Genomic DNA, 108,013 nt, shown 5'->3' with positions numbered 1-108,013 from the left:
TAGGATTTGGGAGGTACAGGGGGGATTTGGAGGTACAGGGGGGATTTGGGGTACAGGCGGGATTTGGGGGTACAGGCGGGATTTGGCAGGTGCAGGTGGATTTAGGGGTACAGGCGGGATTTGGGGGTGCAGGCGGGATTTGGGGGGTACAGGTGGGATTTGGGGGTCCAGGTGGGATTTGGGGGTACAGGCAGGATTTGGGAGGTGCAGGGGGATTTGGGGGTACAGGCAGGATTTGTGGGGTACTGGTGGGATTTGGGAGATGCAGGCGGGGTTTGGGGGTGCAGGGGGATTTGGGGGTACAGGCAGGATTTGGGAGGTACAGGGGGGATTTGGGGTGCAGGCGGGATTTGGGGGTACTGGCAGGATTTGGGAGGTGCAGGCGGGATTTGGGAGGTGCAGGCGGGATTTGGGGGGTGCAGGTGGGGTACAGGCAGCCAGAGGTGAGGAGGGGAAGGGCCAGGATGCAGGGAGAACAATCCCACTCACACGTGTGGAAGGGCGTCCGGTCCGGCAGCGAGCGAGTTTTTCTCCGGATCGGGAGCGACTTCTCCATCTCCTCCTTCAGGATCAGCTTCCCGAGGTTGGAGGTGACCTGGGGACGAAGGGACAGGGATTGGGATCGGTGCCAGAGCATCCCCAGCCCCTCACAAGGTGCCACCCGCCCCTGACCTTGCTCAGCTCCTGCCGCTGGAGCTCCCGCAGGTTCTTCATCTCCTCCGTGAGATCCTCCTCCTCCTCCTCCCCCCTCTTGGACGCCATCCGCCTCCTCCACTCCGTCTCTGCGGGAAAAGTGGGGAGGTTCCACTCATTCCCAGCCCTCCCTGGGGTCTCCAGGAGGGAAAACCCCGCTGTTCCCACCTACCCACGACGGCCAGGGACGGGGGGCACGGCCAGTAGTCGGTCTCGATCTTGGCGGGCTGGTTGGGATCCGGGGGCTGCGCCGCCGGGAATTTGGAGGATTCGATGATCAAGTCCTCTATGAGATGCTTCCCGTGGTGGGCGCTGGAATGGTGGTCTGGGGGGCACAGGGAGGGTAAGGCAGCATCCCGGGATACCCCGTCCCGTGGGATACACCCCTCCCACCCCACTCACCTTTCTGCCGGTAGATCGGGGGCTTCTTGTAGATGTTGAGCTCTGTCGTGTCGGTCTCTGGAAGGAAAAAAGGATTTGGGGTTGGGAATGGGAATGGGATTGGGAAGAGGCTCCGGGACCATCTGGATGGGTCAGTTTGGGGTGCCAGGGGGGTGTTACCGGGTCGGTGGAAGTGCTGGACGCTGCTGCGGGTCGGGCAGTGCCCTGGCGTGACGGGGGCAGCGGGGTGCTGCTGGGGGCCGGCTCTCCAGCCACTCCCGGATGACCTGCGGGAAAACGGGATCGGGGATCAGCGAGACCCCTCCCCAGTTCAGCATCGCCCCCTCCTTCCCGCAGTCCCAGCGGTGCCGGTACTCACCTCTGGAGACGGAGGAGGAGACATGGATTTGGGAGACAGGGAGCGCTGCAGGAGGCAAGAATTCCATGAATTTTAATAGTTTGTAATGAATTTTAATGCTTTTAATAACTTTCACGAGCTTTTATGGATTTTTATGAATTTTTATGAATTTTAATGAATTTTTATGTCTTTTTATGACTTTTTATGAATTTTTATGATTTTTCTAATTTTTATTAATTTTTATTAATTTTTCGTGCATTTTAAGTATTTTTACGCTGGAGTTTTATTCCAGCAGCCCCAGCTCTGTGACCCTTTTATCCAGGTGGGATTCTCCCACAAAACCACTCAGGGAATTCCCCTCACCTCCCGGCTCCGGGGCAGCTCCACGTGCTCCATGAGCGAGTAGGTGAAATGGGGCTCGTAGATCATCAGGTCCGGGCGTTCGATGTCCAGGATCGCTTTGTCCTTAGGGATGGCAGCCAGATCCTTGTACCCCAGGACCTCGTTGTCCATTTTGGCCTGGAAGGAAGGGAAAACGCCTTAATTCGGAGTGCAGGAAGGGAATTTTTGGGAATGGGGAGAGTTCACATCATCTGTGGCCCTGCCTGGGAGATGGAGAGGGTTTGGGGGCCACATCCCGAGCCCATGGATTTAGGGATGCGGTGAGAAGATGGGAATGACTCCTTACCACGATGCTGGAGGGAGATCCAGGAACGCTGGATCCGCGGGAAGAACAGACGCTCCCAGGGGAGGTCAGTGGCTGCTGGACGGAAAACGGGAGATTTGAGCCCAGGGAGGGGCTCTGGGGTGTGGTCGAGGCGTCGCAGAGGGGCCCAGGGACACCCCTGTGCCCACGAACCCCGGATTCCTTGGGGGTGGGGGATTTCTGGTGGGCACTGGGCGGGCAGGGGACAGCGGGAGGTGGCGGCGGCTTGGCCAGGACACGCTGCCACCAGAGGGTGCTGCCAGCCTGGGCTGGAGGAGGAGGAGGAGGAGGAAGGCAGGGCCCTGCTAACAGCAGCTCATGACTGCCCCTGTCCTTGGCCACCCGTGTGCCCTCCCTGCTCCCCGTTCTCCACCACAGTGCCAGCACCTCCAGCACCCTTCCCGGACCCCCAGAACCCTCCCCTGTACCCCCAGCACCCTCTCTGGACCTCCAGAACCTTCCCTGGACCGCCAGTACCCTGTTCTGTACCTCCAGAACTTTTCCCGGACCCGCAGCACCCTCTTCTGTACCCCAGCACCTTGTTCTGTACCCCCAGAAACCTCCCCTGAACCCCAGCACCCTGTCCAGACCCCCAGAACCCTTCCCGGACCCCCGGAACCCTTCCCGGACCCCAGAACCCTTCCCATGCCCCCCATACCTTCTGCAGTCTTTCCATTCAGCTGTGGGCTGGCGGGGTTGTGTCAGTCACAGGGTCCTGTGGGGACAGCGGGGGGCTCGGGCACTGCCAGGGTGGGCACAGAGCGACCCCCGGGCTGGGGGTTCCATCTCCCACCGCCCTCCTGCCACGGGGCCGAGCCCTACACCCCCAAACCGGGCCCTAAAGTGGCACGAGGCTGGCACTTGCCCAAATATTGCTGTGCTGGCAGCAGGACAGGCGTGCCAGGAGATGCCCCCAGTCAGGGCACGGGCGTGGGGCACCCCACTCACCGCTGCCTCTGTGCCTCCACATCCCTCTGGGCGCCGACACCGCGCTGGGGCTCGGGTGTTCCCTCTGCAAGGGACAGAGAGAGGCGACGGTGACCCGCAGGCTGATGAAGCCACCCCTTGTGAAAGTAGGGCTTTTCCCCCGTGCCTGCTGCGTGTCCCCTGCCCGTGCCCGGTGGCTGCTGACGGTGCTGGCAAGCGGAGCAGCGGCAGTGACGCCCTTTTGTCCCGCGGCCTCGAGAAGGCTCCAGCGGCTGCGGATCGGGCGTTGCTGCGCTCAGCCCCCCACAGCCCCCGGGCCCCGGCCCTGGCCGCGCTCTAAACCCACAATGCCACACACAAAGGGGAAAATTCCCCATTCTCCTCAAAACTTCTCCTTTCACAGGGGAGGGAGTTGGGAAAGCCTCGTGAGAGCCGGGCAGTGACAGCGACAGCAGCGCGGGGACCTCCGGCCTTGACCCCAAGCCTGCAGCCTGGGCACGGGGGTGAGGGGGTGGCACCGCCTTTGGGAACCCCGATCCTGCTGCCCCACAGCCCCGCGGCTCCCAGGAAGCGCAGAGCCCATTCCCATGGGATGCAGAGATGGAGCCGGACCAGATCTGAGAAATCCCGGAGCATCCTCCGGCAGCCAGGGAGGAGCGGGATGAGGGAGCTCTGCCGGCAGATCTCCTGAGACCCCCCTGCCACGAATAACCCCCAGATTTGTCACTGGGAGGGGGCTTTAGCCCGATGATCCCCATCCCCAGCACCTCCCCGCCCTCCCCAGGGATCCAGGACCGGTGGGATGGGCACTCCCGGCTCGGCACAAGGGCGGCATTGTCCGGGCGGGCACATCCATGAGCTCACACTTTCCAGTGCCGGAGCCAGCGTTGCCCCCCGCCTCCGGTCGCGCTCCAGGGCGCTCGGGACACCGGCGGGGACGCGGTGGCAGCGAGCAGATGGAGGCGATGGCGGAGAACGGGAGCGGAGGGAGCGGCGGGAGGGTGGGTGCGGGGCCGGGTGGATGCGGACGCCGGAGGGGAAGGAAAACAAACGCGAGCCGGGGGTGCGGAGAGACGCCACAAAACTGGCGAGGGGTGCTAGGGCTGCACAAGCACCTCGGTCACGGTCCCCCCCCCCGCCCTCCCCGCGCTCCGGGGGACGCGGGACAGCTTATCAGGCGCAGGCAGGGAGCCACCGCCCCGATGGCAGCCGCGTTCCCCATGGCAACCTCCAATCTCCCCGCGGATCCGCTGCCAGGTCCCCCGCGTGTCCCGAGATAAGGGACACTCGGCGTGTTTGGGATTTTCCTGGCCAGGAGGGCGAGGGGGAGAGGGGACAGGACGGGGAACACAGCGTGTCCCCCTCCCAGGGCGATGCTGAGAGGACCCACGAGAGAGCTGGGCAGGGAGCATGGAAAAATGGGAGAGATGGAGGAAGGCTGGATGGATGGATGGATGGATGGACGGACGGACAGGACACGTTCCGGCGGGGCTCACCGGGATGGAGGGGTGCGGGTCCCCCCCGTGCCGGGGGAGCCGTGGCCGGGGCTGTGCTGCCGCGGGAAGAGGCCGGTTCCCTCCTCCCCACCCCGAGGAAATCCGGATTTGACTTTTCGCAGCCGCCAAAGCCATCAGTGCCCGGCTTCGGGCCAGGGGCCAGGCCGTGAGAACCTCCCCACCGCCCGGGGGGAGAGGGCGGGGACCCCCAGCCTTCCTCCCATCGCCCTCCTCCTCACCCTCACTTCCCTGCCCGTGCCACCGTGCGGGGCCCGGGTACCCGAATTGTGCCGCGGCTGTCGCGGCTCGCAGCCATCAGCGAAAGGCGGGGGACACCCGAGGTCACAAGTTCCCTGAACAGACGGTTCCCGCCAGCCCTGGGAACGGTGTCCGGTGCTTCCCAGCCCAGCCCAACCCCGGCCTCCTCCTCCTCCCGCTCCTCCTCCCACCACAACCTCCAAACAAACACAGCGCAGGCGAGGCCCGAAGCATCCTCCCGCTCACCGGGGAAACCGAGGCACCGCCACACGCGGGGCCCCACCGGCAACTTGATCGCGACAGGGACGAGCCACGGGGAGCACGTGGGTCCCCGACCCGTGGCTCGCCGGTGTCCGGTTCCTCCTTTGTCCTGATTCTCCCTTTCCCGTCCCCGCCGGGGCATCTCCCGCCAGCGGGGGCGACCCCGTGGCTATTGACAGCCCATCGCTTCCGCTGCATCCTGCGCGGGGACCTCCGTGGCCTTAAAAGCCACCAGCTGCCAGCCCCGGGCGTTTTTCCATGGCTCGGATGGAGGGCGCATCCTGCCGCGAGCACGGGGACGCTCCGTGCCTCAGTTTCCCCGGATGGAAGGTGGAGGGGGGGGGGGTGAAGTAGCAACAACCCGCCCACCCCACCGCGGAGCGGATGGCGATGAAGGAGGCATTTCCACCTCCTCGGTTCCTCCCATCCGTGGAATCTGGGCCAGCGCAGCTGCTCCCCAGCCCTGCCGGGAGGCTCCGGGCCCCGCAGGTTTAGAGAGGGGGGACACGTGGCCTGAACCCCAAAGCTCCGGCAGTGGGGAGGGGGGGCTAGTCCGTGCCCGGCCCCCTGGGCCGATGGCCACGCCGCAGCCCGCTTTGGGCCGCGCCTCACGTGGCTCGTAATCTGGGATTAAAGTGGGATTAGCCTGCTCATCCCGCACGCGGAGGGACCCGCTGGGGGTGTGTGCGGAGGCCGCGCCCTCCGGGGCTCCCGCTGGGGGTCTGGGGGTGCCCCCGCGCCCCAAAGACCCCCCCCCCCCCGGTCCTGCCAGCTCTGGGATCAGCCCCATGGCATGCCCAGCGTTGGGTACCTCGGGGTGGGGGGGGGCCTGGACACCCCAATACCGTGCATGGGGTCACCACAGCGAGGCACCCACCTGGCAGGACAGCGGGGATGTGGCCGCGGGGTCCCGAGGTGGCAGGTCGTGGCCCAGGTTTTCCTGGGAGAAGCTGGAATTAGCCCAGCCTGGCCACCCACCCCGCACACCCACAGCCAGGAGCTGATCCTCCCCCCGCCCCGAGATGGCTCCATCCGTGGCCAAGAGATGGGGGGGGTCGCGCTTTGCACCCCAAATTCTCCCCCCAAACCGCTCCCCGATGCTCCATGGCGGTGGGGTGACAGGAATTTGGCCCCTCGGTTCTTTGCCAGGGGGGTTGGATGCGACCAGGGGTGCTCCAAAATCCCCGGGTCCACGGCAAAACCGCGACCACCACGGGCCCGGGAGCATCAAACCCTTCAAGGGGGGTGGGATTGGGGGGTGCCCTCCCAGCAACAGCGCTGAGACCCCACAAACTCACTCCTCGAGTGGGGCTGGGAAGGGCTGGGCTGTCCCGGCCTCCTCCCTTGGGGTACGCGGTGCCCATGGCAATGTCCCCAGGGAGGGGGGACAGCGGTGTCCCGGGGGGCCGCGGGGTGCTGGGAGCGCTGTGGTGCCGCGGAGGGGGGGGGGGGTTCGGGGAGGGGTCAGCGATGGAGCCCCGTGTCCCCGCGTTCCCCCCTCGGGTCCCCGCCCTTCCCATCCCCCCGGCCCCCCAGCAAGGGCAGCACCCCGGGGAATGGGGACAAGGTGGGAGCAAAATGCGGGGCTCCCCGAGCCCCCTCAGCTCCCCGCGAGAGCGGCGGCACCGAAAAGCGACGGCAAAGCCAAGAGCGGCCGCCACGAACCGTCCCCCCCGCACCCCCCCGGCGGCCTGTCCGCCTCCCGTGTCCCCCCGCCGCGTCCCCGTCCCTCCCGAGCCGCGCGGCCGCGCACTCACCTAAGGACGGGGACACCGCATCCCTGCGGCCGCGGGGGGCTGCCGGGGGGATGCCCTGGGCTCGTTCAGCTCGCCCGGCGGCCACCGACTCGCGCGTGGGCTCCCGGGGCTGCGGCGGCTGCGGCTCATCCGAGAGCGTGACAGCGGGGCGCGGGCGGGCGAGCGGGCGGGCGAGCGGGCGAGCGAGCGAGCGAGCCTATCTCCCCCGCCAGCCCCGCCGCCCGCCGCCCGATAACCGCGGCTGGGCGGGCGTGCGGGGGAGGCTGCGTGGGAGGGTGGGTGGGAGGGTGGAGGAGTGCGTGGCTGCCCGGGGGGGGTGGCAGCGTGGGTTCGCCTGTCCCCACCTCGCTGCTGGCTCAGTCCCTTTCCCAACAAGAGGAGAATTAGCCGGCATCATGACGAAGCAGTATTGGCTCCCGCTCCTCCCGCTTCCCCGGCACAAAGAGGGAGGAAAACAGGGATAACCCGGCCTGCGCCGCTGCCAGGGACAGCCTGGACCCCAGCACCTTCCCCAGCCCCCGCTGGACTCTGGGCGCGGCCACCCCCGCTCCCCCCGCAGCCCCTCGCAGGGATTTTGGCACCCCCAGCCCCTCTCTGGGGGAGGGGTGAGCACTCACGGGGCTGCGGCAGCCTGGGGTGAGGGAGGGGGGATGGCACCTCCCGCCCAAGCCGACTCCCAGGCTGGGTTTGGGGGTGCTGCGCCACCCCCCGCTGCCCTGGGAGGGGAAATCCAGCGGGAATTTTTACCCGCAGGACCAGCGCAGCCCAGTGAGGGCTGGGACGAGCTGGGAATCTGCCAAAATCAGCGCTGGGCTCTGGCAGGGACAGATGTCCCCCCACCCCAAGCCCCCCGCGCCTTGGGGGTCGCGGTCCAGCCCCTGTCCGTGGGAAGAGCCCACAGGTCTGGGAAGCACGGCCGGGCTGGGGCAGGGCAGGGAGGCTGCGGCCGCCTCCATCCCTCTGGAGCCGCTCGGAACGTGATCCCGGCCTCCGGCACGGGAGCGGAGCCGCGGCCGGACCCCGCCGGGGGCGGCGGGGCTGCGTTGGTGCCGCAGCGCTGGGATCCGGAGTCTATTCCCGGCTCTGTGTGGGAGAGCTGCCTGGTGACAGCAGCTCCCTTTCTGGGGCTCCTCCTCGCTGCTTCTGCTCTTTGCTGCCTCAGTTTCCCCCTCCCGCTCAGGAAAGGGCTGCTGGACCCCCCTGGATGCACATCTAGGGGGGTGCGGGCTCAGGGATGCACATCTGGAGGGCGGGATGGACACTCAGGGGGAGGCTCAGCCTGGGCTGCGAGTCCGGGGATGGACACCCGGGTGCACATCTGGGAGGAAACACCCCCGGGGATGCACATCTGGGGGATACAGGCCCAGCGGTGAACATCTGGCGGGGATACACCCCCAGGGGAATCGCACTCGTGTCCTTTAACGCCAGGGCCAGCCTGGCTCTCCGGACCAGGAGCATCCCGGCCTCGGCTCCGAGCTGCTGCCGTCCCCCCGCGCTGTGAGGGGGGTCCGCCGGCCCCAGCCGCCCCCCGGGGCCGTGCCCATGAATAATCGAGGCTGCGGCCGCCTCCCCCTCGCCACTAACCCAGTTTCTCAAGCATGAAGACGATCGCAGCGGCTGCTCGGCGGCTGCCACCTGCGCCCGGGGGCTGCTCGGGCGCCTGACCCGGCCGTGGCACCCGCCGGGGCTCGGCCTCCCAGCCCAGCACCCCACGGGGACGGCGGGAGGAGTTTGGGGACGCCCCGATCCGGCTCCATCCCGCACCACGCGCCAGCTCATGCACCCACCCCAAAGCCGAGCCCGGCCACGCTCCCCAGAGCTCCCCGTCCCCGCTGGGTCACCCCTTGTCCCGGCGGTGCCCTTCACAGCCGGGCCCAGCGCACGGGGGTGCCCGGGGCGGGGCCCGGGTGTGGGGCAGGGGGATCAGGCCCTACCTTCACGGGAGCCCATGGCCCGCCGCAGGCAGGGCTGCCTGTCCGCCGGGAGCCATCCCGCGCCGAGCATCCCCCCCTGCGCCGCACGCGCGTTGCCACAGCGACCGCCTCCCGCCGCAGCCCCGGGATGGAGCGCGGAGGATGTGCAGGAGCGGCCCTCGGGCTCGCCGGGAGGTGGAGGGTGGGCAGGAGCGGCCCCTGGGCTCTGCGAGGGATGGAGGGTGGGCAGGAGCATCCTTCGGCCTCACTGAGAGATGGAGGAAGCGCAGGAGCATCCTTTGGCTTCAGTGAGGGATGGAGGGTGGGCAGGAGCAGCCTCTGGCCTTGCCAAGGGATGGAGGATATGGAGGAGCAGCCTTCGGCCTCACTGAGGGATTGAGGATGTGCAGGACAATCCTCTGGAGCCACTGAGGGATTGAGGATGTGCAGGAGCATCCCTCGGCCTCCCCACCCTGCGGGATGTGGCCAAGGAACATCCCCACATTCCCAGGGGGACAGGACACAACCCCTGCGTCCCTCTGCGCAGCATCTGCCTGACCCCAAACCGCCCTCACCGCCTCCCTGCAGGGCCCTGGGGTTTGCTGGAGCAACACCCAGAGGAGCCCGGTGACCTCCACCCTGCGAGGGGCGGCCTGGACACTCCCCACGCCCCAGGGGACACCAGTCCTGTCACCCCAGTGCCACCCCCAGCCCAGCTCATGGGACACCTCTGGCGTGGCTGGGACCCTGGGGAGGGCAAGGACTGCAGGGATTGGGATGGCAGCGGGGTGGGGGCTGGCACCCACCACCTCTGCAGCCAGGGGGGCTCTGGGGAGGTGCCCTCAGTGGCCTCATGGCCCCTCGGAACCCCCAGGGCATCCCCAGCCCCTGGAGCACCCCCAACTCCCGGGCCATCCCCGACCCCCTGAGCGTCCCCAGCCCCCAGAGCATTCCCAGCTCCTGGAACATCCCCAGCCCCTGGGAGAGCAAAGCCTTGGGAAAGGCTGGGACGAGACACCCTCCAGTGCACTTTCTGCACAGAGGACATTCCTGTCCCCACCTCCGTCCCCGCCCCAGGTCTCACCTCAAAAAACAAGAAAGAAGCCGTGTGAGGGGTTTTTTTTTTCTCTCCTTCTCCAGCCATAATTAAAAAGGACTCACCCTTCCGAGCCCTTTCTATCCCGGGAGGTCGAGAAGAAAGAGAGGGGAGGAAGGGGAAAAACCCTGAAAGAAAAGAGAGGAAGGGCTTGGGAAGGAGAAGAGAAAAAAAAAAAGGGACGGGGGAAAAATTAAAGCGGAGATTACACAAAGGGAACTCCTCTACCTTTGAAGCTTTGGCTAAATTGGGGAGGGGGCGGCGGGGGCAGGGAGGGTCCAGACCCAGCCGGCTCCTTTCTCAAAGCCTTCTCCTTTCAAGAATGTCTCGAATTCCTGCAGGAACAAGGAGCCGGGGCTGTGGGGCCGAAGGAAACGGAGGGGAAAAATAAAATCACCGTGGCGCTCGGCTAATTCCGGCCGCCACACCTGGGCAGCGGCGCCGGGCGCATTGTTCGGCCCTAATTGCTGGGTGTTGCATTTCCCTTCTGCTTTAAAGCTTCATTTAACTCAAACTGTTATAATTTTCTCCCCACAGCCCTCCCCAGCCGTGCTGGCGGGGCTTTGTAGGGGCTGGGGGAGCCCCGAACCGGGGATTATGTCCCCCCCAGGGTCCGGCTGCCACCGCCCAGGGTATTGTCACAGGGGAAGGCGGTTCTGGGGAGGGGGGAACAGCAGCGGGGTCGGGGGGCGGCGGGGCTGGTGGCCCTAAAAGGGAGAAGAGGGGGGATCGTGATGGTGGAGGCTGAGGGTGGTGGGATTTGGGGGGAACAGGGGGTACCAGAGTGTTGCCCTGAGTGTGGAGAACAGGGGGTAGCGCCCTGGGTGCCACTCCAAGGGTGATGCCAGGTGAAGGAACAGTGGGGACCAGGACAATGCTCCAGGGGGGAGCTTTGGGTGCCACAGTGGGTACCAGGCTGAGGGTGATGTCCTGGGGTGGGGACAGGCAGGGGGTACCACACTGGTGCCACTCTGAGGGCTATGGCCTGGGAGTCTCTGCAGTGGGTACCAGCTCTGGGTGAGCCTGGGTGGGGAGAAGAGCAGGAAGCCCACCGAGGGTGATGTTCTGCGGGGTAAAACAGCGGGTACAGTGATGGGAGCCATGCTGGGGGTGATGCCCGATGGGGGAACAGTGGGTGCCCCTCTGGGGGTGATGCCCTGGGCACCAGGGCGCAGCAGCCACCCCCAGGACACAAGCTGAGGGACACAGACAGTGATGGTAGCCCAGGGTGGCCCCAGCAGCAGCCACCGTCATCCTCCTGCTTCTGTCCCCAGGCACGAGGTGGTGGCACAGGGCACCCTGTGCTGGGTCCCCCCATCCCCAATAGGGACACAGCAGTGGCAAAGCCTTGGCACAGGAAGGAAAACAGCCCCAGGCCCCAGAGTTTGGACACTCACTTTTATTTCCTCGGGGTTTCCTCCTTTACACCAGGAAACTCCCAAGTCTAAAGGTTTAGGCCTAAAACTGACTCATAAACAACAGAATTGGTCAAAACACACAAAGTAGGAGCAGTAGCAAAGTAAAAATCACCTAAAGGCATCTTCCTCTTTGGCCTGGTGGGCACCCCAGGGTGTCCCTGTCCCACCCAGTGCCACCGGGAGAGGGCACGGACCTTCCCCTCCAATAAATAACGCGGGAGACGCCCACGGGGTGGGGAGACAAGGTCTGGCCCGGGGGCTGTGACCCAGAATCCCACCCCAGAGGGGACATCCCACACGTTCATGGCCGGTGCCATCCGTCCCTTGGCACCGAGAGCAGAGTCCATGGGGAGCGGGAGTGTGTCCGGGGGTGGTGGCACGGGGACAAGGCTCTGGGGGCTGACAAGGGCACAAAGGCACGGGGGCGGTGAAGGTGGATTCCACGGGATGCTCCAGGGATTCAGCCACCACTGACCACGCTCCGAGGTCCTGCTCCTCCTGAGGGGAGTGGACAAAGGCACTGGACCACCACAGAATGGCCAGGGGTTAGCACCCCACTGCCCATCCCCAAAGGGCTGAGCGAGGGAATGGACAAAGGCCCTGGACACCATGAGATGCTCCACGAATTCAGGGTCTCAGTGACCATCTCTGAAAGGGAGGGGACAAAAGCCCTGCCGCCCTGGGATACTTCAGGATTTCAGGACCCCACTGCCCATCCCTGAGGGGAGTGGACAAAGGCCCTAGATCCCCTGGGATACTCCGGGATTCAGGGACCCCACCCACCAGCGCCCACCCCCAACTCGTGCCCTCCCCACCCTCGGGGCGCTTAAACCCCGAAGCGCTTTCAGAAAAACGAGGAGACCCTCGGGGCGCTGGGAGCCGGGGCAGCGCCGGGGGAGGGCGGGGACAGCTCCGGCCGCGGCGGGGACAGCTCCGGCCGCGGCGGGGACAGCTCCGGCCGCGGCGGGGACAGCTCCGGCCGCGGCGGGGACAGCTCCGGCCGCGGGGTTACGTGCGGGGACCGCGGGTGCGGCGGGAGCGGCGGGTGGGGGACGAGGAGCCCACGAACTCGAACTGCTTCTGGCGCTCGGCGTTGGGGAAGGGCAGCTGCCCCCGGTAGAGGCGCTTGATGAAATGAGCCTCCCGCTGGTTCTGGCGGCTGCGGGAGGCGCGGCGGGGCGGCCCCGGCGGGTGAAGGCCATGTACCAGCCCTCGTAGCGCGCGTTCTGGAAGGCCGTGTAGTTGTTCTCCAGCACGATCTCGGTGAAGATGCAGTCCTTGCTCTTCCCGTTGGGCTGCGGGAGGAGGAGAGAGGGGTTGAGGGCCGGCGGCGGTGGGATTTGAGAGAGGTTGGAATGAGCCAGACCATCCCTGCCATGCCTCAAATCCATCTTTATCACCCCAAAACCCAGCTCTGCCACCATCCTTGACACCATCCTTGACACCCCTCAGCTCATCTGTCACCCCCAGTCCACCCCTGACACCAACCCAAGCCCATCTTTGTCACCCCCCAAAACCGGTTTTTTCACCCTAAAACCCATCTGTGTCACCTCCAGCCCACCCCTGCCCCTCCCTGCATCATCTTTGTCACCATCTCTGAAACAGCCAGCTCATCTGTGCCCCCTGCCGCCTCCCAAACCCATCTCTGCCACCCCAAAACCCATCCCCACCACATTCCCTATGGATTCCACCCCCGTGCACCAGGAGCAGCTCCCTGGATCCTCCCCTTGTGGTGTCCGGCCCAAGCAGCACAGGGAGGACGGAGGAAAAGGGCTCAGGGAGAGCACCCCAAAGGTGCCCAAAGCGACCAGGGACCAGCCTGGCCGGGTTCCCAGGCTGAGCTCCAGGGATCTGGGGGAGCCTGGGGGTGCCCAGGACTCACTTTCCCGATGAGTTTCCCCCTCTTGCTCATGCAGATGTACTTCTCGCTCTCGGCCCCCTTGATCCGCACGCGGCTTCCGAACGTGTCCGTCTCCACGATCAGCTTGGCTGCGAGGAGGGGACGTGTCCTACGAGAGCTGGGACACCCCCCCGAGGGGCTCCCAGCCCCCCCATCCCCCCATGCCCTTCCCCCTGCCTCCATCTCCCAAAAAGAGGGGCTGGACACAGAGAAAGAAATGTCGTTTCTTTGGGGAAAACCAGGAGTTGTCCCCTGTGCTGCTCCCTTCCACAGCAGGGCAGCCCCAGGCTCCTCCAAGGAAGCTTCCTGAGATTTTTTTTTTTCCTTCCAAGAGGGAAAAAAAAAAAATCCCTCCAGGATCCTTCCGAGCGGGCCAGGAGGGCAAAATTTCCTTTTCCAGGGAATTTCCCCATCCGTGGTGCCAAAGGGACTTTGTGGAAACCCAAATCGGGCGGGTGATGAAGGCACAGCCCTTTCCTTCCCCTCCGGCACATCCAAACCGTCGGAATTCAGGGATTTCTCCAGGAATTCCATGGGTTTTCCAGGCCCAGACCGAACCCAGCACCTGCCAGGTTAATTATCCTCGTCCTCATTGGTCCTCCACAACATTCCCAGCTCCGGAGCAGCACGGAAATCCGCGGCCGGGAGAATCCAGGGAAAGCCCTGGAAAGGCCGTGACTCAGTGCTGGGAAAAGCCTTTCCCGAAGCTTCGGGCTGTTTGTGGGGCTGTGATGCCCCCTCAGCATAGAAACCCCTCGGGAAAGGTGGGAAAAGCGGGAAGGGATCTGTCCCAGGTGGACTCTGCCCACCCACCTATGGGTATTTAGGAGGAGGATGCCGGGATCAGGGCGATTTTCCTCAGGGAAAGGTTGTTTGCCCGTCTCCGGGAAGGGATTGGAAAGCACAAGCCCTAAGTGTAGGGGTTATAAATACTTCACAGAGCCAGAGAAATCCACAATTTGGGAATTTTTGAGGTCAGGGCTGGCTCTTCGCAGCTGCGCTCTCACCGGAGGATGATTTTTTTTTGAGGCGATTTTTGGGTATAAAACCACCTGGAGCCGGAATTCCTCCACACACCACGGAACTCTTTGGGAAGAGCCGCTTCCCAGGTGATTCCCAGCCTTTCCCTGAGCACCACGGGCGGGGTGTTGGCAGCGCCGGGATCCCAAACCCCTGTCCCGCAGCCAGAGCCTGCGATCCCTGAGGAAGAAACCCGGGAAAAGAGGTACCAGGGGAGGGGGATGCACGGTGGGGGTGTGGGGTTGGGTGAGGGGGTCCTGACCCGTCCCTTTCCCTGCCCAGGGCTCTTCCCGGCTCCTGCGCAGCCGGGTCAGGAGGAAAGCGGCTCCGTCGGAGCAGGACAGCTAAAAATCCCGGGAAACCTCTGCCAGGAGGCTGAGAGGAATTCGCTGCTGCGGCGTCAGGAGGGAGCCTCACCGAATTTGTTCCCGTCCTCGGCGGTGGCCGTGATCCTTTTTCCGTGGACCTGGACGTGCTTGCCGCTGGTCCGGCTGTAGAGTTGGTACTCCCGGATCTGGCGCCGGCTCAGCTGGTCCGTCATGGCCCCCTGGTCCCTCACGTACTGGTTAAAATTAGGAGACGGTTGGTTCTCCCCCTTTGTTTACAAAGGGAAAAATCAAATCAATTCGTTTTGGGATGGCAAAGGGAAGGGATGGGTGGGAATGGGCTCGGAGGGGTCGTGGCACCTCCTTTGAGGGTCGCAGTCGCCTTCCCTTGGAGCAGGGAAGGCTTGGGAGAGGCAAAGAGCGTTCCCTGAATTCCAAGCAGAAGCGGGATGTCGGGAAGGATTCTCCCCTCCCATCCCCGGGGTGCTCAGCAGGAATGAGGGACACGCTGGGAAGCGGGAGCTGAGCTGGTGAAACACCCAGCGGGTCCCTCACGGGGGGTGAGGCGCCCTAAATCACCCCCCAGATCCCAGGAGCAGATGCCCTAAATCCCAGGAGAGGAGCCACCCGTTCCCAATCTACCCTGGGAACGGGATAAACGCCGCGGGGATCCCGGAACAGCTCCGTGGCTTTTCCTAAATGAGGGATGTTGGAGGGAAAAGCGGAGCTGATTAGGGCAGTGAGGAGGGGGATTTGGGGTGGGCAGCCCCTGCCCCGCTCCGGATTCCAACCAGAACATCCCAAGGGAAAACTCGGCTTTAATCCCGGGGCTTTGGGGGCAGCACCTGAGAGACCCCGGACCCCAAAACCAGCTCTGAAAGGGGCCGTGGGCAGGGGATGAGAACCAGGGGTGGCATCTCCTGCTGGCAGAGGGGGACGTTTGGGGTCCCAGGGCTCAGTTTGGGGGTGCGCAGCATCGCCCTGGGGGGTGGGTCAGGACCCGCCTCCCGCATTCCCAGGCTGCGGAATCGCCTCGCTGGGTGGGAATGCACGAGGGTATCCAGCCCTGGGAGGGTGGGGGGGCACGGCCCGCCCCCCGCAAATCCCTCCCACCACCTTTGTGTGTTCCCGGGGACCATTTCCTGCCGGGATCCGCTTTAAAGCCTTTGGGGTTGGCCGGGGGAGGTGGGATGGGATTGGGATTGCGGGGGGGGGGGAAGCGGCCCCTCCCCATCAAAGGCGCTTCCTTCCCCTCTCATTTCCAAAGAAATAAAAGCATTTACCTTGGGAAGGGGGGAAAAAAAGAGGCGAAAAGAAAGAAAAAAAGGTCCCGAGGATGTTTTAATGCCGCGGGGGCCGCAGCCCCGGGGTTTTGTTCGGGCGCTGGAGCAGAGGGTGCTGATATGGAACAGTGGATTTTAAAAGCTGCTGCTTTTCTAAAGCTCACAAAAAAAAAAAAAAAAAAAAAAAAAAAAAAAAAAAAAAAAAAAAAAAGGGTCGGAGCAGCCCCAGAGGGTTTGGGGGAGAGGGGGAGGGGGTGTCCAACCTCGCACCCCCCGCTGGCGGGGTCCAGACCCCGTTAATCCCCTCGGGGCGAGCCCGGCAGTGTCCGGCAGCTCGAGGGTGACGGAGCTGGCACGGCCCTGCCCGAGCGGGGCTGCGGGAAACGCGTCCCTCGCTGGGCTGGGGTCCCTGCCGGCCTCATCCCGACCCTCCGGAGGGGCCTGAGGGGTGACCCCCATCACTGAACCCCTCCTGCAGCCCTCGAGGTCACAAACACCTCCGGTGGGGACACGACCCACGGGCACCATCCCTGCATCCCGCCCTGCCCGGAGCTCGGCCCCACTCGGGATGGAACTCCCGGGAAAATTCCAAACCCCAGGGCACCGGGCGCCCCCCAAAAGCGAGGGTCAGCTCAGGGAGTCACCGAACGCAGCCTTCGCCCACCCCGGGTCAGCAAAGCCCCCGCACCTACCTGGGTCTGACAGGAGAACATGAGCAGCTGGAAACATCTGCGGAAAAAAGGGAAAACCGGCGAGTTTTGGGTGGTTTCTCCTTCCCCCCCACCCCGGGAGAAAGCCAAGAACAACCCGGGGACACCCCCGCGAGCCGCAGCGGGAGCTCGGCGCTTACATGGAGAGGTTCTGCAGGGTCAGGGGCTGCATGGCGCTGCTCGAAGCCCCCCGGCCACCGCCGGCCACAGCCAGCCCCGCTTCCCTGGGAATGCTCCGGTCCCCTCCTTCTCGGGGCGGCCGAGGGGACGAGCGGGTTGAATCCCGGGATGCGCCGAGCCCACGTGCGATGCCCAAGGCTCCGGAGCAGCGACGGCTCATGGGGGAGCAGCGGGGCTGGGGGCTTCTCCTCCTCTTCCTCCTCTTCTTCTTCTTCCTCGGGCCCTGGGGGCTGCTCGTCCTACGCCCGGGGGACATCCAGCGCCATCCTGTCCCCTGCGCCCCTCCCCATCAGCCGCCCGCGCTGGGCCCGGGTGCCCCCGGGCAGGGCGGTGCCCGCAGCCCCCCGCTCCATGGAGCCCTCGCCGTGCCGGCCCCGAGGGGGACACGGGCGGCGGGGGCGGCTTTAAAGGTGGGGAGAGCCCCGCAGGGAGGGGCTGGAGGTGGCCCGGGAGGGAGAGGGTGGGATGGGGCAGGAGGAGGGGACGGCGGAGGTGGGCTCGGCTTGGGGGTCCCCATCTCCCCCCGCCCCAAGCCGCGGGGACACGGTGAGGGCAGCAGGCCGAGGGGACAGAGGGGTTTTGTCACCGCCTCATCATCAGGTGCCTCACCCAGCACAGCGGGGTCTCACCCGCTGCTCCAGCGCTGGGGGCTCTGGGGAGCCCCCCTCCTCTTCCCATCCCGCAGGGGGAGGTCGGGGACCCCCCCCCAGGCACCGTTTGCTGGGCCAGGGAGGTGCTAAACGCCCGATAAAGACCCCGGCGGGGAGCTGGGGAACCCCTGAGGGGTCAAACCGCACCGGGGGGGTCAGTTCAGAACTCACCTGCCTTCACTCGTGCCTCGGTTTCCCCCAGGCGCCGTGGGAAAGGCAGGAGGGGGAGCAGCAGGGATCCACCCCCCATCCACAGGAGGGTGGGGGGGGGGGGGGGGGGGGGCGATCCCATGAAAACAACCCAAATTAACCCCCCCGCTGCCTCCACACCTCCCGGGCCAGGAATTCAGCCCAACCCCCCCCCCCAAACGGGGCAGCCCCCAGATCTGGATCCCCTCCCACCCCCATCCTGGGGGGGGCTCAGCAGCCCTGGGGGCTGCGCCTCCGCCCCCCCATCCACGGGGATGATTGATGGATGTGGGGGCCGTCATCGCCCCCGGGATGTGCCCCCGGTGTGGGGCGGGGGGCCCGGGCGCTGTCAGCACCTCCCGGGGGGGCCCCGCTGTGCAAACAGCCCTGCGGGGTGAGGACAGGCGGGAGGGACAGCGCGGCTCTGTCACAGCTCCCGCGGTGGCCCTGGAGGACAGAAACGGCCCTGTGCCCCCGTTCCCATCCCAGCAGCTCTCAGCCCCATCCCGGGTGGGTGCAGAGCGGGATAACCTCCCTGAACTGTCCCATCCCCGCCCCACACCTGGAGCAGCCCCATAGCGGGGTCAGGTTCCCTCTGGGAGCCCCCCCTTAGGATACAGGGGCACCCGGGGGGGTCCGGGCCCTCCCCAAATCCCGGTGCCAAGGCCAGGTCCACGGGATCCAATCCTCTCCCCGCTGCTCCCTAATCCCCCTTTGTCCCCTATCCACAGCCACCCCACGGGTGAGGGGCAGCCTCCGGCGCCCCAAATCCAGGGAAGCGGCTTCCAGCAGCTCCATCCAGGGTGGGGGATGCTCCCACAGCCCCCCAGCGCCAGCACGGGGAGCCAGGAGTGCAAAATGTGCTTTATTTGGGAACGCCACCACCACTCCCAGCGGCTGCTGCTTCCAGGAATCCCGGCACCTGGAAGGGAAGGAGAAAAAGGATTTTACCCGCGGGATCCCGGGATGACCACGCCGTGGGGACGGAGCCGCCCCAGCCCCGCACTGGGGGCACCACCCGGGTCCCTCCCAGCTCCGTAGGGAGCCGGGCTCCGCATCCCAATCCTCACCGGGCCGGGCTCTGACGGAATTCCCGTTATTTCTTTGGTGCTTTCCTGCCCCGGCCGGCTCCGCGTCCCTGCAAGAACGGGGAGGAGGCTGAACGTGGGGACCCCCCCCCCCCCAGCCTGGGGGCCCCAAACCCGCGTTTCTCCCCATTTTTGGGTCCAGCAGCTGCTGCTCATCACACACCGACCCCTTTCCCTGCCCCGGAGCCGCCAGTCCTGTGTTATCCCGTGGGAGAACGGGATGCAGGGGACACCCCAAGCAGCTCCTACCTTGCTGGGAAGGGGATCCTCAGGGGCGAGGCTGTTCCTGCTGGGAGAGAAGGGAGGTTGGGATTAGGGGTGCCGGCAGTGGGAGATCCCCGCTCCAGCTTCTCCCTCCATACTCACAGCTCATCCTCCTTTTCCAGCTTCCTTTTCTACGGAGAGAGAGAGGGAGGGAGATGTGGGATGGGGACTCTTCCTCCCCGAGGGATGAAGGCCACGGCTCATCCCCTTAACAGAGAGGGGTTTGGGTCCTGCCCCCTTTCCCCGTGGCACAGGGACCCTCCCCACTCCTGACCCCACCCGCGGGGTGCTGACCTTGGCAGCGCTGCCCTTCCGGACACTCGAGCCCTTGGGGGGCTTCTTGGGGGTCTCTTCTGCTGCTTCCTCTTCCTCCTCCTCCTCCTCGTCCTCCTCATCCGAGCTCAGGGTCAGCACTGCGGGAGAGCCTGGCTGAGCCCCCAGACCCCGCTGGGGTGGGGGGTCACGGGTGGGGGGACCCCGATACTCACTGGACACGTGCTGGCCGCTGACATAGACGGGGCCGGAGCCGGCTCGGAGGTGGAAGGTCACCGGGGGGTCAGTTCCAGTCCGGCCAGCATGGCCTAGAAAACGGGAATGGGAACAGCTCCTGGCAGAAACCCCCTCCCCAGGGGGGGCAGAAACCCCCTCCCCAGGCACTCACCGTGGGCAGCACCGACGGCTTCAGCGTGGCCAGGGGCACCGGGGTCCGGCTGTCCCCGTCCTCGGCCACCACCTCCACCACGTGGAATTCATCGCGGGCCGTCTCCCCCAGGCAGATCTCGAGGGGAAAGGAAATCAGGAAATCCCCTCAGGCCCCCCCAAAACCCAGGTACTGCTCGCCCAGGACTCCCGGGGATTTTTGGGGCAGAGGGGCAGCGGGGTGTGGGCATCCCCCTGCTCATCCCTCACCACACGGAATTCACCCCAGGCCACCTCCCTGAGGGACTGAGGGGAAAATCCCACCCAGGTACCCCTTTGTGGGATCCTTTGGGGGGCAGCGGGGTGAGAGCAATCCGTCCTCAGCCGCGATCTCCACCCCGTAGGATTCATCCCCCAAACTGCGGGAAGAAGATTCCCCCCAGGACCTCCATAAATCCCAGGAATTTGGGGAGCTGGGGGGGGGGGGGGGGTACAATCATCCCCCTCCCTGCCTGCTCCGATCTCTCCCACGTGGAATTCATCCCGGGATATCTCCCCTGGACAGCGAGAAGAACAATCCCCCCTTCACCCCCTCCCGAGCGTTTTTGGGGTCACGCACCGTGCGCAGGACCAGCTGCTGCTCGCAGTGCCATTCCTCGGGCACCTGGAAGGTGTAGGAGCTCCTCCCGCTGCTCAGCTCGCACCCTGCGGGCACCAGGAGGGGACAAATCCATGGCATTGGGGTGTCCCGGGCAGGGGGGGGCACCCGGAGCACCCCCCCAGCCCTACCGGGGTGTGGGCTCGTGGCACTCACCCCAAAGGATGGACACGGGTTTCTCGGACCTGCTGTCGGTGCTGTCCGTGAGGGACATGGCTCGGGGGTGTCACAGCCTGGGGGGACACGCAGAGCTGTGGGACCCCCTCCCCCAACCTGCAGCACCCCCAGTCCCCCCTCCCCAAAAGGCTCACCCTAAAAAGCGCCTCAATTCTCAGCCCAAGGGGAACCCCGAAGACAGCACGGCCACCCCAGCGGGCACTTATAGGGGCACAGGGACCCCACCCACCCCCCAGTCGCCAATTAAGCAGGTAATTAGTTAATTACCCCCCAGCTGTGGGTGCTAATGAGCCCCCTCCTCCCCGATGTGTCACAGGTCACCGTGTTGTGACATCCCTGGTGGCCCCACCCCGCGTGTCCCCTCGCCCTGTGTGTCCCCCGATGTCCCCGTGTCCCTCCGTCCCGCGTGTCCCCCCCACGTCCCCCGCGTTGTCCGTGTCCCTCGATGTCCCCCGTGTCCCTACGCCTCCCGCGTCCCCCATAACTCCCATTCCCCGTGTCCCTGCGCTCTCCGTGTCCCCCGATCCCTCCTGTCCCCCTGCCCCCGTGTCCCCCCCCGTCCCCCCCGTGTCCCCCCGTGTCCCCCGATCCCTCGTGTCCTCCTGTACCCCGTGTCCCCTCCACGTCCCCCGCGTTGTCCTGTGTCCCTCGATGTCCCCCCGTGTCCCCTCCCTGTCCCCTCGTGTCCCCCGCCCCGCGTGTCCCATCACACACCGGTTCTGCGTGTCCCCTCGTGTCCTCCGTCCCGCGTGTCCCCCCACGTCCCCCGCGTTGTCCCGTGTCCCTCGATGTCCCCCCGTGTCCCTGCGCCCCCCGTGTCCCCCCATAACTCCCATTCCCCGTGTCCTGCGCTCTCCGTGTCCCCCCGATCCCTCCTGTCCTCCTGCCCCCGTGTCCCCCCGTGTCCCCCGACCCCTCGTGTCCTCCTGTACCCCGTGTCCCCTCGTGTCCCCCGTGTCCCCTCCTGCCCCCGTGTCCCCCCGTGTCCCCCCGTGTCCCCCATCCCTCGTGTCCCCCCGTGTCCCCCCCGTGTCCTCCTGCCCCCGTGTCCCCCTCGTGTCCCCCTCGTGTCCCCCCGTGTCCCCCCGATCCCTCCTGTCTCCTCCCCCCGTGTCCCCCCGTGTCCCCTCCTTGTCCCTCCCCGTCCCCGTGGGCGGAGCCGCCGCTCCTCTTCCGGCAGCGATGGCGGCGGCGGGGCTGGCGGGGCTGGCGGGGCTGGTGAGACCGGGGGGCCCGGGGGGGACCGGGGGGCCGTGGGTGACCCGTGTGACCCTGGGGGGGCCATGGGGGCCGTGTCCCCCGCTGTGGCAGCTCCGTGTCCCCCGCAGGGCCCCGGCGAGGCCGCGGCGGCCGCTCAGGCGTGGCGCTGCCCGCGGAGTCCTTCGGCAACGACGTGAGTGGGACTGGGGGGACTGGGGGACTGGGGGGCCTTACTGGGAGGGGTCACAGACTGGGAGGGAGTCACAGATTTGGGGGTGTCACAGATTTGGGGTCCCTGTCCTCGCAGAGGGGTCCCAGACTTGGGAGGGTTCCAACTTTTGGGGTCCCTGTCCTGGGGGTGTCAGATTTGGGGAGGGTTCCAACTTTTTGGGGTCCCTGTCCTGGGAGGGGTGTCAGATTTGGGGGGGGTTCCAACTTTTTGGGGTCCCTGTCCTGGGGGTGTCAGATTTGGGGGGTTCCAACTTTTGGGGTCCCTGTCCTGGGAGGGGTGTCAGATTTGGGGGGGGTTCCAACTTTTGGGGTCCCTGTCCTGGGGGTGTCAGATTTGGGGGGGCTTCCAACTTTTTGGGGTCCCTGTCCTGGGGGTGTCAGATTTGGGGGGGGTTCCAACTTTTGGGGTCCCTGTCCTGGGGGGTGTCAGATTTGGGGAATTCCATTCCTGGGGAGTCCCAGTCCTCAGGGGGATATCCCGGTCCTGGGAGGGCGTTCCAGCTTTGGGGGTCCCGGTTTTGGGGGTCTCAGTCATGGCAGGGGGGGCCCAGCCTTGTCCCCCGAGAGGAGCAAAATCCCAAAAGGAAGAAAATCCCCCCGGAACGGGAGGAGAGGAACCCCAAGAGGATGAAAAGCCCCATGAAGGGGGGAAGAAAACCCCAAAAAGGGGGAGAGGGTCCCCCAAATGGGAGGAGGGACCCCCCAAGGGGAGATTTGTCCCCAGAGGGGGGTCCCAGCTGTCCCTGATCCGTGTCCGGCCCCGCAGCCCCGCGTGGAGCTGGCCTGGGCCATGAAGGCTCATCAGCACGCCCAGGTCTACTTCAACGTGAGTCTGGGGGCTCCGAGTGCTTTGGGGGGGGAGCTTTTAGGGGGGCCCCAGCTGACCCTGCACCCCCCTCTCCCCCGCGCAGCTCATCTCCTCCGTGGACCCCAAATTCCTGAGCCTCACCAAGGTGGACGACCGGATCTACGAGGAATTCCGCAAAACCTTCCGGGACCTGCGCGTCGACGTCCTGGACCCCGAGGACCTGAAATCGGAGCCGGCCAAGGCGGTGGGTGGGGGGCTCGGGGGGGGTCTCAGCGGGATTTTTTCCCCCCTTTTCCCGGGATTTTGGGGGTGCTGAGGGTGTTTTTACTCTTCCCCCCCATCCCAGAAGTGGCGCCCGTTCTGCCTCCGCTTCGAGGGCGTGGTGGAGGATTTCAACTACGGGACGCTGCTCCGGCTGGATTCCCGGCGGGAATACACGGAGGAAAACACCATCTTCGGTGGGAAACGGGGTGAGAGAGCTGTAGGGGATCCCAAATCCATAGATTTCCTTGGAGTCGATCCCTTTCCTGCTTTTTCAGCCACCAGGATCCAGTTTTTCGCCATCGAGATCGCCCGGAACAGGGAAGGCTGGAATGACGAGGTTTACAGCAGCGCCAGGGAGCCGGCGGCTTCGGAGGGAAAATCGGGATGAGGATTGGGAAGCTGGGCCGGGATGAGGTGGGCAGGAGCCCCCAGGCTCGATTCGAGGGGAGCAGGAGCCCCCAGCCCCGCTCCGGGATCGTTCCCAGGCTGGGAAGGCTCTGGAAGGACGGAGGGGCTGGAGCTGCTCCTGCTCCTCCAGCTCCGACTGTAAATAAACGTTTGGAAATCCCAATCCCGGTGTTGGGATCCCTGTTTGAAAATCCCAATCCCTGTGGGGTTTGGGGTTCCCTGGGGTGTCCCCCTCTCCTGTACCCCCCAGCTGCTCGCAGGGATGGGGAGGTTGTTCCCTAAAATGGGGGAAAACTTCCAGGAATTGGGGCCAAATCCAGGTGGGTTTTGGTTGGAGCTTTGCTGCTCCGCTCGGGGCTCGAGGATCATCCACCCCCCCCCAAACGAAATCAGATTTTGGGGATTTGGGGATTTGATTGGGAAAAGTCACCCTGCAGGAGAGGGCTGGGGGTGTTGGGGGGATCTTGGGGTGAAGAGGGAGAGCTCAGGGGAGATCTCGGGGTGCAGGGAGAAATCATGGGGAGAACTCGGTTTAGAGATCTTGGGGTTCTGGAGGAAAACTTGGGGTGCTGAGGAAGGTCTTGGGGTTCTGGGGGGAGATCTCAGGGTGCAGGGCAAGACCTTGGGGGCCGGGGGGCGGAATCTCAGGGTTCTGGGGTGAATCTCAGGGTGTAGGGGTGAACTTGGGGTTCTGAGAAGGAACTCAGGGTTCTGGGGTGAATTTTGGGGTTCTGGGGGTGCTCTCAGGGTTCTGGGGTGAATCTGGAGGTGCAGAGAGGACTCTGAAGATGATGGGAGGAATCTCGGGGTTCTGGGGGGGTCTCTCAGGGCTCTGGGGTGAATCTTGGGGTTCTGGGGGTTCCCTCATGGTTCTGGGGGGTCTCTCAGGACTCTGGGGTCAATCTCAGGGTTCTGGGATGAATCTTGGGGTTCTGGGGGGAGACTCTCACGGTTCTGGGGGTTCCCTTACGGTCCTGGGGGACTCTCACAGTTCTGGGGCGAATCTTGGGGTTCTCTCACAGTTCTGGGGGTTCTCTCACAGTTCTAGGGGGACTCTCAGGGTTCTGGGATGAATCTTGGGGTTCTGGGGGTCTCTCACGGTTTTGGGGGGACTCTCAGGGTTCTAGGGTGAATCTCAGGGCTCTGGGGTGAATCTTGGGGCTTGGGGTTTCTCTCATAGTTCTGGGGGGTCCCTCACGGTTCTGGGGGGTCCCTCACAGCTCTGGGGGTTCTCTCAGGGTTCTGGGATGAATATTGAGGTTCTGGGGGTTCTCTCACAGTTGTGGGGTCTCTCAGGGTTCTGGGGGGACTCTCACGGCTCTGGGGTGACTCTCGGGGTTCCGAGCTGAGTTTTGGGGTGCAGGGGGAATCTCGGGGTGCAGCCAGAGCCGTGTCAGTAGAAACCATTGAGTTTTATTTGCAGTCACAATGCTTACACTGTTTGCAGCAAAACACCCTTACAAGTCAACCAGCATCTGCTCACGCGGAAAAGGACCCAACACACAATCGCCAGAGGAAAAGAAAAGAAGAAAACAAAACCTAAAAAAAAAAAAAAAAAACCCAACCAAAACAAAATCCAAAATAAATTAAAATCAAAATAAAATTTAAAAAAAAAATTAATTAGAAGAGTTAATTGGTGTCTGGGAAGAGAAACTGAAGCCCTAAAAGGCCCGAGTGTCTGTGGGGAGAGCTGAGCAAGAGGATGCACACGACTAGCAGCAAACAATAGTGGGGAAATACAAGGCAAAGGGGTTCCCTCCCCCTCAGATCCCTCAGATCCGTCGGTTTTCCATCCGTGGATATCCCAAACATCGCTTGGGGTGACTCAAGAGAAGAAATGGACTCGTTCCCAAGGGCTGCTCGACGCTTCCTGCTGGGCAAACCTTGGGAAGAACCCGAGGGGAGGAGGAGGAGGAGGAGGAGGAGGAGGAGGAGGAGGGAGGCCCCTGTGCTGCCGCCAGCTCCTGCTCCAGCCGGGAAAAACGGGAAAAAGAGATGGGAAAGAGGAGGAAAAGGAGGAAAGGAGGGCCCTGGGAGGGGCTACTGCTACAGAGGGACAGGAGGGACACCCACGAGCAAGCACGAACGGAGGGGTCACGTCATGGCTTCGAGTTCCCAATAACGAGGGCGAGACGGGACCGGGAAATTGTGATTTCGAGGGGGGGCTTAATAAGAAAAAATATACATTTGGAATTTTACAATGCCTTTTTTTTTCTTTTTTTTTTTGTTTTTTTTTTTTTTTTTTGTGGTGTTTTTTTCTTTCGTCGTCGTCGCTGTTTTTTAATTTTTTTTGTTGGTTTTTTGTTATTTTTTTTTGTTTGTTTTGTTTGAGTTTTTGCTTCTCTCTACAGCTCATGTCACTAAATAGATCTCTGCACTTTCACACAGCCACCCCCTCGCCCAGTAAAGCTTCAGGCCACGCTTTCCTCACTCGCATTCACAACCCTCACACCAGCACTGGGTGCACCAGGACTCTGTAAAAATTCCAATCACACTTTGTTTTTTGTGGTTTTTTTTGTCATTTTGTTGGCTTTTTTTTTGTTTTTTTTTTAAATCATCATTTTGGTTTTTGTGTGGGGTTTTTTTTTTTGTGATTTTTTTTGTGATTTTTTTTTTTTTAATTTTTGGGTGATTTTTTTTTTAAATTTTTTTTGCAGTTTTTTTGTGTCCTCTTTTTTGTTGTTTTTTTTTTTTTTTTTCTTTTTTTTGTCTCCTTTTTCTGAAACTCAATATAAACCTTGTTCCAAAATGTTATGAAAAAATGTACATGTTTTATACAAGGCAGGCTTGCAGCAGAGCAATTCCACATTCCAGCCTGGGAGAGAGAGAGAGAGAGAGAGAGAGAAAAACCTTGGAATTCCTGCACCTGGATGATGCCCTTCCAATGGAAAACACCTGCCCAGGTGAGCTCAACCTGCTGCTCCCTCCTCCCTCGGGTCCGGCCGCGCTCCAGCCCTGGGGAAGGGCTCCAGCCCTGGGGAAGGGCGGGGATTTGGGAACGCCCTGGATTCTTCCTCGGGAAAAAGGGAGCCCTCGGGGCCAGGAGAAGGAGAAGCTGCCGGCGGGAGGTGTCAGCTCATCATGTCGTTTGCTGTTGACGCCGTAGCTCGAGTTCTTCATGGAGTCGTTGACCTCCCGCCGGAACGCCGACAGGTTCTGGGTGAACCTGGACGGGTGGGAAGGGAGATTCCATCATTCCAGAAGCTCTCACAGGGTGTGGGGTCCTACCCAAAACCTGGCAGTGACCCCCTGGGTGTTGTGGCCGTGGGGTTTTAAAGCCCATCAGGGATGGGGGTCCAGCACATGGGAAGTTTCTTATTGGAATGGGGATATCTGGAAGGAATTCCTCCCCCTGGGAGGGTGGGGATGGGATTCCCAGAGGAAAAGCTGTGGCTGCTCCTGGATCGCTGCAAGTGTCCAAGGCCAGGTTGGAGCACTCTGGGATAGTGGAAGGTGTCCCTGGATGGGATTTAAGGTCCCTCCTAACCCAAACCATTCCATGATTCCAGGCATGAATCCATGAAGAAATCCCATTGGGAAGTTGCAAACTGGAATGGGGATATTGGGAAGGAATTGCTGGCTGGGAGGGTGGCGAGGGGCTGGGATGGAATTCCCAGAGCAGCTGTGGCTGCCCCTGGATCCCTGGAAGTGCCCAAAGCCAGGCTGGAGCAGCCTGGGATCGCAGAACGTGTCCCTACCCACGGATATTTCAACTCCCTTCCCACCCAAACCATGCCAGGGAGCCCGACCCCGAGGCAGTCCCACGGGAAGGCGCCCATTCCAGGTTTTCCTGGCGGGAGGAGCGGCTGGCACTGACCTGTCCCTGTTCTTGGTGAGCAGGGTTGCGCTCGATGCCCTCCATGAGGTTCTCGAAGCAGAGGTGCATGGCCTGCTGCTTCTCCGGGGGCTGGCTGTTCACGATGCTGTTCCTCAGGTCCGAGAAATACTGGGAAAGCAGGACAAGGAAGGGTTAATTCCCAGCTTTGGGATAGAGCACCCACTCCCCAGGATGGTGGGAATAAGGAGGGAACGTGGGTGGATGAATGGATGGAGTTGGGACTCCGCAGCTCCAAGGAGGGCTGTGACCTTTCCCAGCCACAAGCATCACTCCAAGGCTTCCCTGGGAATGTTTGGGAATGTTCTCCTGCCTCAGCCAAGCTGGAATGGCTTTGGGATGGAGCACATAGCCCCAGGATATTGGGAATAAGGAGGGAATATCCCAGCTTTTGAAAGGATGGAGTTGGACTCCTCAGCTCCAAGGAGAGCTGTGACCCCTCCTGGCCATGGGATCACTCCAAGGCTTCCTTGGGAATGTTTGGGAATGTTCTCCTGCCTCAGCCAAGCCCTTTTCCAGCTGGGATGGATCCTTTACCTGCTCGTTGAGCAGAGGCTGGGACATGGACCTTGGCTTTGGGATAGAGCACAAACCACCCAGGATGTTGGGAATAAGGAGGGAATATCCCAGCTTCTGAATGGATTTCATTGGATTCCTCAGCTCCAAGGAAAGCTGAGACCCTTCCTGGCCACGGATCATTCCAAGGCTTCCCTGGGAATGTTCTCCTGCCTCAGCCAAGCCCTTTCCAGCTGGGATGGATCCGTTACCTTCTCGTTGAGCAGGATGAGGCCGAGCAGAGGCCGGGACATGGACCACTGGTTCCTGCAGTCCTCGAAGATGATGATGTTCAGCACCGTCGAGAGCATCTGGGATAGGGAAAGGAGGGTTAAAGGCAGCCCTTCCATCCCATCCCATCCCATCCCATCCCATCCCATCCCATCCCATCCCATCCCATCCCATCCCATCCCATCCCCCATCCCAGCTCCCTCCCTGCCCTGGGAGCTGGGAATCACCTGGGATGCTCCTGGAACAGAGCTCTGAGCACTGGGAATCAGGGAATTCAGGCTGGAGGGACAGGACAGGGGAGTGACTTCATAAGAGGGTGGGATATCGGGAAAAATCCTTCCCTGGAGGGTGGGAGGGGCTGGGATGGAATTCCCAAAGGAAAAGCTGTGGCTGCCCCATCCCTGGAAGTGTCCAAGGCCACGCTGGAGCAGCCTGGGATAGCAGAAGATTCCCAGGGGGTGGGATGGGATATTTCAGGTCTCTCCCACCCAAGCCATTCCATGATTCCACGGATCCAACCACCTGCCCAGCACTGCCAAGGCCACGTCAGGGACAAGAGGAGGATCTGGAGCCTCCATGAACTGCTGGAGGCTTTCCTGAGGTGCTGGGAGCTGCTGGAGTGGTGATTCCTGACACATCCCAAGGCATCCACGGCAATATTGCCCCATCTCCACCTAAACTGGCGTTTAAATACCTTGGGAATCTCCTCATCCTTCCCTGAGTTTCCTTCCACAGCCACCTCAGGCTGAAGCCAGGATCTAACCTGGGCTTGGAAGACGAGATTCCTCTTTTTAGCCTCAGAAAACTCAGCCTGCATCCCAAAAAAAAGCCGGATGCACCGGCGAGGGGGGAACAAAACTCCCTGCTCCCACACGGGAATGGTGCTGCCGATGCTGAGCACCAGGGGAGAGCACCAGAACTGCATTCCCTTAAAAAAAAAAACCAGGGAGAAGCCCGTTTTTTGGGCAGTCCAACTGCTGTTCCTTGGGATCAGCAAAACCTTGGAGCAAGGCTTGGAATTGCACCTGAGGAGAGGTGGAATGCTGGCAAAAAATGCTGTTTATCCCAGAAAACAACTCCCTGTTTATCCCAAAAAACGATTCCCTGTTTCTCCTGTTTATCCCTGAAAACAACTCCCTGTTTCTCCCGTTTATCCCAGAAAACAACTCCCTGTTTCTACTGTTTATCCCAAAAAAAAAAGCTCCCTGCTTATCCCAAAATACAGCTCCCTGTTTATCCCAAAAAACGATTCCCTGTTTCTCCCGTTTATCCCAGAAAACAACTCCCTGTTTCTACTGTTTATCCAAAAAAAAAAGCTCCCCTGCTTATCCCGAAATACAACTCCCTGTTTATCCCAAAAACCAACTCCGTTTCTCCCGTTTATCCCAGAAAACAACTCCCTGTTTCTCCCGTTTATCCCAAAAACCAATTCCCTGTTTCTCCCATTTATCCCAAAAACCAGCTCCCTGTTTCTCCCGTTTATCCCAGAAAACAACTCCCTCTTTCTCCCGTTTATCCCAAAAATCCAATCCGTTTCTCCCGTTTATCCCAGAAAACAACTCCCTGTTTCTCCTGTTCATCCCAAAACAAACTCCCTGTTTCTCCTGTTCATCCCAAAAACCAACTCCCTTTTTTCTCGCGTTCATCCCAAAAAACCAACTCCCTGCTTCTCCCGTTTCTCCCAGCAAAACACTTCCTTGCTGCAGAGCAGGGAAGAGCAGGCTTGGCGCGCGCTGAAATGCCAGCTTTTCCCGGGAATTGGGCGCTACCTGCTGGATCATCTCCGGGTGCTGCTGCATGATGTGCAGGAAGCGGTCGCTCTCCTGGGCCAGCGGCGTCGTTCTTTCTTGGTGCTGCGGGACAGTTGCTTGAAGAGATAAGTGACGATGTGGTCCAGGCAGGAGCAGCAGCCCGTGCAAACCATGGTGTCTGTGGGAACAGGGAAAATCCCCAGGTTGGGATGCTGCTGGAAAGCGCCGGGAAGCGTCGGCGTCTTATTGGGGTCGTTGGTGTTTGTTGGGTTTTGGGTTTGTTGGGGTTGTTGGGGTTTGTTGGTTGTTTGTTGGTGTTTTGTTGGGGGTTTTGGGGTTTGTTGGGTTTGTTGGTTTGTTGGGTTTGTTGGGTTTGTTGGGTTGTTGGGTTGTTGGGTTTGTTGGGTTTGTTGGGGTTGTTGGGGTTTGTTGGGGTTTGTTGGGGTTTGTTGGGGTTGTTGGGGTTTGTTGGGGTTGTTGGGGTTTGTTGGGGTTTGTTGGGGTTGTTGGAGTTGTTGGTGTTTGTTGGAGTTGTTGGTGTTTGTTGGGGTTTGTTGGGGTTTGTTGGGTTTGTTGGGTTGTTGTGGGCTGTTGGTGTTTGTTGGGGTTTGTTGGGGTTTGTTGGGGTTGTTGGAGTTGTTGGTGTTTGTTGGGGTTTGTTGGTGTTTGTTGGGGTTTGTTGGGGTTTGTTGGGGCTGTTGGTGTTTGTTGGGGTTGTTGGGGTTTGTTGGGGTTTGTTGGAGTTGTTGGGGTTGGTGTTTGTTGGGTTTGTTGGGGTTTGTTGGGGTTTGTTGGGTTTGTTGGGGTTTGTTGGAGTTGTTGGGGTTTGTTGGGGTTTGTTGGAGTTGTTGGGGTTTGTGGGGGTTTGTTGGTGTTTGTTGGGGTTGTTGGTGTTTGTTGGGGTTTGTTGGTGTTTGTTGGGGTTGTTGGGGTTTGTTGGAGTTGTTGGGTTTGTTGGGGTTTGTTGGGGTTGTTGGGGTTTGTTGGGGTTGTTGGGGTTTGTTGGGGTTTGTTGGGTTTGTTGGGGTTGTTGGTGTTTGTTGGAGTTGTTGGGGTTGTTGGTGTTTGTTGGGGTTGTTGGTGTTTGTTGGGGTTTGTTGGGGTTTGTTGGGGTTTGTTGGTGTTTGTTGGTGTTTGTTGGGGTTTGTTGGTGTGTTGGGTTGTTGGGGTTGTTGGGGTTTGTTGGGGTTGTTGGGTTTGTTGGGGTTTGTTGGGTTTGTTGGGTTTGTTGGGTTGTTGGAGTTGTTGGGGTTGTTGGGGTTTGTTGGGTTTGTTGGGGTTTGTTGGGGTTTGTTGGGTTGTTGGGGTTGTTGGGGTTTGTTGGGGTTTGTTGGGGTTTGTTGGGTTGTTGGGGTTTGTTGGGTTGTTGGGTTTGTTGGTGTTTGTTGGTGTTTGTTGGTGTTTGTTGGGTTTGTTGGGTTTGTTGGGGTTTGTTGGGGTTTGTTGGGGTTTGTTGGAGTTGTTGGTGTTTGTTGGTGTTTGTTGGGGTTTGTTGGGGTTGTTGGGGTTGTTGGTGTTTGTTGGTGTTTGTTGGGGTTTGTTGGTGTTTGTTGGTGTTAGTTGGAGTTTGTTGGTGTTTGTTGGGGTTTGTTGGGGTTGTTGGGGTTTGTTGGGGTTTGTTGGAGTTTGTTGGGGTTTGTTGGGGTTTGTTGGGTTTGTTGGGGTTTGTTGGAGTTGTTGGGGTTGTTGGGGTTGTTGGGGTTTGTTGGAGTTGTTGGGGTTTGTTGGAGTTGTTGGAGTTGTTGGGGTTTGTTGGGGTTTGTTGGGGTTGTTGGGGTTTGTTGGAGTTGTTGGGGTTTGTTGGAGTTGTTGGGGTTGTTGGGGTTTGTTTGTCCAGGGATCAGCCCGAGTTCCTCCCTGAGAGGAGGGTGAAGAAAAGTCTGGGAGAATTGGGAATGTTCAGCCTGGAATGTTCAGGCTGGAGGGGTTTAACTGTGGCCTGAAGGGAGGTGGAATTAAAAGGGAGAGAGGTTGTTTATAGGGATGGGATACACGGAATGCCAGAGGGCAGGGATGGATGGGATTTTGGGAAGGAATTCCTGGCTGGGATGGAATTCCCAGAGGAAAATCCGTGGCTGCTTCATCCCTGGAAGTGTCCAAGGCCAGCTTGGAGCACCCTGGGATCGTGGAAGGAGTCCCTGGGATTGGAACTGGATGGGCTTTAAGGCCCCCCCCAGCCCAAACCCTTCCAGGATTCCCTGATCCTACAAATGGTTCCGTTTGGAAGGGATCAGCGCTGGGGTCACCGCTCCAACCTCTCCTTCTCCACAATTCCAGCTTTTCCCAGAGATGGAATTCCCCCACCTGCTCTCCCAGTTTGATGTTTGACCTCAAACTCTCCACTCAGAGCACCGGAATCTCCTCCCACTTCCAACCCGAATCCCTGAGGGCCCCGGGAGAGCAGCAGGAGTTACCGAGCGCCGTGAGCCCCTCGGAGATGGAGGACAGGATGTACATGATCACGTGGGGCTCCAGGCTGGCGATGAAGTTCATGTGGTCCTGGGTGAGAACTTCCAGCAGGGAATAGTAGGACTGGCTGAGCTTGGGATAATCCTGTGGGAAAAGGAGGGAAAAATCCAGTTTTAAGGACTTGTGGAAGCACCTTGGATTCCTAAATCCAGCCTCTTGTGAATCCCCTGGAATGTGCTGATGAATGTCATGGGAAGAACAAATCAACCTCTCTTCCCAGAATATTCCAACGGATTTCCCACCTTTTCTTCTCTCCCAACAAACCATTCCATGATGCTCCCAGTGCTGCTCTATCCAATCGTTTTTCCCGCTGTTTGTTTTCCTGGGGACAGGATGGGCTCTCTGAATTCCCAAAAATCACCCTGAGGAAGGGCCACACACCTTCCCCATCTCCCAGCACTCCTGGGATTTTTCCAAAGGGTTCCCAGCTCCAGAGCTCTGTGTTTCCAGCTCTGGCCATATAAATATCCCAAGAAATTAAACCAGGAAAGTGCTGGATGCAGCCAGAGGTGGCACAAATCCCTTCACATCCCGGGTAATAAGGATTGGGAGGAAAACTTGCTGCCCTCTCTCCTTGATTTTGGAATGATGACAGGAATTATTCCTTGGAATTGCTTTTCCAGGCAGGATTGTGCTGATGGGAGTGACAGGGTTTGGGAGCAGAGTTCCATGGAGATCCCAGCCCGCAGGGAAGCACAAACCTCGCTCCAGGATGCGGGGTTTGGATAAAGGAGCTCCAGGAGAGCTGGAGAGGGATTTGGGACGAGGGATGGAGGGAGCAGCACCCAGGGAATGGCTTCCCAGTGGAAAAGGGGAGATTTAGGTGGGATATTGGGAAGGAATTCCTGGCTGGGAGGGTGGTGAGAGGCTGGAATGGATTTCCCTAGAGATGCCCCCTCCCTGGAAGTGTCCAAGGGATAACCTGGGATAGTGGGAGGCATCCAAGGCAGGGGGGGAGGGAATGGGATGGGATTTAAAACCCATCCCAACCAAAATCCTGGGAATTATTTGCACGATGCCTTTCCAACCCTCACCCACAGCAGGTGGGAATGGGATGAGATTTAAAACCCATCCCAAGAGAAATCCTGGGAATTATTTCTGTGGTGCCTCTCCAAGCATCAGCCAGACCCCGCATCACAAATCCCTCCATCCCTGCAATCTCTGCATTCCCTGTTCATGCTCCAGCCTTTCCTGGGATGCTCCCAATCCCTCGGGATGCTCCCAATCCCTCGGTGTAGGAACCCAGAGTGCCGAGAATATTTCTCTGCCTGTTTTTAAGGGTTTTTACCCCCCTGAACAACGCTGGTTTAGCTTCAAACCTTGGAAAAAATTAGCAACAGTCAGACAAGAACTGGAAAATGCAGAGGTGGGAATGAGGTGATGGACGACGATGGGAGATTGGCACAGGGTGGAAATTTAGAGGTTTTGGGCTTCTCTTTGTAGTAAAGAGATGAGAGTAAAAAAGATCCAAGTGGAGGATTGTTGTTGTTCTCTAAACCTTCTTCTCCTTCTTCTACCACTCCACGTTCTGCAGTAAAAGTGGTTTGGGATGATTGGATAGAGAATTCCGCAGTTCCTGCCCGTGTTACTGAATAACGGGTAGGAAAGTGAAAATAATGCACGTTTTTAGTAACTATTGGTTAAAATATCTTTAGAAGGCTGTGTAAATCTTGATAATTGGACTCATTCCTACTTTCCTTCCTTCCATGCTGTACCTGGGTCACGCTGGTGGCTCTGTTCCTCTGATAAGACTCAATAAAGAACTCTCTGGAAGCATTGAAACTCCAGGAAAAGTCTGCGTTTATCTTTGAAACTCCTTGCAAGGATTTCAGTAAATTCTCTCCCATCAGGAGGGACTTGATTTAGGGCACGGCTCGGTGTCACCTCACCTCGTGTCATAGGACAGCAAGCCGAGTCTCAGAAGTGATGTTCTTCCTGTATGACCTGACAGAACCTATCAGTGGCCAGTTTGAACATGGACAATTCTCTGAGCCACGTAAAGTTGTGATCACCTCTGTGATCCACGCTTAAGAATAGACAAACCCCCCCAGCTCTCTCTCGGTTCCAGCGCTGGGACAGGTGGCTGCAGGGCCCGAGTGGGGGCCAGCGGGCCCAGTGGGCCCGGCTCAGGCCAGGCCAGGCCACGGCTCCAGGATGACTCCCCCAGCAGGGCTGTGGTAGCCAGAGCGGCTCGGAATGCCCCCCCCCTTCCACTGGCATAAGCCACATTCCGGCTGCAAGGCCGAGGTGAGATTGACCCTTTTATTGCTGTGAAGAGCTGAAAACCTGAGGGAAGAGAGAGAGGAGATGCTTAAAGCTGAAATTCTGTTGTGAAGCTGTGGTATATCAGAGTATCCCGTGGTAATTCCATGATGATCTGGGGGGTGGAGTGTTCAACTCGTGAGCAACCTGCGCTGAGATAGGCAGATGCTGACGCAGCTGTAATTCCATGAGAAGTTTGGACAGGGAGAGATGGACCAGATGAGGACTTTGGCTCCAAATGGGAAAGGAGAAAACCTCAGCTCCTAGAGATGCTCCCAGAGATAGTCCTAGAGATGAAGATGAGGAAGACCCTTTGCTCCCAGGGAAGGAGAAGGGCCTCTGTTCTTAGAGGTGAAATGCTCCCAGAGATGGGTGAAGAGAACTTTTATTTCTGAACGGCTCAACCTTAAAACTGTACCCCAAAACCTTCAAGAGTGGACCCTCAAGAGCAGTTGTGGGAGAAGCTGCGAGTCGGGGGAAGGGACTCACATGCGAGCAGAGAGACTCCTCTTCCTAAATGGACTGAACAATATTTGGAAGTGGGCGGCTGTCTCGTTGTGATAATGTTTGCATAGCATGAGCAAGAAGAGACTTCTCTTTCTAACTGGACTGAACAAGGTTTTTATGGAAGTGGTAAACAGACTGAACATCTCCAGGGTTGTCTTTTTGCATTGTCAGTGGGAGAAGGGAGGAAGGTGGGCGGAGGAGGAGAGTTCTGAAGGTGTGGTGTAATTTTTTTTTCCCCTCTTTTAGGTCTGTTCATAAACTTCTTTCTATTCTTTCAAGTTTGGTGGCTCTTTTTTTCTCCTAATTCTTATCTCACAGAAGATAAACAGTAATGAGTATTTCGGACCAAACCACGACACCTTGGGATGCTCCCAATCCCTGGGAATCTCCCAATCCCTCGGGAAGCTCCCAATCCCTGGGGAAGCTCCCAATCCCTTGGGATGCTCCCAATCCCTGGGGAAACTCCCAATCCCTCAGGAAGCTCCCAATCCCTCGGGATGCTCCCAATCCCTAGGGGAGCTCCCAATCCCTTGGGATGCTCCCAGTCCCTGGGGAAGCTCCCAATCCCTGGGGATGCTCCCAATCCCTTGGGATGCTCCCAATCCCTGGGGATGCTCCCAATCCCTGGGGGAGCTCCCAATCCCTTGGGATGCTCCCAATCCCTGGGGATGCTCCCAATCCCTCGGGAATCTCCCAATCCCTGGGGGAGCTCCCAATCCCTGGGGAAGCTCCCAATCCCTTGGGATGCTCCCAATCCCTGGGGATGCTCCCAATCCCTGGGGAGCTCCCAATCCCTCGGGAATCTCCCAATCCCTGGGGGAGCTCCCAATCCCTTGGAAAGCTCCCAATCCCTGGGGATGCTCCCAATCCCTGGGAATCTCCCAATCCCTTGGAAAGCTCCCAATCCCTCAGGAAGCTCCCAATCCCTGGGAATCTCCCAATCCCTGGGGATGCTCCCAATCCCTGGGAATCTCCCAATCCCTTGGGAAGCTCCCAATCCCTGGGGAATCTCCCAATCCCTTGGGATGCTCCCAATCCCTGGGGATGCTCCCAATCCCTGGGAATCTCCCAATCCCTCGGGAAGCTCCCAATCCCTGGGGAATCTCCCAATCCCTCGGGAAGCTCCCAATCCCTGGGAATCTCCCAATCCCTTGGGATGCTCCCAATCCCTGGGGATGCTCCCAATCCCTGGGAATCTCCCAATCCCTCGGGAAGCTCCCAATCCCTGGGAATCTCCCAGTCCCTGGGGCAGCTCACCAGGAGGTCGCTGTGGGGGATGGAGAGCAGCAGTTTGATGAAGGTTTGCAGGGCGTTGTCCAGGGCGTCGCCCCCGGAGAGGCGGAAGACGCCGAAGTTGACGTAGCTGCCGCTGAGCGCCGCCTTCAGCATGGAGAAGCAGATGGAGATTCCCTTCAGCTTCAGGGCGTAGACCTGATCCTTCGGGACCTCTCCCAGCGTCAGGATGCGATTCCCTGCGCGCACCGGGACGGGAGCGGGGTCAGCATTCCAGCGGCCGCATCCCAACCCGCGTTCCTGGGATCCCCTCCCTCCAGGGTGCGGGGAGGTTGTGAGGATTTAGCCCCAAGGGAGGGTTCAGGGCCTGGTTCCAGGGAAAAGTCAGGCTCTGCAGGGTAAGGGGGAATGGACTTAAGCGGAAAGATGGGAAATTTGGGGGGGAAAAATGGGTTTTTTGGAAAAAAATTCCTCCCCGTGATGGAGGCGGAGTTGGGATTCCAGTGGTTGCATCCCAACCCATCTTCCCAGGGTTCCTCTCCTTCAGGGGGCAGGGAAGTGAAAGGGGAGTGAGGAGTGGGTGAAGGTTCCAAGGATTTATGGCCAGGGAAAAGTCAGGCTCTGCAGGATAAGGGGGAACAGCCTTAAGCTGAAAAATGGGAAATTCAGATGGATTTGGGGAAAAAATTCCTCCCTGTGAGGGTGGTGAGGGCTGGGATGGAATTCCCAGAGAAGCTGTGGCTGCCCCTGGATCCCTGGAAGTGCCCAAAGCCAGGTTGGGATAATCTGGGATAGTGGAAGGTGTTGGGATTGGAAGTGGATGGGATTTAAGATCCTCCCAACCCAAACCATCCTGGAATTCTCCAGCACAACTTTGGATCAGATGGGATACTGGGAAGTGATCCCTGGCTGGGCTGGAATTCCCGGAGAATTCCACATCCCTGGAAGTGTCCAAGGAACAACCCAGCAAAGTGGAACCCTGCCCATGGATATTTACAGTCTCTTCCAACCCAAACATTCCATGACTTTCCTAGGAACCACGGCAGAACCCAATCCCACGTGGGAACAGGCAACCCCGAGGACGGGAATGTTTCTCCCTGTCCCCTGGGGCTGCCAACTCCTTCCCTGTTTCCCTGGTTTTTCCCTGCCCACCCTGAGCTTCCAGCAGCTCCCAGGGTATCCAGGGTGTGTCCATGGATGCCTCCAGGGCAGCTGCAGGCCCTGGCATCGCTCACCGTACGTCGTGATCATCTTGCTGGTCTCCCGGAAAAGCAGGATCCCGTTGGGAGAGGACACATCGAACTGCAGCCGTTGGGATCTACGGGAAAACAGGGAATGGTCAGAGCCACCGGACTGATCCAGGGGCTGGGAGAGCTGGGAATGTTCACCTGGAGAAGGGAAGGATGCAGGGACACCTCCGAGCCCCTGGCAGGGCCTAAAGGGGCTCTGTAGATACAAAAATGCTGCTAGCGAGGATTTTCTTGCTATTTTCTAAGTCCGTGAGAGACTTTTCTCTCTCACAGAAGAGGGAGCAGGGAATGTAAACACCCAAGCCACCTGCAACCTTGGAAAGTCTTGTTTATGGTATAGTAGAAAAATATTTTGACAATGGATTTTTTAGGATTTTAGCCGATCACCCCAAGGGGGGCTGATCCTTAGTTCAAATAGATTATGAAGAAAAAAGCCTATAAAAGGGTTTGTAAAATAATTAAATAAATCAATCTTGCTGCACAATTCCTGCCTGCTGGATCTTCTCCTCCTCCTCCTCCCTACGGCTGCGGGACACGGTGATGCACCCTGGGGCCCAGGCCTGTGGTTAATGGGGCTCCAGGAGAGCTGGAGAGGGACTGGGGACAAGGGCTGGAGGGACAGGACCCAGGGAATGGCTTCAAAGTGACAGAAGAACGGCTTAGATGGGATATTGGGAAGGAATTCCTGGCTGGGATGGAATTCCCAGAGCAGCTGTGGCTGCCCCTGGATCCCTGGAAGTGCCCAAGGCCGGGTTGGATTAACCCGGGACAGTGGGAGGTGTCCCTGTCCCTGCCATGGGACGGGATTTAAGCTCTTTCCAACCCAAACCATCCCAGGATTCCGTGAATTCCAAACTGCAGCTCCAACACCCCTGGGAATAAAACGGGAGCGACCATTCCAGGAGCTGCTGCTCCTGGGACTCCCTGATCCCAGGGCTGCTCCCAGAGTTCCCCACAGCGCCCTGGGCTGGTGGAGAATCCTGTTGGACACAGGCACAGGGGACAGGAGCTGTGCTGGCACACCAGGAGGGGCCTGCATCCCTGGGATCTCAGGAATATTCCGGCTTTGGGGCTGGAAATGCTGCCCTGGCAGAGCCACACCAACATCCTGGGAGCAGCCCAGGCTCGCTGACAGCTCCAAGAATTCCAAGCCGGGCATTTTTTCCCCTCCAGTGGCTCCAGCTCCCAAGTGAAAGGCAGAGAGCAGCCCTGGGCACCTCTGGAATAAATCCCTGGATGATTTCCAGCTGGGATTGCATCCCAAAGATGCAGCCTGCCAGGATGGATTCCCAACAGCTGGAATCTCAACCTCGTGTCCCTTCCCACCGGAGCCAGAGCATCCTCCTGACACCATTCCAAATTATCCCACACAGATCCCTCCCTGCTGGAAGAACAAAGGCTCATCCCAAGGGATACAGGACACCCCCAGTTCCCTCTGGATTGATTCCAAGGGATACAGGGCACCCCCAATTCCCTCTGGATTGATCCCAAGGGATACAGGCACCTCTCTGCCTTCTGGATTGATCCAGAAGGATACCCCAAGTGATACAAGCACCCTAATTCCAGAGGGATACAGGCACCCCAATTCCCTCTGGATTGATCCCAAGGAATACAGGCACCCTAATTCCAGAGGGATATGGGCACCCCCAATTCCCTCTGGATTGATCCCAAGGAATACAGGACACCCCCAATCCCCTCTGGATTGATCCCAAGGGATACAGGACACCCCCAATCCCCTCTGGATTGATCCCAAGGGATACAGCACACCCCCAATCCCCTCTGGGCTGGAAGGGAAGCTCCCTTCATTCCAGCTCCAAATCCAAGCAGCTTCCAGGGAAAACAAGGTTCCTTTGGGAATAAGAAGATTTTAAGAATGAAATGAAGAGTTTCCTGCCACTTGGAAATGGAAGCATCCAGGGCTGATGGATTGCAGCTCTGAATCCCAAATGTGGGATTGGCTTCCCTGTAAAACATTCCCAGTTTTCCCCTCCTTGTTCCCCTTTTAGAGCAGCAAAAGATGGGAAGAAAGAAAACAAAACCAGGCAGCAACAGCCACACGAGGCAACAACCACACACCCACAGAGGGGCAGAATCAGCTTTAAATCCCTTCCAAGCTGAACAATTCCACGAAATCCCAGATTTTTGGGGATGTTCCTACCTGTTATGGACCAGCTCAGCCATGAGTTTGAGGACAGGGGTGGTGCAGGCTGGGTCGTGGTACCAGAGCTCGATGGCTCGCTGCAGGATGGGCATGTAGGAGGGGTAACTGCCAGGGAAAGCTAAGGAATTCCCAGCTTTTCAAGGCCAAAAATTCCCTGGAAAAGGAATTTTCTGTGAGCACTGCAAAGCAGGTTCATCAATAGGCTCGGGTAAGGACGCTGGGATCTGCTCTCCTTGAATCGTTGTTGTTTTATCCGAGACCAAAGAAAGGGTAATAAAAATCAGGATGAAATCCTTGAAGGCTCAAAGACAAAAATCCCAATTTTTTAAGGCCAACCAGAAGTCAGAAAGGTTTTTTTTGGAAGGAGAGGGAAACCCCGAGGATCTGCCAGTGCCTGACCTTCAGCAGGCACGGAGCAGTTGGAATGGCTGCGTGTTCTCAGCAAAAGGACACGGATTCCTCGGGAAAAGGACACGGATTCCTCGGGAAAAGGACGCGGATCCCAGCGCTCCAGGGAGCGAGAGGAAACGCTCTGGGAGCTGCTGGGATGTATCCGTGCAAAGCTCTGCCATGCATCCATGAAAAGCTTTGTGTTTTCCAGGTCAGGCGTGGAAAAACCCCAGCAATTCCTGGGGGAGCAGCTTTTTGGGATAACTCGGGAGCAGAGCGAGGCCGAGCTGCTGCAGGGCTCGGGAAAAGGACTCCGAGTCCTCTGGAAACAAAGGGGAAGGCCCGGCCAGGGAATTCCCAGGGCAAATGGGATGGTTGGAGGCATCCCCTGAGGGATGGGAGGTTGAGGGCTTTGGGAATGTTCGGGAATGTTTGGGAATGTCTGGGAATGCAAGGATACATCCACTCGAAGAGCATCATGAAGCTGGTCTTGGCGTTGAAGGCGAAGGCGATGCCGCGCAGGTCCCGCACCAGCCCCACCAGGGTTCTCTGGGGGCACGAAAGGGTTAAAGCATCAGCGAGGGGAGAGGGCAAGGGAATAAAATAGAAAAAAATAGAACGGAATGGAATGGAATGGAATAGAATAGAATAGAATAGAATTAAATAGAATAGAATAAAATAGAGTAAAATAGAACAGAACAAAATAGAATGAAAATAGAATGGAATGGAGAATGGAATAGAATAGAATGGAATAGAATAAAATAAAATAAAATAAAATAGAATAGAGTAGAAAAAAATAGAATGGAATAGAATGGAATACAGGAGAAGAGAATAAAAGGAAATAGAATAGAATAAAATAGAAGAGAACAAAATAGAATAAAAGAGAATAGAATAAAAGAGAATAGAATAGAGTAGAATAGAATAGAATGGAATGGAATGGAATAGAATAGAATAAAATAAAATAGAGTAAAATAGAATAGAAAAAAATAGAAAAAATAGAATAAAATAGAATAAAATAAAAGAATAGAATACAAGAGAATAAAATTAAATAGAATAGAACAAAATAGAATAAAAGAGAATAGAATAGAGTGGAATGGAATGGAATGGAATAGAATAGAATGGGATAGAATGGGATAGAATACAATAGAGTAGAATAAAATAGAATGGAATAGAATAGAATAAAATAAAATAAAATGAAATAAAATACAAAAAAATAGAATGGAATAGAACAGAATACAATAGAATAGCATAAAATGAAATAGAATAGAATAAAATAGAGTAGAATAAAATAGAACAGAACAAAATAGAATAAAATAGAATAGAATAAAAGAGAATAGAATAGAATAGAATAGAATAGAATGGAATAGAATGGAATAAAATAAAATAAAATAAAATAGAGTAAAATAGAATAGAATAGAATAGAAAAAAATAGAAAAAATAGAATAAAATAAAATAAAAGAATAGAATACAATAGAATAAAATGAAAGAGAACAGAACAAAATAGAATAAAAGAGAATAGAATAGAGTGGAATGGAATGGAATGGAATGGAATAAAATAAAATAGCGTAAAATAGAATAGAAAAAAATAGAAAAAATTAGAAAAAAATAGAAAAAACAGAATAAAATAGAATAGAACAGAATAGAATAAAAAAATAGAAAAAATAGAATAAAATAAAATACAATAGAATAAAATAAAAGAATAGAATACAATAGAATAGAATAAAATAGAATAAAATAAAATAGCATAAAATATAGTAAAATAGAATAGAATAGAGTAGAATAAATAGAATGGAATGGAATGGAATGGAATGGAATAAAATAAAATAGAATAGAGTAAAATAGAATAAAAGAGTAGAATAGAATAGAGTAGAATAAAACAGAATAGAATAAAATAAAATAGAATAAAATAGAATACAAGAGAATAGAATACAATAGAATGGAATAAAATAGAATAGAATAAAATAGAATAAAATGTAATAAATACAAAAATATTATAAAATATAATAAATGAAATAAAATATATCATAAAATACAAGAAAATGTATTAAAGATAATTCAAATAAAATATAAGAAAATACACAAAAGAGAATAAAATAGAATAAATACAAAAATAAAATAAAATAAAATATACAAAATAGAATAAAATAGAATAAAAGAAAAGAGAATAAAATAAAATAGAATAAAATAAAATGTAAGGAATACAAAAATATAATAAATAAAATGTAATATCATAAAGTACAAGAAAATAGATTAAAGCATAATTAAAATAAAATATTAGAAAAGATACAAAATAGAATAAAATAGAATAAAATAGAATAAATACAAAAATAAAATAAAATAAATAAAATATAATAAAATACACAAAATAGATTAAAATAGAATAAAATGGAATAAAATAGAACAGAATAGAATAAAATAAAAAAAAAGTAATCCAATAAAACAGAACAAAATAGAATAGGATGGAAAATATATAAATAGAATAAAACAAAATCAGTATAAAAATAGAATAAAATATAATCATTAAAATAGAATGGAGTAAAAGATAAAAATAGAATAAAAGATAAGAAAATAGATGAAAACATAATAAAAGAAAATATGAAAACTAGATTCAAATAGAATAGAATAAAATAGAATTTCATCAAATGTCATAAAATAAACCAAAATCAAATCAAATCAAATCAAGTAAAATCTAATATAAGAAAAGAAGTAAAAAAAAAATCATAAAATGTAATAAAATAAAATAGAACAAACGACCATAAACTACCCTACAATAAAACAGAACAAAATAAAATCTAATAAATAAAATATAATAAAAGAAATAAAATAAAAATAGCATCAAATGTAATAAAACAATAAAATACAATAAAATAGAATAAAATAAAATTAAGTCGAATGAAATAAATATGAATAAAATAGAATAAAATAGAATAGAATAGAATAAAATAGGAGAAAACAAATAAAATAAAATAATATAAAATAAATAAAATAAATAAAATAAAGTACAATACAATAAAATGGAATAAAATAGAATAAATAAAATAAAATAGAATAGAATAAAATAAAATAAATAGAATAAAATAAATAAAATAAATTTTAAAAAAAAGTAAAATAAATGAATAAAGTACAATACAATGAAATAAAACAAAATAAAAAAATAAAATAAAATAAATAAAATACAATAGAATACAATAAAAGAATAAAAATAAAATACCATTAAAAATACAATAAAAGAAAAATAAATAAATAAAATACAATAAAATAGAAATAAATAAATAAATAAATAAAATAAAACCAAATAAATAAAATATAATAAAATACAATAAAATACAAATAATAAAATCAAATCCAATAAACTAAAAATAACAAAAATAAACTACAATAAAATAAAACCAAATCAATCAAATACAATCCAATAAAAATCCAATCAAATCCCATCAAACACCAAAAAAATCGGGATTTGTTCCCCCCCGTGCTCCCCCTGTGCCCCCGGCCCAGCCCCGGGAAGGCCCCGAGGGCACCGGGGGGCACCGGGGGGGCAGAGCAGGGACAGGGGCAGAGCAGGGACAGGGCAGGGACAGGGCAGGGACAGGGCAGGGGCAGGGCAGGGACAGGGCAGGGGCAGGGCAGGGGCAATGAGGGGGCAGCGAGGGGGCAGCAAGGGGGCAATGAGGGGGCAATGAGGGGGCAATGAGGGGGCAATGAGGGGGCAGCAAGGGGGCAATGAGGGGGCAATGAGGGGGCAATGAGGGGGCAATGAGGGGGCAGCGAGGGGGCAATGAGGGGGCAATGAGGGGGCAATGAGGGGGCAGCAAGGGGGCAATGAGGGGGCAATGAGGGGCAATGAGGGGCAGCGAGGGGCAATGAGGGGGCAATGAGGGGGCAATGAGGGGGCAATGAGGGGGCAATGAGGGGGCAGCGAGGGGGCAATGAGGGGGCAATGAGGGGGCAATGAGGGGGCAGCGGGGCCGGGGCCGGGGGCAGCGGGGCCGGGGGCAGCGGGGCCGGGGGCAGCGGGGCCGGGCCGGGCTCACCTTGGCCTCCTGCTCGTTGAAGGAGTTGGTGCTGAACATCTGCGCCACCGTCTCGAAGGCTGCGGTGAGCGGCAGCATGAACTGCTCGTACTGATCCTCGTCCTCACCTGCGGGCACAGCGGGCACGGCGTGGGCATGGGAATGGGCATGGGGTGGGCATGGGGTGGGAATGGGCATGGGAATGGGAATTGGGCATGGGAATGGGCATGGGCATGGGAATGGGCATGGGAATGGGGCATGGGAATGGGGCATGGGCATGGGAATGGGCATGGGAATGGGAATGGCATGGTAATGGGGCATGGGAATGGGCATGGGCATGGGAACGGGGCATGGGAATGGGATGGGAATGGGGTGGGAATGGGGTGGGAATGGGCATGGGCATGGGAATGGGGCATGGGAATGGGATGGGAATGGGGTGGGAATGGGCATGGGAATGGGCATGGGAATGGGAATGGGCATGGGAATGGGCATGGGAATGGGGTATGGGAATGGGGCATGGGAACGGGGCATGGGAATGGGGCATGGGGATGGGGCATGGGGATGGGAATGGGCATGGGAATGGGAATGGGCATGGGCATGGAATGGGAATGGGCATGGGAACGGGGCATGGGAATGGGCATGGGAATGGGAATGGGCATGGGAATGGGAATGGGCATGGGGCATGGGAATGGGAATGGGCATGGGGCATGGGAATGGGGCATGGGAATGGGGGATGGGAATGGGGTATGGGAATGGGGCATGGGAACGGGGCATGGGAATGGGGCATGGGATGGGGCATGGGGATGGGAATGGGCATGGGAATGGGAATGGGCATGGGCATGGGAATGGGAATGGGCATGGGAACGGGGCATGGGAATGGGCATGGGAATGGGAATGGGCATGGGAACGGGAATGGGCATGGGGCATGGGAATGGGAATGGGCATGGGAATGGGAATGGGCATGGGAACGGGGCATGGGAATGGGAATGGGCATGGGAATGGGAATGGGCATGGGGCATGGGAATGGGGCATGGGAATGGGCATGGGAATGGGAATGGGCATGGGCATGGGGAATGGGCATGGGAATGGGCATGGCCCTGTTCCTGCAGGAAATGCCCCTTCTCCTGGGAATGGCCCTGTTCCTGGGAAATGCCCCTTCTCCTGTGGATTGATCCCAAACTTGGTGGGATGGGAAAATTGATCCCAAGTTTTGGAATGGGAAAATTGATTCCCAATTTTAGGATGGAAAATTTTATCCCCAGTTTTGGGATGGGAAAATTGATCCTCAAACTTGGTGGGATGGAAAATTGATCCCCAAATTTTAGGATGGGAAAATTATCCCCAAGTCTTGGAATGGGAAAATGGATTCCCAGTTTTGGGATGGAAAAACTGATCCCAAATCTCGGGATGGGAAAAGTGATCCTGAACTTGGGATGGGAAAATTGATCCCAAATCTTTGGATGGAAAAATTTATCTCAAATTTTAGGATGGAAAATTTTATCCCCAGTTTTGGGATGGGAAAATTGATCCCAAACTTGGTGGGATGGAAAATTGATCCCCAAATTTTAGAATAGGAAAATTGATTCCCAATTTTGGTGGGATGGGAAAATTGATCCCCAAGTCTTGGAATGGGAAAATTGATTCCCAGTTTTGGGATGGGAAAATTGATCCCAAACTTGATGGGATGGAAAATTGATCCCAAATCTTGGGATGGAAAACTTGATCCCCAAGTTCACCGGGATGTTCTCAGCATCAACCCCAATTCCCAAATCCTTTTCCTTCTCCCATTTGTGTTTTCCCATCCCAAATCCCTTCCTGGTGATGCTACGGCTCCCTAACCATCAGGATCCAGCTCCGAAAGGCTGGAATTGTGCTGGAATTCCCAGGAAAATACCTAAATCCACCATGAGCAGCCGTCCCAGGGCCGTGTAGAACGTGGTCCGACACCTCATGTCCGTCAGGTTGGATTGATTGTTGATTCCCAGGAAGGAAAAGTGCTCGCTCTGGAAAAGGAAAAACGGGATGGGTTGAGGAGGGAAAAGCCTCCCCCCATCACTCCAGGCTGGATGCAGGAAAAATTCCCTCATGGAAAAGGTGGTGAAGGGTTGGTACGGGGTGGCCTGGGCAGCAGGGAGTTGTTTTCCCTGGAAATGTTGGGAACATGTGTGGATGTGGCACTTGGGGACACAGGGAATGGTGGTTGATCCTAAAGGGCTTTTCCAAGCTGGAAAATTTCAGGAAGCACCACCCTGAGCTGGCTCCTGGGGATGCCAAGCGGGTCCAGGGTTCTGGAATGGGCACCTGCAGCATTCCCGGAGCCACCAGAGGGCAACAGGAGCTGCAAATCCCGCTGGTCTCCCTCCCTCTGGAATTCCCGGCTGTGCCTCTGGAGCAGAGCAGGAATGTGCTCCTTTAGGGAATCCCTCAGGCTCGTTCCCAGCTCTTCTCCAGGGAAAAATGGAATCCCAGACTGAACCCAGACTGTGAGAATGCCTGGAAACATCCCCTCATTCCAGCAGGGAATGCAAACCCTCTGGAAGTGCTGCTGGGAGCCCGAGGGCTCCAGTGCTGGGAACGTCCTGGAATGGAAATCCTGGAATGGTTTGGGTGGGAAGGGATCTGCAATCCCATCCTTCCACCAGCCCAGGCTGCTCCAAGCCCCATCCAGCCTGGCCTGGGAAATTTCCAGGGATGAATCTGGATTTAGTGGAGAGCAGATCCCACACGGATCCTTTGGGAATGGGAAGCGCCACCAAATCCCAGCCCCTCCAAACCCAGGAGTTTTAACCAAAAACCCCAAAATTTTAACAAAAATCCCATTTTCCAGAGGCTCCTCCAGCACCACAGAAGCACAGGGAGCCGGACCCACTTCCAAAGGGTATCCAGGTGTGGAATTCTCTCTGCTGGGGATGCTGGAAGGGTTGGGAATGAAGTAGGAAGGGAATGGGAAGCGCCACCAAATCCCAGCCCCTCCAAACCCAGAAGTTTTAACCAAAAACCCCCAAACTTTCACAAAAATCCCATTTTCCAGAGGCTCCTCCAGCACCACAGAAGCACAGGGAGCCGGATCAACTTCCAAAGGGTGTGGAATTCTCCCAGCTGGGGATGCTGGAATTCCAAAGGGTATCCAGGTGTGGAATTCTCCCAGCTGGAGATGCTGGAAGGGTTGGGAATGAGCCAGGAAGGGAATGGGAAGCACCACCAAATCCCGGCCCCTCCAAACCCGAGAGTTTTAATGAAAACCCCCCAAACTTTCACAAAAATCCCATTTTCCAGAAGCTTCTCCAGCACCATGGAAGTACAGGGAGCCGGATCCACTTCCAAAGGGTGTGGAATTCTCTCTGCTGGGGATGCTGGAAGGGTTGGGAATGAAGTAGGAAGGGAATGGGAAGCGCCACCAAATCCCAGCCCCTCCAAACCCAGAAGTTTTAACCACAAACCCCCAAACTTTCACAAAAATCCCATTTTCCAGAGGCTCCTCCAGCACCACGGAAGCACAGGGAGCCGGATCCACTTCCAAAGGGTATCCAGGTGTGGAATTCTCGCAGCTGCAAGGGCTGGGAATGGGGCAGGGAGGGAAGGGGAGCGCTCACCGTGTGATTGTTCAGCATGAACTGCACGGCGCTGAGCTTCACCAGCTTCCTCACGCTGCTGTAGGTGCAGGGAGGTCAAGGAAGAAACCCTGGAATTCCTGGAAAAACACTTCCAGAGGCAGGCTGGAGGAAAGGGATTGTGCCTGGATTGCTCGAGAAATTTGGGATTCTCTCTGGTTTTTTCGAGGATAACCCAAGCTGGCCTTGGGGAGACCCCCAGTGAGCACCGGGGGAAAAATTGGGGTAGAACTTCTGGAATTTCTGGAAAAACTCAGGGTCTGGAACTTCTGGGACTTCTGGAAAACCAGGAGAGAGACTGGGATCTGCTCAATTCCAAAGGAATTCTGATCCACAATTAAAAAATCCCCACTCCAGCCACCCACTGGAATTCCTGGAAAAACACTTCCAGGGCCAGGCTGGAAGAAAGGGATTGTGCCTGGATGATTCAATAAATTGGGAATTCCCTTCTGGTTTTTCCAAGGATAACCCAAATTGTGCAAATCTCAGCTTGGGGAGACCCCCAGTGAAAAAGGGTCTGGAATTCTGGAATTTTTGGAACTTCTGGACTATTCTGGAACTTCTGGAACGTCAGGAAAACCAGGAGAGAGACCGGGATCTGCTCAACTCCAAAGGAATTCGGATCCACAATTAAAACACCCCCACTCCAGCCACCCACCGGATGAGGCCTGGAGCCTCATCCCGCCCTCCTCATTCCCAAAAACTCCGGGGAAAAGCAGGAATGTGCAGGAACTTCCGCCTCCCTCGGCCCTGCTCCCAAGGGATCCCGAGGATCCAGGAGCTCTTCCCAAAGGATATCCAATGGAGAGGTCGTTGAGCAGCTGCAGCGTCTTGGAGGTGATGGGCTCGCAGCGGCCCCAGTACTTCAGGTTGGTGATGCTGCGGGAGAGCAAAGAGGGACCATCAGCGGGATGTGCCGGGATTCTCCCGGGATTTGTGGCGGATTTTGCCGGGATTCTCCCGGGATTTGTGGCGGATTTTGCCGGGATTCTGCCGGGAATTGTGGAGGATTTTGCCGGGATTCTGCCAAGGTTTGTGGCGGATTTTGCCGGGATTCTGCCGGGAATTGTGGCGGATTTTGCCGGGATTCTCCCGGGAATTGTGGAGGATTTTGCCGGGATTCTGCCGGGATTTGTGGAGGATTTTGCCGGGATTCTCCCGGGGTTTGTGGCGGATTTTGCCGGGATTCTGCCAAGGTTTGTGGAGGATTTTGCCGGGATTCTCCCGGGAATTGTGGTGGATTTTGCCGGGATTCTGCCAAGGTTTGTGGCGGATTTTGCCGGGATTCTGCCGGGATTTGTGGAGGATTCTGCCGGGATTCTCCCGGGATTTGTGGTGGATTTTGCCGCTTTTCCATCTCCCACCAGCACCAGGGCACAGAATCCCCGAGCCCCCATCGGGCTGGCCGGAAAATGATCCTTCGGATAACCTCGGATGCCAAGGTGCCCCTGGAATTCTGTGGGATTGCCCCTGGAATTGTGTGGGATTGCCCTTGGAATTGTGTGGGATTGCCTTTGGAATTCTGTGGAATTGCCCCTGGAATTCTGTGGGATTGCCCCTGGAATTCTGTGGGATTGCCCCTGGAATTGTGTGGGATTGCCTCTGGAATTCCATGGGATTGCCTTTGGAATTGTGTGGGATTGCCCTTGGAATTCCATGGGATTGCCCCTGGAATTGTGGAATGCTGCTGGGCTGGGAAAAGCGGGATGAGCAGAGCTCCAGGGGAGGAACGGCAGCGAGGGCGGAGAAGGGCTGGGGAGCTTTGGGATGCGCCGGGCACCGGGCTGGGCCCAGAGGCTGCAAGGAATGGATCAAAAATGGATCAAAAAGGGATCAAATGGATCAAAAAGGGATCAAAAATGGATAAGAAATGGATCAAGAAATGGATAAAAACGGATAAAAAAATGGATTAAAAAATGGATTAAAAAATAGATGAAAAATGGATTAAAAAATGGATAAAAAAATGGATCAAATGCATAAAAGAATGGATAAAAGAATGGATTAAAAAATGGATAAAAAATGGATACAAGTGGATAAAAAAAGAATAAAAAATGGATTAAAAAATGGATCAAAAATGGATCAAATGGGTAAAAAAATGGATGAAATGGATTTAAAAAAGGATAAAAAATGGGTAAAAAATTGGATAAAAATGGATAAAAAATGGATAAAAAAAGGATAAAAAATGGATAAAAATGGATAAAAAATGGATTAAAAATGGATAAAAAATGGATCAAATGGATAAAAAATGGATTAAAAAATGGATCAAAAAATGGATCAAATGGATAAAAAATGGATTAAAAATGGATCAAATGGATAAAAGAATAGATAAAAGAATGGATTAAAAAATGGATAAAAAATGGATAAAAAATGGATTAAAAATGGATTAAAAATGGATCAAAAAATGGATCAAAAAATGGATCAAAAATGGATTAAAAATGGATAAAAAAAAGGATCAAAAAATGGATAAAAGATGGATTAAACAATGGATCAAAAAATGGATTAAATGAATAAAAAAAATTGATCAAATGGATAAAAAATGGATAAAAACTGGATCAAATGGATAAAAAAATGGATGAAATGGATTACAAAAAGGATAAAAAAATGGATAAAAGAATGGATAAAAACTGGATCAAAAAATGGATAAAAAATGGATTAAAAAATGGATCAAAAAATGGATCAAATGGATTAAAAAATGGATAAAAAATGGATAAAAAATGGATACAAAATGGATTAAAAAAGGATTAAAAATGGATCAAATGGATAAAAGAATAGATAAAAGAATGGATTAAAAAATGGATAAAAAATGGATAAAAAATGGATAAAAAAAGGATTAAAAATGGATCAAATGGATAAAAGAATAGATAAAAGAATGGATTAAAAAATGGATAAAAAATGGATAAAAAATGGATAAAAAATGGATAAAAAATGGATAAAAATGGATTAAAAAATGAATAAAAAATGGATTAAAAAATGAATAAAAAATGGATTAAAAAATGGATACAAAATGGATGAAAACTGGATGAAAAGGATCCAACTGCAGCTCGGAGCCGTCGGGTGCCGCATTTGCAGCGCTCCGGCTCCGAACTCCAAGGAAAAGCCTGGAAGCAGCTCTGGGCCCCTTCCCGCAGCGCCAGAGCTGACAGGGACCGGGAATGTGGGCTGGGAACGGCGCTCCCGGCGTTTGGATCACCGGGAAAGGATCCCAACCCCGGCACGGGGCTGCTGGGGGCGAGTCCAGGCGGCAAAACTCCAACCCCAGCTCCGGGAGCGCCCGAACCCGGAGCAAACCTGGCCTGGCCGGGAGCAGGCAGGAATTGCAGCGGTTTGGGCAGGAATTCCAGGGGTTTGGGCAGGAATTGCAGCGGTTTGGGCAGGAATTCCAAGGGTTTGGGCAGGAATTCCAGGGGTTTGGGCAGGAATTCCAGGGGTTTGGGCAGGAATTGCAGGGGTTTGGGCAGGAATTGCAGGGGTTTGGGCAGGAATTGCAGCGGTTTGGGCAGGAATTGCAGCGGTTTGGGCAGGAATTCCAAGGGTTTGGGCAGGAATTGCAGCGGTTTGGGCAGGAATTGCAGGGGTTTGGGCAGGAATTGCAGGGGTTTGGGCAGGAATTCCAAGGGTTTGGGCAGGAATTGCAGGGGTTTGGGCAGGAATTCCAGGGGTTTGGGCAGGAATTCCAGGGGTTTGGGCAGGAATTGCAGCGGTTTGGGCAGGAATTCCAGGGGTATGGGCAGGAATTCCAAGGGTTTGGGCAGGAATTCCAAGGGTTTGGGCAGGAATTCCAGGGGTTTGGGCAGGAATTGCAGCGGTTTGGGCAGGAATTCCAGGGGTATGGGCAGGAATTGCAGCGGTTTGGGCAGGAATTCCAAGGGTTTGGGCAGGAATTGCAGCGGTTTGGGCAGGAATTCCAAGGGTTTGGGCAGGAATTGCAGCGGTTTGGGCAGGAATTGCAGCGGTTTGGGCAGGAATTCCAGGGGTATGGGCAGGAATTGCAGCGGTTTGGGCAGGAATTCCAGGGGTATGGGCAGGAATTCCAAGGGTTTGGGCAGGAATTCCAAGGGTTTGGGCGGAAATTCCAGGGGTTTGGGCAGGAATTCCAGGGGTTTGGGCGGAAATTCCAGGGGTTTGGGTGGAAATTCCAGGGGTTTGGGTGGAAATTCCAGGGGTTTGGGCAGGAATTGCAGGGGTTTTGGGCGGAAATTCCAGGGGTTTGGGTGGAAATTCCAGGGGTTTGGGCAGGAATTCCAGGGGTTTGGGCAGGAATTCCAAGGGTTTGGGCTGAAATTCCAGGGGTTTGGGCTGAAATTCCAAGGGTTTGGGCTGAAATTCCAGTGGTTTGGGCAGAAATTCCAGCAGTTTGGGCTGAAATTCCAGATTTTTGGGCTGAAATGTCAGGGTTTGGGCAGAAATTCCAGCGGTTTGGGCTGAAATTTCAGGGGTTTGGGCAGAAATTCCAGGGTTTGGGCAGAAATTCCAGGTTTTTAGGCTAGGAACAATCCCTCCGAGTGCCGTTCTTCCCGGTGCTGGCTCCAGGAAATCCCAGGAATTGTGGTTTTTCCACTTACATCTTCCCGATGAACACGCTCAGCACCATGGTCTCGTCGTTGAGCCCCAGCACCTCGGAGAGCCTCCGGTACAGCTGCCCAAAAACAAAAACAAAAAAAAACCATGGAAAAAAGGCTTAAAAACTGCCAGGAAAACCAGGAATGATCCCAAAAAATCTGTTTGTGCTGTGCAGGAGAAAGGGATGCTTTGGGATTTTTTTGTTGTTGTTTGGGGTGATTCCGTTGATCCTAATGCTGATTTTTGCTCTTTTTTTTTTGGTCATAGCAGCAGAACTCGGAACTAAAGGAGGACTGGTGTTTTCCCTGGAAAATTCCCAGGAAAATTCCCAAGAAAATGGGACAGAACTGTGCTCCTCCACCTCCAAACACAGCCAGGGATTTGAGGGGATTTCTTTGGAATTCTCGGCACTTCCCAAATCCCTGTGAAGAGATTTGACCCCACTTTGATTTCTCCTCCAGGAATGAAGAGAAGCCAAGGCTGGAGCAATATTCCCACTGGTTTTTCCATTGGAAAAAGGTTATTTTCCATCCCAAAAGAGGCACCAGCACAGCTCCAAATGCCTTGGGATGAAAGGAATTGGGATTTATTCCCATTTTAAAGCTCAGGGGGCTCCTGGGGTGTTTGAGGTGACCACAGGAATAAGAAAACCAAGGAAAAATTAAATCCAAGTCTCCAATCCTTGGATCTTCCCGAGATTCCCAACCCAGCTGAGTGTTTGCAAAGTCAAAACTTGGGAATAAATGCAGGAATCACAGAAAATGGGATTTATTTTTGGCTAAACCAAGGAGAAATCTGTGAATTCCACTGGTTTTCCTTGGAAAAGAGTGGGATCCCTGGAATTCCCGTTACCTTGGAAGACTTCTGCACCTGGTCCCCGATGTAAATCTTGCGGAATTGCTCGAAGAAGCTCAGCATGGCCAATTCCAGCTTCTCATTCCCGGCCTGCGCCAGCCGGGAATCCGTCAGGTTCATCAGCTGCAGCACCCTGGGAAGGTGGGAAAAGAGGGAAAAGTGGGAAAAAAGCGGGAAAGAAGTGGGAAAAAGTGGGAGAAAGTGGGAAAAAAGTGGGAAAGAAGCAGGAAAGAAGTGGGGAAAAAAGCGGGGAAAAAAGTGGGGAAAAAAGTGGGGAAAGAAGCGGGGAAAGAAGCGGGAAGGAAGCGGGGAAAAAAGCGGGGAAAAAAGTGGAAAAAAAGTGGGAAAGAAGTGGGGAAAGAGCGGGGAAAAAAGCAGGAAAAAAGCAGGGGAAAAAGCGGGAAAAAAGCGGGAAAAAGGTAGGAAAAAGTGGGAAAGAAGTGGGGAAAAATATGGGAAAAAAGCAGGAAAAAGCGGGGAAAAAAGTGGGAAAAAAGCGGGGAAAAAAGCGGGAAAGAAGTGGGAAAAAGTGAGAAAAAAGTGGGAAAAAAGTGGGGAAAAAGCGGGAAAAAAGCGGGAAAAAAGTGGGGAAAAAGGTAGGAAAAAGTGGGAAAGAAGTGGGGAAAAATGTGGGAAAGAAGTGGGAAAAAAGCGGGGAAAAAAGTGGGAAAAAAAGTGGGGAAAAAGCGGGGAAAAAGCGGGGAAAAAAGCGAGAAAAAAGCAGGGGAAAAAGCGGGAAAAAAGCGGGAAAAAAGCGGGAAAAAGGTAGGAAAAAGTGGGAAAGAAGTGGGGAAAAATGGGAAAAAAGCAGGAAAAAAGTGGGGAAAAAAGTGGGAAAAAAGCGGGGAAAAAAGCGGGAAAGAAGTGGGAAAAAGTGAGAAAAAAGTGGGGAAAAAGCGGGAAAAAAGCGGGAAAAAAGCAGGGGAAAAAGCGGGAAAAAAGCGGGAAAAAGGTAGGAAAAAGTGGGAAAGAAGTGGGGAAAAATGTGGGAAAAAAGTGGGAAAAAAGTGGGAAAGAAGTGGGAAAAAGCGGGGAAAAAAGCGGGGAAAAAAGTGGGAAAAAAAGCGGGAAAAAGTGGGGAAAAAAGCGGGAAAGAAGTGGGAAAAAAGCAGGGGAAAAAGCGGGAAAAAAGCGGGAAAAAGGTAGGAAAAAGTGGGAAAGAAGTGGGGAAAAATATGGGAAAAAAGCGGGGAAAAAGCGGGAAAAAAAGCAGGAAAGAAGTGGGAAAAAGTGAGAAAAAAGTGGGAAAAAAGTGGGAAAAAAGCGGGAAAAAAGCGGGAAAGAAGTGGGGAAAAAAGTGGGGAAAAAAGTGGGAAAAAGTGGGGAAAAAAGCGGGAAAGAAGTGGGGGAAAAAAGCAGGGGAAAAAGCGGGAAAAAAGCGGGAAAAAGGTAGGAAAAAGTGGGAAAGAAGTGGGGAAAAATGTGGGAAAAAAGCGGGAAAAAAGCAGGAAAAGTGGGAAAAAAGCGGGGAAAAAAGTGGGAAAAAAAGCGGGAAAAAGTGGGGAAAAAGTGGGAAAAAAGTGGGAAAGCAGAGGGAAAGAACAGGGAAAGCACAGGGAAAGCACAGGGAGGGGAAGCAGAGGGAAGGGAAGCAGAGGGAAGGGAAGCAGAGGGAAGGGAAGCACAGGGAGGGGAAGCACAGGGAAGGGAAGCACAGGGAAGGGAAGCTCAGGGAAGGGAAGCTCAGGGAAGGGAAGCAGAGGGAAGGGAAGCTCAGGGAGGGGAAGCACAGGGAAGGGAAGCTCAGGGAAGGGAAGCACAGGGAAGGGAAGCTCAGGGAAGGGAAGCTCAGGGAAGGGAAGCTCAGGGAAGGGAAGCTCAGGGAAGGGAAGCTCAGGGAAGGGAAGCACAGGGAAGGGAAGCACAGGGAAGGGAAGCTCAGGGAAGGGAAGCACAGGGAAGGGAAGCACAGGGAAGGGAAGCAGAGGGAAGGGAAGCACAGGGAAGGGAAGCACAGGGAGGGGAAGCAGAGGGAAGGGAAGCACAGGGAAGGGAAGCAGAGGGAAGGGAAGCAGAGGGAAGGGAAGCTCAGGGAAGGGAAGCTCAGGGAGGGGAAGCAGAGGGAAGGGAAGCACAGGGAAGGGAAGCTCAGGGAAGGGAAGCACAGGGAAGGGAAGCAGAGGGAAGGGAAGCACAGGGAAGGGAAGCAGAGGGAAGGGAAGCACAGGGAAGGGAAGCAGAGGGAAGGGAAGCTCAGGGAAGGGAAGCACAGGGAAGGGAAGCTCAGGGAAGGGAAGCAGAGGGAAGGGAAGCTCAGGGAGGGGAAGCACAGGGAAGGGAAGCACAGGGAAGGGAAGCTCAGGGAGGGGAAGCAGAGGGAAGGGAAGCACAGGGAAGGGAAGCACAGGGAAGGGAAGCACAGGGAAGGGAAGCACAGGGAAGGGAAGCAGAGGGAAGGGAAGCAAACGCCCGCTGGGGACGGGCACTGAGCACGGAGGGATTGCCCGGCTGCTCCCAGGGGGTGGGGGATTGGTTTTTCCTCAATTTCTGCGGGAATTTGGGCTCAATTCGATCGATTTGGTACCAAGCAGCGAGCAGAAGGCTCCTCCTGGCTGTGAAGCTGTTTAAGGCTCCTCCAGCCCTTCCAGCAGCGCTGCAGGGCTTGGATTTGCTCCGGAATTGAATTCCAGGTGCTTTGGAATCTCCCAAATTCCTCTCAGGTGCCTCCCTCCCCCATAAAAATCTGGGTTTAGAGCCTTTCCCACGGCGTTTTGGGTTTGTGGCAGCTGCAAAATCCCACCTGGGATGGGGGTGAAGGGATTTTGGGATAAATCCAATTGGATATTCCCCAACAATTCCGAAAGATATTCCTTTGGGAAGTGCCACCAGGCATAAAAGGGGAGAGAAAATCAAACTGAAACCAACGTTTATGGATATTTATCATAAACGGTGGCTCTAAAACAGCTGGAGTTTAGTTGGGATCCCAGAATTTTCCCCCTCAGGAATTCTTTTTCCACCAGCTCAGTTTCCTCACCTCCTTTTCTCCACCCGGATTCCAAGAGAAAACTTTCAGTGGGAGCAAAGCTTTGAGCTCCAAGTTCCCACATCCATTAATTAAAGCTTCCACTGGGTTTCAATCCCAAAAATCCAATTAATGACATCACTGAATTTGAATTTTCCAAGCCCAATATTCCCAAGTATTTATGGACAAAAGCCACTTTTTTGGGTTATTAAGTGGGAAAAAGCCTTTTCCCCTCATCCCAGCAAAGAATCACCACGCATTTAGTGATCAATGAGTGATAATCAATGAATAATTGGCCAATTATTGCTTTTTCCAGGCATTTAGTGATCAATGAGTGATAATCAATGAATAATTGGCCAATTATTGCTTTTTCCAGGCATTTAGTGATCAATGAGTGATAATCAATCAATAATTGGCCAATTATTGCTTTTTCCAGGCATTTAGTGATCAATGAGTGATAATCAATCAATAATTGGCCAATAATCGCTTTTTCCAGGCATTTAGTGATCGATTAGTGAATAATCAATCAATAATTGGCCAATAATTGCTTTTTCCACGCATTTAGTGATCAATGAGTGAATAATCAATCAACAATTAGCCAATAATTGCTTTTTCCAGGCATTTAGTGATCGATTAGTGAATAATCAATCAATAATTAGCCAATAATTGCTTTTTCCACGCATTTAGTGATCAATGAGTGAATAATCAATCAACAATTAGCCAATAATTGCTTTTTCCACGCATTTAGTGATCAATGAGTGATAATCAATCAACAATTAGCCAATAATTGCTTTTTCCACGCATTTAGTGATCAATGAGTGATAATCAATCAATAATTAGCCAATAATTGCTTTTTCCATGCATTTAGTGATCGATTAGTCAATAATCAATCAATAATTAGCCAATAATTGCTTTTTCCATGCATTTACTGATCGATTAGTGAATAATCAATCAATAATTAGCCAATAATTGCCTTTTCCACGCATTTAGTGATCAATGAGTGAATAATCAATCAATAATTAGCCAATAATTGCTTTTTCCACGCATTTAGTGATCGATTAGTGAATAATCAATCAATAATTAGCCAATAATTGCCTTTTCCAGGCTCTTTGCCCCTCATTCTTTGTCAGAACCCAAATTCCCAGGGGATTTCAATCCCAAAAATCCACTTAACGACACGACCACATTTGAATTTTCCAATTAGAGACAAAACCCAGGTGGGGTTATGAAGTGGGGAAAAGACTTTTCCCATATCCCAGTAAAAAACACCACGTAATTCACGAATAATTAGGGAATAATTAGGCAGTAATTAATGAAGAATTCCCTTCGCCACACTCTCTCCCCCTCCCTCTCTACCACAACCCAAACTCCCTTCGGGAATCGACCCCAGCACTTCCCACCCGGCGCCGGCGCCCGCCCCCTTCCAGCCGCGTTTCCCACTGGAATATCCCAGCTGGGAAAAGGGCAAGAACGCTTTCCCGGCTTTCCCAGGAGCAGATTTTTCCGGAATATCCCGGAGTGGAGCATCCCTACCGACAGACCAGCTCTCCGTCCATGGCGTCCTGCTCGTCCGTGCTGGCGAAGGACACGCGGCCGCCGATGACGGCGCCGATGATGTACACGAGCCACGTCAGGCGGCCTGCGGCGGGGGCACGCTCAGGGCTGGCCACCCTCCTCTGGCAGTGGGTGGCCCAGCCCCAAAGGAATCTGTTTTCCCCCCAAAGAAATCCATTTTCCCCCAAAGAAATCCATTTTCACCCAAAGAAATCCATTTTCCCCCAAAGAAATTCACTTTCCGCCCAAATAAGTCCATTTTCCCCAATAGAAATCCATTTCTCCCAATAGAAATCCACTTTCCCCAAATAAATCCATTTCCCCCAAAAGAAATCCATTTTCCCCCCAAATAAATCCATTTTCCCCAAAAATTCCACTTTCCCCCCAAAGAAATCCATTTTCCCCTCAAATAAATCCATTTTCCCTAAAAGAAATCCATTTTCCCCCAAAGAAATTCACTTTCCCCCAAATAAATCCATTTTCCCCCCAAATAAATCCATTTTCCCCTAGAAATTCCACTTTCCCCCAAAATAAATCCATTTTCCCTAAAAGAAATCCACTTCCCCCAAATAAATCCATTTTCCCCAAAAATTCCACTTTCCCCCAAATAAATCCATTTCCCCCCGAAATAAATCCATTTCCCCCAAAATAAACCCATTTTCCCCCCAACATAAATCCAGTTTCCCCTCAAATAAATCCATTTTCCCTAAAAGAAATCCACTTTCCCCCAAAGAAATTCACTTTCTGCCCAAATAAATCCATTTTCCCTCAAAATAAATCAATTTCCCCCAAAATAAATCCACTTTCCCCCAAAATAAATCCATTTCCCCCAAAATAAATCCATTTCCCCCAAAATAAATCCATTTCCCCCAAAATAAATCCATTTTCCCCCCAAATAAATCCATTTTCCCCTAGAAATTCCACTTTCCCCCAAAATAAATCCATTTTCCCTAAAAGAAATCCACTTCCCCCAAATAAATCCATTTTCCCCCAAAAATTCCACTTTCCCCCAAATAAATCCATTTTCCCCCCAAAGAAATCCATTTTCCCTAAAAGAAATCCACCTTCCCACGAAAGAAATCCATTTTCCCCCAAAGAAATCCATTTTCCCCAAAAAATTCCACTTTTCCCCAAAATAAATCCATTTTCCTTAAAAGAAATCCATTCTCCCCATATAAATCCATTTCCCCCGAAATAAATCCATTTCCCCCAATACAAATCCACTTTCCCCAAATAAATCCACTTCCCCCAAATAAATCCATTTTCCCCAAAATAAATCCATTTTCCCCAAAAATTCCATTTTCCCCCCAAAGAAATCCATTTTCCCTAAAAGAAATCCACCTTCCCACGAAATAAATCCATTTTCCCCAAAAATTCCACTTTTCCCCAAAATAAATCCATTTTCCCTAAAAGAAATCCGTTTTCCCCCCAAATAAATCCATTTTCCCCCAAAAATTCCACTTTCCCCCAAAATAAATCCACTTTCCCCAAATAAATCCACTTCCCCCAAATAAATCCATTTTCCCCAAAATAAATCCATTTTCCCCAAAAATTCCACTTTCCCCCAAAATAAATCCATTTTCCCCAAATAAATCCACTTCCCCCAAATAAATCCATTTTCCCTCAAAATAAATCCATTTTCCCTAAAAGAAATCCATCTTCCCCCCAAAGAAATCCATTTTCCCTCAAAATAAATCCATTTTTCCTAAAAAATTCCACTTTCCCCAAAAAATTCCACTTTCCCCAAAAATTCCACTTTCCCCAAAAGAAATCCATTTTCCCCCCAAAGAAATCCATTTTCCCCAAAAAAAATCCATTTTCCCCCAAAATGAACCCATTTCCCCCCAGTCAATCCAGCCCCATCTCCAGAGCAGCGCCCCCCCCACAGGGCCACCTCCCCCAGGAGAAACCGTGAGCGATCCCTCCCCTCCGGCTGGATTTTCCAGGAATTCCCAGCTCCTGGAGGCACAATTCCATCAGGAATTCCCAGCTCCTGGAGGCACAATTCCATCGGGAATTCCCAGCTCCAGGAAGCACAATTCCATCAGGAATTCCCAGCTCCAGGAGGCACAATTCCTTTGGGAATTCCCAGCTCCTGGAGGCACAATTCCATCAGGAATTCCCAGCTTCAGGAGGCACAATTCCCTCGGGAATTCCCAGCTCCAGGAAACACAATTCCACTGGGAATTCCCAGCTCCAGGAAGCACAATTCCATCGGGAATTCCCAGCTCCAGGAGGCACAATTCCATCAGGAATTCCCAGCTTCAGGAGGCACAATTCCCTCGGGAATTCCCAGCTCCTGCAGGCACAATTCCCTCAGGAATTCCCAGCTCCTGGAGGCACAATTCCATCGGGAATTCCCAGCTCCTGGAGGCACGATTCCATCAGGAATTCCCAGCTTCAGGAGGCACAATTCCCTCGGGAATTCCCAGCTCCAGGAAGCACAATTCCACTGGGAATTCCCAGCTCCAGGAAGCACAATTCCATCGGGAATTCCCAGCTCCAGGAGGCACAATTCCATCAGGAATTCCCAGCTCCAGGAGGCACAATTCCCTCGGGAATTCCCAGCTCCTGCAGGCACAATTCCTTTGGGAATTCCCAGCTCCTGCAGGCACAATTCCCTCAGGAATTCCCAGCTCCAGGAGGCACAATTCCCTTGGGAATTCCCAGCTCCAGGAGGCAGGATTCCCTCGGGAATTCCCAGCTGGCTGTCTCACCTTCCTGCACCGCCAGGTCCATGGGGGTGGCGCTGGCGCTCTGCAGCAGCTCCTGGTAGGACTGGGCGGACTGGTCGAAGAGCTGCACCAGCAGCGCGCACGTCTTCTCGTACTCGCAGCGCCCGATGGTGGAGAGCTGGTCCAGCTGCTGCTGCACCAGCCCCGTGTCCTCCAGAGGGTCCTCCAGGCCATCCCTGCGGGAGGAGAAACCGCGTGGAAAAGGGATTCAGTGCTTGGAAAAGGGATTCAGCGCTTGGAAAAGGGATTCAGCGCTTGGAAAAGGGATTCAGTGCTTGGAAAAGGGATCCGGCACGTGGAAAAGGGATCCAAAGCATGGAAAAGGGATTCAGCGCGTGGAAAAGGGATTCAGTGCTTGGAAAAGGGATTCAGCGCTTGGAAAAGGGATTCAGTGCTTGGAAAAGGGATCCGGCACGTGGAAAAGGGATCCAAAGCATGGAAAAGGGATTCAGCGCGTGGAAAAGGGATTCAGTGCTTGGAAAAGGGATTCAGCGCGTGGAAAAGGGATTCAGTGCTTGGAAAAGGGATTCAGAACGTGAAAAAGGGATCCAGCGCATGAAAAAGGGATCCAGAATGTGGAAAAGGGAGATCCAGCGTGTGGAAAAGGGATCCAAAGCATGGAAAAGGGATCCAGCACGTGGAAAAGGGATCCGGCACGTGGAAAAGGGATCTGGCACGTGGAAAAGGGATCCAGCGCGTGGAAAAGGGATCCAGCGCGTGGAAAAGGGATCCAGCATGTGGAAAAGGGATTCAGAACGTGGGAAACGGATCCAGAGCGTGGAAAAGGGATCCAAAGCATGGAAAAGGGATCCAGCGCGTGGAAAAGGGATCCAGAATGTGGAAAAGGGATCCAGAGCGTGGAAAAGGGATTCAGAACGTGGAAAAGGGATTCAGAACGTGGAAAAGGGATCCAGCGCGTGGAAAAGGGATTCAGAACGTGGAAAAGGGATCCAAAGCATGGAAAAGGGATCCAGCGCGTGGAAAAGGGATCCAGAGCGTGGAAAAGGGATCCAGAGCGTGGAAAAGGGATCCAAAGCATGGAAAAGGGATCCAGCGTGTGGAAAAGGGATCCAGAGTGTGGAAAAGGGATCCAGCACATGGAAAAGGGATCCAGAGTGTGGAAAAGGGATCCAGAGCGTGGAGGCAGCCGGAGGTACGGGGAGAGCGGGGTGCGGGAGGCGCCGTGGAATTGGAGGGTGGTGGGAGGTGAGAGGAATGGACATTAAATGTCAGTGGGAAATGAGGAGAGGAGCAGTGGGTCAGGGGAAAGCTAAAAATCAGGAGAGGAGCAGTGGATAAATGAGGCGGGAAAGGCAGAAATCAGGGAATAAATAAGGTGGAAAAGCCAGAAATCTGAGTGGGAAACACTGAAAATCAGGAGAGGAGCAGTGGATAAATGAGGTGGAAAAGCCAGAAATCAGGGAATAAATAAGGTGGGAAAGCCAGAAATCAGAACAGCAATGGATGAGTGGGAAACGCTAAAAATCAGGAGAGAAGTGGATAAATGAGGTGGGAAAGCCAGAAATCAGGGAATAAATAAGGTGGAAAAGCCAGAAATCAGGGCATAAATGAGGTGGAAAAGCCAGAAATCTGAGTGGGAAACGCTAAAAATCAGGAGAGGAGCAGTGGATAAATGAGGTGGAAAATCAGGAGAGGAGCAGCGGATCAGGGGGAAAAGCCATCGGCACCTGGTGGGAGCAACCTCTTCTTCCATCCTTAAAATTATCCATTTCTTTTAACATTTATCCATTTCTTTTAACATTTACCCAGGTCTTTTAACGTTTATCCATTTCCCATAACATTTATCCCGTTGTTTTAACAGTACCCACTTCCTTTAACATTTATCCAGGGGTTTGAAGGGAATGGGCAGTGCCAGGAACAAAGGCTCTGGTTGTGTTCCTACAGCACAACTTTTCCATGGGAATCCTTTCAGTGCCTTTTCTTTTAAATGCAATAAATTCCACAAGAAATCAGAAAATTCTGGAATGATTTGGGTTGGAAGGGACCTTAAAACTCATTTAATTCCACCCTTTCCATGGGCAGGGACACCTCCCACTATCCCAGGTTGCTCCAAGCCCTGTCCAACCTGGATTTGAACACTTCCAGGGATGGATGATCCAGAAGAAAAAGGGATAATCCCATCAGTTTTCCCTAAGAGAGGCCTTATTTTCCTATATTTGACCATTTGTTTTCATCCAACACAAACACACACCCGGGAGGATTCATCCCACACAAATCCAGGCACGACAATGGAATTCTGGAGGCTGATTCCTTGAAATGAATTAAAAATAAAAGGTGCTTTTAGGTGGAATTTGTGCGGAGCTGGGAGAGTGAAGTGAGTCACACTTGGCTCACATTCCCCCTCTGCTCTGATGGGAATTCTGGGATGCTGCAGATCCCGGGAAGATGAATCCTACCCGCAACATGTCGGACACAGAGATCAGCTCAGCCACGGGAGATTAAGCAGGGTCTCAAAAAAAAAAAAAAAAAAACAACCCAGCTTAAAAAAATAAATCTCTTCTAAAAAAACCAGCCAGGCTGTGATTTAGGAAAGCTCCCTCAGAAATCCTCACAAAACTTCCTGCTCTTGTGGCTGGTTTTAAAGGAAAACTGGGAAGAGAAATACGCTGGAGCCCGGAGTGATTGTTCTGGAGCTGACAATCCTGGAATTATGGAATGGTTTGGGAAGGGATGGTGAAGTTCATCCCATCCTACCGTCTGCCATTGGCAAGGGCTGCATCTTTCCAGAGGGACACAATCCCGGCTGGAAATCATCCAGGGATTTATTCCAGAGGCACCCAGGGCTGCTCTCTGCCTTTCACTTGGGAGCTGGAGCCACTGGAGGGGAAAAAATGCCCGGCTTGGAATTCTTGGAGCTGTCAGCGAGCCTGGGCTGCTCCCAGGATGTTGGTGTGGCTCTGCCAGGGCAGCATTTCCAGCCCCAAAGCCGGAATATTCCCGAGATCCCAGGGATGCAGGCCCCTCCTGGTGTGCCAGCACAGCTCCTGTCCCCTGTGCCTGTGTCCAACAGGATTCTCCACCAGCCCAGGGCTCTGTGGGGAACTCTGGGAGCAGCCCTGGGATCAGGGAGTCCCAGGAGCAGCAGCTCCTGGAATGGTCGCTCCCGTTTTATTCCCAGGGGTGTTGGAGCTGCAGTTTGGAATTCACGGAATCCTGGGATGGTTTGGGTTGGAAAGAGCTTAAATCCCGTCCCATGGCAGGGACAGGGACACCTCCCACTGTCCCGGGTTAATCCAACCCGGCCTTGGGCACTTCCAGGGATCCAGGGGCAGCCACAGCTGCTCTGGGAATTCCATCCCAGCCAGGAATTCCTTCCCAATATCCCATCTAAGCCGTTCTTCTGTCACTTTGAAGCCATTCCCTGGGTCCTGTCCCTCCAGCCCTTGTCCCCAGTCCCTCTCCAGCGGGAGACCCCTCAGCCGCGTCCTCTCCAGCAGGAACACCCCCACCTCTGCCAGCCTTCCCACCCCTCAGAGCAGCAGGAAAAGCGCTCCCAGCCCTGGCATTCCCTCACCTGAGGATGATGTGCACGGATTCCAGGCGGGAGGTGATGTAGGCTTTGGTCACCTCGGGGGTGTAGGTCTCCAGCATGTGGGGCTCTGTGGCCTTCACGTAGGGCACGGAGGCAGCCAGGCGCTGCCACAGGCTCAGCAGGTAGTGCACACTGTTGGGAGCAAATTCCCAGTGCTTCCAGAGGGAAAAGAGAAGGAATACAAACCAGGGAGTTATGATTTGTGTTGTTTGATTTAAGTTTTTTCCACAGAATTTGGGCTGGAAGGGGTTTAAAGCTCAGCTCGTTGCACTTTCCACTGGCCAATGCCTTTAATGGCCTGGTTGTCAAATTAACCGGGATTTTCAGGGCTCGCTGGTGGGAGTAAATTCTCAGTGCTCCCAGAGGGGAAAAAAAAGGAAAACAAACCAAGGAGTTATGATTTGTTTTGTTTGACTTGACTTTTCTTCCACAGAATTTGGGTTGGAAGGGGTTTAAAGCTCAGCTCGTTGCACTTTCCACTGGCCAACATCTTTAAAGGCCTGGTTGCCAAATTAACCAGGAATTTCAGAGTACACCTGGATCAGCACTCAGTAATCACTGGGAGATAATCCCAAATTCCCAGGACGTGGAGCTGAGCCTCCAATCCCAGGCCTCACTCAGTTCCCACACACTGCACAGCCCCGAGCTGCTTCCCAGGAATCACAACTGAACAAAGGAATTCTCCAAGCTCCACAATTTTTTAAACCCTCTCCTGTGCAGGGCTGTGGTGGTGAGCTGTACACACCGCTGGAAAACTCAGTGGGAATATCCATGATATTCCAATTACTCCCAACCCCGCTGAGTGCATTGGAAGAGTGAAGTGAGACAGAATTCTAAAAATAAACCTTATTTAACAAGTTGGGGGTTTTTTCCCTGCTAGGATATGGAAAGCCTCTGGAGGCATGGCAACAACTCTGCCTTCCCCCACAGATTCCATTCAGGAATTCGCAGGATGATCCATGCAGGATTGTGTCACAGCCTCCTCTGGGGTTCGGGGTAAAAATGAACCAGATGAGAAGCTCTTGCTTTGTTTTCCAGGAAATCCAAGGGGCAGGAAGAGGGAAGGGAAGGTTTGTACCTGCAGGCTGGTCACGGTGAAGTTGGCGATGAGCCGGATCACCTCGGGGTAGTTCTCCACCTTCACCAGTTCTCCCAGTTGGTAATTGCTTTTCAACCGGGCCAGCAACCGGCAGAACTCGTGGTAATTGTTGGGGTCTGACAAACTCTGAGGGGACAGAAAGAAAAGGGGGACTCGGGAACGGCTCTGCTGTCACCTGGAATCACACAGGTTGGGAAAGAGCTCCGAGAACAAGTCCAAGCTCCCAACAAATCCCACTCTGCCCGTTAAACCGGTCTGGAACTGCCACATTTACTGGTTTTGGGGCACTTCCAGGGATGCTGACATCCCTGGGCAGCCTGCTCCAGTCCTTAAATACTCTTCCAATGGAGAAGTTTTTCCTAATACCCACCCTTGGTGGTGGAATGGCAGGAAACAGGAGAAAGCAGCAAGACCCTTCTCCCCTTTGCCAAGTATCCATGTCCACATTCAGGAGGGACATTAAATGGATTTTTGGGGATGAAATGTGATGAAGAGGACACAGAGCCCTCATCCCACCTGGAATACTCACCTGGGGGTTTTCCAGTATCCGTTTCACTCCATCCACGAGATGAGATAAGAACTTCGCCCGCTCGGCGTTGTTGAAGAGGGAGCGGCGCACGGAGGCGATCTGCACCAAGCAGGATAAAACCTGCCAGCACGCAGGAAAATGGGAAAAAACACAAAAATCGGGATGAGAATAAGGAAATGAAGAGGCTTTCCCCTCACGACACGAGCGGTGACTGAGGTTTGGTGCTCCTTTAGGGACAGAACAGCTCCTTCACCTTCGCAGCGGAGAAAGAAATTCCAGCACCCAGAGGAACAGCTCCATCCCAAGAGTCACAGAATCATGGAATTCCTGAGGTGGGAAAAGCCCTCCAAGGTCAGAGTCCAACCTTTGATCCCAGCCCAGAGCACTGAGTGCCACATCCAGGCCTCCTTCCCTGGACACCTTCAGGGATGGGGACTCCAATCACTGATCCCAATGGAATAATTTCAGCTTTCCATTCAAAAAAGGAGTCTCACACTTCAAATCTCTCCTGAATATTTGAGGCTTGAAATTCAGGACTAGCCATTAACCCTCCACCAGAATAAGTGGAGTCTCTCCACGGAACAATTCTTTCTGAAGGCCCTTCCCTCTCAGCTTTGTTTTCACTGAGCTTTAATCATGGGTAATATTTATCATGGAGATAAATGCCTGGCAGGCCATTTTTTTGTATTTTTTCAGAAGAAATAATCCAACTTTCAGCTCAGTTGTGCTCTTGGCCCTTTCATCCCAGTGGGACACGGCCTAGTTTGGAAGGGTGGAAGGAGAAATTCCATTCCTTGGGGTGTTTCCCAGCTTGCTCCCTATTCCTGGTGTGGTTTTAGGACCTGGTTTGGGAATAACAGGGGCTACATTCCTCAAGGGGATGAGCAAACAGGAGATTCCAAGTTGTGTGAGGGGAAAGGAGGTTGGAATTCCAGCAAAAATGTGTTTTTTAGGGAAAATCCAACCCTGTAGATGCTCCAAAACTCTCAGCAGCACTTGGACACTTCAGAACAACCTGGGGCACCTGAACCTCCAGGGAATCTCCCACATGAATCCTAAAGTAAAGGAAAATAAACCCTGGACTTACCAGAGGAGAAAACGAAGGAGGGATGGAATGATAAAGATCAAAAAACAACTGAAGGGTCGAAGAATCCAAGAATGCTGCAAGACAAGAGAAGATTTTACCTCCATTTACAGCTTCCCACAGGTCTAATCCTTATTTTATCACCCATGGCACATGGATTTGTCACACCAAAGCACCACAATTCCACGAAAATTTCCCGAGGATTTTGTATTTTTAACGCAAAAGCCTTTCCTAGAAATAAAGTCACCCACTGGCACTTGGAACTGGGAGAAAATGACAGGAAGGTATTTTCAGAACACAATCTGTGCAAGTGCCTGTCAAATGCCTGCTGGGAACAGCAGGATGTGGGGAAAAGGTGCCAAGTTCTGCCCTGCTTTTTTAAAAAAATTCCGTTTTCCTGGTGGTTGGACTGGGAGGTGAAAGACTGGAAGGGAAAAGGGGTTTTAAAAGCAAGATAAAATCCCAAAAGTGAATTAGGTGGGTTTAAGGCTGGGTTTAACCTCTGGCTTTGGGTTTAACCTCTGGCTTTGCACGCCCAGGTTTATTTGTGCCAAATCAGAGGGTTTGAGCATTTTCCAGGTGGGATGCTGTGCATTCCTGCAGGAATCACCTGATCTCCAACTGGTTGGGATCTGCACAGTGCAAAGATCATCCGAGGACTCGTCCGTGGAGGTGCCGATGAAATCGAAGTTCAGGCAGTTGTGGGTGAGCTTGAGGAGCTGCATCAGCAGCCCGTGCTGGCTTTCATCGTTCAGGTTCAGGTTCTTCCCAGAAGCCTGTGGAAAACGTGGAATTAAGACCGGGAAAAGGGGAAAATAAATCCAGGCGGCAGCTGAATTGAGGCAGGATTTCACTTGAAGCAAGATGGGGCTTTGTGGAACGAGCACCAGGAGTGTTTGTAGAGGCAGTGAGTCCATAAATATATCCCAGAGTCTTTCCAGGACATGGATAACAGGCAGCATTCCCATTTCCCTCCCTGAACTGCACAGGCACGAGGCTTGCCAGGGATGCAGGAGATCAGGGAATTCTCATTAATGTTAAACACAACCCCCCTTTTCTGCCTGACAGGAATCCTGGGCTCTCCTTCCCATGGGAATGAGCAGCTGCTCCAGGCAGGGAAAGTTGGGATACTCCCATGACACAGAGAACTCCCTGGACATGGAATTCCGGCTCATTTCTCTGCAGTTTAAACACATCTTGGTCCTTTTATCCTTTGTATCATCACCCTGGGCTTAAAATGAACTCATTCCAGCTTGAATCCATCCCAAATAGTTTGGAAAAGTTGGGATTTTGGGTGTCCTGTGCAGGGCCAGGGATAAGGATTTACTTGTCAAAGATACTGAAAATGGAACCCAAACTTCTCCTCTCTTTCCTGATGCTTAAAGACAGGGAAGTTTAAACCCAGGATCCAGGGATGGATTTGCAGTTGGAATCGTGGAATTATTTCTGTGTTTGTCGCATGGTTTGTTATTTATTTTATATTTATTTATTATTTAAATAAAATTAATTATTAAATAATTATTTAAATAATAATAGTAATAATATGGATTTCTTTAGAAAGGAAATTTCCTTAATAAATCCATTTTTTCCCTGAAAAACAACCCCAGAGCAGAGTTTTTAGGACCAGAGTGCTCATTCCAGGAAGGAATTTCATCCCAAAATACGCTGCCCCAACATCTCACTTCCCAAAAAAGATTCCAAACCTTTCCTTACCTGTTTCAGTAAACTGCAGGACAGGGTGAAAATATCAAATAAAGAGGAATCCCGGAAGGAAGAGGCAATTTTCCTGTGCTTGGTCAGGGGGTGGGTGGTGTCCGCCTGGATTGGGAGAGAACCAGGGCTCAGAGCTCATGGGATGAGACCAGGAAAACCAGCAGGAACCCTGGGAAGCACTGGGACATCGAGTTTGCCCTCCCCACAACTGCCTAAACCAGCGGGATGCAATTCCACAGCTTTTCCACGGATAAATTCACATTCCTGGGGTTTTGGTGTAGCCCTGCCATGAAGCTGGGCTGGGTTATTCCCAATTTCTTCTCAGTTTTACTTCAATCTCTGCCCCAATCAGCAGCAACAACGTTTTCAGCAGCATTTGGGGATTTTAGGAACGGGAATGGCCGGCTCCAAAGGGTTAAATCCCAGCTGGAGCTGCTGGGCAGGCAGGGATAAGCACCAGGAATTGAAATTCCCTCCTGAACCCAGATGGAGAGGAAGGAAAGTGGAAGGAGTTATCCAGGGATAGCCAGGTTGGACTTTGCTGTTTTATGGGATAAATTCCAGTCCTGGATCTGTCACCGGATCCCAGAGCTGAGGAGCAGCAAAACTCAGAGCACTTCACAGCTTTTTTTTTTTTCCAGGAAAAGGGGGAAAGTGAGGAAAAATTCCCATTTTTGCCATCGATACGAGCCAAATTCCTGGGATGGGCACTGGGTTATCCCGGTGGGATGCAGAATTCCTGCATAAATATCCATTTTTAAATGTTTATTTTACTGTTCCTCACTTAAATTTCAATTTCCAAAACATCCTCCAGTATTTGAGGAACCAGGACAGCTCCAACATTGGATTTTACACCTGAATTTTCCCAACAATTCCATGGAGGATCCCAACACTCCCATCCTTTATATTTTATGAGAGAAGGAAAAGCCCCAACAGTTGGTGGAAGATCCAAGCTGGACCTAAATTTGTCAGATGCTTTAATACCGAAATTATTCCTCAGTTCAGACTACTGGGAATTCAGGGAGTTGAGGAAAATGAACATTATTTAATTCCCATTTAAAGCCCTTTGTGGGTATGGAAAATACCATCCAAATTTTTGTGTTGATCCCCATTTTCCTGTGTCCTGGCAGGTTTTATCCTGCTTGGTACAGATTGCCTCCAGGATTTCTCTGGATTACGCAACATCCCAGAAAAATCCAAAGTTAGTTACTTTGTGAGACATTAAAATCAAAATCCTTTGTTCCACCTGTTTCTTTAGGAAAATCAGAGACTTTTACACCCATCGTGACCCTCAGCTCAGCACTGCAGCAAAATCTGCCCGGCTGAGGGGAAAACCATGGGAAAACCACGGGAAATCCATGGAAGATAGGACAGCACCAGCTAAAGCTGCTCATCCCAGATTCCAGCAGCAATTCCAAGAGGCAGCACAACCTTGGAGGGATCTTAAATCCACCTGGGAAAAGCTGGGCCAGGACTGGGCCTGGCCAGGCCTCAGGGGCTGTGAAAGGGACACGGCCTGGAGAACCCAGCAGGATTTGGGAGCTTCCTGCTGGGAACACTGGGAAATTAATCCCAGAAATTCGTTCAGAGTTTCATCCTGATGAAAGGGATGGTTTAAAAATGGGCACACTTGGATAATTTTGGTTTTATCTCCCTGGTCATGAGGGAGGGGCTGAAAATCAGAGACTTTTACACCCATCGTGACCTTCAGCTCAGTACTGCAGCAAAATCTGCCTGGCTGAGGGGAAAACCACGGGAAAACCACGGGAAATCCATGGAAGATGGGACAGCACCAGCTAAAGCTGCTCATCCCAGATTCCAGCAGCAATTCCAAGAGGCAGCACAGCCTTGGAGGGATTTTAAATCCACTTGGGAAAAGCTGGGCCAGGACTGGGCCTGGCCAGGCCTCAGGGGCTGTGAAAGGGACATGGCCTGGAGAATCCAGCAGGATTTGTGGGAAATTTATCCCAGAAATTCATTCAGAGTTTCATCCTGATGAAAGGGATGGTTTAAAAATGGGCACACTTGGATAATTTTGGTTTTATCTCCCTGGTCATGAGGGAGGGGCTGAAAATCAGAGACTTTTACACCCATCGTGACCCTCAGCTCAGCACTGCAGCAAAATCTGCCTGGCTGAGGGGAAAACCATGGGAAAACCATGGGAAAACCATGGGAAAACCATGGGAAAACCATGGGAAATCCACGGAAGATGGGACAGCACCAGCTAAAGCTGCTCATCCCAGATTCCAGCAGCAATTCCAAGAGGCAGCACAGCCTTGGAGGGATTTTAAATCCACCTGGGAAAAGCTGGGCCAGGACTGGGCCTGGCCAGGCCTCAGGGGCTGTGAAAGGGACATGGCCTGGAGAATCCAGCAGGATTTGTGGGAAATTTATCCCAGAAATTCATTCAGAGTTTCATCCTGATGAAAGGGATGGTTTAAAAATGGGCATAGTTGGATAATTTTGGATTTTCTCCCAGGTCAATAAAGCGGGGCTGACAACAGGGCTCACACTCATCTTCACTAAATAATTCCTTATCCTTGTTCTTCCCCCTTCCCATCCCAGAAAACCACACCAAAACATGGGAAAAGATGGAAGATGCCAGTGAAACAAAACAATCCCTCAAGACAGGAGCTCTCAGCATCTCAGCACGAACAGGCAGCGACCGTGTACAACAACAAAAACCCCCAACAAACACAACAACACCCCCCTCAAACACCTCCCAGACAGCAAAATTCCCAAAAAAAAAACCCGGAAAAGGCAGGACACAACAATATGAATGAGAAAATTGGACACTTACTTCACTGAGGAAGGCTGTAGCACTTACTTGATTAATTTCATTCGTTAGTTGGGACAGGATTGTCACTCCTATGATGCAGTGCTCTACACTGTCCTGGGGAGGCAAAGGCACAGGCACAGCTTTCACTGGGCTGCACTTCCAAGGATTCATTTCCTTGGAAAAATTCCTGGCTAGAAAAGCTTAATCCTTCTTTTTCTGAGTGTGAAATAGCCCAGATTGTGAATTTCAAACGTGCTTTTAAAATCCGTGAGGCGAAAGGTTCTAAAGAGGAACCAAAATCAGGCCCCTTTATTCCATATTTTAATATTTTAATATTATTATTGCAATTAATTATTTTATTAAGATCTTTTTCCTGCGATGTCCTAACCCTGAGCAGATTTTTTTGGGGAGTTTTTCTATTTTTTGGGGTCAATTTTAAGGCAAAACACATGGAAAACGTTGGGAAATAAACTCCCAGCCGCTCATTTTTAAGCCCCTTTTCCCAAAGAATCCCATTTTTCCCCTTCTCCTCAATAAGGAGCCAGCTGTGGGTGCAGATTCCTCTTCCCTAAAAAGCTGAAAGCCTGGATGTAAGGATTGAAGAGAAACAACCTGGAATTTGCTCCTTTTCCCCAATTTCTGCACCTAAATCCTGGCTCTGCACCTCCTGCCCTAAACTCCAGCTCCAAAGACTCATCTGCAATCGAGAAATTCAGGAATCTTCCAGGATTTGGGGACCTCGGGCACAAGAAAATCCCAGGAGAAGCCCTTGGAAAAGGCCACGGAAGCACCTCTGGATCCAGGGAAGCCTCCTGGGTGTTTTGGCAGCCGGGAAATGGGATCGGAGGAGGAATTGTCTCCACACTAATTAATTAAAGGTCTTAATTACAAATCCCACGTCCCCTGGGCCGGGAGCAGGAAAATGAGGGATGCAGCTCTGGGAATTGCAGCCAAAAGCACCTGAGGAATATTTGGGATGGAGTCAGGAGGCCTGGAAAGCAACGGAATCTTTGAATGGCTCCATCTCCCAATCCGCTTCACTGCAGCGAGAGGGAAACGCCAAAACATCCAAATTTAGCCAAAAAACCCCCGGGATTTAGCTAAAAAACAAGGATTGAGCTAAAAAAAAAATTCGGATTTGGCTAAAAAAATTAAGATTTAGCTCAAAAATATCCAGATTTGACTAAAAAATATGCAGATTTAGCCAAAAAATATTTGGATTGAGCTAAAAAAAATTCGGATTTGGCTAAAAAAATTAAGATTTAGCTAAAAATATTCAGATTTAGCTAAAATACTTGGATTTAGCTAAAAAAATACTTAGATTTTGCTAAAAAATATTTGGATTTGGCTAAAAATAATCAGATTTGGCTAAAATATATTTGGATTTGTCTAAAAAATATTTGGATTTAGCTAAAAAATATTCAGGTTTGGCTACAAATATTTGGATTTAGCTAAAAAAAATTCGGATTTGGCTAAAAAAATTAAGATTTAGCTAAAACTATTAAGATTTAGCTAAAAATATTCGGATTTAGCTAAAAGTATCAGGATTTAAATATTTGGGTTTAGCTAAAAAAACATTCAGATTTAGCTAAAAAATATTTGGATTTAGCTAAAAAGTATTCAGATTTAGCTAAAAATACTCGGATTTGGCTAAAAAAATTAAGATTTAGCTAAAAAATACTTGGATTTGGCAAAAAATATTCGGATTTGGCTAAAAAAATTAAGATTTAGCTAAAACATATTAGGATTTGGCTAAAAATATACATGGATTTCACTAAAAAATATTCAGATTTAGCTAAAAATATTCAGATTTTGCTAAAAGTATTCGGATTTAGCTAAAATACTTGGATTTAGCTAAAAAAATATTTGGGTTTCGCTAAAAAATATTAGGATTTAGCTGAAAAAAATTCAGGTTTAGCTAAAAATACTTGGATTTGGCTAAAAAAATTAAGATTTAGCTAAAAAATATTTGGATTTGGCTAAAAAAATTTAGGATTTAGCAAAAAAAATATTATTTAGCTTAAAAAATATTAGGATTTAGCTAAAAGTATTAGGATTTAGCTGAAAAATATTCAGGTTTAGCTAAAATTATTCGGATTTAGCTAAAAAATATTCAGATTTGACTAAAATATATTCAGATTAGGCTAAAAAATATTTGGATTTGGCTAAAAATAATCAGATTTGGCTAAAAAATATTCGGATTTAGCTAAAAATATTCAGATTTGGCTAAAAAATATTCAGATTTAGCTAAAATACTTGGATTTAGTGAAAAAAATATTTGGATTTGGCTAAAAAATATTCGGATTTCGCTAAAAAAATTAAGATTTAGCTAAAACATATTAGGATTTGGCTAAAAAATACTTGGATTTGGCTAAAAAATACATGGATTTGGCTAAAAAATATTCGGATTTGGCTAAAAGTATTGGGATTTGGCTAAAAATATTCGGGTTTGGTTATAAAATACTTGGATTTGGCGAAAAAATATTCGGATTTGGCTAAAAAAATTAAGATTTAGCTAAAACATATTAGGATTTGGCTAAAAATATACATGGATTTCACTAAAAAATATTCAGGTTTAGCTAAAAATATTGGGACTTGGCTAAAAAATATTCGGATTTGGCTAAAAAATATTCGGATTTTGCTAAAACATATTAGGATTTGGCTAAAGAATACTTGGATTTAGCTAAAAAATATTCGGATTTAACTAAAAAACATTCAGATTTAGCTAAAAACTATTTGGATTTAGCTAAAAACTATTTGGATTTAGCTAAAAAATACATGGATTTGGCTAAAACATATTCAGATTTCGCTAAAAACATTCAGATTTCGCTAGAAATATTCACATTTAACTCAAAAAATTCCGATTTAACTAAAAAAAAAAAGGAGCCGGTTGCCCTGGGAAGCCGCTCCTCCAAAGCACCGACACAGAAGAGGCCGAGCTCCCGCAGAACAGCTGGAAAAGCGCTGGATTTGGGGAATGCCGGCAATTCCAGGCGGGAATCTGACCTGCAGGAACCTGGTGACGTCGTTGATGACGTTCCTGAAGACGTACTCGTCCTTCTGGCAGTCGAACCAGCCCAGCTTGGTGATCCTGGCGTAGAGCTGGATCAGCGCCTGCGTCACGAACGTCGCCAGCTTCGGCCTCGTGGCCAGGTAGTTCAGCACATAATTCCCTGGAAAAGAAGGAAAAGATGGAGCTGGAGGGAAAATCCAGCCCTGGGAGGGGTTTCCAGGTGTTTTCCACCAAAGGGAAAAGGAGCTCTGGGGAGGTTGGTTGGAGAGAATGGATGCAGGGAGGTGAAAGGGATATGGGGGCTAAGAGGTGAAGGGTGGGGTTTGGTTTGGGAATTGTAGGAATGCAGAGTGCTGGGAAATTTCTCTGCCTGTTTTTAAGGGTTTTTACCCCCCTGAACAACGCTGCTTTTACCTCCAACCTTGGAAAAAATTAGCAACAGTCAGACAAGAACTGGAAAATGCAGAGGTGGGAATGAGGTGATGGACGACGATGGGAGATTGGCACAGGGTGGAAATTTAGAGGTTTTGGGCTTCTCTTTGTAGTAAAGAGATGAGAGTAAAAAAGATCCAAGTGGAGGATTGTTGTTGTTCTCTAAACCTTCTTCTCCTTCTTCTACCACTCCACGTTCTGCAGTAAAAGTGGTTTGGGATGATTGGATAGAGAATTCCGCAGTTCCTGCCCGTGTTACTGAATAACGGGTAGGAAAGTGAAAATAATGCACGTTTTTAGTAACTATTGGTTAAAATATCTTTAGAAGGCTGTGTAAATCTTGATAATTGGACTCATTCCTACTTTCCTTCCTTCCATGCTGTACCTGGGTCACGCTGGTGGCTCTGTTCCTCTGATAAGACTCAATAAAGAACTCTCTGGAAGCACTGAAACTCCAGGAAAATCCCGGTTTATCTTTGAAACTCCTTGCAAGGATTTCAGTAAATTCTCTCCCATCAGGAGGGATTTGATTTAGGGCACGGTTCAGTGTCAGGAATTGAAGAGGTTGGGAAAGGGTTGGATTTAGCCCTGGAATATAGCTGGAAAAAGGGTGGGATTCCCACCCTCAAACCTCATCTGTTGGCTCCGTCAGCTCCAAAAATCAGGGAATTCTGAAGGTTGGAAAAGCCCTCGACGGTCATGGAGGCCAAGCCCCATCCTCAAGGGCCGCCTCCACTTGCAGGGATGGGGATTCTGCCTGTTCCAAGGCTGGAAAAGCCTTCAGATCCCAAGTTATTTCCAGAGCTTTCCCTGGAGATGCCAATCTCCCACATCATTGGTAAAAAGGAAAGCAGGCTGAGGCATTTCCTGCTTCCCTGGAGGATCCAGGAAAGAGCAGGGATGGATTAAATCCCCAAAATCCAAATCCAAATGATATTCCAGACACCCATAAAGGCTTTTCTGCCTTGACCACATCCTTGGAAAAGCCGATTTTGCATTCCAAGGGAAATGTATCAAATCCACGTGGTTTATTCACCAGACCACGCAGCTGTCATTCCCTTTTATCCCAAAAAATTCCGCCTATCCAGCCTTGAACTCTGCTAACAACACAGCCAAGCCACCCCATCCACAATAAACCTTTGGAGCATCCCAAGTGGAAAGCCCACAGCTGGCAGGGAACCTCCCACCCACGGAGAGGAGTCTCTGTGACCAAGATTCCATGGATTTGGTGGGAAAAAATTCCATACTCACGGATATCTATTCGCTGCTCCAGCGGCAGGGGGTTGTTTGTGCGTGACACCAGTTTGGTAAGGCAGGTGGCTGCCAGTAACTGGGAGTAGGAAGACTGGAAAAAACAAAATCAGAGGGAAAACAAATCCAAAAAAAAAAAAAAAAATTTGGAATTTTAATTCATGGAGCAGAAATGGATTTGAAGCAAATTCCACCCCCCCCCTCCCCCACCATGGAATTTAATCCTGAAGTGAAACAAGTTGGAGTTGAGGAAAGGAAAAGCTTTGGAAGAGCAGAACACCATGGAAGTGCCACTGGAAACTGCCAAAATATTGAAATTTCCTTCCATTCCATGCTGGAATGATCCCTGGGAGCCACAGGAAAGGGATAATTTAAATTAAAAAGCAGCTTCCAGTTGTTATTAAATACAGGTTAAAATGTGTTTCCTATGGATCACTGAGCTAATCCTGGGATAAAAATCACGGAATTCAGCCACCTCAATCCCTTGGTTTGGTTTTTTTGTTTTCCTTCTGACCTGGCAAAGCAGGAGAGAAATCTTTAAAGCATTCCCATTTGGAAAAATAAAGGAAAAATAGCCAATTTTATGGAATTCAACCTGAATCCCAGAGTTGCCCAGGACAAGGGATCAAATTAAGGGATTCTCCAAACTCCTTTGGGAAGGGCTGGGACTCCCTGACTTGGATTTCTTGTGGTATTTATCAACTGCATGGGAATTCCAGGATCCTGGAATGGTTTGGCTGGGAAGGGACCTTAAATCCCATCCAGTTCCAATCCCAACACCTCCCACTACCCCAGCTCGTCCCAACCTGGCCTTGGACACCTCCAGGGAACCAGGAGCAACCCCAGCTTCTCTGGGAATTCCACCCCAGCCTCTCCCCACCCTCCCAGCCAGCAATTCCATCCCAAAATCCCACCCTAATCCCCACCCTGTGCCAGTGGGAAGAACAACCAGAAACCCCAATTCCAGCTTGGAAGCTGCAATTCCACCTCCAACCCCGGCTGCCCGCAGCAGGAACCGCCTCGCTCGGATTTCTCGCGCCATTTACAAACGCCAAAAGCTGCGCTCGGGGCTGGGGGCAATTCCCTCATCCAAGGCTGGAATTCCAGGCTTTTGGGGGATCTCTGGGGATGCACTCACGCTGCCTCTCTCGAGGAGCAGCTGGCACTTGCTCAGGCAGTCGGGGCTGTTGGTGAACTCCACCAGCGCCTTCTCGGCCTGCAGGCGCGTGGCCGTGTCCGTGGTCTCATAGAGCTGCTTGCACAGGTTCTCCAGCTGGGCCAGGCTCTGGAAAACACGGAAAAACGGCATTTGGGCACACCTGGAAATGTAGGGAGAGCTAAAAATTTAGGGATGGAAGGGATGGAAGGCGAGTCCTCTGCACTGTCACCCCGGAGTTGTGTTTGTGCACGCGCAAATTGAGCTTTCCGTAGCTTCTCCTTTCCCTTTCCCTTCCTTTCCCCTTCCCTTTCCCCTTCCCTTCCTTTACCTTTCCCCTTTCCTTCTTTTCCTTTTCCTTTCCCTGTTGGGGGCCCGCTGCAACATTTCCCCTTCCCTTCCTTTCCCTTTCCTTTCCCTTTTCCCTTTCCTTTCCTTCCCTTCCCTTTCCCCTTCCCCTTTTCTTCCCTTTCCCCTTCCCTTTCCCTTCCCCCTTCCCAGTTCCCCCTTTCCCTTTTGTTGTTCTGTTGGATTTATGGAATTCCCTACAGGGGAATTCCTCTCATTTTCACCTTTTCCATGGAATCACAGACTGGTTTGGTTTGGAAGAACCTTAAATCCCATCCATTCCCATCCCCTGCTGTGGGCAGGGACACCTCCCACTATCCCAGGTTATCCCAGCCTGGCCTTGGACACTTCCAGAGATCCAGGGGCAGCCACAGCTTCCCTGGGAATTCCATCCCAGCCCCTCCCAGCCAGGAATTCCTTCCCGATATCCTGAACTTCACACTGTCAAATTCCTCCCAAACTCAGCTCGTGTTCCCTTTGCACGGAGCCATAAAGGATTTCATGGAATCACGGAACGGTTTGGGATGGGCATTCCCAATTCCCACTGTCCCTCAGCACCCCAGGACAGCGGGAGGAGCTCCCCCTGAACCTCCTCCATCACCGCATCCCAACCCCCTGGAGCAGGAACGGAAGGAGAACGGGATGGAGCCTCCCTGGACGCCTCCAAAGGGATTGAAAACCACCAGGCAGCTCCCGAGTGCTCAGACAGCCGGAAAATATTCCCAGGAAATGGGATCGGGGCAGATGCTCCCCCCCGGTGACACCCGAGGTGTCCCAGTTAAAGCGCGGATTTGCAGCTGGATACAAACATTCCCTGGGGATTTTCCTGCTGGATTAACGAGCAGCTGTTCCCACCTGGAGCTTTCCGGGGGGATCATTCCAAGCTGGGAATTTTGGGCTTTTCCAAAAACCAGGAGAGCGCTGGCTGTGGGATTTCTTTTCGGGAGAGGTTGTTTGGGATGAGGCTCCGGGATGAGCCGGTGGATGCAGCAGGGAACATTCCCTACACGGCAATTCCAGACCAAAACCACCGGGAATTTGGGATCTGTGCTGCCAGGATAACCGGGAAACACGGAGAGGGACCCTCTGGAATAATTCTCTTCTTTTTCATCCCATCCCAGAGCTGTGATTCGTTGTTATTTTCATTTGTTTGGGAATAATCTCATGGAAAATGTTGCTCCAACAGCTTCACTTCCATTCCCTGGCCCGCACAGGAATCCCTGGGAAGCAGCTCCACCTCCTCAGCAGGAGAAGGATGAAGCACATCCCACAAATTCCAACAATTCTGGGACAAAACCCCCCAAGTTTTTACAATTTTCCAATCCCTGTGCAGGAATTCCGGGAGAAACCTGGGAACGGGGCTTTCCCTGCGGCCACTTCTCTTCCCACTTCCAAGGAACGATTCCCAGCGATTCCTGACTTGGAAGCCGCTTTTGTGTGACACTGGCAGGGACAAAACTCCCTTGTTTGTGCCTGATCCGTGCCAGCCTTCCCATGGATCCCGGGAATTAACTCCCTCGGAGCCACGGGAAAAACAGGGACACAATTCCCAAAGGCAGAAACAATCCACGGTCCCTCACAAGGGAATTAAAGCCCGGAATTCCCGTGGAAAACATCACAGGAAAAGCAAGGAATTATCCAGGAGTGAATCCAGCAGGGAAGGGAAGTGCTGGATTATTCCCAGGGGGATTCAAATCCCAGGTTTTAGTGCTGTGTCCCTGATTTCCTTCCACAGGATTCCTCTGGATACGGAGCTCGGAGGGGGCTGTGGGATGAGGGGAATTTAAGGACACGTGGAAAAAGCCCCAAATCCCAGGAGAGCAGCTCCAAGGGAAAGCTGAAATCCCTGGAAATTTGGGGAGGTTTCATCCTTAATTTCCATTAAATTTCCATCGTTTTATTTGTTAATTTCATGTGCACAAATATCCAAGGGAAAAAAACCCCACCAAATTCCTGCTAACTGCAATCCAACCAAAGAAACCCCGATGAAAACTCCAATTTTTGGGAATTCTCACCAACAAATTCCTTCACTTTCTTCCTGACTTTCTTATTACAACCAGGCAGAGCAGCTGAGCTTCCCTGATCCTTCATTCCATGAAATTTTCAGGATGTTTGAATCCCACCAGGAACATCCGAGCCAGGCTTATTCCAGGCTGGAATGGGCAGGAATTGGGGTCATTCCCGGTGCTCCCTGGGCAGGTCCCGCTCCGAGATAAGAGCGGCACTGCCGGGACGATTGTGCCGGAGGGAGCTCTGGGGGACGGAGATAAGGAGAGGACGGGGAGCCAGCAGGCCTTGGGAGCCTCCGGAGCCTCTGGAATATCTGGAACCTCTGCCCACAGGGAAAACCAGCCCTGGATACAATTCCAATGAATCCAAAGTGGTGCTGGAGAATTCCAGGATGGTTTGGGTTGGGAGGATCTTAAATCCCAATGCTGACGCTTTCCACGATCCCAGATTATCCCAACCTGGCCTTGGGCACTTCCAGGGATCCAGGGGCAGCTCCAGTTCCTCTGGGAATCCCATCCCAGCCAGGAATTTCTTCCCACCATGCCATAAATTTCTCTCTTTCAGCACTGGCAACTGTCAGTTTTTCCTTGTCCTCCAATATTTTATGCCTAAGGAACATCGACCAGGCTGGGATTGCTGGGAATGTTCAGCTGGAGAAGGGAAATTCCAGGGAGAGCTCCGAGCCCCTGGCAGGGCCTCAAGGGGCTCCAGGAGAGCTGCAGAGGGGATGGAGGGACAGGACCCAGGGAATGGCTTCCCACTGGGAAAGCGGAGATTTGGGTGGGATATTGGGCAGGAATTCCTTTGGGAAGGAGTGAGGTGAGCACTGGGAATCATCTCCAGCTCCCTGCGGCTGGAAGGGAATCCAGGAATGAGCCTTTTCCAGCCTTTTCCAGCGGGGTGTCCTTGGACTGTAACTCCTGCAATCGCTGGGTCCACAAACAGGGCACAGGAATTCCCACAGGAATTCCACCGCAACACCGGGATGGGGCAGCATGAGGCTGAAGTCTTGGAAAAGACCACCTGGAATTACTGGATTTGGTTTTCCGGTCAAGCCTGGGTGGTGCAACCTCTGGAAAAGCCGGAATTGAATCCAGAGCCCCCTGGATCTCCTTCCTGGCTTCTCCCTGCTCTTCATTTTCCAAGGAATTCGGACTGTTGAGGTGTCAGATCCCTGATTTCCCTATTCCCAGCAGCCACCTCAGCCTGAAAATCACTTCCAAGATCCAAATCCAGGAGTTCTCCCTGCAGTGCCAAGGCTGCCACTGAACATTCCCAAAATGCCACATCCAGGTGGATTTTAAATCCCTCCAGGACATCCTGGTACCTCCCAGTATCCCAAATTTCCTTCATTTCAGCTTCCACGACATCCTGGTATCTTCTCCCTATCCCTTTCCAGCCAATGGAAGTGACCATTTTTAATCATTCCAAGATTTCCCAAATCCAAGGCAAAGGAAACATCCAGCACAGCCCCAGGATCCATCCCTATCCCAGAGAGGAATATCCCCATGGAATTGCATCCCACCTTGGGGCAGCAGCATGGAAACCACGTCAAGAAGTGGAATTCAAAGGAAAAATGGGAAAATCTGCTTCCAAAGAGGAAAAAAAATGGGATTTATGACCCCCCCCTTGCCTCCTCCGCTCCAAGGAGGATCAAGTGATGCTTCCAAAACTTGGAAAATCCCAAAAATATTCATTCCAAGAGCTGCTTATTTGCAGAAAAGTTGGTGCTGGAATAATTTTCTGGAAGGATTTTCCTTCCCAGGCACCCCGGATCATCTGATCCCACTCTCCTGCATTCCCATCACTGCATCCTTTGTTCCCAGACATTTCCCTTTGGAGAGCCAGGGAAGCAGCTCCGAGCGCAAAATTCCCACCAAAACCTGCAGGGATCACTCGCAATTCCCAGAATTTCTGATTTTTCAGGATGAAAATGAGGTAAAATCCATTAAAAAAACGGGTTTGGGCTTCACCATTCCAGGTAAAATCCGTAAAAAGTGGTTTTGGGGCTTCTTCACACCGGGAAAAATCCATCAAAAATTAATTTGGGCTCCACTGCTCCAGGTAAAATCCATGAAAAAATTTTTGGGCTTCATCACACAAGGTAAAATCCCTAAAAAAATGGATTTGGGCTTCATCATTCCAGGTAAAATCCGTAAGAAGTGGTTTTGGGCTTCTTCACTCCAGGAAAAATCCCTGAAAAAATGGATTTGGGCTCCACCACTCCAGATAAAATCCATAAAATTTTTGGGAGCTTCTTCACACCAGGTAAAATCCATAAAAAAATACTTTTGGGCTTCACCAAACCAGATACAATTCCATAAAAAAATCTTTTAGGGCTCCAGCACATCTGGTAAAATCCATAAAAAATGAATTTAGGTTTCATCACACCAAATAAAATCCAGGAAAAATCTTTCTGGGCTCCACCATGCCAGGTAAAATCCATGGAAAATCTTTTTGGGCTCCGCCAGACCAGGAACAAATCCCTAAAACTGGATTTGGGCTCCACCACAACTCCCAAAGTTCCTCTGGGAATATTTGCCACCCAAAGCGAAGCTCTCAGGATTTTCCCAACTTCCCAAACCCTGCCCGGCTGCTGCCAGCTGGGATTTATTGCCAAATCCCTGTTCCCATTAAACCAAGATCCGTTCCCAAAGCTTATTCCATAAAAACACCTCTGCCCTGCTCGCTCTGGAGCCAGGCTGGGGTTGCTGGGAATGTTCAGCTGGAGAAGTGAAATTCCAGGGAAACCTTGGAGCCCCTTGCAGGGCCTAAAGGGGCTCCAGGAGAGCTGGAGAGGGACTGGGGACAAGGGATGGAGGGACAGGACACAGGGAATGGCCTCCCACTGGGAAAGGGGAGATTTCTGTGGGATTTTGGGAAGGAATTCCTGGCTGGGAGGGTGGCGAGGGACTGGGATGGAATTCCCAGAGCAGCTGTGGCTGCCCCTGGATCCCTGGAAGTGTCCAAGGCTCGGTTGGGATAAGCTGGGACAGCGGAAGAATTCCTTCCCAAAATCCCATGTAAACCTCCTCTCTTCCCATTCCAATCCCTTTCCCCTTTTCCCATCACTCCAAACTCCTCCCCAAACCCCATCCAGCTCCCATTTTCAGCTCCGTTTTTCCCACACCGCAATTCCGGGTGCTGCGAGTTTGCAAATCCCTTTTCCAGCCGTGGAACATCTCCCAAAGTTCTGCTGTTAAACTTTAACCCCGCCGAGCACAACAATCCCAACCCCTCCAGCTCCAACTTCCACCTTGCTCAATCCAAGATTTAACACGGAAAACCCGGATTTGAAGCCAAGTTCCAGCTGCATCCCAAGGAAAATCGGGATTGTTTCCCTGCAGGAAAATTCTGGTTAATCATGCAGCAATCCCTCTCTTCCCATGGGATCTTTTCCCAGGACACAATTCCCAACCACATTCCCGGCCAACCTGCCTCTCTCCCGGGTTAATAAACTGCTCACCCTCGTGGTTCCCGGGATTGATTTATTCCCAAAGTTCCAGGGATAATAAATAACTCCCAGGCGTTCCAGTTTATCCAAGTTTATCCAAGGTTTTGGCTTCCATGCAAATCCAGCGCCGGCTCAACCAAAATATGATGCAAAAACCACCCCCAGCTGCGCCTGGTTCGACTTCTGCTGCCTCCGACAGCGGCGACAGCGGCTCCTCACGGGGTCTGGGGTCCCTTCAGAGGGTCTGGGGTCCCTTTCACAGGGTTTGGGGTCAATTTCAGAGGCTTTGGGATTCCTTCAGAGAGTCTGGGGTCAATTTCAAAGGATTTGGGGTCAATTTCAAAGGGTTTGGGGTCCCTTCAGAGGGTCTGGGGTCAATCTCAGAGGGTTTGGGGTCAATTTCAAAGGATTTGGGGTCCCTTTCACAGGGTCTGGGGTCCCTTTCAGCAGATTTTGGGCCCTTTCCAAAGCTTTAGGGTCTCTTTCCAAGGGGGTTTGGGTCCCTTACAGAGGATTTTAGGTCCATTTCAGAGGGTTTAAGGTCCCCTTCACAGGGTCTAGAGACTCTTCAGAGGCGTTCTGGGTCCCTTTCAAAGGTTTTAGAGCAAATTTCAGAGGGTTTGGGTCCCTTTCAGAGGTTTTAGGGTCCCTTTCAGTGAGTTTTGGGGTGCTCTCAGAGGGTTTAGGTCCCGTCGAAAGAGTTGAGGGACCCTTTCAAAGGGTTTTGTGTTCCTTCAGAGGGGGTTTGAGCCCCTTCCTTGGGGTTTTGGGTCCCTTTCTGAGCGGGTTTTGGTCCCACTCCGAGGGTTTTAGGTCCCTTTCAGAGGGATTTGTGTCTCTCTCGGAGAGTTTAGGTAATTTTCAGAGGGTTTAGGTAATTTTCAGAGGGTCTGTGGACACTTTCCATGGGGTTTTGGGCCCGTTCAGAGGGGTTTTGGTCCCTCCAATCCAGCCTGGAAGCCGCTGCCATCCCTGATTTCCCTCCCGGCTCCCGCCCCACGAACCTCTCCCCTCCGGCTTTCACTCTGAACACTCATTAAACACCTTCCCCCAACTCCAGGTCCCCACACGGCTGCAAAACGATCCGGACCCCGTTGGAATACGATCCAAACACATCCCAAGGATCCCCACAAGGACGCGAATGCCAACAGCGGGACCAGGGAGCTGATCCCCCAAAAACCCCGGGTGAGAGGAACAGGGACAGCGGCTGACAGCGGGGACCTGGCTGCTGCTTTCCGAGGGGAAAACCGGGATTTGAGCGGCCTTTTCCCAAATATTTCCTTACCGGGACCCCACAGCGGCGGCGAGAGAGGGGGCAGAGAGATGTGGGGGGACACAGCTGGGAGCAGGGAGACCCAGCGGGGACACGGGTGTGGGACACGGTGGGGACGGGGACACACGGCGGGGGGACACCGGGAGGCACCGGCGGACACGCGATGGGGCCGGGGGGACACGGCGTGGACACGGGGGACACACGACGGGGACGGGAGGAGCCGCCGGCGGCCGGGGGGATCCACGGTGGGGACACAGGGACACACACAGGGACACACGGCGCGGACACCGGGAACACGGGGGGACACCGAGAGGCCGCGGCGGCGGCGGCGACACCTCCTCAGCGAGCGGGGCCTGCGGGCCGCCGCCGCCTGGGCCGCGCCGGGCCTGGCCGGGCCTGGCCGTGCGGGGCTCGGCCGCGCGGGGCGGGGGGACGGCGCGGGGGTGCCGGGAGGGCGGCGGGCGAGCCCGGAGGAGCCCCGCGGCGCGGCCGGCGCTCACCTGCACATGATCCGCCATCTTGCCCCATTCATGCTCCGCTCGCGCCTCCGCCCCCGCCTGCGCCGGGCCCGGCGCCACCGCGTCCCCCCGCGCCGCCGCCCGCACCGCGCATGCGCCGCGCCGGGACGCGCCCCCCCCGCCGCCCGGGCCCCGCCCCCCGCGCGCGGCCCCGCCCCTCCCGCGCATGCGCCCGCCGGAGGGACACGCCCCCACGCCCCGCCCCGCCTATCCGGCGCCTGCGCGCGCCGAAGGGACACGCCCCTCGCCGCTTAGGCCACGCCCACAAGGCGGTGACCACGCCCCTCTGGTGCGCGCGCCGCTTCAGGCCACGCCCCGCCCCCGCCCAGGCCACGCCTCCTCGCCCGTGCGGGGCCTGCGCGCGGCGCCGGGACTCGCCCACAGCGCCCGGGCCACGCCCCCGGTGCGCGCGCGGCGCGCGGCGTCTGACGTCACGGCGGCGGCGCGGCGCGGGGGAAGGAGGGAGGGCGCGAGCGGGGTTTGTTGACACGGCCTTAAAGGGGCCGCGCACCCCCGCGACCGCGGCGACAGCGGCGACAGCGGCGACAACGGGGAGACCACTGTGACCAGGGTGACCAGCATGCCCAGTGCCCCCAGTATAACCAGGGCCTCCAGTGTCACCAGTGCTACCACTGACACCAGTAGGGCCAGTGCCCCCAGTATAACCAGTGCCTCCAGTGTCACCAGTGCGACCACTGACACCAGTAGGGCCAGTGCCCCCAGTGCCCTCAGTATAACCAGTGTCACCATGTGACCACTGACACCAGTAGGGCCAGTGCCTCCAGTGCGACCACTGACACCAGTAGGGCCAGTGCCCCCAGTGCCCTCGGTGCCCCGCCCCCAGGCCCTCGCACCAGTGCTCCCAGTTACCGCAGCCCAAGCCCCAGTGTCTGCCCTGCCCCAGTGCTCCCAGTTCCCCCATCCCCCATTTCCCTCCCCGCGCTGCCGCAGCCTCAAAACCTCTTCCTCCCCCTCCCCCTCCCCCTCCTCGCCCTCACCTTCCCCATTTTCCCCCAACCCCCCCCTCCCATGGCTCCACCGCCCGCACTGGGAGCACTGGTTTGGACTGGGATGCTGGGCAGGGGCACGGCTGGGGGGTCGCCGCCCCCCGGGGCACCCCCGGGACCATTTCCCAGGTGGGAAAAGCCTGGCAGGCCGTGGCGGGGCTGCCCAGCGCCCGGTGGCCTGTGCCCGGTGGCCTGTGCCCAGTGCCCAGTGTCCAGTGCCCTCCCCTGTGCCCAGTGTCCTGCCCAGTATCCTAGCTGGTGACCAGCGTCTTGTCCAGTGTCCTGCGCCCTGCCCAGTGCCCAGTGTCCTGCACTGGTGCTCAGTGCCCTGCCAAGTGTCCTGTGCCCGGTGTCCTCCACCAGTGTCCAGTGCCCTGCCCAGTGCCCGGCGTCCTGCCCCAGTGTCCTGCAACTGTGCCCAGTGTCCAGTGCTCTGCCCAGTGCCCAGTGTCCTGCAACTGTGCCCAGTGCCCAGTTCCCAGTTCCCAATGCCCAGTGCCCAGTGCTCTGCCTAGTTCCCTGTTCCCAGTGCCCAGTTCCCGGTGTCCTGCCCAGTGACCAGTTCCCGGTGTCCTGCACCTGTGCCCACTGTCCAGTGCCCAGTGCCCACTGTCCTGCACCTGTGCCCAGTGTCCAGTGCCCTGCCCATTTCCCAGTTCCCAGTGCCCAGTTCCCAGTTCCCAGTGCCCAGTTCCCAGTGCCCTGCCCAGCGTCCAGTGCCCTGCCCAGTGCCCAGCAGCACCACAGGGTGGCACGCGGGCGTGTCCAGCAGTGCCACACCCACCTGTCCGGCGGTGCCACGCCCCGTGTCCCTGTCCCCGCGTGGGGACCCACAGGAAGCCACCGCCAGCGGAGGAAACGGCGGAGCCCGAGCTGAGCACGTCACGAGCTGAGCCGGCCCCGGTGGCACCGGGGAGGGGACGCGGCCCCGAGGGACCCCCGGGGGACACTCCGGACACGCCGGACACGCCGGACATGCCGGAGGTGCTCGGATGGAGGAGCCGGTGGTGAAGCAGGGCGGGATCTACCTCCAGCTCCAGCAAACCTTCGGGAAGGTCAGGGGGATTCGGGGGGTCCTGGAAAGCCACGGGGGCGTTGGGATGTGGGGTCCGGGGGTGAATCCCATGGGAATGGGGTGATCCCACCCGTTGGATGCTCAGTGTCCCTTCAGGCAGCGCGGGGGGGGAGGGGGAACGGGAGGTGCTGGGGGTGCTTTGTAGGGACCCCCCAAGAGAGGCTCTGCAGAGCTGGGGGTGACGGATGTGACCCCAGAGCTGAGGGGTGACAGATGCCACCTCCAGAGCCACACTGGGTGACGGATGTGACCCCCAGAGCCACAGTGGGTGACAAATCCAACCCCCAAAGCCAGGGGGATGAGGGATGTGACCCCCAGAACCACAATGGGTGACAGCTACAACCCCCCCCCAGAGCCACGGGGTGACAGATGTGACCCCCAGAGTCACGGGGTGACAGACGTGACCCCCAGAGTCACGGGGTGACAGATGTGACGCCCGGAGCCACAACAGGTGACTGATGTGACCCCCCAGAACCAGGGGGGGTGACAGATGTGTCCCCGAGCCCCACGTTGGGTGCTGGATGTGACCCCCAGAGCTGCCTTGTGTGACAGACGTGACCCCCAGAACCACAATGGGTGACAGCTACAACCCCCCCCAGAGCCGAGGGGTGACAGATGCCACCTTCAGAGCCACGTTGGGTGACGGATGTGACCCCCAGGGCCACGCTGGGTGACGGATGTGACCCCCAGAGCCACGGGGTGACGGAAGTGACCCCCAAAGCCACATTTGGTGGCAGCTCCATCCGGGGGGTGACAGCTGTGGCCCCCGAAGCCGCGCTGCTTCCGCCGCTCATTGAGGCCGGGGTTGGGCAACGGCTCTGAGGGGAAGGAGCTGAGGGGCCTCTCCTGCTCCTCTCCCGGGTTTTGCTCCCCGTGGACCCCATCCCGAGGGGATCCACGCCACGGGAAGGGCAGCGATCCCAACATCCCATCCCGGGAAAAGGGAGCCGTGTCCCGGCACGGCCCGCGGGCCCCGGAGCTGCCGGGGAGGATTCGCCGCCGGTTTTGGGGCTGACTTCCCCTGCCCCCACTTCCCCTCTGCTGTGGGGCTTCCCACGCTCCGGGACCCGGAACTGCTGCTCCTGCCAGGGGAGAGTCGAAAAGTTGGGGTTTTTAGGGAAAATGGAAGGAAAAAGGAGCTGGAAGTTGTTCAGGGCTGTGGGGGCCTGCAGATGGGGGGTTGGGATTGGAGTTGGGATTGGGTGAGCCTGGGCTGCTGCTGGTGCTGGAAAGGCCTTGCTGCATGCCAGGGATGTTTATCCAGGGATTTTTAAACCCCAATTTATCTCACCCCCACCTTCAGCCAGTCCTGGCTGCGATGCAGGACCCTGCAGGGCTTTGCACCCTTGTCCTGCCTTGGGGTCCTGCATGATCGCGAGGGGATAAAAATTCCTGGAAGGATAAAACCCTCCTGGGAAGGCAAAACCCCACTGATTCATTCTCCCCACGGCAGAAATGGAAGAAGTTCTGGGGTGTCCTGTACCGGGAGAGCTCCTGCTCCACGGCCCGCCTGGAGCTGCTGGAGGGCTCGGGGCCAGCGGAGAGGCCGCGCAAGGCCGAGGGTGGCCGGCGCCTGGTCCGGCTCAGCGACTGCGTCCACGTGGCCGAGGCGGGCGGCGATGCCACCTGTCCCAAGGACACCGTCCCCTTCCTGCTGGAGACCACGGACCGGCGATTCCTCCTGGCTGCCGACAGCGCCGAGGCGGCCGACTGGATCCAGAGGCTGTGCGAGCTGGCGTTCCCGGTACGCGCCGGGAAAAGAGGGATAATGGCCTTGGGAAAGGTGGGATCCATTGGGAGGGATGGGACCCCTCACCTGTGCGCTTTCCCCGGACAGAGGAGCCGGGAGGAGCCGGCAGCGGCCAAGGAGGGCCCGCCGGGCTCGCTGGGCACCGAGGGCGAGTTCTCCATGGAGGAAAATTCCCTGTACAGCTCCCGGGGCAAAGGTAGGAGGAGTAGGGAAGGAGGAGCGGGGCTGGGGCTGCTGCGTGGGAGGCGAAATCTCCTCCCCAAAAACCTCTTCCTGCTGCGGTTGGCGGCGCTGGCTGTGCTGCGCTATCGGCAGTGGCCGGAGCTGTCCAGCCCTTATCAGCCGGACACCGCTGCCCCGGCTGGGGGGTCACCCTGGCCTCTCTGCGGGGTGGGACACATGTCCAGTGTCCACCCCGTCCATCCCCAGCTGGCCTGGAGCAGATTGCTCTGGCTTGAGGGGTCACCCTGGGCCCTCTGTGGGGTGGGACACGTGTCCAGTGTCCACCCTGTCCATCCCCAGCTGGCCTGGAGCAGGTTGCCCTGGCTTGGGAGGGTCACCCCAAGGTCCTTCTTGGGGTGGCACACGTGTCCAGTGTTCACTGTGTCCATCCCTAGCTGGCCTGGAGCAGGTTGTCCTGGCTTGAGGGGTCACTCTGGCCCCTCTGTGGGGTGGGACACGTGTCCAGTGTCCACGCTGTCCATCCCCAGCCGGCCTGGAGCAGGTGTTTGAGGTGACAGTGAGGGTGACGCCGTCGTCGCAGCGCTGCCGCCTCCGGGGCCGCTGCATCCTGCGGGCCGGCAAGGAGGCGCTGGAGCTGCGGCACCTCCAGAGCCAGGAGATCCTGTACAGCTGGCCCTACCGCTTCCTGCGCCGCTTCGGCCGGGATAAGGTCAGTGGGGTGCGGGAAGGCCGGGCTGGCCGTGGCCGTGGCCGTGGCTGTGGCGTGGGGACTGACCCCAGCCCCCCACAGGTGACCTTCTCCTTCGAGGCCGGCCGGCGCTGCGCGTCCGGAGAGGGCAACTTCGAGTTCGACACCAGGCAAGGCAACGAGATCTTCCAGGCCATCGAGGCGGCCATCGACGTCCAGCGGGGCCGGGGGGCCGAGGGGCCGCGCTGGGGGGCCCCGCGGACGAAGCCCCACGGCCGCTTGACCACGCCAGGACGCCCAGCTGGGCACAGGGCCACGAGGAGCCCAAGTGCCCCTCTGGGGAGGGGAAGGTGCCCAAAGGGGAGGGGAAGGGGGTGAAGGCCAAAGCGGGGATGCCGCCCGGGGCTGGGGAGCCCTCGGGGCCCTTCCAGGCGTCGCGGGGTGCGGATTTTCCCTACGCCGAGCCCTGCGATTCCCTGCGCCGCGGGAATGCGCCGCCGGTGCCGGAGAAGGGCTGGAGGCAGGACGGTGCCAAGGTGGAGTCCGAGTACGCCGTTCCCTTCGACACCATGGCCAAGTCCTTCCTGGCGCGCCAGCTCGGTGGCCTGGGCTGTCCCCAGGAGGGGCTCCCCGAGCCCCCGAGTGGCCCCAGGGAGGCAGAGAGGGGCCGGCAGCCCCCCGGCCGCCCCACTGCCCCCAAACCCGAGCACATCTACGACGAGCCCGAGGCTCTCTGCGCCCTCTCCGTGTACGACGAGCCCGAGGAGGTGAAGGGGGAGGCGTGGAGGCTGCAGGCGGCCCCCGAGGAGCCCCCCGGGCAGGGCTGTCCCTACAACCCGCAGCGCGATGACTACGCCGTCCCCAAAAGGCCCGTCCCGCTCCGCCAGCCCTTCCTGCTGCAGGGCAAGGAGTGGCTCGGCGACAACGAGTACGACAACGTGGCCCTCAAGGGGGCCAAGAAGAGGAACCTGCAGTGAGCGGGAGCGGGGGGACGGGAGGAGGGGACACCCCAAATGCCCCGATCGGGCTTTACCCCAGCCCCGGCTGGGCTGAGACCAGCCCAGCTCAGCGCACCCATGGCTGGGGAGGGGGCACGGGGACACATCTGGGCAGCGGTGCGGCACAGCTGGGTGGCGGCAGGGGACATCCAGGTGGCGGCAGGGGACAGCTGGGCAGCGCTGGGAGCGGGATGCGCCCACTGGAGGGCAGTGCGAGCCCGCCGGACGGGCGGTGCCCGGGCAGGGGTCCCCCCGCAGCCCCGCAGCCGCAGCCCCGGGACCCCAAATCCCGCTCCTCACCCGGCGCAGCCTCGGGAGCAGCGGCTCTGCCCCCCCCACATCCCCCGGGATGCACTTCCAGAGGCAGCTGGGGCGGGAATGGGCCTGGGATGCTCGGTTGGCGCACTTCGGCAGGGATGCGCACCCGGAATCCCCCGGGATGCAGCTCCCACCCCATGGGATGGACGATGCTCATTCCAGGGATGGACATCCCAGATCCCCCGGGATGCAGCTCCCACCCCATGGGATGGACGATGCTCATTCCAGGGATGGACATCCCAGATCCCCCGGGATGCAGCTCCCACCCCATGGGATGGACGATGCTCATTCCAGGGATGGACATCCCAGATCCCCCGGGATGCAGCTCCCACCCCATGGGATGGACGATGCTCATTCCAGGGATGGACATCCCAGATCCCCCGGGATGCAGCTCCCACCCCATGGGATGGACGATGCTCATCCCCAGGCATTCAGATCCCACAGCCGAGGCCCGCTGTGCCCCCAGTGCTCCCAGTGCTCCCAGTACGTTCTAGTGCCGCGGCAGGGCCAGATCCTTCCCTGTCCGAAGGTCCCTCCAGCTCCTCGCTCAGCAATCCCACAAATTCCCGCTGTTCCAGCCACACTTTTGTTTTTAATTCCTGTTATAGCCCCCCTTTCCAGCCCCTCTGGATTCCAGATGGAATACTGGGCTTTATTTTCATGGAGATTTTCACGGCTGGCTCCAGTCCTCCCAGTACAAACCAGTACAAACCAGTACAAACCAGTGCACGACCTCTGGGTCATCCTCCCTTTCCTCCTCCTCCTCTTCCCAACCACCTCCAGCCTTTCCTTGGATACATCCAGCCCCTCAACCAGACCCATCCCAATTCCCCATGGGTATTTCCCTGGCACCTGGATCCTGCTGGGACCCTCCATGGACACCTTGGACCCCCCCAGCTCCATCCCCACCCCGGAGAGACCTTGGGATCCCAGTTCCTCACCACCCCATCAGGTTTTCCATGGAAAGCGCAGACATTCCATGAATTATTTATAATCTCTCCCAATCAAAGGGAACGCTCAGGTGCTCCGGTTCATTTCCTGGATCCCGCGAATCCAAAGGGCGGATTTTAATAAGGCAAATTAAGTGCTTTTAATGAGAGACGCTGATTAAAGCTCCGTATCCATCGCTGCATCCCGGGCGGGATTGAAGGGAATGGGATGCGCAGGTGGGATCCCGCTCCAGGTGGGAAAAACACCTAAAATTGGGCCCGAATAAAGAAAAATCCCACATTTCCAGCACAGTTTTCCACACAGGACCAAGGAAAATCATTGCCGTGTCCTGGAAGGGTTTTGGGAGATGCTTTCCATCCTTTCCCAGACCCATTCCCATGGAAAAAAGGGGCGGTCCCTGTCCGTTCCCGGGGCTGGTTCCCATCTCCGGACTCAATCCAGGAGCATTCCCGAGCTGGAGCCAGGGGGACTCCTGGCATTCATCGGGAATCGATCGCTTGAGCACATGTTATTATTAATTAATTAATGCTCATTAGGGGGTTATTAATTATTCATCAGAGTTAACACAACCCTCCCTCCGCCAGCCCAGCTTCCCGCTCCATCCCTGCTCCTTCCGCCGTTTTCCTTCCTTAACCAAAGGGATGGAAACACTTCCCAGGCTTCGCTTCCCGATCCTGTGGGAAGCCAGGCTAACGAGGGATCGCCGGGAACGGCCCTATAAAAACATGGGAAGACTTCCCAGGCTGCACTTCCCAATCCTATGGGATCTGTAGCGGGCAGCCAGGGATCACTGGGAATGGCACCGATCATGTTTTAGAGGCAGCAGCAGGGATTGGGGGAAATTCTGGGAATTTTGGTGCTGGAATTGCGTCCCCTGCCTGCCCCATCCCCATGGATGCGGCTTAGGGTGGAAAAGGGGACCTGGCCTGGAGGATAAGTCTGGGTGAGGAGGATTCCAAGCTGGAAAAACCCTTGGAAGGGCTCGGCGAGGGGCTGGGCTGGGAAAAAAATCAATGGAAAAGAGGGAGGGAAGAGATTAAAGCCCAAAGCTCCAGACAAATGGAGAGATTTAATCTGATTTGGGAGTTATTGTCCTCATCGAGTTATGTGATTATGAATCATTTAGGAGCAGGGATGAGCAAAACAGGGATTTGTTCCGAGCTCCGAGGGGCTCCCGAGCCTCTTCCCAGGAGAGGAGCAGGGGCAGAGCCGCATCCCGGGATGGAGAAGGGCATGGAGCAGCATCCCGAGGGAAAACCGGGCTGGGGAGGCTTGGAGGGGCAGAGCGAGGAATGAGGGGTGTGGGAGTCTTTGGGATGGGAAAATAGGGATTGGGAATGACCAGGAATGCAGCCCTGGGGCGGAAAACTGGGAGGATCCCAAGGGAAAGGTGGGCCGGGAAGGGCAGAGCGAGGAAAGTGGGATAAGGAGATCTTCGGGATGGAGAGGATGGGGAAGGGATCAGGGATGCAGCCCTGGGGCAGAAAAGTGGGAGGATCCCAAGGGAAAGGTGGGCTGGGAAGGCTTGGAGGGGCAGAGTGAGAGCTGTGGGAATCTCTGGGATGGAGAGAATGGGAAAATTGGGACTGGGAATGGACCAGGGATGCAGCCCTGTGGAGAAAACAGGGAGAATCCCAAAGGAAGGGTGGGCTGGGAAGGCTTGGACGGTCAAGGCACGGAAAGAGGGGTGCAGGAATCTCTGGGATGGGGAAAACAAGGAACAGACCTGCTGCAAACCGGGATGGGGACGCTTCCCAAGGCCTGGAGATGTCGCTCCCGGGCATTTTTCCCATTTTCCCCGCGGCTCCGCACACCTCGTGGAGGCAGCTCGTTTTCCCATTAGTGTCTCCTTGGATTAGGGATGCGCTCGCTCTCCCGCTCCGGCCGAATCCCAGGCGCCAGCAGGAGCTGCAAACTGCGTTAGGGCCGTGCCGAGGAGCCCCTAACGGCATTAGCGGGGAGCATTAGAGGTGCTGAGTGACAAGGAGCTCATCAGGCCGGGATTGATGGAAATCCCATTCCCGGAGCTGGCAGGAGCAGGGCCCTTCATTCAGGAAAAATTGGCTAATTGGGGAGGTCTGGATTCTCTCCGCCTGTCTCGTTCCCGGAGCTCCTCGGGATGTGGGATGTACGGAGGTGAGGAGAAGGTGGAGGTGGTGGAGCGGGGGGAAAGCTCCTAAATCCACCCATCCGATTTTTCCCTGCCCTTTTGGCGGCTTGAGGATCCCCAGACTGGTCATTCCTGGGAATTGCAGCATTCCAGATCCAGGGAAAAGCAGGTTCATGGCTACTGGGCTCTTTCCTGCCCTGGGCTGCAGCAAAATTAATTGGCAATCACCGGGAGTCCACACGGCCGGACTTTGTTGGGAAGGAAGCCGTAAAAGCTGCGCGTCCGCAGCCGTAATTCCTTCATCCCACATTGATCCCGCGGCCTCTGCTGCCCACGGATCGGCCGGGGGGAACGTGCTGGGCATCGATCCCGGGCACCTCGGCCAGCCCAGAGCATCCCTGATCCCTGCCCGTTCTGGGAGTGATTCCCAGTCTGATCCCAGCCTGGAGCATCCCTGAATGTTCTGGGAGCGAATTCCCAGTCTGATCCCAACCTGGAGCATCCCTGGCTCCTGCCCATTCTGGGAGTGATTCCCAGTCTGATCCCAGCCCGGAGCATCCCTGACCCCTGCCCGTTCTGGGAGGGATTCCCAGGCTGATCCCAGCCCTCTGTCTTCCATCTCCTTCCCGCCCTTATAAATATCTGGGAATATTTACAATTATGGCTTTTTTGGGAAAAACCCCTCCATAGCTGCTGTTGCACCAAAATCCTGCCGAGGGATGCAGGGATGGAGGGAAAGTTTGGGGAGAATCTGTGGGATTGAGGGATGCAGGAGGGCACAGCAGGACTCTCCCACTGGGATGAGATCCCGAAGTGAGACCCCATGGGATGGGAGAGGAGAGCGAGCAAGGAAAAACCTGGATCGATGGAGCAGCCGGATTTGCTGCTGGGGCCTGGAGGAGACAAGGAGGGCTCGTGCCAAGGGTGTGGAAAAGCTTCTGGAAAGGCAATTTCCAGCTGGTTCTGGTCCAGGGAATCACTGTTTTTATGGGATGCTGCTGCTAGATCCATATTTTGTATGGAATTCTGCAGCCCTGCTGGGCTGGGGGTTAATGGGAGCAGGGGAAGGGTCCCCACCCTGCCCCGTGAGCCCCCAAATCCCTCCATGGCAAATTCCAGCCGGGAATTTTTGATGGACGCTCAAACTGTGTTAGGACAGCCCGGCCTGGAAAACACTGGAGCTCTTTGGGTCGTGTACCATGACGGGAATCCCATTAACGGGATCATGAGAGGATGTGTCCACATCCCGAATTCCAGAGCCTGCCTGTCCCTCCCTGCTCCCCCCTTCTCAGGGCAGGATGTGTTTAAAAGCCTGGCTTGAATCCCGGGATTTTTCCAAGCCCTCATCTCTCCCGAGTCTCCATGGAAGTGAATGTTTAATGTGTTCCTTTGCCTCGATCTGCGGTGTTTGAGCCAAAATAATGCTCCGTGTGCTTCCCGAGCTCCTCCGCAGGCGGATTTTGTCAGGAAATATAAATATCCCGACACCCACCTGCCCAGGCAGCGGGAGAAGGCGCAATCCCACCCTCGGCACTGCTGGGAACGATGGGAATTCTGCAGCTTGGAGAGGCCCTGGCTCCCCAGAGAAGCTGCCCCTGGATCCCTGGAAGTGTCCGAGGCCAGGCTGGAGCAGCCTGGGAGAGTGGGAGATGTTTCTGCCCATGGAAGGGACCTTAAATCCCATCCAGTGCCACCCCTTCCATGCCCAGGGACACCTCCCACTGTCCCAGGCTGCTCCAGCCTGGCCTCGGACACTTCCAGGGATCCAGGGGCAGCCACAGCTGCTCTGGGAATTCCTTCCCAGCCCCTCGCCACCCTCCCAGCCAGGAATTCCTTCCCAATATCCCATCTATATCCCTGTGTCCTGGCACTCCAGCAGATTCCCTGTGTCCAGGGCTGTTCCAGCAGCACCCACAGAGGGATGGGAGAACAGAATCCTGGAATGCTTTGGGTTGGAACGGGATGAGCTTTGAAGTCCCTTCCCACCCAAACCATTCCAGCATTTTCATGCTGCCCTTCCCATCCAGGTGGGATCTGCTCCCTCCGTGCCCCTGCCCAGCTTTCCCCAGGGGATCCCTGTGCCCGCGTGTGCCCATCCCGGTGGCACGGGGCACACGGAGCCGCCACCTTTCCTGGGATCCGTCTCATTAGAGCCGGGAAGCGGCGGAATTTCCACCCTGCTGCTCCCTGCGAAGGGGGAGCCAATTACCAGCAGCTGGTGAGAGCCGAAAATTATTATTAATTTCCAAGCGAGCATATGCTGTGTGTTAACAACCCCCGTGCCGTGCCAGAAGGGCCCATCCCATCCAGATGGCTCAACCTGCCTTGGGAATGATTCCTGCCGGGCTCTGCCGCCGCTCCGGAGCGCTCAGGGATGAGGGAAGGGGACATTCCATGCCTGGATGGCAGCAGGAGCGCGGCCCAGGGTGACCGGCAGCGGCTTTTAGTAAAAACAAACCCTGCGCGCTCCACCTGGGCACATCCCGGTGTCCCCACAGGCAGGGACAGGGATGTGGCGGCTCCGAGAGCGGGAGGATCCCCACGGATTGATAAGGAATATCGCAGCGTGTGTTATGGGAGGATGAATGTGCTAATAAAAGTTAATTAAGGAAGGTTTTGTTCCCAAGTTAATTGAGGACGGTTTTGTCCCCAGTCGGAGCTGCTGTCCCAGCAGATCCCACCAGCATCCCGTGGGATGCTGGAAGCTCTCCCTGCCCCTCTCAGCTCCCTGCTGAGATTCCCTGGATTTATATTCCCATAAAAGCTGGATCGTTTTCCTTCCTGCCCTGCCCAGAGAGGCGTTTCCCTGCTGGACTCATGGATTTCCAAAGTTTGTGGGAGCGCTTTGGCACCCAGGCTGGGGAGCACGGGAATTCTGCTGCTCTTCCGGAGCCGTGGGAATCACAGGGAGAGTTCAGAGAAGCTTTTCCTCCTGGATTCACAGCAGCCGCATCCCAAAGAGCTGGTGTGGAAGTGAAGGATGGGTTCTATTTCTCCCGGGAAGCGGGAGCCGGTGCCTCGGGATCCCTTGGGACCGATCCCGGCAGGCCCAGCCCGGTGTCCTGACCCTGGGCAGGAGCAGATATCCAGGGAAAAAAGGGGATTCACAGCATCAGGGACTCATTTGGACACAGATCCTCCCCAAAAGGGACTTTCCTTCGGACATCCCCAACTTCCAGCAGGACTTTTTCCTTGGGAAGAGTTTGCCCAGCTGCTCCCGCGGGTTTCCCTTCATCCCGCTCTTCTCCATCTTTTAGTGACAGCAATAAACGGAATTCCTTGGGAGGGCTGGATCGACACGACCCCTCTGGATTAACAACCCCCCATCCTCCCGCACGGAGCATCCCCCTGCCGCACCCAGACCCACTCCCCGATCCGAGGGAATCGCGGAGCCTTTTCCCTGCCGGGACGCCGCTCATCCCCCTGGAGCTCCGGGAAGGGGGCGGCGGGAGCATCAGCGTCCCTTTAAATCCCACAGCTGGAATCGGGAGCGAAACCTCTCCAGGGAAGAGGGGTAAAAATAGCTCCGTGTCAGCGGCCGCGGGAGCAGCCGGGGCTCTGTCAAGGGCAGGGGCGAGCGCTCGTTATAAATAGGAGTCATTCATTATTCCAGCGGGGACGCGGCGCTTAATGAGGGCTTGGGCTGACACCGGCAGGAAGATTCCAGCATGGAGAGATGGGATCCAGGGTCCTGCGAAGATCCGGAGCCCTGGGAAGGGCGGGGTGGAATCGCTGCGCGTCCCTGCGGGCAGGGGGGTGCTGGGAGGGCAGGAGGAGGAGGAGGAGGAGGAGGAAGGAGGAGGAGGAGGAGGAGGAGGAGGAAGGAGGAGGAAGAGGAAGAGGAGGAGGAAGGAGGAAAGGAGGAGGAGGGGAAGGAGGAGGAGGAGGAGGAAGGAGGAGGAGGAGGAGGAGGAGGAGGAAGGAGGAGGAGGAGGAGGAGGAGGGAGGAGGAGGAGGAGAAGGAGGAGGAGGAGGAGGAGGAGGAGGAGGAGGAGGAGGAGGAGGAAGGAGGAGGAGGAGGAAGGAGGAGGAGGAGGAGGAGGAGGAGGAGGAGGAGGAGGAGGAGGAGGAGGAGGAGGAGGAGGAGGAAGGAGGAGGAGGAGGAAGGAGGAGGAGGAGGAAGGAGGAGGAGGAGGAAGGAGGAGGAGGAGGAAGGAGGAGGAGGAGGAGGAGGAGGAGGAAGGAGGAGGAGGAGGAAGGAGGAGGAGGAGGAGGAGGAAGGAGGAGGAGGAGGAAGGAGGAGGAAGGAGGAGGAAGGAGCCGCTCCGTGCCAGGGAAAGAACAACATCGGCATCTGAATTCCAGCCCTGCCAGCCGAGCCGACACCTGGCGACGGAGCCGTTGTGTCCCGGAGCTGCGGGCAGCGCTTCATTTTAATTTTAATTTTAATTTTTAATTAAAACCAGCGGTCGCCGCTGCCCCAGCGCCCCGAGCGGGGCCCGGCTGGGGAGGGGCTGCCCAGGGCACCTCTGGCACCCCCCGTGTCCTCCCCCGGGATGTGCCGGCTCCTCCAGGACTCTGGAATGCCAGGACCCGGCGTTTCCCACCCGGGGCTGCCCCAGCGGGGAGGGTTTAAGAAAAATGAGGAAGAACAGGAGGAAGAAGAGGGTTTGGGAGGAGCAGAATGTGGGGTTGTGGAGAGGACAGATCCATGGGGTGGGATGGGGCGGTTCCAGCCTCATCCTGCCCCTCACCCTGGATACAGGCCGGGAAAACCTCCCCAGCTCGGCACACGACGGGGTTGCGGTCCCATAAAATAAACATTGGGGGGATAATGGGGAGAAGGAGGAGCTGAGCACAACCCCGGAGAAATATCGGGGCATGAAAGGAGCGGAAGCTGCGGCAGCTTCGGGATGGAGCCTTTTCCCTGGATCTCCTCGGCTCCCGGCCCTTCCAGGGGGGATCCCGGGATGTTTGGAGCCTGAAGGATCTGATGCTCTGCCCCAGCGCTGGGCTGAGCACGATGGGGGGGAACTCATTGCACCAAATGCCCGAGGTGTGGGGCTCCAAAATCCCCGATCCCAGATTTCCCGGGAGGAAAAGAGGGCGTGGAGAGGCTGATCCGTGGAGCAGCTCCCGATCCTGCTGACCCAGCCGGGAGATGATTCACGGCCGCAGCGCTGCCGTGCGTTTGTGCATAAGGAAGCGATAATGGAGATGAAGCAAGTCCATCGTCTCCGCGGGATTTATGGAGCGCGGCCGCAGCTCCCGACCTTTCGGGCTCTCCCCCGCATCCCACAGGGCTCAGCAGCGACCTCGCTCCAGCTCCGGCTCTTCCTGGGAAGATGCGACCCAGGGAAAGTGGGAAACAGCACGAGTGAGGTTTTGAGCGCCCTTGGCTCTGTTTTGGGGTGAGGAGCGCCCAGGGAAGGGAGCGGAGTTCCCGGGTCATGGAATGCTGACCCCGTCTGGACCAGGACCAGGATGGAGGAGCCTGGCAGGGCGGGAAGGGCAGCTCTGGGCTCCTCCTTGCGGATCTGCTCCTGAGGGAGCCGGGGGTGTCGGGATGAGTCTGTGCATCAGCACCCGCAGTAATCGAGTTAAAAACCCAATCACTGACTCACAGATCCACTTTTCCATCATTCCGAGCTCATGGACACCCCAGACTCCCGTCTGTTTCCAATTAGCCCGGCTCTCCTGGCCCCGTGCCAATGGAATTCGTGTTCTCATCATCCTCGCCCTGTTCCCTGAGCACGCAGCCCCCAGAGCCGAGGGGAAATGGGGAAGAGAACCACGGATTCACAGCACGGACCCGAAATCCCACGGGCAGGGACACTTCCCTCTATCCCAGGTTGCTCCAAGCCCCGTCCACGCCCTGGGACACCGCCGTGTCCGAGGTTTGGGTACCCCATGGATGGAGCCCCTCGTGCTCCGTGGGGATGAGGAGAGCCCAGAAAAGGAGCGGAATCAGCCGGTCCTGCCGGAAACAGCAGAGCTGTCCCAGTATTCCCATCCCCAGGCTCCACCGCCTGGCTTTTCCCCTTCCAGGCCCGTTCCCAAGGAGCCGATTCCCGTTTTTCCCGGAGAGTGCAGTGCCCCCATTACACTTTAACCCACATCCCATAATTGCAGCCGTCATCTCTTTTCCGTCCCCAAAGTCCCGTTAGGGCCGGGCCCGGCCCCTCCTCCTGCCCTGGCTGAGTGCTCCCCTGACCCCCCTCTCCAGGGCTGCTGCGCTTCTTCCTCCTGGAATATTGATCCCAAATCCCCCTCAAGGGGATCTGCTCTGTTCTTGCTCCATTTTCCCGCTGCTGTTGCTGCGTCTCCACATCCCCCCAAACCCAACAATCCCACAGCTTTCCCCCTCTCCGCTGCGTCCAACAGGGCCAGGATTGGGAATTCCAGGATTTCGAGAGCAAAGATCAAAGCACGAGAGGAGACGGCTTCAAACAAACCCTCCCGGGCAGGTGGCAAAGAGCATTCACCTGTGTTGGGAGCGGTTTCCTTTGGAAAACCGGGGGGAAAAATGCCAAACCCCTCATTTCACACCCCACAAAGTCCAAAATCAGCCTGAACCCCCACACTGGGCTTTTAATGCCTCCCCAACTCCTCCGTGCCCCCAACTGCGTGTCCCAGAGGTGGGATTTGGGATGAAAATCTGCTCCCAGCTGAGCTCCCATCAGCAGGGCGGGCAAGAATGACCCCAGGTACCCACAGTCACCCTTTGGTGTCACCCTCCGGGACAGGAGGAAAGCCTAAAGGCACCGCCAGCCTGTCCGAGCCTCGTGAGCCGTGAAAATGGTGAACCACAAAGAAAAATGGGATCCATGAGGGCTTTTTCCCACCCGGAGCGGGCCCAGCGCTTCCGCCCGTCTGCAGCGGGGTTCTCGCATCCCTCCGGATCCTCAACCTCCCTCTGCCGCCGGAGTTTGTTTGTTTGCGCTGCCTGACAGCTCGGCCTCCCCCCCGCACCCCAGACGAGAGCGGAATGCATGCTAATCAATTCCGGATCGGCAGCGGCACCCGCAGCCGGGGAAAAGCTGCTGGAATTACAAAGGGAGCCTGGCGGCCGCACCTAAATTCACCGCTCGGCCCCAGCTCGCTCCTGCGGGGCGAGGATGCGGGGAGGGGATGTGGGATGCAGGAATGGGGCAAAAGGCGAGCAGGGATGGGGTTTGGAGCAGGATTAGGGTGCTCACACGGCGGACAAGCTGCACCCTGCTGCTTTTTTCCTCCACCGCCGCACCCCGCGGCTGCTCCCGCGGGCCCCCGGCAGCGCCCGGGATGCGGCAGGGAAGATTAGGGCTGTTTCCTTTTCGCCGGCGAGGAGCGTAATCCCCCCTTTGAAAGGCGCATCCTGCGCTTGATGCTTCGTGACATTAATATTATCATCTCCAAGCAGCCGCAGAGCCCGGCTGTCGCCCGCGATTAGGGCACTGACACAGATCGGTGCAAGATTTCACAAGCGGCTCATTACGGCTGACTCGGGCTCGGCGCGGCTTATATAACTCATCTTGCATAAACCTGTCACCCGCAGGAGCTGCTCCGCCGCCCGGCCCCGCCGGATGCTCGGCAGGGCTGCTTCGGGGGGTTTCAAGGCCACCGAGTGCTCCCCCCGCGCTGTCCCCGCCTCGCTGAGCTCCGTGCGGGGAGGGTTTGGGGCTCTGGAGAAGGGTGGGAGGGCAGCGGGGTTGTGCTGGAATGGGAGGGGCTGCCAGGGAGTTGGAGCAGGGTTGGGAGGGGTTAAAGGACCCCCAGATCCTGGGGCGGGGGGCGGGTGTGTGAAAGGAGACCCCCAGAATCCGGGTTTGCTGGAGAGTCAGACTGGTTTAGAGGAGGATATTTCAGGAGAATGTCACAGGTCTGTGAGGGGCTAAAGGAACCCTGGAACCCCGGAGCGCTGAAAGGACCCCCAGATCCCTGGAGGAACGAAAGGAGAACCCCAAAATCCCGGGTTTGCTGGAGAGCCACACTGGTTCCGCTGGAAGAGGAGGATCTTCCAGGGAGATGTCACAAGTCTGGGAGGGGGGGGAAGGAGCCCCGGAGCCCCCCAGGATCCCAGATCTGCTGGAGAGCCATGGATGGGGGCGGGTCCTGCAGGGAACCCCCTCCTGCTCCCAAATCAGCGGGGCCAGGGCTGAGCCCCACTCTGGTGCTGCCGCTCCTGGGAGCCTCAGGAGGCAGGATAATAATTCCAGCGGCTGGAGCCGGGCCAGGGCTCGGCGCGGAGGTCGGGGACTGTCAGGGCGAGCCGTGGCTCCGCTGATGGCCTCGAACAGGCGGGAGCTCGCCAGGTCCTGCCGCTGGAGCGGGAATTGCGGGAGAGCTGCTGCCTCCAGCAGCACGGTGGCTCCCGAGCTCTGCCGCGGGGCCTCGGAGCCGCTGACCCTGCGCGGGCCTGGAATCCTGGGGATAGGGATGCCCCCAGGGCAGCGGCGACCTCTGGAATTCCGTGATGGTGACTGGGATGCTCCCAGTGCGAAGCTGGCACGGGGACGTGTGACAATCCATACTGGGTACTGGGATGCTCCCAGTGCAAAGCTGGCACGGGGACCTGTGACAATCCATACTGGGAACTGGGATGCTCCCAATCCAAGGGATCCTGTGGCACCGCTGGCCTGGCACCCAGTTCTGGGGTTAGGGGTGTCCCAATGCAAAGCTGGCACCGGGACCTGTGGAATCCCAAGCCGGGGCCTGGGATGCTCCCGGTTCATCCCTTGCCGCCGCAGAGCCCTCCCAGCAGCGCTGCCAATGTGACCCCGCTCCCCGAAGGGCTCCTCAGCGGTGGCAGCAGCGCCGGTGTCACCTCCCTGCAATTAATCAGAGCAGTCATTAGTGACTGCAGGCAAACCGCGCTCGGCGCTCGGCAAAGCCTCTGCCGGCTCCTGCCAGGCGCGGGGGGCTGACGGCAAAATTTGGGGTGTTTTCCCCCTCATTTCCCAACATTTCGGGTCTGAACCTCCCCCCGGAGCTCCCAGCCCGCGTTCTGGGGGGGTTTTGTTCCATCTCGGGGGTGCTGAACGCCCCCGGTTCCCACAGAGGGGTTTTTGAGGGGTGCAAAGCCTCCCCTGGGATCTGCGCTCCCCCAATCCCTGTTTCTGTGGGTCCTTGGGTTTGCAGCGTTTGGGATCGGGCGCCTGGTGAACAAAACAAACCCACGAAAGCCGAGCTCCCGCAGCCGCTGTGTAATTATTTCCACGCTACCTGAGCAAGAGGTGGGAATTCTTGCCAGTGCCTGTTGTTCCCAGACATCTCGGTGCCGAGGATGCCAGGGGATGCTCGCGCTGGCCAGAACAGCCTAATTAAGGATAAATCATTAATGATGAGCCCTGCCTTGCTGGCAAGCTCCTGGTAGTACTGGGGCGGGGGATGGGGTGGATGTGGCACCAGTTTAGCTGCGGGTGACAATCCCATGGATGCTCCACAGGGTGCTGCCACCTGGATTCCTGTCTCACCCCTTCCTCCGTCCCCTTTTTCCTCTCCTGTCGCTGTTGAACCACCCCTGTGTGACATCTCTTCCCAACATCCAGCCCCAGCCTTATCATTAAATGTAAATTACGGGGAATAATCGCTGGCGGGAGCAGCCAGGAGAGGAATCGGCGAGCCTGGGATGGGCTCTTAGCTGGGAAAATGGAGAGAGGAAACAAAATCTGGACCATTAGCCCGGAGAAACAGCGGCCGCTTCCCCCTCCCGTCTCCTGGCAGAGCTCCTGGGTGGCTGATCCAGTTCCTCTTGCATTTGGGAATGAGAGGGAGAAGAGGAATCGCCGCGCCCCGGGTGGCGGTGCCCGCTCTTCCCGCTCCCTTCCAGATCCCAAATCCCCTTTTCCCCGCACCGATGGAGGCGAGGTGGGAGCCTCCAGCCCGGTCCCGGCTCAGCCCCTCTAATCTGCTCCTGTCAGCGCCGCCGGGGCTGTGGCAGCCGCTCCGAGCGGGACCGAAATCCGCCTCCCTAAATCCGGCAGGATAACGCCAGGCAGGCAGGGAGATGTTATCCGCTCGCTCCCCTCTCCCCGCCTCCTGCTTCTCCTCCCATCCCTCCTGGCAGGCCCTGCCTCCTCCTTTTCCTCCTCCTTGGAAGCAGACAGGGATCCTGCAGGGTTTGGGGGTCTCTCAGCGCCCCACGCAGCGCTGGGACCTTTCCATCCCCCTCCGAAGCTCCTCTGCAGCCCTGCCAGGCTGCGGGAGCCGATTCTCCGGGGGAAGAGCAGCGTGGCCATCAATTAGAGGCCTAAAACCCGATGATTTTATCAATGGGAGGCGGAATTCGCTGTCCCGGGTAATGGGAGCACCATGTCTCCAATTAAAGTTGGGAATATTCATCCCGGAGCCGGGGCCCGTCAGGAGCCGACGTTTATTGGGCTGTCAAAATCAATCTCCTTCAAGAGCTGCTTCTCCAAGCACTTTGGACTATGGATCCTTTCTGCCTTTTTTTTAAAAAAAATCAGTTTCGGGTGGGTTTTGTTTCCCCTAAAAGGCGAGAAATCCAGCGGCACAACCCCATCCCATTCCGTGGAAGCTCTTCCAGGTTAATTATCATTACGGAAATGCAGGGATTCCAGATGTGAGGTCGGGATCCTTCCTGGGTGACTGGAGAGCGCTGGGACACAGCCTGGGAAGCTCTGGGCTGTGCCGGGAATGTGGGATATCCCAAAAAACCAGCAGCGAGCAGGGACGCTCTGCCCTGGCTGTGCCGGGAATGTGGGGTATCCCAAAAAAAAACAGAAGCGAGCAGGGACGCTCTGCCCTGGCTGTGCCGGGAATGTGGGGTATCCCAAAAAAAACCAGAAGCGAGCAGGGACGCTCTGCCCTGGCTGTGCCCCGCTCCAGCGGGACGCTGGAATTGCTGTTTTGGGATGCAGGCAAATCTCCAGGCTCCCACCTGAGCCACCTGCCAGCCTCTGGATTGCTGCCTGGATGCTCCAGCCACAAAAAAAAGCGTGGAGCAGGGGATGCTGTCAGGAAAATTGGTCGCGGCGAGGGCTGGCCCCGGCGGGTGACAGCAGCCTTTGTCACACACACGTCTCCAGCCACCGCTGGTTTTACTCCACTCCCAATTCCAGCGGTGGAGGGGGGAGGATCCTCCTGATTTCCAGCACAGCAGGGAGGGAAAAGGTCTCCTCCAGGCCTCTCTGCTGGTGCCACCTCGCAGGGGGTGGCAGTGCCACCTCCCCGGGGACAGCGGGGATTGACGGCTCTGTCTCCTGTCGTTGCTCCACGCCGGGAGAAGGAATATTTTTAACGCCTCCTTCCACCGCTCCCGGCTCCCCCACCTGCGCGGAGGGGATTTAAACAGCTTCCAGCCCCATCCTGGGATGTGCTTGGAATTCCTCCTGCCCTGTTTCCCTCACCCCGGGGCTCCGCGGGGGTCTCGGCTCTCAGCCCGCTCCATCCCATATTGATCCCCCTCTCCCTGTCTGGATCTCTGTCCCACGGATTTGCAGGCTGGGTTGGAGATGGGGATGTGGTGTCTGGCTGAGCCCGACCCTATTAACATCCCTGGGGAGTGGAATCCATGGACGGGGGGGGGGGGGGGAACCATCCCAGCAGTAGAAACCCCCAAGGCATTTCCAGAGCTGGGTGGAATTCTCTGTGCCCGGGGATGGGGAGGGGGGGTCCCAGGGCTGATCCCCCCCAGAGGACCAGGACAGAGGCTCAGTGAGCCCCTCTGCTCCTGGAATTCCGGCTCCCGGGAGCCGCGTGCCCGGGGCTGTTCCAGGATATTTTCCAGACCATTTGCATGGGCACCTCCAGGTCATTTCGATCACTTTAAGCCACTTATCTGCCCATTTTCCAGCCCATAATATTTGCCTAATTCGATTACTCCGCAGCCTCCGCGCGCTGCAGGGAAATCATCGGGAGATATTACCCGGAGCGAGGCAGCTGGAGCCGCTTCCAGCGGGGCTCTGCCCTTGCTGGGGACACCCCCGGGGCCTGTCCCCATCGCTGCCACCCTCCCGGGAGCTGCCAGCCCCTGCCCGCGGTGCGGCCACCCCCAGCTCGCTCCAAGGCTCCCAGTTTATCCATTCCAGGACAAGCAGGAGGGTTTGGGATCAAGGTCCTGGAGCTGCAGGAAGGGGAGGGGATCCCAACTGGGCCCTTGGAATGCGCTTGGGACAGGCAGGAGGGAGAGAGGGAAGGAGGGAGGGAGGGAGGGAGGGAGGGAGGGATGGATGGATGAAGGGATGGATGGATAAAGGATGGATGGGTGGATGGATCCATGGATGGAAGGATGGATGGATCCAGGGAATACAGAGATGGATGGACAGAGGGATGGATAGGTGATGGATGGATGGACGGATGGATGGATGGAGGGAGGGGGGAAGGAAGGAAGGAAGGAAGGAAGGACCATGGGGAAGAGAGAGGAATGATTGGATTCCATCTTTTCCAAGCTAAATGATTCCCCGATCCCGCGAGGATGGAGAGAGGGGATTCTGCCTCTGGACACAGCGTGGAACCGCAGGATCCGAATCCACTTCCAGGCTCGTTCCAGCGGCTCCGGGGGGAGCCTGGCAGGGCAATCAATGCCAGGGCGCTAATGAGAGGTCCTGAGTTAATTGGCAGGAGCCGTTGCCTAAATGAAGATTCCGTATGCGCAGGAGGAGCCGGGATCGGCCTGGATTCGGAGCTGGGCACATCCAATTTGTGCCGGCAGCAGCCTCGGAAGCTCAATTAAGCTGCTCTGGCTTTTTTAATCAATCCCACCCCATTCCCCCCGGGCTGGGGAGGGGGTGAAGGCAGCAGGGCCATGTCTGGATTCCAGTTCCAATGGAAATGCCATCCTGGGAGCCACAGGGAGCAGGGAATTTGCTTCCCTCATTTGCATGTTGTTATTTTTTGACTTACAAGTAGACCCCCAAGTTTTCCTTTGGAAGGGAGTTCCTGGAAAAGCCAGGTTTGAGGTTTTGGAAGTGTCATTCCCGAGGGAGACCGGCTTTGAGCTGCAGGATCCGCTTTTCCAGCAGGGTTTGGATTGTTTGGAATATTATCGTTGTTCTCTGCACCCTCTTGTCCTCCTGGAATGTTCCTCAGAGGAACCCGGGGGCGACCGGGAATTGCAGTTTTCCCACCGTGTCCGTCCGGGATGTGGAGGATTTGCTCTGCAGAAAGGGAAGGATTTCCCACGGCTTCTCCAACGGGGATTCCCTGCCCGCTGCCCCGGACGGAGACGGGAACGGGGATGAATTTGGGAAGGGGATGGAGCTGTGCATGGACTCCTTGGGCTCTTGGAGCATCCCCGTGCCCAGCCCAGCTCCCCGTCGCTATCTTGCTTTTCCCCGTGGATTCTCTTCCCTGTGACCACCCTTGGGAGCGGCCTGAGGAGCAGGAAAACCTCCCCCAGCCACAGGAATTTGTCTCCCTGAGGAAGAGGATGGACCAGCAAACCCCAGAGGAGCAGCCCCACGCCGTGCCCGCGCTGAGGATGGGATCAGCCTCATTAAATTCCGTGTTTTCCCCCATAACCCAACCCTATATTAATGAAGGACGGGGTCGCGCGGGGTTGGCGGAGCTGCTGAGCCGCCCCAGCTCCCACCGGGAGCCGCCGCCCTGACTTCCAGCACCAAAAGATCCCTAATTAAGGGATTCCAGCACCAAAATATCCCTAATTAAGGGATTCCAGCGCCGAGGAAAAGGGAAGCGGCAAATCCCAGCTGGAGAGCCCCGACCTCATCCCTGCGCTCCGGGGCTCCGCCACCCCCTCGGCAGTGTCCCCACGGAATTCCCATCTCCAGAGCTGCCTCCAGGCCCCGGGAAGCTTTTTCCACGCGGAACGCGGGGCTCGCTGGGGAGAAAAAGCGGCTGAGAGGGGCTGCCTGGGAGCGGAGCGGAGCCATAAATACTCCTGCTGACACAGCAGGGGATGAGACAATCCAAGGAGCCGAGGCATTTGGGGATCATGCCAAGGGCCCCGGGGGCGAGCGGTGCCAGCGGAGCCGGGAGTGGCGGTGGCACCTCCCGCGGTGGCACCTCCCGCGATGTTTTCCCAGGATCTGTCCCCTGTGATGTCTCACACCGGGGTGGCACCTCCCGCCTCAGCCTTTCCCGCGGCAGGGACGCGATCCCAGCTCCCGCCCATCCCGGTTTGACACGCGCGCGGGGGGGTTTTCCTCGCTCCCTTCCCAGCCCGGCAGCCGCGGGTGGGGCTGTGCCAGGCTGCCGGGGAGGTGGGAGGCTGCCAGACACTGCGCTGGGAAGCGGCACCCATGGAAATCGTGGAATGGTTCAGCATGGAAGGGGATTAAAACCATCCCATTCCACCCCCTGCCATGGGCAGGGACACCTCCCACGATCCCAAGTTGATCCAACCTGGCCTTGGGCACTTCCAGGGATCCAGGGGCAGCCACAGCTGCTCTGGGAATTCAATCCCAGCCCCTCCCCACCCTCACGGCGAAGAATTTCTAACATCCAATTCCCACTTTTCATGGGATGGGGATCCTCTCCTGGCACCCCAAGGAATGAGGGCACGTCCATCCTGGGCCTCCTCTGCTGGCACACAGGAATTTAATGCTTTTCCTGACGTTTCCCGGCCCTGCCATTCCTCTGGAGCCGTGGAGGCTCGGGAAGCGCCAGCCAAGGATGCCAGGGCCAGG

General features: G+C 55.0%; 6 protein-coding genes across 6 annotated transcripts in view; 2 read left to right on the top strand and 4 right to left on the bottom strand.

Annotated features, from left to right (window-relative positions):
- The window catches only part of LOC120411130, a 16,305-nt gene extending 12,217 nt beyond the window's left edge, over window positions 1–4,088 (bottom strand). Inside the window, 13 exon segments of the mRNA XM_039564153.1 lie at window positions 324–595; window positions 673–782; window positions 866–1,018; window positions 1,096–1,152; window positions 1,255–1,293; window positions 1,296–1,328; window positions 1,331–1,361; window positions 1,454–1,498; window positions 1,796–1,951; window positions 2,121–2,195; window positions 2,797–2,853; window positions 3,087–3,150; window positions 3,930–4,088. Coding sequence (XP_039420087.1) covers window positions 324–595; window positions 673–782; window positions 866–1,018; window positions 1,096–1,152; window positions 1,255–1,293; window positions 1,296–1,328; window positions 1,331–1,361; window positions 1,454–1,498; window positions 1,796–1,951; window positions 2,121–2,195; window positions 2,797–2,814 — 989 coding nt within the window. The 5' untranslated portion in view covers window positions 2,815–2,853; window positions 3,087–3,150; window positions 3,930–4,088.
- An 8,184-nt stretch (window positions 4,089–12,272) lies between these two features.
- Window positions 12,273–16,515, bottom strand: LOC120411151 (fibroblast growth factor 17-like). The gene is given in 5 exon segments (XM_039564239.1): window positions 12,273–12,445; window positions 12,448–12,559; window positions 13,147–13,253; window positions 14,602–14,746; window positions 16,486–16,515. Coding segments are annotated over 5 exon segments (558 nt in total). The 5' UTR covers window positions 16,507–16,515.
- A 1,859-nt stretch (window positions 16,516–18,374) lies between these two features.
- On the bottom strand, window positions 18,375–20,695 carry LOC120411150 (nucleoplasmin-like). The gene is given in 11 exon segments (XM_039564238.1): window positions 18,375–18,444; window positions 18,593–18,660; window positions 18,860–18,896; window positions 18,977–19,005; window positions 19,169–19,287; window positions 19,363–19,431; window positions 19,434–19,455; window positions 19,536–19,652; window positions 20,133–20,218; window positions 20,328–20,404; window positions 20,616–20,695. Coding segments are annotated over 9 exon segments (579 nt in total). The 5' UTR covers window positions 20,386–20,404; window positions 20,616–20,695; the 3' UTR covers window positions 18,375–18,444; window positions 18,593–18,618.
- Window positions 20,696–21,530: 835 nt separating this feature from the next.
- On the top strand, window positions 21,531–23,422 carry LOC109145826 (protein PBDC1-like). The gene is given in 7 exon segments (XM_039564152.1): window positions 21,531–21,566; window positions 21,677–21,707; window positions 21,710–21,741; window positions 22,546–22,605; window positions 22,691–22,831; window positions 22,934–23,045; window positions 23,127–23,422. Coding segments are annotated over 7 exon segments (525 nt in total). The 3' UTR covers window positions 23,240–23,422.
- Window positions 23,423–23,791: 369 nt separating this feature from the next.
- On the bottom strand, window positions 23,792–84,477 carry LOC104694886 (exportin-7). Its single transcript, XM_039564151.1, is given in 31 exon segments — window positions 23,792–23,880; window positions 26,319–26,425; window positions 27,077–27,099; window positions 27,101–27,205; window positions 27,862–27,960; window positions 29,650–29,726; window positions 29,729–29,809; window positions 32,046–32,184; window positions 36,127–36,341; window positions 37,338–37,420; window positions 39,511–39,618; window positions 40,364–40,452; window positions 43,935–44,041; window positions 45,808–45,916; window positions 47,507–47,570; window positions 48,323–48,403; window positions 52,087–52,160; window positions 52,937–53,072; window positions 57,435–57,540; window positions 60,173–60,366; window positions 63,726–63,898; window positions 64,822–64,968; window positions 65,372–65,491; window positions 66,459–66,532; window positions 67,066–67,231; window positions 68,169–68,273; window positions 70,996–71,061; window positions 73,954–74,120; window positions 75,644–75,737; window positions 76,782–76,928; window positions 84,385–84,477. Coding segments are annotated over 31 exon segments (3,363 nt in total). The 5' UTR covers window positions 84,403–84,477.
- Window positions 84,478–85,438: 961 nt separating this feature from the next.
- Window positions 85,439–91,662, top strand: DOK2 (docking protein 2). Its single transcript, XM_039564237.1, is given in 6 exon segments — window positions 85,439–86,464; window positions 87,938–88,228; window positions 88,322–88,430; window positions 88,945–89,126; window positions 89,208–89,349; window positions 89,352–91,662. Coding segments are annotated over 6 exon segments (1,518 nt in total). The 5' UTR covers window positions 85,439–86,401; the 3' UTR covers window positions 90,083–91,662.
- The last annotated feature ends 16,351 nt before the right edge of the window (window positions 91,663–108,013 follow it).

Source organism: Corvus cornix, chromosome 22, assembly GCF_000738735.6.
Source record: "Corvus cornix cornix isolate S_Up_H32 chromosome 22, ASM73873v5, whole genome shotgun sequence".
Classification (NCBI taxonomy): domain Eukaryota; kingdom Metazoa; phylum Chordata; class Aves; order Passeriformes; family Corvidae; genus Corvus; species Corvus cornix.
This window is presented reverse-complemented; position numbering and strand designations above follow the sequence as displayed.